The sequence below is a fragment of the Akebia trifoliata genome, chromosome 1, assembly GCF_017979445.1.
Source record: "Akebia trifoliata isolate Shusen 1 chromosome 1, ASM1797944v1, whole genome shotgun sequence".
Taxonomy (NCBI): domain Eukaryota; kingdom Viridiplantae; phylum Streptophyta; class Magnoliopsida; order Ranunculales; family Lardizabalaceae; genus Akebia; species Akebia trifoliata.
The window spans coordinates 12,457,963-12,602,141 of NC_141375.1; the positions used below are offsets into that span (position 1 = coordinate 12,457,963).

The 144,179-nt window shown below is 36.1% G+C and overlaps 7 protein-coding genes and 2 long non-coding RNA genes across 10 annotated transcripts; 1 reads left to right on the forward strand and 8 right to left on the reverse strand.

Moving 5' to 3' along the window:
- Positions 1–20,366: 20,366 nt before the first annotated feature.
- On the reverse strand, positions 20,367–23,818 carry LOC147410728 (replication protein A 70 kDa DNA-binding subunit A-like). 2 transcript variants are annotated; one of them, XR_015179155.1, is made up of 4 exons: positions 23,714–23,818; positions 22,603–22,717; positions 20,936–22,485; positions 20,367–20,752 (listed from the first exon to the last, which is right to left on the reverse strand). XR_015179155.1 is itself a non-coding variant. In XM_086445458.1 (4 exons), the coding sequence occupies exons 1-3, from the start codon at positions 22,850–22,852 to the stop codon at positions 22,339–22,341; spliced, it is 318 nt and encodes a 105-aa protein (XP_086301584.1). In that variant the 5' UTR covers positions 22,853–22,975; the 3' UTR covers positions 20,367–20,752; positions 20,936–22,338. The 2 variants fall into 2 exon arrangements, 1 of the variants encoding a protein (XP_086301584.1); XM_086445458.1 differs by lacking the exon at positions 23,714–23,818 and adding an exon at positions 22,797–22,975.
- A 1,120-nt stretch (positions 23,819–24,938) lies between these two features.
- Positions 24,939–25,586, reverse strand: LOC147410729 (uncharacterized). The gene has a single exon (XM_086421129.1). The coding sequence runs from the start codon at positions 25,584–25,586 to the stop codon at positions 24,939–24,941; it is 648 nt and encodes a 215-aa protein (XP_086277255.1).
- Positions 25,587–26,823: 1,237 nt separating this feature from the next.
- On the reverse strand, positions 26,824–28,878 carry LOC147410730 (uncharacterized). Its single transcript, XM_086421234.1, has 3 exons — positions 28,716–28,878; positions 27,303–28,022; positions 26,824–27,074 (listed from the first exon to the last, which is right to left on the reverse strand). Exons 1-3 carry the CDS (start codon positions 28,876–28,878, stop codon positions 26,824–26,826), a joined length of 1,134 nt encoding a protein of 377 aa, XP_086277360.1.
- A 5,738-nt stretch (positions 28,879–34,616) lies between these two features.
- Positions 34,617–36,620, reverse strand: LOC147410731 (uncharacterized). The gene is made up of 3 exons (XR_015179166.1): positions 36,493–36,620; positions 35,385–35,499; positions 34,617–35,267 (listed from the first exon to the last, which is right to left on the reverse strand). It is a non-coding gene; the product is annotated as an uncharacterized LOC147410731 (long non-coding RNA).
- Positions 36,621–39,527: 2,907 nt separating this feature from the next.
- Positions 39,528–40,118, reverse strand: LOC147410732 (uncharacterized). The gene has a single exon (XM_086421439.1). The coding sequence runs from the start codon at positions 40,116–40,118 to the stop codon at positions 39,528–39,530; it is 591 nt and encodes a 196-aa protein (XP_086277565.1).
- A 91-nt stretch (positions 40,119–40,209) lies between these two features.
- Positions 40,210–41,082, reverse strand: LOC147410733 (uncharacterized). Its single transcript, XM_086421531.1, has 2 exons — positions 40,860–41,082; positions 40,210–40,745 (listed from the first exon to the last, which is right to left on the reverse strand). Exons 1-2 carry the CDS (start codon positions 41,080–41,082, stop codon positions 40,210–40,212), a joined length of 759 nt encoding a protein of 252 aa, XP_086277657.1.
- A 7,481-nt stretch (positions 41,083–48,563) lies between these two features.
- Positions 48,564–52,635, reverse strand: LOC147410734 (uncharacterized). The gene is made up of 4 exons (XR_015179176.1): positions 52,196–52,635; positions 51,850–51,939; positions 49,406–49,465; positions 48,564–48,901 (listed from the first exon to the last, which is right to left on the reverse strand). It is a non-coding gene; the product is annotated as an uncharacterized LOC147410734 (long non-coding RNA).
- Positions 52,636–53,978: 1,343 nt separating this feature from the next.
- Positions 53,979–108,994, forward strand: MAK10 (MAK10 homolog). Its single transcript, XM_086439555.1, is given in 17 exon segments — positions 53,979–54,347; positions 56,888–56,955; positions 64,855–65,013; positions 65,092–65,259; positions 70,205–70,355; positions 79,728–79,807; positions 80,417–80,689; positions 80,907–80,970; positions 80,973–81,049; positions 98,371–98,505; positions 98,799–98,897; positions 100,239–100,295; positions 100,471–100,675; positions 101,426–101,544; positions 108,048–108,116; positions 108,389–108,487; positions 108,581–108,994. Coding segments are annotated over 17 exon segments (2,166 nt in total). The 5' UTR covers positions 53,979–54,244; the 3' UTR covers positions 108,821–108,994.
- Positions 108,995–112,908: 3,914 nt separating this feature from the next.
- On the reverse strand, positions 112,909–114,595 carry LOC147410736 (L10-interacting MYB domain-containing protein-like). The gene is made up of 3 exons (XM_086421603.1): positions 114,542–114,595; positions 113,715–113,954; positions 112,909–113,547 (listed from the first exon to the last, which is right to left on the reverse strand). Exons 1-3 carry the CDS (start codon positions 114,593–114,595, stop codon positions 112,909–112,911), a joined length of 933 nt encoding a protein of 310 aa, XP_086277729.1.
- Positions 114,596–144,179: the final 29,584 nt, after the last annotated feature.

A 144,179-nucleotide genomic window follows, 5' to 3' on the forward strand; every position in this document is an offset into this window, starting at 1 on the left:
GTGCTGATGAAATCATTTTTAAATTTTACCTACTCCGTTGCGATGCCAGTTCCGTGCTGATGAAATCGTTTTTAAATTTTATCGACTCCGTGTCGATGCCAACTCCGTGCTGATGAAATCATTTTTAAATTTTATCGACTCCATGTCGATGCCAGCTCCATGCTGATGAAATCATTTTTAAATTTTACTGACTCTGTGTCGATATCAGCTCCGTGCTGATGTAATCATTTTTAATTTTATCGACTCCGTGTCGATGCCAGCTCCGTGCTGATGAAATCATTTTTAAATTTTACCAACTACGTGTCGATGCCAGCTCCGTACTGATGAAATTCGTCTTTCAAAAGTTTTACCAACTCCGTGTCGATGCCAACTCCGTGCTGATGTAATCATTTTTAAATTTTACCAACTCCGTGTCAATGCCAGCTCCATGCTGATGACATCGTTTTTAAATTTTACCGACTCCGTGTCGATGCCAGCTCCGTGCTGATGAAATCGTTTTTAAATTTTACCGACTCCGTGTCGATGCCAGCCCCGTACGGATGTAATTCGTTTGCCAACTCCGTGTCGATACCAGCTCCGGTTGATGTAATTCTTTTTCAAAATGTTTTGCCAGTCCCGTGCTAATGCTGACTTCGTGTTGATGTCGGCTCCGTGCCAAAGAACTCTTTTCTTTAAAACTTTTTTACTTCAAAATAAATAACTTTACTCAACCTAATAAAACGTCATGCATTTTCCTTTTTGTAAACAAGATAGTAACACTTGGTCCTCTGTACCTAAAGGGGGTCAAACGAAAGAAATATAAGCAGCCAGAGGAACCTCCGTATTTCCTTCAATCTTCAACTGTTACCATGAGTACTTCCGGAGCAGCACAGCCCGCAACAGCCGAAACGTCAGAGGTTGACGCAAGGATAGCAACACTATTGGAAATGACTGAGAGGCAAGAAAATATGATGAGTGTCGTGTTAGCCAATGCCAGTTTTATACAAGTCCAGACAGCGCAGCACCATGCGTCAGGGTCAAATCAAGATCAACCCGAGCAACATCCGTAGGGACCACAGACCACCTTGCCACCCACAATGCCAGAATACCAAGGGCCCCCGCTCTATATTTCATAGAATCAACCCCCCCTGTGATCATTCCTGGTGATGAATGCGAGTACAGGGCCACAGAGGCCAAAAGTGCAACAGATGAAAAATTGGCTCAGTAAATCGAGTCATTACAAGAAGAAATTAGGAGGATGAAAGGCCTCAATACTATGAGTGGAACTCGGTTCAAGGACCTCTGTTTTTACCCTAATGCTCAATTACCGGCCAAATTCAAATGTCCGGAGTTTGAGAAGTACAGTGGGGTAGGGTGTCCTCTGCGGATCTCTGTGCCAATACGGTGAAGATGATAGGTTACTGGTGCAGTTGTTCCAAAGAAGCTTAACGGGGCCAGCCCTCAAATGGTTTTCTGGATTGAACCATACACTCATTAAGAACTGGCAAGACCTAGTTGAAATGTTCTGGCACAATTATAGATTCAATATGGATGTAGGTCTAGACCGAAATGACATGGCCAAAATGACACGAAAGCAAATGGAGAAGGTGAAAGAGTATACCCAGAGGTGGCGGGAATCTGCTTCACAAATGAGGCCCGCAATGACTGAACAAGAGATGAACACCACATTTATCTCGACTCTAGGGCATACCTTTTATACCCATCTGGTGGGGCACACTACGGGCACATTTTCAAATATGGTACAAGTAGCAGATCGGGTCGAGGACGGGATTTGAACCGGTTTGATATTTGATTTTACAAGTTTGGGGACAGCGACAGGGATCCCCTCTCAGAGAAAGCCAGTGCCTGTGGAGAAGAAAAAAGAAGAGACACATGTCAACAATATACAACCCAGCCAACCTCTCTTTATTCAGGCACCAATTCAAAGACCACCGGCGCCACAAGTCCCTTGGACGCCAGTACCTCAAGACGCCGGGGCTCCAGCACCGCAGAACCCTTTTCGCACAGTTCCTTTTCAAGTACAACCAGGACCGCGACAAACTCAACAAGCACGACCCAACAGGGTATTCACCAGATTGCCTATGACCCTGACAGAATTGCTTCCGATCTTACTCAGAGGAAAGTACCTCTCAAAACGACCACCAAATCCAGAGGCTGCGAAAGGACCAGGATATAACCCCAGCTTGTTTTGTGAATTTCATATGGGTGCACCGGGGCACTCTACAGATCAGTGCTGGCAACTCAAGCACCAGGTGCAAAATTTGATAAATAAGGAAGTGCTCATACTGGATGGACTTGCAAACCCCACTCAACAACAAAACATCAATCAAAACCCCCTACCTACCCACAATGGAGAGGGAAGTGGGCATAGGGTAAATGTCATTCATAGGGAATCCAATTTTAACCCATCAACTTTGATAGCTCCCATCGGATTGAAAATCAGGATCCATCTAGCAAAAGAAACAGAAACACCAACAGTTCACACCATCGACCAGTACACAACAAATCCACTTTGAAACTCGCAATTGCCCCTCAGAATGGCTGACCTCACCATCCATCCCACTCATCAAATTTCCAATACTGCTACCCGACCACCTTTCATTATACTATATACATATCCAAATTCTCAATATACGACTCGACCACCCCTTCATATACCTTACACTTTACGACCACCACTAGTCATTCCTTACACTTCACCAGTCCCTCAAGTAGTTCCTCACATCACTACTACAGCCAAAACACAGCCACTACCCCTCATCCTCAATGTAAAACCTGATCCATCCCCAATAACCATACACTCACCAAAACCCTTTCCATGTAACTATAACCAAGCAGTCCCCTGGAGCTACGAGACGACTATCACCATATCAGCAGGGGTCGAGACGATGAAAAAGGCAATGGTAGCTGACATTGGCCACATGAACAAAATAGGAAGGTTCCAAAAAGGGATAAGCATCAGGGAAGGAACGAAAGAAATAGTGGATGAAGAGAAAAGAAAGGAAAAGGGGAAGGGCAAGATAAACAAAGAGAGTAAGGAAGAGAAAATGGGGAAAGTGACAGACAGCGAAGCAGCAGACTTCATTAAGCTCATTCACAAGAGTGAGCACAATATCGTGGATCAGCTAAACAAACAGTCGGCTCAGATCAACATTCTAGGTGTTCTACAAAAGTCAGAAAAACATCAAGAAGCACTATTGAGAATTCTGGAAAAATCACATGTACCTTCGACTACTTCGTCAGCACAGCTAGAACAAATAGTAAGTCAGATCATGGCTCCCAACCCCATCGTTTTCACAGAAAGTGAGTTCGTGCCAGAGGGACGGGGGTGAAAGCGCCATCGATCCGCGGGGTGCGCGGATCCACTTTTGACCCTTGAGGTTTGGGAGTCGCCACCTAGTTATTATGGTCTAGGAACCAAACTGACTCTAAAATGGATAAAAACTAATCTATTACAGAAAATCTGAATCCGGGGATCATGTTACGGGGTTGGAAGGTATTAGGCACCAACCCCGCCCGGTCATTGCCGGTCTCTACTTATCCCAAATAAATCTACATCGCTAATGACAAACCTAGATTAAAAAATAATAATAAAAAAACTTACCTTCGATCTGCAAAAGTGTTATTACCTCAGATCTGGTGAAAACGGCTCCTTGTACCGTATTCCTTACTTCGTTCTATCTCTGGATTTGATTCCTGATCTCCGAGGTAAGGTATCTCCTTCTTGGATCTGGGTGCTTCAAATTTATTGTGGATTTTTGGGATATTTTTGAGAGGTTTTTGGGTGTTTTTTAGGCTAAAATCGGAGTAGGGGTGTTAGGGAAGGAGTTGGGGCTCCAAAATTAGGGTTTTGGGGAGGTTGTGGAGGCTTCTTCACCTACTTTTTCTAGGGTTTTTTCTTTGATACCAAAATAGGGTGTGGAGGCTCCTATTTATAAAGTTTTTAAAAGCATTAGGGTTTGATTAGGGTTTCTTTTAGAGTTTTAATTAGGGTTTAGACTTTGGTCTCATGAGATGGACTTAGTCTTTAGGGTTTTGACTTAGGGTTTTGACTTTAGTCTTATGAGATTGACTTGATTAGTTTAGATTAGGGTTTTGATTTAGGATTTTGACTTTAGTCTTATGAGATTGACTTGATTAGTTTAGATTAGGGTTTTGATTTAGGGTTTTGACCTTAGTCTTATGAGATTGACTTTAATACTTGACTTTAGTCTTACTTAATTGACTTTAATTTTGACTTTAGTCTTATTTGATTGACTTTAATATCTTGACTTTAGTTTTGCTTGATTGACTTTTAATTTTTGGAGAACCCCCCTATATTATATCTTTGATTCTTTGGACCCCCAAATGGAGGGGTCATTAAAGAAATATCTTGCGAACCATCAACAATTTTTCTTAAAACCTCTTTGAAGGTGAAATTAACCAATTTCAGTGTCACCCCCTTGATAACATTTTAAATGAACCCTGAGATTTTATTGAATTTTGTGCACCAATCCATTAAACAATTCATCCATTCAATGATTATTCAGAAGGAAAATAATTTTATTGCACTCTTGAAAATAATGTTTTTATTGAATAACAATTTTCACAATTCTGATTATTTTTTGCAATCATTTTCTTTTTAGAAAAACATATTTCGATAATTTTACAAGGTCCATGCAAAAAATAGATTTTTAGTAAAAAACATATTTCAAAAATTTTCCACACAAACATAGATCTTTTGTAAATCATTTTCTTCTCTTTTGGAAAATATTTTCTTCTGAAAATATTTTTCTCTGAAAAAAAGTTTTTTATTTGGAAATCATTTTCTCTTGGAAAATCTTGTTCTTATGAAAAATATTTTTTGGAAAACGTTTTTTCTTAGAAAATATTTTTTCTAGAGAATAACACTTTTTGTGGAAAACACTTCTTTTGGAAAATATTTTTTTTTCTGGGAAATATTTTACCTTTGTAAACTATTTTTCTTCTTTGAAAATTTGATTTCTATTTCGATTTAAATGGCCCGGTCCATTAGGACTGTTGGATCGGGATGGACTGGGTCATTATTATAAAAGAATGGATTGTTTATTGAGTCGGTGCACCCATTTTGATTTTCAAAAACAATATTTTTGATCTTTGAGGACAATCATACACTCTGATCTCACCATTCACATCACTCACATACATTCATCAATCAACGGACTCCATTCAATAAACAACCCGGGAACACCCACGATAAGTTCGAGTTGTGACCTACTGGGAAGGTTTCTAGACTCTAAGCTTACTACGTGCAATGCATTTTTATCTAGTCACCCTTGCCCAAGCACACCTATATACCTTTCGATACGTGGTGACTTGGTTTGATATACCTTATAGGTGATAATCTAAAACCTCAATTCACTTCTCTAAAGCCAAAAACAGCCAGTTTGATCTCCAGTTGAGAGGTGGTGCACAATGCTGAGCAAGGGCCCACTTAAATACCTCTCGTCTAGAATAGACGTAGTCTATCGCCCTCGTACAGTAGGGTACATCGGGGCAAGATCTGCTTAGACACCGATTTTGACCAAGAAGTGCAATTGATATACTTAGATTATCTTTTATACCTACGGGTACGAGTCAAGGGTTGTAGCTTTCATAAATGGTTTGGCATCTCACGAGGGGACCGACCACGTACTAGTACTACGTTGGCAATCGGGACATGTGATTGTGTGGCTTACAATAGGTCGAAGGCTCAGGTCGTTCCAGCCTGGGTGCATCAATATATCTCTCAGAATCACCTGATCAGACGGTATTGATGCCCCAGTTTGATATACCCTAAGGTACGTGACTGGAGTTGTGGGTTTCATGAATGACGTCGCATCTCCGAAGAGACCGGGCCACGCACTACTGCCACGTTGGCTAAATGGGACGTGTAAGTGCTCAAAACAGTAAACGTGCATGTGGTGTGTGCAAAACAGGGTGGGGTGTGCCCGGGGCCTTTTTCAAACACATGGGCCCATGGGCTATATTATGTCATCACATATGGATATCAAATGAATATTGATCAAGAAAATAATACAAAACCCATCACATCGAAATTAAGATGAAAGCAAACACATCACAAATATATCTGTAGAGATCATGGCACATTATATGGGCATATAACACAAATAATAATTAATCCGATCCAACATTAAAAAAGCCCATAAATTTGTTGTCTATGGTCTAATCAAGGGTTATTTTTGGGTGATCCAAAATAAATCGAGATTCCAATAGATGTTACATTGATGATAGAATGACAATGGTTGAGATGAGCTCACTCTCAGGAACATTAATTGTGCTAACATTAGATAAATTCGAATTTTCTGTGAATTTGGAAAATACAATCCGAACTTACATCGATGATATCTAAGGCTCCCGATAACGAAATCGAGTGAAATCAATTTTTAAATTAATCTACTCGATGAGATCTACATTTTATTAAGAGGTGCCTAGACTTAATTCTCAACAGAATGTTCTGTAAAAACGTTTTAACGTTGCTGTCCCAACCTTCATTCAGAAACAATTCTAGATTTACATATTGAACTTGCATTGATGATATCTAAGGCTTCTGATAATGAAATCGAGTGAACTCAGGTTCTAAATTAATCTACTCGATGAGATCTATGTTTTACTAAGAGGTTCCCAGACTTAATTCTCAATAGAATATTCTGTGAAAACGTTTTAACATTGCTATCCCAACCTTCATTCAACAACAATTCCAGATTTACAGATTGAACTTGCATCGATGATATCTAAGGCTTCCGATAATGAAATTGAGTGAACTCAGATTCTAAATTAATCTACTCGATGAGATCTACGTTTTATTAAAAGGTTTCCAGACTTAATTCTCACTAGAATATTTTGTAAAAAAGTTTTAACATTACTGTCCCAACAACAATTCCAGATTTACAGATTGAACTTGCATCGATGATATCTAAGGCTTCCGATAATGAAATTGAGTGAACTCAGATTCTAAATTAATCTACTCGATGAGATCTACGTTTTATTAAAGGTTCCTAGACTTAATTATCACTAGAATGTTTTGTAAAAAAGTTTTAACATTACTGTCCCAACAACAATTCCAGATTTACAGATTGAACTTGCATCGATGATATCTAAGGCTTCCGATAATGAAATTGAGTGAACTCAGATTCTAAATTAATCTACTCGATGAGATCTACGTTTTATTAAAGATTCCCAGACTTAATTCTCACTAGAATGTTTTGTAAAAAAGTTTTAACATTGCTGTCGCAACTTTCATTCAACAACAATTCCAGATTTATAGATTGAACTTGCATCGATGATATCTAAGGCTTCCGATAATGAAATTGAGTGAATTCAAGTTCTAAATTAATCTACTCGAAATGGAGTCGCCACTGAAACCGCCCTCGATCCGCGGGGTGCGCGGATCCGCTTTTGACCCTTGAGGTTTGGGAGTCGCCACCTAGTTATTATGGTCTAGGAACCAAACTGACTCTAAAATGGATAAAAACTAATCTATTACAGAAAATCTGAATCCGGGTATCATGTTACGGGGTTGGAAGGTGTTAGGCACCAACCTCGCCCGGTCATTGTCGGTCTCTACTTATCCCAAATAAATCTACATCACTAATGACAAACCTAGATTAAAAAATAATAATAAAAAAACTTACCTTCGATCTGCAAAAGTGTTATTCCCTTAGATCTGGTGAAAACGGCTCCTTGTACCGTATTCCTTACTTCGTTCTATCTCCGGATTTGATTCCTGATCTCCGAGGTAAGGTATCTCCTTCTTGGATCTGAGTGCTTCGAATTTATTGTGGATTTTTGGGATGTTTTTGAGAGGTTTTTGGGTATTTTTTAGGCTAAAATCGGAGTAGGGGTGTTAGGGAAGGAGTTGGGGCTCCAAAATTAGGGTTTTGGGGAGGTTGTGGAGGCTTCTTCACCTACTTTTTCTAGGGTTTTTCTTTGATACCAAAATAGGGTGTGGAGGCTCCTATTTATAAAGTTTTTAAAAGCATTAGGATTTGATTAGGGTTTCTTTAGAGTTTTAATTAGGGTTTAGACTTTGGTCTCATGAGATGGACTTAGTCTTTAGGGTTTTGACTTAGGGTTTTGACTTTAGTCTTATGAGATTGACTTGATTAGTTTAGATTAGGGTTTTGATTTAGGATTTTGACTTTAGTCTTATGAGATTGACTTGATTAGTTTAGATTAGGGTTTTGATTTAGGGTTTTGACCTTAGTCTTATGAGATTGACTTTAATACTTGACTTTAGTCTTACTTAATTGACTTTAATTTTGACTTTAGTCTTATTTGATTGACTTTAATATCTTGACTTTAGTTTTGCTTGATTGACTTTTAATTTTTGGAGAACCCCCCTCTATTATATCTTTGATTCTTTGGACCCCCAAATGGAGGGGTCATTAAAGAAATATCTTGCGAACCATCAACAATTTTTCTGGGGTCGTATTTTCCTAGTGTAGCATGATTTCTAAGTTTTGTCTGTTCGAGATACCTCATCCGGATTTCTGAAACATATCTAGTAACAAAATAAAGCATTGGAATAGACATCCATCATTGGGAACCTTTGCGATCGGGTTGACGAGTTGATTAATCAGGCGAGTGCAAAAATGGGATGTCTACAGGGGGCATGTTGAACCATTAAATAGTATGGTCATGTGCAAGGGCATGATGGTTGCAAAGGTGATAATCAATAATGGTTCGGCCCTCAATGTCTGTCCTCTGGAAATCTTTCGAAAACTTAATACGGACTGGTCGCATGTTAAACCCAACAATAAGATTGTTCGAGGTTTCAACAGCTCGAAAAGGGACTCTCTAGGAGAGAGATTTACCAATCACTATAGGACCATGCACCTTGGAGGTAACATTCAAGGTCATGGAGATACCTACAACCTTCAACTTGCTGCTAGGCAGGCCATTGATCCATATTGCTAAGGCTGTACCTTCCTCTTTGCACCAAATAGTTAAATTTATTATGGGGCAGAGGATGATATCAGTACTAGCAGAAAACTTGATTCCAGCTGGGAAAGCTCCAGACTTCCCCTTTATTGACATAGAGATGACGAAAGACAAGGCGTTATATCATTCCTATCAGTTTGCGACTGTTAATCACGTCGATAAAGGATAAGATAAGGTAAAGGCAGAACTAATTTGATGATTGGTCGAGTCTTGAAGAAAGCTGGTTACTGACCCAGGCAAAGGTTAGGACCAAGAAGAAAAGGGATAGCTACGCCCGTTGAAGTAAAGAAGCACACTCTTTATTTCGGTTTGGGGTTCAGACCTACGAAAAATGATATATCAGATATGATCAACATAAAAAAAGAACTTCGACTAGCAAGGAAGAAAAATTGTGAACCAAATGTTTGGAATCTGGGCAAGGTTCCTCACATCAGCATCAGCTTCCCGAAATCACAAGTCAGACCCGATAATTTATCAGAACCACTGCCAACAAAGCCAGCCAGAAAGAAGAAAACAGTAAGTTTCAAACCCCAACGCATTAAAAAAGACTCAATTGTTGAGTCCCAACTATCCCTCGTGGAGGGCATTGATGTCTTATTCAATGGGGATTCCAATGAGAATTTAACAGAAATGACAAGGTAACCTACAAAAGTAGAAATCATCATGAACAAAGAAAAAGATTCACCCATCCCCACTGGCATTGACTGGGCATCAGTCATCATCCCACCAAGCTTGGGAGGAGCTATGCCCAATTCTAACAATAATCCAGCAGAGATCATGGTCATTACCGAACCACCAAACAAACCACCTTATCACCTCATCTACCCCATCAAGGAAAGGGAGATTTTGAACAATTGGGAATAATTCCCTCTAACCCTTGAGGCTGCTGAGGCCTAAAAAAAAAATGCCGTTAGGCAAAATCAATTTGCCCGAGGATCATAACGAGCCCTCGTCTTCTAGTAAAGACTGTTTTGAGGGCTCCTTATCTTTACTAATGCATGACTACTGTTCTTATTTCAGATGTCAGGAAAATAGCACCCAAAAATCAAAAAAATCAAATAGCATTCAAAAATCAAAAAAGTCTTCAAAAAATAAAAAAATCAAAAAACTTTCAAAATCTCAAAAAAATAGATATTTTTCAAAAATCAAAAAAAGAGTTTTCTCATAATTTAAAGGATTTGTCTTACTCGAATGGACCTTTGGACATAACAGAATATGAAAGGGATAAGTATGACTTTGATCTCGAACTCGACTTTGATCTCATGAGAATTGAGGAAGAGTCTGAGGACGAAGTGAAATACCCTCTTAAAGAAATCAAAGATATTCTACAACGACATGAAAAAGGTGTTCAGCCAAACATTGAGGATACAGACTCAATTAATCTCGGTACTGAAGATGACCCACGTATTGTAAAAATTGGAGCCTTATTAACCCCTTAACAGAAAGAAGAAATGATTGAACTACTACGTAACTATCAAGATATCTTCGCCTGGTCCTATAGAGATATGCCGGGCTTAGACACAGATCTCGTTGTTCATAAACTGCCAATCGCTCTTGGGAGCAAGCCGATCAAACAAAAGTTGAGAAAACTCAAGTCAGAATGGACATTCAAAGTCAATGATGAAGTGATGAAACAGTTCCAAGCAGGATTTCTCACAGTCTCCACATACCCCGAATGGCTAGCCAATGTCGTTCCGATACTAAAAAATGATGGGAAAGTACGAATGTGTGTCGATTATCGGGATTTGAACAAAGCCAATCCTAAGGATGATTTTCCACTACCCCACATTGGCACTCTAGTTGATAGCACAGCAGGGCATCATATGTTCTTATTCATGGATTGTTTCTCAGGCTACAATCAGATAAAAATGGCAGAAGAAGACCAGGAGAAGATATCATTCATCACATCCTAGGGTATTTTTCATTACAAAGTCATGTCATTTGGGCTCAAGAACGTCGGGGCAACTTATCAACGCGCAATGACGACCTTATTCCACAATATGATCCACAAGGAAATAGAGGTATATGTGGATGACATGATTGTAAAGTCTAACTTGGAGGAAGATCATTTGATAAACTTGATAAAGTTATTCGATTGGCTAAAGAAGTACAGTCTAAGGCTCAACCTGGAAAAATGCGTTGTCAGGGCAACGTTAGGCAAATTGTTAGGTTTCATCGTCAGTAGAAGAGGCATCGAGATAGATCCAGCAAAGACCAAGTACATTTTTGAAATGAAAGCACCAGTGTCAGAAAGGGACGTCAGAGCATTTTTGGGCAGAATACAATATATTAGCAGATTCATTGCGCAACTCATGCCTATCTGCGAACCAGTTTTCAAACTACTGAGAAAAGATGTACCAAAAGCGTAGAACGAAGACTGTCAAGAAGCCTTCGACAAGATAAAGAAATATCTGTTCAATCCGCCAGTCTTGGTTCCTCCTACTTCAGGACGACCCTTACTAATGTATATCTCAATGCAAGAAACATCTATGGGCTATGTATTGGGGAAACACGATGAGTTAGGTCGAAAAGAGCAAGTCATTTACTATCTCAGCAAGAAGTTCACCGATTATGAGGCAAAGTACTCGGCGCTTGAGAAAACTTGTTATGCACTAGTCTGGGCATCTCAACGATTACGCCATTACCTCTTCAGCTACTCAACTATACTTATTGCTCGAATGGACCCTCTCAAGTATCTCTTCGAGAAGCCAGCGTTGACAGGTCGCACCGCAAAATGGCAATTACTATTATTTGAGTTCGACATCACCTATGTCACTCAAAAAGCCATCAAGGGACAAGCCATTGCCGACCACTTAGCTGAGCATCCCTTACCTGACTATGAGCCATTAAAAACAAATTTCCCAGATGAAGCCATCCTGTTGACAGAAGTTTAAGATAGTAGCGAAAAGCAAGGTTGGAAGATGTATTTCGACGGAGCTGTAAATCAGAAAGGAAATGGAATAGGGGCAGTTTTGATCAAATCAGATGGATCTCCTGTTCCGATCGCCATCTGATTGAAATTCCAATATTCCAATAACGAGGCAGAGTATGAAGCATGTATCGCAGGGTTAAAAACAGCAATCGACTTTGAAGTGGACGAAATAGATGTATTCAGAGATTCAAGTCTAGTGGTCTATCAAACAACTGGAGAATAGAAGAATCGAGAACAAATATTAGTCCCTTACCATGAGTACTTGGAAGAATTGAGCTCAAATTTCACCAGGATCTCATTCACTTATATGCCGCGAGCCAAGAATCAGTTTACAGATGCACTGGCCACGCTTGCTTCCATGATCAGTATTTCAAAGGACCTAGTCATTGATCCTATCAAAATTGGTGTCCAAGACGAACTAGCCTATTGTTTACCAGTGGATATAGCAGAGCCCGAGGAGAAATCTTGGTATTCAGACATCAAGGCATACTTAGAAGATCGAACCATCCCGTCAGATATAACAGTAAATGAACAAAGGACCATCCAGAGATTGGCAGGTCAATTTTTCCTAAGTAACGGGACTATTCAAAAAATCACATCACGAGGTTCTTCTCCGTTGCGTTATAGAAGCAGAGGCTAAACAATTGATCGAGACTGTACATGGTGGAGTTTGCGGACCTGACATGAATAATCACATGATTGCCAAGAAGATCATGAGAATGGGATATTACTGGACTACAATGGAAAGCGATTGCTATCAGCACGTTCGTAAATGTCATCTCTGCCAGATCTATGCCAATAAGATCAATGCTCAACCTTCAAAATTGCACAGCATGACTACTCATTGGCCCTTCTCACTCTGGGGCATTGACGTTATTGGGCAGATTTCTCCAAAAACTTCAAATGGATATCGCTTCATCCTGGTCACTATCGATTATTTCACAAAATGGGTAGAAACTGCATCATATGCCAATGTCACCAAAAGCAATGTATTGAAGTTTGTCAAAAACAACATCATCTATCGATATGGGCTCCCTAGCGGATTAGTAACGAATAATGTTAAGGACTTCAAGAACAAGGATATGATCAAGATGTGCGAAGACTTCAGATCACTCATCACAACTTGGTACCCTATAGACCCAAGATAAATGGAGCCGTCGAGGCAACCAACAAAAACATTAAAAGAATCATCGAGAAAATAGTTGTTATATACAAAGATTGGCACGATATGTTGCCTTTCGCCCTTCACGCCTATTGGACTTCATTTTGAACCTCAACTGGAGCAACTCCGTACTCATTGGTATACAGAATGGAAGCAATCTTACCCGTCGAGGTTGAGATTCCCTCCGTTCGGTCTTAAAAGAAACAGAGTTAGACGAAACAGAATGGGTTCAAGCTCGGTTCGATCAAATGAACTTAATAGAGGAGAAACGGCTTACAGCTATCTGTCATGGGCAAATTTACCAACGGCGAATAGCTCGTGCTTACAACAAAAATGTTAAACCTAGAGATTTCTCGCCAGGAGACCTTGTTTTGAAGAAAATTTTACCAATCCAAGAAGACGCCAGGGGAAAATTTCGATCAAACTACGAGGGACCATTTATCATGAAAAAGGTAATGACAGGAGGAGCTCTGATTCTCATAGAAATTGATGGACAAATCTTCCCGCAACCGATCAATGCTGACATTGTCAAGAAATATTACGCTTAAGATCCGACCCTGAGATGACCAAAGGCCATTTTTGCTATCCTAAAATAACTATCTAACCCTAGTCAACCGTTTTGAGCCATCACGTTCATTTTTTAACCTAAAATTGGGGCAAGTCAATAGTATGAAAAAAATATATATCAAAGTACTCCTGACCCGCATGAGGACAAACTGTGAATAGCTAAAAAAATACAAAAAAAAAATTAAAAAAAATCAAAAAATTCAAAAATCGAACACTTGATCTTTAGCTCAACCCAAATCTCTAGCCTAAACAAGTTCGAGAAACGTTGGGAGGAGACATAGATTACCTTTTCAAAATAAAATAAATAAGCCCCACGTCTAACCCACTCTAGATAGATCCAGATCATAAACTTTTTGTATCTTTTCCACTATCATTAACCTAAGCCAACGTTTTGTCCCACCAAAAGTCCTTTCGGATCAGGAAATGTTCTAAGGCTTTACAATGACAATGATAACACAATGTTCTTGTAACTTGATCCGGATCTTAAGTCTTATTAGTCGTTGAAAGACTCAAAGGGGAGTTCAGATCAGATATTTGAAAAAAAAGAGTACTCGAAGTGTAGAGTAGTCGATCTCGCGGCTCAACTTGAGTTGTCGAACCATGAATAGTCGTCAACAAACTCGAGAGGAGAATTTAGATCGAACACTTGAGAAAGAGTGCCTCTACAAGAGTAGAGTCGCCGATCTCGCAGCTCAACTTGAATCACCTAGCCTTGACACAAAGACTCCAAGTAAGATTTGTAATGTAAAAATCTAAAAAAATACAAACATAGTCTGAAAGGGCATAGTGAAAACTCGAAAGGGCGCTATGAGTAAAAGGATCAGACTATGATAAGATCAAAGCTACCGGCACGATGAAAATCCAAAAGGGCGTCGATGCGCAAAAATGTGGAAATCGGGTCTGGTGAAAATCATAACTAGCACCAGGGGAAACAAAGGAAAAAAAAATAAAATGAAGAACTCCTGGCCCGCATGAGTATAAACTGTGAATGGCAAAAAATTTCTAAAATCCCAAGTCTCATGCTCAATCAATATTCACCCAGTACTGGGACATTGTGGATGACTCTAAAAGGAGCCTAAGAACTACTGACATCTATATTCTCAGTAGTTGGCGAAACACAGATATAATCAAAGTAACAAAGGTTTTTCAAAAGTCTTCATATTCTATATTTACAATATCTATTCGACAAGGACAAATCACAAAAATTCAAACGTTTTCAAAACTAATATTTTGGCCGATGATGAAAAATCTAGGACTTATTCAAACTTCATATTTTCAAAGCAATAGATACACTTGAGGCCAAGTAAGTAAAAAAACCTATTTTCTTTTCATTTAAAAATTTTCATAAAAAATACTCGGTGCCAATCATACGTCTCGACGAGAAATGAAGAAAGAATCAAGTCTCTCTTCCAAGGCACAAATTCAAGTAGTTTACCCCATTACCACTACTTCAGCGTCCGAAGCATCATGACTCACCAGGTAAGACGCGAAGGCATCGAAGCAGGGACCCTAAGCAAGCTTCTCCCGTAGATTACCAATCTTAGCCTTCAAAATGGAAGATTCCTTACCCCTCAAAGACCCAAGCTGATCTCCTTATCTTGGCAACTGTGTATCTTTACTGTGAATAAATACTCCAAATTCCAACTAGAGGAACATGTTGATATTACAAAAGAGTAGTACCGATGCAATAGGCTCGTTCGTAGTGTATGCTCCTGTTGATATTGTTGCAATGAATGTGGTTCTAAAATGTGGGTGACTTAGACTATGTAGCCCTCCTGCCTTCAGATCTTAGTTGATTCAACTCCAACAACAAAACTCTCTCTTGGATCTGTAGCAACTGTTAACAACCTTATTGTTTCCACCGTTGAAAGGATCAAATGCGCTATTACAAGGGACAGGGCGTGAATAAGGAGGATTAACTTGTGGTAAAAATAAAGTAAGACAAAGAAGAGTGGATTTTAGGTTGAAAAAATAAAAAAATAAAAAATAAAAAATAAAAAACAAATCGACAAAATAGCATTTTCGCAAAAATGAAATTCAAATTTGTTCAAGACTCGTTAGAAAACTCTCGTTTCAAAGTTTTTCTCCAAACTATCACAAATCTGAAACCTCAAATGAGCTTCGTGCCACGAGATCGAGGAAATCAAGAGGCTCACCCTGTCAGACCCCGTGCTTGGGCAGCTACTTCTTGTCATCAAATTCATCAAACAAAATCGGTGTTTTCAAACTTGTCCGAGCAAAATCCTCGGGGCCCGCACAAATCAGGGTTTCGTCTATTCTTTGCAATTCTTTGTACGCAACTCCTGCAAAGAGGAGCAGCTGTAAACATCCAAATTTGATCGGGCCCTTGACACAAAATGCCCAAAAAGATAGTAAAAAACGGATTGGGCTCTCAAAGCCCATACCTCCAAAAGCCTTTTATTTCTTTCAATAAATGACCTAAGGCTTCCCACGTGACCCATGGACCCCAATTCCTCACCACTCTTCTACACTCTTCAACTCAATCCAATATAAGTCCAAATCCATTCTTATTATACCCATTACCTAAGCCTATTCAACTCAAATCCATTCATATTTAACCCACAACCTAAGCCCAATCCAACACTATACCTACCCAACACTCTACCCAAGCCCAATTCTCAACCCAACATCACAATCAATCACCTTAATCATCAAGGTGGGATACATGTCACCAACCCAACTCACCTCCCTCATCCCCAATCTATCCCATCACCTTTTCTCTAAACATCATCTACCCACACCCCTAACCTATACCTCCCCTTAATCTACCCACATCAACCCATCACCTTTTCTCTAAAAAAATCTAATCTACCCACACCCCTAACCTATACTTCCCCCTAATATACCCTCATCATTCTCTACAAAACCTGTACCTACAATTTAAACCCACACCCCTCATCTCAAATCAAACACTCATACTTTCCCATCAATTCATCTCAACCCTTCATTTTTACCCATTTTAACACATGGCATCATCTCCTAGACCCTTCCAAAATATCACCAACCACCTTCTTACACAATCCTTTTTTTAATTAAAATCCTATCCCCTCAGCTCACTTCACCAATTACTTACTCTCTTACACAATCCCATCATCTCAACCACTATCATTTATTTTATTCCATCTAATACTCAACCCAAATGGGTTGAAAGATCCAACCCATTTGGGTTGTAAAACAACCCATTTGGGTTGCAAAACAACCCATTTACCCTTTTTACACAAATGCTCTTCAATCATCTCTAATTTATCCCCACCTTTCTCTTAAACCCATACCATTCAACTACTTCTCTTCATTTCACCCCATCTTACCCCTAAAAATAACTCCCAAACTTTATAAAACCCCCCTCATTTTCAACTCTCATGACCTAATGAAAATTTGAGAAAAATACTCTCTAAAAAAAAACTCTCTACTTACCTCACTACTTTCAACTCACCTCAATTACCCTCAACTCTCAACTCTCAACTTTCAACTTCTTCTCAGGCAAATCAAAGAAGGTCAAAGGGATTCATCAAGAAAAGGCAAAGAAAGTCAACAAAGGAGCAAGGTGGGTTTGGACAAAAGAACACCCTTTCTAACTCTCTTCTTCTACTTATCCCTTTCTTCACACCTCACACACACCACCATGGTTTGAACCATCAAAGGGCCCTTTTTTCAATAAGGGTGCCCTCAATGGGTTGAACCAACATTAAAGCCCCTTATACTTGAGGGCACATTTCAGATTTTCCGATTCGTTTTCTTATTTTATTTTAATTTTCAAAATGGACGGAATTCAAGGTTACCACCAATGGTGGATGGAGTAAGGTGCTTAACATCGTCCCTACTCCATAAAATGAACCCCCTTACCTTGAATCAAAAGTTGGATCAAACGAGCCATATCCGTATGAGAGTCATCAAATGTCAAAAAATATTATTTTTCAAAAAAATACAATCCAAGTGACCATTCACACCTATTTCAAATATGAATGGTGGTGACTCCAAAATCCCTCAAAGTGGATGATATATTCAAAATTGAATAAATCACGTGTCCACAGAAAGAAGAGAGGCACTTCCTTCAAAACCTATGCTTCTTGTGATGTTGGAGCTGAGGAGCAGGGCTGACTTCTCTATTGGTGTCAGATCTCTATACCACCTGGGAAGAAGCCCTTTCAGGCAGCTCACCAACAGCCTGATCAATGCGAACCAGTGATAGCTGATCAATTCCGATATTCCGTGCAGTGTCATGAGGAGACATATTTTTTATCTTCTTCTTTTTTCTCTACTTATAGCCCTAGTACGGCGAGAGAGGGAGGGGGAAAGTTCGAGAGGTCAATATTCATGACGTTAGAAGGGGAGATTGGTATAGGGGAAAAGGAAAGGAGAGAAATAGGGAAGTATAATAACAGGGGGTGAAGGCATGTGCTCTGTGATCTACTCGACCTGATCAGTACGAGCATGTCGTGCAAGCGATTGAGGCAAGAGAGAAAGAAGATGATAAAACTAATCTTTTTCGATTATCCCGTCTGTCATTCTCATTTGGACTTCCACTGCCACTTCCTTCCTTTCTTTGGCGATTCTACGTTGCTCTTTCCTAGCCTCTACAACATAAGACCAGAAGAATTTGTAAAAAGAATCAAGATCAAATAAGACTGACTTACATAACCAGCATGTAATAGAAACAAACACTGTGATAAACTAAAGACGTGGCTTACCCTAGAAGGTTTGAGGAATCCTAAATTCCTTGCTAGAGACCCCGAAGCCAAACTCTTAGTCCCTAGAGATGATCAAGGTACCACCATTTGTTAGTACTAGAAAGAGATGGTACCAGCATGACAGCTACACTTTTGGAGGACATGGAGGACATCAAGTAGTACCTAGGGCACTAAGGAATGGCCTTCAAGTTGTACCTAGAGAGGAAGTCATTGGGGGTTATCCCCAATTCCTTCACCCTCTCCACTAGGCGGTAAAAGTTGCCTAACATCTGGCCAGGGGCCCTATTAATCATGCTCAACACCTTCCTGACTAAGGGAAATAAAGGGAAGCTGAAACCAGCCTTAATTTGGTTGGTATAAACCAAAATCTCTCCCTGGTAACACTCATCAGGGTTGTAAACATAACTGAGCAATGTTGATGGCCATTGAAGAAATGAGAATTACAGAGAAGTAAAAGTAAGATGGGGAGAAAATTACCTCAGATTGACAAAGGTAAAAATGACTTGAAATTTGAAAAACTTCGAAGGCATTAAAAGGTGAATGTGCAAAGGAAGAAAAATAGTAGAAATGAAAAGGGAGGGAAGACCTCTTATTTATAGTAGGGCTAGAAGGAGTATATACGCTTGAGGAGGATAACCCCTTCAAGCCTAACCATCGCAGCCTTTTGGGTTTAGTGAAGGTGATAGTGGGGCACGCATATAGTGTAGATGAAAGATGTTTTGTTTCAGCTATTTAAAATGATTCGAGGTGACATTACATTTAATGAGTTGATACGTTAATGACAGAGGTAATGATGTAAGATAATGGTTGCCAATCAGAAGAGAAACACGTGTCTCGAGAAGATAGCTAGACTTTGCGTCTCCTCGAGAAGGGTAAATGTAGAGAATAATAATGGTATGTTATCTAGACCATACACGTGTCCAAGCCGATTAAGTGGTACCTTGAGTGAGTCAGTAAATCCAGTCCTGCCCAGTAACGGGGTAGACCAAGGTAGCATCGTTTAGGCTGGCTGGTAGGACAGGATAGAACAAGGGGAAACCTGGTTTGCTTGGTAGGACAGGCTTGATTTGAAGATCTGCATAATTTTGGAATGCGCTAGATTGAGGACTGAGATTTTGGAAGAGATCTTTCAAAGATCTTTGACTCAATCTTAGAGATTCATATTCTGTTTAAGATCCTTGGAATCAAGGGATTCATCCTAATCAGATTTCGATTAAGGGGGAAACCCTAATTCGAATGAAGGATCTATAAATAGAGGAATTAACGAAGGAAAAAAGGGTTCGAATTTTCTGCTTCTTGACTATTATTTTCTCTGCAACTCTAACTTGAGCGTCGGAAGATTATTGACAGGTACAGGGGAGCTAATTCAGTTTAGTAGAGAAGAATCGATTGAGGTCACCAGATTCCACCTCTACAATTTTCAAAACATGTTTTCCAGTGAATTCGTCACTTTTTATAATTAATGAATTTGCTGATAAATTATCAGCAAGATCACTAGTATGAAAAAAATCATTGGTATTTTATATGCGAATTCCTTGATAATAATATGTGAATTCGTTGATACTAAAAGTGACGAACTCACGAATTAGTAGATCATAAAAAGGGATGCATTCACTTGGAAAAACATGTTTTGAGAATTAAAATGAACAGTGTACAAAACTTGGAATTTTGCATATTTAGCGCATGAAATGGAGATTCAACCTTTTTTGTTTCCGTTATTCTTAGCTTTTAACTTTTTTTGGTTTTCTGTTTTAATTAACTAGTAAAGTGCACGTGCGTTGCACGTGAAATACATGTTTAAATAAAATATGCTTGTCCACACCAAAGATAGAAAACATGGGAATCACAACTTCCAAAGATTGGCATAACATCCCAGCGTTGGGATTAATTATTCCTTAAAAGTCAAACAACAAATAGCGCCGACCCCATATGTAACTCACTAAGAAGAGAAATATGTAAGGATGTTAAAAGAACAGAGACATGATGAGGGATGCTATATTGTATTAACAGTCTATTGTACAGTCCAAAAGGACCATTGATCTTACACCTGAAATCAATAGGAACAGTTTGTTTTTTCATTATATTTACACTAATTTAAATTTCAATCATAAATTAGTTGATCTCTTTTTACCAGAATCCGTCTTCATTTTCTTTACATGCAACACCCAACCCAAAGCACCACCACCACTGTTTGCTTGTTAAGTTGGTTGTTGGGCCCAAACTTGCTGATTGATTACTTGCTGACTTAACTTCACATCCCTCTGGGCCGATGGAGGACCAAGATTCGGACCTTTGACATTGTGACCCACAGTGGGAAGAGACATGGAACCAGTCCTAGGCTTCTCGGAGATATGTGTCTGGATATGCAATCTTGATCATGTCAAATAAGAGATATTGTACTTTCCTCACTTAAGATCTCACCTGTACATCAAAAATAGTTCATTGAGGTTCTGGCTTCAACTTGTCAAAATAAGGAGAATATGAATTGAGAGGTAATATATTTGTGTGCTACTGAGATGACAACAAGGTAAACACACAAGTCCCGAGCCTTTGAAAAACAATGACGATTGACTAAGTAGAATAATTGAGGAAAATATCATATACCTTGATGTATCAATTTTTTGTCTCCGTCCAGAATCTATGCTAGAAAGCACAACAATATGCTTTTTTCCACTGGTAGCTGCAAAATTGGCCAAATTCTTTGCAAATTCAATCATCATTCCCTGTTGGTAATTTTTGTGTCAATCTTTCAAGAACTACAAATATTCAAATGAACATAAAACTCAATAAGTAACAAAATACCTACATTAGGCTGAGGAGGGAGAATCCAATCACCAAGCCTCCGCCATGGATGTGTCTCTATCCCATGTTTTATTTAATTTAAAATTAAAAAAGAAAAAGAAGATAAACTTCTATCTAGTTAATTTATTTTTTCATTTCCATGGAAAGATCAAAAAGGAAAACAAAACAAATCAGAAGAACCCCCAAATAAAATCCATAGAGATCCCAGAATCTGTGATTTTAACTCTCTATGTATCATCAGAAGAAACATAATAAAAAAACCAACATCTCAACATTTTTCTCTACCTAATAGCATAAAAAAAATCCAAAAAAGAAAATTCCTAAAATTTCCAAAGAAGTTTTTACACTTGCAGAGAAATTTTGCAATTTAGGTTCCATTTTAGTGAAATCCAGATTACTATCCAATTAAGAAAAAAAAACTATTTAATTATTACATTAAAAAACATTTTTTTCAAATTTCATATTAAACAATAACAATATAGAGCCGTAAAATAGAGGGATTGAATATGTCTATGAAGAAAATGTGTTTTCTAAGCAAAGCCTACTTATTAGAGGGCATTTACGTTGTTGCTTCAACTTTTCTCAAAAAATATACAATTAAAAACATCAAATATTTCACATCAAAAAGGATACTTCATGATTTCAAATAACAAACATATGTAGATCAGTTTTAGTAATATCACATTAGAGAAAACCCCAACAATCATACTTAAAATGAGAAACCAAAATATTGAGGAACATTTTTCAACAAGATTGCACATCAACCCCAAAATCCATCACCCTATTATACTCCAATCTGTTCACATGCAAGTCAATCCTCCGTAAATCCAAAATATTACTTCCATCCATACCAGACATGTAACTTGAGTTCTCAGTACTCTTCCACAAATCCAGTAACAGAGATACTATTTGATGACCATCTTTATCAATTGATCAAATTGGATCAGTTAGAATATCTATAATACATGGTATGAGTATGAAATTTTGCACCAAAATTTCATTCAGAAACATATATGAATAAATGAATAAAAATCATAAAAGATAATTTATATTACAAGAATGTATTTTGATAATATCCCTAACATTAAATAATCATAATATCCTTAATCCCTATATTTATATAACATACAACAATCCAAAATAAATTTAATCCAAAAAGTATTTAACTGTCTTTTTTTAAATTAGAAATCAGTAATTTATGCATGTTATTCATCAATATTAGCGATCCCCACACATGTGAAACTCAATTTGTTTCGATATCCATTGCTGAATTGTTTTGTTTGAATGTCGAAGATATATGATCTTTCCAAGCAACTTTCCAGAATACTCATATAATTAGGAAAGTCATTCTCCTGTAAATAAAATTAAAATTGAAAAATAAGTACATTGAATTCTTATAAGTTTGTTTTTAAAGAAACTAAAATAATAATTCAAATTATGTATTTTCTAAATTAATATTAATTTTTTACCTTCATCTTCCTGATATCATCGACACTATATTCCAAAATTTTTGCAGCCTCATTGTTGAATAGTGTTACCCACGTCGAAGCAGTCTCATCAGTAATTTTTAGACGCAGCATATATCTGCAAATGTAATTATTGTTAAAAATAGTAAGAAAATAATTATTTGACATAAAATACTTTTAACATTTTTGTAAATTACCTGTAAATGATGTCGATTCTCGTTTTGGTACATTTTGGACATTCAAAAATTTCCATTATTTGTTGTACCTTTTTATTACATATTTTACATGCAATATACCATGGGTCTTGTTCCTTATTTAGCTCCGTTATTTTTATATTAACCTGAAATAAAGGCTGAAACACAACATAAACAATAACATTTATTTTATTAAAATTATTATTATAATTTAGTAAATAGTAATAATTAGAAAATTTTTATTTGTGTAATTTATACATACATGATCAGTATCTTTTGGATTAAGAGTGAGTAGATCTTGTAGAGTTACTTGTTCAAGCTTGATGTTAGATGGACGAATGACGTGCAAATCAGCAGAATACTCTTCTTTTCCAGACAATCTTTTTTTAAACCTATTACATATTATTTTTTTATTTGAATATTAAGATAGTAAAAACTTTATATATTAATTATTAATATGTAATACGTAAATTTAAAAAATTACATACCAGTTCCTCAGTTCAACAATTTCTACTCTTGAAGAATTGATCTCCACAATTGTATTTTTTGTAGATAATAGAGTGATTCCTATATATTTTAAAAGATATCAATAATAATTACATATAATAAATAATAATATTTAGAAATTCAATCATATATTATTACTATTAACAATTTGGTGAAATATAGTAATTTATGACAAACCTCCTTGGAAATTCTGAATTTTCAATGATGTTGCAGCAATTACAGGATTTTTACTGATCATTTCATTAAGTTTTTCACTATAAATCTTTACCAAACTACCCCATAATGTTAAAATTATGGGAGATAGTGAACTTCAAAGAAAAAAAGAAAGAAATATTAGTTTAAGTACTTGTAAAATATGTTCAATGTTAATATAATATAAATCAAAAAAAATTTGATAATTGATAATATCTTACGATGAATCCAATAATGTGATTTCTCGTCGAAGAACTTCTGATCCATCAAGCTTTCTTCTGATACTAATTGATTCACCAAGTCCTGTTACGACTCCTACAACATCTATAATATAAAACATAAATAGAGAAATTTTATTTATAGAAATATGAATTAATATAAAGTAAATTTATATATTAATCAATCAAGATAAGCAAGATAAATGAATAAATATCATATATAATTGATAGTCTGAATTTTGTACCTATCAATTGATCAAATGGCTTATGCTCAGACAGTGAGGAAAGCTTTACAAAGTTGCATTTGATCATATAAATATCTGATGCCACATCATCGATTTTTTCCAATTTACTTTTTCTATCAATAATGAGCTCAAATTTCGTACTCCCAACATTGTATTGTGGGTTTACTACTTTGATAGTTCCATCCGAAATGGAATAAATACTGTCACATTTTAAATATGATTTAAAATGTTCTATTGTATCATTGAACATTGTCGCCTGGATCCTATCACCCTGTAAATTTAGAAATTATACAATTATTATATTATATATATATATATATATATAATATATATATATATATATATAATATAAAAAATTAATACTAACATTTTCATCAATAAAGATAATTGTCAAGATTGATCCAGATCCATTTTTGTTATTATAATGATGTGGATCTCCTACTTGTGCAAGGCAACACTTCAAATTCCAATTTGTAGCATTTTGGCTCAAAGAAGTAATCATTTAATACTTTAACTCTGTTGATGTTGTTATTATTGGACACATCATGACCTGCAAATAACAAATATAATTATATATTAATTAATAAATAATAATCATCATTTCCAAAAATTTAAGATAACATTTAACAAAATAATTCTTGTAATAATAGTTTGTCATGAACATGCTTCTTAACATTCTATATAATATTTTTTTTTCTTATGATGTGATTTATTTTAATAAAATTAATAACGTTAGTTGTAATTAATTAAATAAAATGTTGAACTTACTCATATATCTCAGTATATACAATGTTTTTTGTATATCCCGTTTCATCATCATTTGCAGATAATGACTTTATAAGAAATCTTGTTGTTGATCTGGAGACACCCCTTGACATTGCCACATAGAGTTGTCCATGTGAGAAGACTGGTTCTGGCAAATATATACCAATATGTGGTATAGTTTGCCCTTGTGATTTGTTTACAGTCATAGCAAATGCCAATCAGATTGGAAATTGTTTTCGCTTAAATGTGAAAGGATATTCCTCATTCTCCGCTGGATATAATGGAATTCTAGGTAGAAAGACTTCTCTTCCAATGTACTGTCCAATAGCAATCTCTGCATGTATAACATTTTTCTCAAAACCACGACAAATCAGGCGTGTCCCATTGCAAAGTCCATTTGATGGATCTAAATTTCTCAATAACATAATTGGACAATTGAGTTTCAAGACTAACTTGTGCGGCGGGAGGCCATTAGGTGTCAGCCCATTCAAAATCTCTAACTGATAATTGTTATTAGTCTCATCTACAGCACTATCAAAACTATAGTAAATAACTTCATCGCCGGGAAAACTATTTATAACCAAATTGTTCAGATCATCAACATACTCATTCTTCGTAGCCAACAATGCCCGTTCTGTTATATATTCTGAACAATGACCCTTTTCATGTATGGAAGGAAAAACTATATCAATAAGTCGATGCTTTGATTTCTCTTCATCTTCATATTTAATCAACATGTCATTTGAAATTTTTATAACATCTTGAGAAATCGTTTCCTCGATGCCGTCGCCAATACGTAATAGTAAATTACAAAAATCTACATCACTTTTAGCACGCATATTTGTCTTCAATTGAATTTTTTCCATCTTTGGCCATAAGTATGATTTTACTAAACTGGAATCTATGGCTTGTGTTCTTGTAGCTCGACGTACAATAGGAAGAACTTGTCTGAAATCCCCACAAAAATAAGTATCTTATCTCCAAAAAGTAATTTCGAACCCATAATATCTTGCAAAGTAAGATCAAGAACTTCAATTGTTAGTTTTTTCGACATAAGAGCCCTATCTCAAATAATTAATTGTTTCACTCTTATTAATTCAGTGAGACTACTTTGTTTGGAAATACCACACATGGTCGAATGATTAACAATCAAAGGTATTTTAAATCTTGAATGTGCTGTTCGACCCCCAGGCATAATTCCTGCAGCTATACCGATGTTGCTGTAGCTAGAGCAATGTTATTAGTTGATCTCACATGAGCAAGTAATGAACGATATAAGAAAGTTTTTCCAGTTTCGCCCGGTCCATCAACAAAGAAGACACCATTTTGTTACGATTGATTCTATCAACGATAGTAGTAAAAGCCCCCAATTGGCTGAATTAAGAAGGTCACATGCAAGAAGATCATCTGGTGGTGTGAATACTGCCATTTCATCTTGTATATCTTTCAATCGACTAATTCCATCATTGCTTGGCAAGTTGAGTATTGGCAAATCATAATCTTTAATTTTAACTTTTTTTCCCATACTTTCAAGAAAATTATTTATATCCTTCAATACTTCTCGACTTAGATATTCAGATGGTAGAGCAGCAGACTTACAATAATCTTCAGACATAGATGGAAAAAAGTTTCCCATAACAGCTTGACGTTATTTGGTTCACAATACGCTAATATTGTAGCAAATAGTCTTCGAAGTGCAAATGGCATCTGATATAATACTGCTTCTTCCAAACAACGAAAATGACCATTATCATTCTCCAAAATACCATGTATTTGAGCAGATTCTCGAAAAGTATTATAACGAATTCCATCGACAGTTAACAAATAATCATATGATACCGGACCCCGCACATGGTTTAAAAGCATTCTCAAATAATACCTTTCACCTTCAGAAGGATTTGCTGCACTAACTCGACCAATTGCACATTTCAATTTTCTCCTACTCCAACTTTTTGGTGTTTTATTCTAGACGTAATGTTCAGGGAATTCTCTATAAAGATATTTTCGAGCATCTTGATCACTGACATTCATATTGAAGAATTCTGTTAACATCGTTTGTGCTGGAAGATCTTTGCGAAGTAACTGTGTCAAGTCTTTATTTTTTCAGTATGTGACAAAATTCTGATTTGGTAGGTGTAATTGCAGAACTGTAATGGATGGGTAAACTTCATTTAAATGGAACTCATATATCCTCCACATTGCTTCTGGTGGAGAAACCCACCGAGCATCTTGATAATTTCGAATTTCATCAACCCTTGCTTTAGAACCATCTGAATTTATATGTACGGCTATACGATCATACCCCTTGTAAATGTACTTATATAAGTACTTAACAGCAGATATGCTTGAGCAAACTGCAACGTTTATGTGACAATTGTACATTTTAAGAAGGTATGGATTGTAAAGCACAACCCATCTATTATCGAGATACGTTTTCCGAACTTCTACCTGACGTCAATTATTTCTTCTTCGATAAATAGGATAAGAATCTTTTGCTTCAGTTGTTGTTTCAGAGAATGATCTTGAATAATGAAATTTACATGTTCCTTCTATCATGCAAGGGGAACTCTTCCTCAAATTACCGCATAGACCATGCATCATATGCTTTACGACTCTTGCATAAAGTACGGGATCCATATCTTGATTTGGTATTTCCGTCGTAACAATTTCATCATAATCTGCTGGGGTCAACACCTTAACTGTATTTTCTAAGATAATCAAGAAATGAGCATGTGGTAAGCCTCTTTTTTGAAATTCAATAACATGAACATGAGCAGCAACTTGTCCAAATATCTGATCTTTGAATAATATATTCTTCAAGTCTTCAATCTTTGATCTAAATACACGAGTTGTCAGATCTGGTCTGTTGAAAGCTTTTTCGAAAGGTCTTAATCTTGAAGTTATATCCTCCCATTCTGGATTGCATGTGATTGTGAGAAAAATATCAGGCTTGTCAAAACGATGTACCAAGGCCATTGCATTTAAATATCGCTGACGCATATCACGAGGACCACCAACAAAAGAAGCAGGGAGCACAACTCTTTTTCCCACTTTATCACCCCTAACTTCACCAAGAGTCATACTATCCACTATACCTTGATATAATTCTGAACGAATTTTATCTTGATATTTGTAGTAGAAATCAAGTCTTGTTGTCTCGATCTTGATATACATATCAACCACAAATTGTTGAAATAGACGTCCACTGTGTAATAATACTGTTCTAAGATGATCTCTTATTTGAAATAGGTAGCAATAGTATTCTCTATAAAAGACGCATTTGGCAGCTTCTTTGATGGTATCTATAACAGAGACTTCTATTAATTTATTTAGATACACATAAGTATAATGAATTTTTAAAAAAAAAATAACGATAATTATATTTATGCTATAATTCAAAATTTATAATTGAAATTTTTAAATAGGTACCTTGTTCTTTACGTAAGACTTCGTCAAAATCTTCAGATATTGGTTGTGTAATATGCAATACCGATGACTCAGAACATGCATTGTTCTTATTTCCCTTAGACTTGCTTATTCTTTGATGCCACCCAATTTCTCCAGAGGAAACAATAAAGGATATTGTAATGGGTCGTAACAACCATAATATGGTTGTGCTTTATATGAACTTCCTCCATGACCATGCACCATTATGTCCCTTTCATATCTTCCTTCTAAATTATTTCCCTCAACCCATACCGCAGCAACTTGTGAAACAGATGGAGCATTGTAAACACGTTGATCTAGACCACAATCTCTTTTGATTATGATTTTATGATCTTCTAACAATAATAGACTCCTTAAACTCCTTAAGAACATAGAATACAGATTCATATCAAGGATTGATATTAATTTTTTTATGATTTGAGGTTTTAAAATTGGAAGATGGTGCATTCTATTCATAACCTCATTTTTAGTATCATAGAAATATAATTGAAGAAATTTAGCATGTCCATCAGTTGGTATCAAACTGGGTATATAATGATAGACCTGACCCTGAACTTTGAAAGTATATACACCACCCTTCTTGTTGGCCAGTTCTTTGTCTACCTTAGCACCCATTGATGTGAAAGCGAAAGCACTATTATAAGCACGGACAAATTCTTGAAATTCCTTAGATTCATCTGTTTGAGAAGTAAGCAAGTCGAACAATTCCATAGGTGCGGGATTGATATTTAATACAACTTCACCATTGCAACAACAAAATGATGGAGGTTCAAATTTCAACTTTATAGCACACGACAATATTACAATATCCAACTCTACCAAGCCCAATTCTCAACCCAACATCACAATCAATCACCTTAATCATCAAGGTGGGATACATGTCACCAACCCAACTCACCTCCCTCATCCCCAATCTATCCCATCACCTTTTCTCTAAACATCATCTACCCACACCCCTAACCTATACCTCCCATTAATCTACCCACATCAACCCATCACCTTTTCTCTAAAAAAATATAATCTACCCACACCCTAACCTATACTTCCCCCTAATCTTCCCTCATCATTCTCTACAAAACCCGTACCTATAATTTAAACCCACACCCCTCATCTCAAATCAAACACTCATACTTTCCCATCAATTCATCTCAACCCTTCATTTTCACCCATTTTAACACATGGCATCATCTCCTACACCCTTCCAAAATATCACCAACCACCCTCTTACACAATCCTTTTTTTAATTAAAATCCCATCCCCTCAGCTCACTTCACCAATTACTTACTCTCTTACACAATCCCATCATCTCAACCACTATCATTTATTTTATTCCATCTAATACTCAACCCAAATGGGTTGAAAGATCCAACCCATTTGGGTTGTAAAACAACCCATTTACCCTTTTTCCACAAATGCTCTTCAATCATCTCTAATTTACCCCCCCTTCTCTTAAACCCCATACCATTCTACCACTTCTCTTCATTTCACCCCATCTTACCCCTAAAAATAACTCCCAAACTTTATAAAACCCCCTTCATTCTCAACTCTCATGACCTAATGAAAATTTGAGAAAAATACTCTCTAAAAAAAAAACTCTCTACTTACCTCACTACTTTCAACTCACCTCAATTACCCTCAACTCTCAACTCTCAACTTTCAACTTCTTCTCAAGCAAATCAAAGAAGGTCAAAGGGATTCATCAAGAAAATGCAAAGAAAGTCAACAAAGGAGCAAGGTGGGTTTGGACAAAAGAACACCATTTCCAACTCCCTTCTTCTACATATCCCTTTCTTCACACCTCACACACACCACCATGGTTTGAACCATCAAAGGGCCCCTTTTTCAATAAGGGTGCCCTCAATGGGTTGAACCAACATTAAAGCCCCTCATACTTGAGGGCACATTTCGGATTTTCCGATTCGTTTTCTTATTTTATTTTTATTTTCAAAATGGACGGAATTCGAGGTTACCACCAATGGTGGATGGAGTAGGGTGCTTAACACCTTACCTACTCCATAAAATGAACCCCTTACCTTGAATCAAAAGTTGGATCAAATGAGCCATATCCGTACGAGAGTCATCAAATGTCAAAAAACATGATTTTTCAAAAAAATGCAATCCGAGTGACCATTCTCACCCATTTCAAATATGAATGGTGGTGACTCCAAAATCCCTCAAAGTGGATGATATATTCAAAATTGAATAAATCACATGTCCACAGAAAGAAGAGAGGCACTTCCTTCAAAACCTATGCTTCTTGTGATGTGGAGCTGAGGAGCAGGGCTGACTTCTCTATTGGTGTCAGATCTCTATACCACCTGGGAAGAAGCCCTTTCAGGCAGCTCACCAACAGCCTGATCAATGCGAACCAGTGATAGCTGATCAGTTCCGATATTCCGTGCAGTGTCATGAGGAGACATATATTTATCTTCTTCTTTTTTCTCTACTTAAGCCCTAGTACGACGAGAGAGGGAGGGGGAAAGTTCGAGAGGTCAATATTCATGACGTTAGAAGGGGAGATTGGTGTAGGGGAAAAGGAAAGGAGAGAAATAGGGAAGTATAAGAATAGGGGGTGAAGGCATGTGCTCTGTGATCTACTCGACCTGATCAGTACGAGCATGTCGTGCAAGCGGTTGAGGCAGGAGAGAAAGAAGATGATAAAACTAATCTTTTTCGATTATCCCGTCTGTCATTCTCATTTGGACTTCCACTGCCACTTCCTTCCTTTCTTTGGCGATTCTACGTTGCTCTTTCCTAGCCTCTGCAGCATAAGATCAGAAGAATTTGTAAAAAGAATCAAGATCAGATCAGACTGACTTACATAACTAGCATGTAATAGAATCAAACACTGTGATAAACTAAAGACGTGGCTTACCCTAGAAGGTTTGAGGAATCCTAAATTCCTTGCTAGAGACCCCGAAGCCAAACTCTTAGTCCCTAGAGATGATCAAGGTACCACCATTTGTTAGTACTAGAAAGAGATGGTACCAGCATGACAGCTACACTTTTGGAGGACATGGAGGACATCAAGTAGTACCTTGGGCGCTAAGGAATGGCCTTCAGGTTGTACCTAGAGAGGAAGTCATTGGGGGTTATCCCCAATTCCTTCACCCTCTCCACCAGGAGGTAAAAGTTGCCTAACATCTAGCCAATGGCCCTATTAATCATGCTCAACACCTTCCTGACTAAGGGAAATAAAGGGAAGCTGAAACCAGCCTTAATTTGGTTGGTATAAACCAAAATCTCTCCCTGGTAACACTCATCAGGGTTGTAAACATAACTGAGCAATGTTGATGGCCATTGAAGAAATGAGAATTACAGAGAAGTAAAAGTAAGATGGGGAGAAAATTACCTCAGATTGAGAAAGGTAAAAATGACTTGAAATTTGAAAAACTTCGAAGGCATTAAAAGGTGAATGTGCAAAGGAAGAAAAATAGTAGAAATGAAAAGGGAGGGAAGACCTCCTATTTATAGTAGGGCTAGAAGGAGTATATACGCTTGAGGAGGATAACCCCTTCAAGCCTAACCATCGCAGCCTTTTGGGTTTAGTGAAGGTGATAGTGGGGCACGCATATAGTGTAGATGAAAGATGTTTTGTTTCAGCTATTTAAAATGATTCGAGGCGACATTACATTTAATGAGTTGATACGTTAATGACAGAGGTAATGATCCAAGATAATGGTTGCCAATCAGAAGAGAAACACGTGTCTCGAGAAGATAACTAGACTTTGCGTCTCCTCGAGAAGAGTAAATGTAGAGAATAATAATGGTATGTTATCTAGACCATACACGTGTCCAAGCCGATTAAGTGGTACCTTGAGTGAGTCAGTAAATCCAGTCCTGCCCAGTAACGGGGTAGACCAAGGTAGCATCGTCTAGGCTGGCTGGTAGGACAGGATAGTACAAGGGGAAACCTGGTTTGCTTGGTAGGACAGGCTTGATTCGGAGATCTGCATAATTTTGGAATGCGCTAGATTGAGGACTGAGATTTTGGAAGAGATCTCTCAAAAATCTTTGACTCAATCTTAGAGATTCATATTCTGTTTAAGATCCTTGGAATCAAGGGATTCATCCTAATCAGATTCCGATTAAGGGGGAAACCCTGATTCGAAGGAAGGATCTATAAATAGAGGAATTAACGAAGGAAAAAAGGGTTCGAATTTTCTGCTTCTTGACTATTATTTTCTCTGCAACTCTAACTTGACCGTCGGAAGATTATTGACAGGTACAGGGGAGCTAATTCAGTTTAGTAGAGAAGAATCGATTGAGGTCACCAGATTCCACCTCTACAATTTTCAAAACATGTTTTCCAGTGAATTCGTCACTTTTTATAATTAATGAATTTGCTGATAAATTACCAGCAAGATCACTAGTATGAAAAAAATCATTGGTATTTTATATGCGAATTCCTTGATAATAATATGTGAATTCGTTGATACTAAAAGTGACAAACTCACGAATTAGTAGATCATAAAAAGGGATGAATTCACTTGGAAAAACATGTTTTGAGAATTAAAATGAACAGTGTACAAAACTTGGAATTTTGCATATTTAGCGCATGAAATGGAGATTCAACCTTTTTTGTTTCCGTTATTCTTAGTTTTTAACTTTTTTTGGTTTTCTGTTTTAATTAACTAGTAAAGTGCACGTGCGTTGCACGTGAAATACATGTTTAAATAAAATATGCTTGTCCACACCAAAGATAGAAAACATGGGACACACAACTTCCAAAGATTGGCATAACATCCCAGCGTTGGGATTAATTATTCCTTAAAAAGTCAAACAACAAATAGCGCCGACCCCATATGTAACTCACTAAGAAGAGAAATATGTAAGGATGTTAAAAGAACAGAGACATGATGAGGGATGCTATATTGTATTAACAGTCTATTGTACAGTCCAAAAGGACCATTGATCTTACACCTGAAATCAATAGGAACAGTTTGTTTTTTCATTATATTTACACTAATTTAAATTTCAATCATAAATTAGTTGACCTCCTTTTACCAGAATCCGTCTTCATTCTCTTTACATGCGTCACCCAACCCAAAGCACCACCACCACTGTTTGCTTGTTAAGTTGGTTGTTAGGCCCAAACTTGCTGATTGATTACTTGCTGACTTAACTTCACATCCCTCTGGGCCGATGGAGGACCAAGATTCGGACCTTTGACATTGTGACCCACAGTGGGAAGAGACATGGAACCAGTCCTAGGCTTCTCGGAGATATGTGTCTGGATATGCAATCTTGATCATGTCAAAGAAGAGATCTTGTACTTTCCTCACTTAAGATCTCACCTGTGCATCAAAAATAGTTCATTGAGGTTCTGGCTTCGACTTGTCAAAATAAGGAGAATATGAATTGAGAGGTAATATATTTGTGTACTACTGAGATGACAACAAGGTAAACACACAAGTCCTGAGCCTTTGAACAACAATGACGATTGACTAAGTAGAATAATTGAGGAAAATATCATATACCTTGATGTATCAATTTTTTGTCTCCGTCCAGAATCTATGCTAGAAAGCACAACAATATGCTTTTTTTCCATTGGTAGCTGCAAAATTGGCCAAATTCTTTACAAATTCAATCATCATTCCCTGTTGGTAATTTTTGTGTCAATCTTTCAAGAACTACAAATATTCAAATGAACATAAAACTCAATAAGTAACAAAATACCTACATTAGGCTGAGGAGGGAGAATCTAATCACCAAGCCTCCGCCATGGATGTGTCTCTGTCCCATATTTTATTTAATTTAAAATTAAAAAAGAAAAAGAAGATAAACTTCTATCTAGTTAATTTATTTTTTCATTTCTATGAAAAGATCAAAAAGGAAAACAAAACAAATCAGAAGAACCCCCAAATAAAATCCATAGAGATCCCAGAATCTGTGATTTTAACTCTCTATGTATCATCAAAAGAAACAGAATAACAAAATCAACATCTCAACATTTTTCTACTTCAACTCTCTATGTAACATCAAAAGAAAAAAATCCACAAACCAACATCTCAACATTTTTCTCTACCTAATAGCATCCAAAAAAAAAAATCCAAAAAAGAAAATTCCTAAAATTTCCCAAGAAGTTTTTACACTTGCAGAGAAATTTTGCAATTTAGGTCCCATTTTAGTGAAATCCAGATTACTATCCAATTAAGAAAAAAAAACTATTTAATTATTACATTAAAAAATATTTTTTTCAAATTTCATATTAAACAATAACAATATAGAGCCGTAAAATAGAGGGATTAAATATGTCTATGAAGAAAATGTGTTTTCTAAGCAAAGCCTACTTATTAGAGGGCATTTACGTTGTTGCTTCAACTTTCCTAAAAAAATATACAATTAAAAACATCAAATATTTCACATCAAAAAGGATATTTCATGATTTCAAATAACAAACATATGTAGATAAGTTCTAGTAATATCACATTAGAGAAAATCCCAGCAATCATACTTAAAATGAGAAACCAAAATATTGAGGAACATTTTTCAACAAGATTGCACATCAGTCCCAAAATCCATCACCCCATTATACTCCAATCTGTCCACATGCAAGTCAATCCTCCGTAAATCAAAAATATTACTTCCATCCATACCAGACATGTAACTTGAGTTCTCAGTACTCTTCCACAAATCCATTAATAGAGATACTATTTGATGACCATCTTTATCAATTGATCAAATTGGATCAGTTAGAATATCTATAATACATGGTATGAGTATGAAATTTTGCACCAAAATTTCATTCAGAAACATATATGAATAAATGAATAAAAATCATAAAAGATAATTTATATTACAAGAATGTATTTTGATAATATCCCTAACATTAAATAATCATAATATCCTTAATCCCTAAATTTATATAACATACAACAATCCAAAATAAATTTAATCCAAAAAGTATTTAACTGTCTTTTTTTAAATTAGAAATCAGTAATTTATGCATGTTATTCATCAATATTAGCGATCCCCACACATGTGAAACTCAATTTGTTTCGATATCCATTGCTGAATTGTTTTGTTTGAATGTCGAAGATATATGATCTTTCCAAGCAACTTTCCAGAATACTCATATAATTAGGAAAGTCATTCTCCTGTAAATAAAATCAAAATTGAAAAATAAGTACATTGAATTCTTATAAGTTTGTTTTTAAAGAAACTAAAATAATAATTCAAATTATGTATTTTCTAAATTAATATTTATTTTTTACCTTCATCTTCCTGATATCATCGACACTATATTCCAAAATTTTTGCAGCCTCATTGTTGAATAGTGTTACCCACGTTGAAGCAGTCTCATCAGTAATTTTTAGACGCAGCATATATCTGCAAATGTAATTATTGTTAAGAAATAGTTAGAAAATAATTATTTGACATAAAATACTTTTAACATTCTTGTAAATTACCTGTAAATGATGTCGATTCTTGTTTTGGTACATTTTGGACATTCAAAATTTCCATTATTTGTTGTACCTTTTTATTACATATTTTACATGCAATATACCATGGGTCTTGTTCCTTATTTAACTCCGTTATTTTTATATTAACCTGAAATAAAGGCTGAAATACAACATAAACAATAACATTTATTTTATTAAGATTATTATTATAATTTAGTAAATAGTAACAATTAGAAAAAAATTATTTGTGTAATTTATACATACATGATCAGTATCTTCTGGATTAAGAGTGAGTAGATCTTGTAGAGTTACTTGTTCAAGCTTGATGTTAGATGGACGAATGACGTGCAAATCAGCAGAATACTCTTCTTTTCCAGACAATCTTTTTTTAAACCTATTACATATTATTTTTTTATTTGAATATTAAGATAGTAAAAACTTTATATATTAATTATTAATATGTAATATCTAAATTTAAAAATTACATACCAGTTCCTCAGTTCAACAATTTCTGCTCTTGAAGAATTGATCTCCACAATTGAATTTTTTGTGGATGATAGAGTGATTCCTATATATTTTAAAAGATATCAATAATAATTACGTATAATAAATGATAATATTTAGAAATTCAATCATATATAATTACTATTAACAATTTGGTGAAATATAGTAATTTATGACAAACCTCCTTGGAAATTCTGAATTTTCAACGATGTTGCAGCAATTACAGGATTTTCACTAATCATTTCATTAAGTTTTTCACTATAAATCTTTACCAAACTACCCCATAATGTTAAAATTATGGGAGATAGTGAACTTCAAAGAAAAAAGAAAGAAATATTAGTTTAAGTACTTGTAAAATATGTTCAATGTTATATAATATAAATCAAAAAAAATTTGATAATTGATAATATCTTACGATGAATCCAATAATGTGATTTCTCGTCGAAGAACTTCTGATCCATCAAGCTTTCTTCTGATACTAATTGATTCACCAAGTCCTGTTACGACTCCTACAACATCTATAATATAAAACATAATTAGAGAAATTTTATTTATAGGAATATGAATTAATATAAAGTAAATTTATATATTAATCAATCAAGATAAGCAAGATAAATGAATAAATATCATATATAATTGATAGTATGAATTTTGTACCTATCAATTGATCAAATGTTTATGCTCAGACAGTGAGGAAAGCTTTACAAAGTTGCATTTGATCATATAAATATCTGATGCCACATCATCGATTTCTTCCAATTTACTTTTTCTATCGATAATGAGCTCAAATTTCGTACTCCCAACATTGTATTGTGGGTTTGCTACTTTGATGGTTCCATCCGAAATGGAATAGATACTGTCACATTTTAAATATGATTTAAAATGTTCTATTGTATCATTGAACATTGTCGCCTGGATCCTATCACCCTGTAAATTTAGAAATTATAATTATTATTTTATTTTATATATATATATATATATATATATAAAAAAAAAAATTAATACTAACATTTTCATCAACAAAGATAACTGTCATGACTGATCCAGATCCATTTTTGTTATTATAATGATGTGGATCTCCTACTTGTGCAAGGCAACACTTTAAATTCCAATTTGTTGCATTTTGGCTCAAAGAAGTAATCATTTGATACTTTGACTCTGTTGATTTGTTATTATTGGACACATCATGACCTGCAAATAACGAATATAATTATAATTAATAATTAAATAAAATAATCATCATTTCAAAAAATTTAAGATAACATTTAACAAAATAATTCTTGTAATAATAGTTTGTCATGAGCATGCTTCTTAACATTCTATATAATATTTTTATTCTTATGATGTGATTTATTTTAATAAATTAATAACGTTGGTTGTAATCAATTAAAAAAAATGTTGAACTTACTTATATATCTCAGTATATACAATGTTTTTTGTATATCCCACTTCATCATCATTGGTAGATAATGGCTTTATAAGAAATCTTGTTGTTGATCTGGAGACACCCCTTGACATTGCCACATATAGTTGTCCATGTGAGAAGACTGGTTCTGGCAAATATATACCAATATGTGGTATAGTTTGCCCTTGTGATTTGTTTACAGTCATAGCAAATGCCAATCGGATTGGAAATTGTTTTCGCTTGAATGTGAAAGGATATTCCTCATTCTCCGCTGGATATAATGGAATTCTAGGTAGAAAGACTTCTCTTCCAATGTACTGTCCAATAGCAATCTCTGCATGTATAACATTTTTCTCAAAACCACGACAAATCAGGCGTGTCCCATTGCAAAGTCCGTTTGATGGATCTAAATTTCTCAATAACATAATTGGACAATTGAGTTTCAAGACTAACTTGTGCGGCGGGAGGCCATTAGGTGTCAGCCCATTCAAAATCTCTAACTGATAATTGTTATTAGTCTCATCTACAGCACTATCAAAACTATAGTAAATAACTTCATCGCCGGGAAAACTATTTATAACCAAATTGTTCAGATCATCAACATACTCATTCTTCGTAGCCAACAATGCCCGTTCTGTTATATATTCTGAACAATGACCCTTTTCATGTATGGAAGGAAAACCTGTATCAATAAGTCGATGCTTTGATTTCTCTTCATCTTCATATTTAATCAAAATGTCATTTGGAATTTTTATAACATCTTGAAAAATCGTTTCCTCAATACCGTCGCCAATACGTAATAGTAAATTACAAAAATCTACATCACTTTTAACACGCATATTTGTCTTCAATTGAATTTTTTCCATCTTTGGCCATAAGTATGATTTTACTAAACTGGAATCTATGGCTTGTGTTCTTGTAGCTCGACGTACAATAGGAAGAACTTGCCTGAAATCCCCACCAAAAACAAGTACCTTACCTCCAAAAGGTAATTTTGGATCCATAATATCTTGTAAAGTACGATCGAGAGCTTCAATTGCTAGTTTTTTCGACATAGGAGCCTCATCCCAAATAATTAATTTTGTCACTCTTATTAATTCGGCGAGACTGCTTTGTTTGGGAATGCCACACATGCTCGAATGATTAACAATCAAAGGTATTTTAAATCTTGAATGTGCTGTTCGACCCCCAGGCATAATTCCTGCAGCTATACCTGATGTTGCTGTAGCTAGAGCAATGTTATTAGTTGATCTCACATGAGCAAGTAATGAACGATATAAGAAAGTTTTTCCAGTTCCGCCCGGTCCATCAACAAAGAAGACACCGCTTTTGTTACGATTGATTCTATCAACGATAGTAGTAAAAGCCCCCAATTGGTCTGAATTAAGAAGGTCACATGCAAGAAGATCATCTGGTGGTGTGAATACTGCCATTTCATCTTGTATATCTTTCAATCGACTAATTCCATCATTGCTTGGCAAGTTGAGTATTGGCAAATCATAATCTTTAACTTTTTTTCCCATACTTTCAAGAAAATTATTTATATCCTTCAATACTTCTCGACTTAGATATTCAGATGGTAGAGCAGCAGACTTACAATAATCTTCAGACATAGATTGGAAAAAAGTTTTCCATAACAGCTTGACGTTATTTGGTTCACAATACGCTAATATTGTAGCAAATAGTCTTCGAAGTGCAAATGACATCTGATATAATACTGCTTCTTCCAAACAACGAAAATGACCATTATCATTCTCCAAAATACCATGTATTTGAACAGATTCTCGAAAAGTATTATAACGAATTCCATCGACAGTTAACAAATAATCATATGATATCGGACCCCGCACATGGTTTAAAAGCATTCTCAAATAATACCTTTCACCTTCAGAAGGATTTGTTGCACTAACTCGACCAATCGCACGTTTTGATTTTCTCCTACTCCAACTTTTTGGTGTTTTATTCCTAGACGTAATGTTCAGGGAATTCTCTATAAAGATATTTTCGAGCATCTTGATCACTGACATTCATATTGAAGAATTCTGTTAACATCGTTCGTGCTGGAAGATCTTCGCAAGTAACTGTGTCAAGTCTTTATTTTTCCAGTATGTGACAAAATTCTGATTTGGTAGGTGTAATTGCAGAACTGTAATGGATGGGTAAACTTCATTTAAATGGAACTCGTATATCCTCCACATTGCTTCTGGTGGAGAAACCCACCGAGCATCTTGATAATTTCGAATTTCATCAACCCTTGCTTTAGAACCATCTGAATCTATATGTACGGCTATACCATCATGCCCCTTGTAAATGTACTTATATAAGTACTTAACAGCAGATATGCTTGAGCAAACTGCAACGTTTATATGACAATTGTACCTTTTAAGAAGGTATGGATTGTAAGGCACAACCCATCTATTATCTAGATACGCTTTCCGAACTTTTACCTGACGTCCATTATTTCTTCTTCGATAAATAGGATAAGAATCTTTTGCTTCAGTTGTTGTTTCAGATAATGATCTTGGATAATGAAATTTACATGTTCCTTCTATCATGCAAGGGGAACTCTTCCTCAAATTACCGCATGGACCATGCATCATATGCTTTACGACTCTTGCATAAAGTACGGGATCCATATCTTGATTTGGTATTTTCTAAGATAATCAAGAAATGAGCATGTGGTAAGCCTCTTTTTTGAAATTCAATAACATGAACATGAGCAGCAACTTATCCAAATATCTGATCCTTGAATAATATATTCTTCAAGTCTTCAATCTTTGATCTAAATACACAAGTTGTCAGATCTGGTCTGTTGAAAGTTTTTTCGAAAGGTCTTAATCTTGAAGTTATATCCTTCCATTCTGGATTGCATGTGATTGTGAGAAAAATATCAGGCTTGCCAAAACGATGTACCAAGGCCATTGCATTTAAATATCGCTGACACATATCACGAGGACCACCAACAAAAGAAGTAGGGAGCACAACTCTTTTTCCCACTTTATCACCCCTAACTTCACCAAGAGTCACACTATCCACTATACCTTGATATAATTCTGAACGAATTTTATCTTGATATTTGTAGTAGAAGTCAAGTCTTGTTGTCTCGATCTTGATATACATATCAACCACAAATTGTTGAAATAGACGTCCACTGTGTAATAATACTATTCTAAGATGATCTCTTATTTGAAATAGGTAGCAATAGTATTCTCTACAAGAGACGCATTTGGCAGCTTCTTTGACGGTATCTATAACAGAGACTTCTATTAATTTATTTAGATACACATAAGTATAATGAATTTAAAAAAAATAAAATAACGATAATTATATTTATGCTATAATTCAAAATTTATAATTGAAATTTTTTAAATAGGTACCTTGTTCTTTACGTAAGACTTCGTCAAAATCTTCAGATATTGGTTGTGTAATATGCGATACCGATGACTCAGAACATGCATTGTTCTTATTTCCCTTAGACTTGCTTATTCTTTGATGCCACCCAGTTTCTCCAGAAGGAAACAATAAAGGATATTGTAATGGGTCGTAACAACCATAATATGGTTGTACTTTATATAAACTTCCTCCATGACCATGCACCATTATGTCCCTTTCATATCTTTTTTCTAAATTATTTCCCTCAACCCATACCGCAGCAACTTGTGAAACAGATGGAGCATTGGAAACACGTTGATCTAGACCACAATCTCTTTTGATTATGATTTTATGATCTTCTAACAATAATAGACTCCTTAAACTCCTTAAGAACATAGAATACAGATTCATATCAAGGATTGATATTAATTTTTCTATGATTTGAGGTTTTAAAATTGGAAGATGGTGCATTCTATTCATAACCTCATTTTCAGTATCATAGAAATATAATTGAAGAAACTTAGCATGTCCATCAGTTGGTATCAAACTGGGTATATAATGATAGACCTGACCCTGAACTTTGAAAGTATATACACCACCCTTCTTGTTGGCCAGTTCTTTGTCTACCTTAGCACCCATTGATGTGAAAGCGAAAGCACTATTATAAGCACGGACAAATTCTTGAAATTCCTTAGATTCGTCTGTTTGAGAAGTAAACAAGTCGAACAATTCCATAGGTGCGGGATTGATATTTAATACAACTTCACCATTGCAACAACAAAATGATGGAGGTTCAAATTTCAACTTTATAGCACGACAATATTTACAATATCCACTTGTCTTAACAATATGCACCTCCTTAAATTCCGGTATCATTCTCTTTTTCATGTGTTTGGTACCACCTTCTGAAGAATGTGTAACAATATTTTTATTTTTTGTTGTACCACCTATATACATCAAGAAAAATTGATTAATTTATCTTTTATTTATCATTTGTCAATTTTTAAGATTTAAGATTTATTAGGAACATGTATATTATAATACTTAGAATAGTATGAGAGTACACCTTGGAAGGGTGTCCTTAGAGAAGAGTTGGACAACAAGATGCTTTGTCTATTCATGCTTAATATATCGTCGTTATTGTGATCAATATTCTGAATTCTTTCACTGGTGCTATAATAATTCATCCTCCTTTTCTTCAGTAGTTCAGCTTTGCTATGTTCGTCCAGCCTAGCATTTCGCTGACGAGCTTGAATACGTCGTAACTCTTTTTATATATGCGAGTTAAGAGTATATAGTTTAGAATTAATGTAATTGAAGTATGATTAATAGCAGAAGAATCTAATGAAAATTTATTGCTTATGTTGCTTAGTTGAAATTTTGCAATATTATTTTTTAACAAACGTAAAATCAATGACTAAGAAAATTTTAATATAATTGTATTATAACATATAATAATATATAATATAAATATAAATAATATAATAAATATAATAAATATAAATTAAATAAATGATAAATATTGACATAGACATGCGATATGTATCATGAAGATGATTTCATTATTATCTATATTAATTCTTATTGAATTAATGATTTATAAGTAAGTTTGAACATGCAATTGATTTTTTATATTTATTAAACAGAGTTAATTTCTACTACAATCATATATCATATATCATTTATCATTTATAATTATAATTATAATTTTAAATTAATAAATAACAAAAAAAATTATTAATGCATATGCATATTTACATTAAGGAACATAAATAATAACCTTTTTTTTCATTATTTGTAATATTCCCATAATTCTTCTTGAAATTAAGTATACTTGCATGATAAGAACTTTCAGCCATTATGATCGTATTATAGACGACAAAAATGAAGAGTTCCTGTAAGAAAATGAAATTAATATATTATTAATTTAGAATGAAGAATTGTTCATTTCAAAGAATATTTTTATTGGATTTGATACAACTAATCATTTTAGTATTATTGTCATTATTAGATAACCCAATTACATAAATAAAAAGAACAACTAAAATAGAGAGAATATAGAATTTTTAGAAATAGAAATATAGAGATATATAAATTATTATTATTAGATAAGAATGTGATAAATAAAAAGGGAACATTGAGCAGAACACATACAACCAACACCATATTATGACAGAAAATGATACAATTATACCACAACCAATAGATTTCTAGCATTAACACAAAAATAAAATACGAAGTATAGAGCAAGATTGATGTAGACAATGAACCAAATGAGTAAACAATAGACATCATTTGAGTAGCCTAATAAAATAGATTGTAGATTATCATTAAAAGTATTAAGAATATTTTTGTAAGTACTTATAACAATTTCTTTTTCATCTTTCATACATATACATATTAATCCAATTTTTGTTCTAATACAAATTTATATTCTTTACATGACGCTATGTGACTCTAACAACTTAAAATTGTCTGCAACAACTTCGGATGGTGGACCAACGACAACATCATAGTTAAAGTACTTTTCTTCATCTTTTTCCTTATTTTGACTGGAATGAAGATTTGTGATGCTATATGACTCTAACAACTTAAAGTTGTCTGCAACACGTTCGGGTGGTGGACCAACGACAACATCATAATTAGAATACTTTTCTTCATCTTTTTTCTTGTTCTGACTGGTTTGGAGATTTAAGTTATTGAATTGGACATATTGCTTAAATAATATTTTTTTTATAGAAATATGTTAATTCGTGCTAGATATAGGTTCCAAATATCGATATCGAGAGTGTGCTACTCTTTTACGAGCTGTTGTCTTGAAGATGGCCATGTCCTACATTTGAAAATGAGGTTATGAGATAATAATGACATAATTTGGTAACAATTACATATCACCTAAGATGGATATTAATTTTTATGTCCTACCAACAAATTTTCTTCAAATCTATCAAAAATTTGAGTTAACATACAAAAATTACATTTGAAGAATGTAAAATTTCTGATCATGTATCTCTCCCTTGAGATCATTGTAGCATTACAAGTACAAATGAAAAAATCAGAAACGTCTACAAGAACAACTTAAGGTATTATGCTATTAAAACTTATTAAAATTGTAGTAAAGAAACTGCAACCCATGTGTCCATCTGGCAAACAAATGCCACTTAATAGTGACACTAATACGTAAATGAAACTAATACAAAACTATCCATTATGAGTTTACGAGCCATTATAAACAAGCACTGCCATAAGAACATGAAAACCATATAACATATATTTTCTTTTATTATCCGCAAAATTGACAAAAAAAATAGGGAAACAATATTGAGTTCTCGACAAATGCAAATCAAAATCAGAAATTATAAAGAAAAAAAAATTTAATGGAAAAAACATATCTCAGACATTTTATCAAACGGTTGGCATGTATATACTTAATTTTGAAAGAATTAAATATTCAAATATTTATATATTTAGTTAAACTAAGAAGATGACCGAAAAAAAATAAATTAGGAGACCCAAGAAAAACCTGATCACATATGCTACAAATCATATTTATATCATATAATTCAACAAGAAAAAAAAAATTATTACAAAGAGATCAAGAAAAGTAAAACTAAAAGAAAGGAAAAAAAAAATTATGACCGGAAAAAAATAAATTAGGAGACCTAAGAAAACACATATGCTAAAAATAATATTTATGTCATATAATTCAACAAGAAAAAACATCTTTTATTATAAAGAGATCAAGAAAAGTAAAACTAAAAGAAAGGAAAAACAAAAAATAAAAATATTAGAACTTGTGTTTAAATTTCTTACCGAAAAATTGGAGGGATGGGAGGTCGAAGTTGATTGATGTTAATGAGAAGAATGTTAGAATATTATTGTTTGTAAGCGTAAAAAATATAATCAAAGAATTTTTGGCCTTTCCCCAATTAATAGTTAATCTTAATCGGTGAACTCCAACCGTTAGATTTAAACAATTTTATTGTAATTTTATTGTAGATTTGAAATCTAATGTTTATTACTCATTAGCCTAGCACGAGTGTAGCATTTACGCATCTAATACATAAAAATCTCTCTCAGAAGTAATATAAGCCAAATTTTTAAAGAGGTGGATCTATTTGCATACTTTGGAAATGATGAGGAAATGACTTTTGAAAAACAAGAAAAGCAAGGTTTCACAGCTTCCCAAAAAATAAATTAGCGATATCAAATACATTAATGATTTTGTACTTTTATTGATTCTTAAACGCAACTAATAATTTCTGGACAAATATGTATACCTGATCATGAGATCCAGAAGAATTCATCTCCCTTTGTCTCCATGTGTACATGAAATACCTCTAACAGAAGTGGAATTTACCCTTCCCTATACCTCTAACAGAAGTGGAATTTACCCTTCCCTAAGTTGCACAAAGGAGATATAATTTCACTAATAATTAACCCAAAATTATAAGGGTGTGCTTGATTAATGGGAAATCATTTTCCAGGAAAATTATTTGCCCAGGAAATGATTTCTCAGCATTCATTTGAGTACACATGAAAAACAACTTGGGAAGCATAGTAACAAGCACAAGGTATGAAAGAGAGTAACATAAAATATATCTCTTCAGAACCCCATGATTGAAAGTATACAAATAATCAAGCCGTCACAACAAAATTCAAAAAGTGGGATTCTAAAAATATTTATTCATCCCAAATATCGAAACCAACATTTTCGATCAAAACTTGAATGGTTCTCCAAAATCCAAAAACTATGAGGAATCAAATCAAATTACTATTTGATTCAAAACTTCTACCAAATGAACTGTGATTTCCTAAATCTCCTACATGTATCGTGCTACCCAAATCTTCTCTGCTTTCCATTGAAGTCAAAAAAGAAATACAGTACAAGCATCAATTGTAAAATCAGTGTTGAGAATTAACAAAAAAATAACAAACATCTATAGATTGGATCACTAAATTTCATCCAAAGACAAAAACAAAAGTACATAAATCTAATAATAAAAAAAACAACTCCAAATCTGGAGAACAAAAATATTCACAAACATATATAGATTGGATCACAAAAAATCATGATAAAACATAAATAGCTCTAAATCTGAGGGGGGGAAAAGAAGGTCATCTTCGAAATAAAAAGTTGTCTCTTGACAATCTAAAATGCTTAGATTTTCAAAAAGTACAATCAAAGACACAAACATGAAATAAATTAAATGTAAGTAAAAATCGTTACCAGAGATGAAATTGTTCCTGAAACAAAATGCTATTTTCAATCTTTACGCCCAAATATAATCTGAGAGAGAATAAACCATACAAATTAGAAATTAAACTAAAGAATCAGAAATCAGAAGCACATGAGAGAGAGAGAGAGAAAGAGAGATATGTGGTTGAGATAAAAACTGTAAAGTAGATGAACACAACAGAATTGATGGAATCAATCTCAAACCTCACTCTCCACCAATCCAAACCATAAGTCAACAAAATGATTTTAATTCCCTCAAACAAAACAAAAAAATAAAACAATTTTGGAAATTCTTAAAGTGATGGATTCGTCCATTAATGGTTGGTTGGTTGTAATATATTTAGAATATTTATATTTACATGAAAAGTATGGATATAAAACCATGGAGATGGATCTAGAGAAAAGTTTTAAAAAATCTCAAGACACTAAAAAAATCACTTGCCACACACATAGGGTTCAAACAAGTCATGTGTTTCTTTAGTATCCAATGCGGAAAAAAAATGTTAGCCTCGTCCAAGAAGAATAAGAAGAAGAAAAACAACTTGAAACTGACTTAAACCATTGTTTTGTGTGCTAGGTCAATCAACAGAGAAAATTCAAAGCTGCTTCTGTAAAGGTATGAAATCGCACCAATTATTAGTCATCTTAATTGCTTTGGCTAACCTCTAGATCACATGGGTATGATGCAAAAAGATGCACTGAAATGACTGGAAACAATTGAAAATGGGAAAGATAATAATGAGCATCCTTACACGTTAGAAATTATCTGAGACTGCTCCTATTTAAAGTGGATATTTTAGCATGGATACTATCAGGTTGCAGCTAACTCATAAGATATGTTAAACCACACATTTGATGGCTCAAACCTCAAACCTATATTAGTATTACCCATCTAGAAGAAATAAGTCTAGAAGTTTTTGTTGACATTTCCTCTAAACATGTCTTGCAGGATATGTTTCTGTACGAGGATTCGACCAGAACTACACCCCGTCCACTCAAGGCTAGGTTACACTTTCCAACAAGCAAGTTGGCCAAGACGAAAACAAGACCAGCTGAAGTATAGGCCATGGTGCAGAGAAAACAACTAACACAGTCCTGACTGGGATCTCTGTTTCAAGAACAGATCATTGGTCGACATATTGCTATTCATTTAATGATGCATCCTCTAATGCAAGAGGCATTCACCAGCTGTGACCAACGCGGGCAGCTCGGAAGGCAAAAAGGGAAACGTCAAGTTAAAATGTAAGAACCCAGGAAAAATGGGTTGTAGTCTGTACATAATTAACATTATGATTTATTTCATTTAAAGCTCGAAATTGAGCCATTCTTACAATAACCAAGGTTACATAATGGTCAAAATCAATAAATAAATATACATATATACTGGATGAGCACGAGTAGGAGCTCAAGTAAACCTTATCTGCATGCTAAGCTCCATTTACATTAGTTCTATGACCCAAATATAATTGCATTTGACTAACCCTAATGATTTTGTCTAATGGTATTCCTATCAGCATTATGCTGTATGTATAAGTTGATGAAGGAAGATTCAATTCAGAAATTAGTAGGGCTAATTCTATTTTAAAATAAACTTTAGTGACCATATAACATAATAGTGACTACTACAAATAACTTTATCCACTTAAGCTGCTCCTGGAAGAAAGAATAACAAGACACTGGTAGCAGCCAAAGGGCTTTCTTTCATCAATTTCAAAACTACCCACATGAAGTAATCACAGGATGTGAGATCAACATTTTGTAAGGCAAAAGACTAACATGGTGAGCTGTTTAGCCATTTCAATCCTGACCATATGCAATATTCGCAGGATGTGAGATATACAGCTTATAGGACAAATGGCCAAGTTAAGTGTAGATAAAAATAAAAAATAAAAGGAAACCCGACAAGAATCAAGTTACCCAACTTAGTTTTGACACAGTTGCTTCAAATATTCCCCAACCAATGAATATGTCTTATCTTTTTAATCCAAGGAGAACAACTCATTTCACATTGCAACTGATTGATTTGTTTCTTTACCAGCAAATGTTCAACACAGACCCATTAGTCTTACCAGCGGCCATTGTAATCAAGCATGTCCGGGTTCCCATGCATGGCGTCGCATGATTTTTGATAGGCAACATAACAAAATTAAATGCTCAAGAAACTGCCCCAAGTAAACTGGATTGAAGCATAAATCTTGTGGATGATTTTCATTTTTTTTAAGATTAAGACTTGGTCAATTACACCTAAACTTGGGCTTTATTTAGTTTTATGACTCACCATCATCTATGTCATCAAAGCTTTATCCCAAAATCTGGGGATGGCTGAATAAATCAAGAACTTGCATTCTGTTATATCTGACGTCATGTCAACTGTTATCCATTTTCAAATCTACCTCCACTACATCAACTTGCACATTTCTTGCACATTGCACATGACCAAACCATCTTAATCAACTTTATTTTAGCCTATTAGCACCTATCAAGGCTATTACTACATTTTCATGAAGATGTTCATCTCTAATTTTAATTTCATAGTCTTTTCATTCGTCCGTCTCTTGAATTCTGCCACACTGAATATCTGAACATGTTTCTTGATGGTCCAAAATTCAGCCCCATAAAGCATAACTGGTCTTACTGCCATATTATACTTCTCTCCATTTAGTTTGATTGGGATATGTCAATCGCATAGCCTTTCAAAAGCACACCACCTTAATTATCCAACTACAATTCTATGCACAATAGTCATTTCAAGGTATTCCCTGGCCATAAATTTATTGCTGTTCCTCTCAATATGTATCCTTATTAAAGCTGCACAATATACATCATAAGTTGACACTGGTTAAAATTATTTTGAATTATAAATTATCAATACTCACAATTATTAGTCTAATAACCAATGGGCGTAACTGTTGTATCCTTCAATAACACCTTTTGTGATTTGTGTCTTTTTTTAAAGCACCCCTCCATAAAAAATGGTACCTCTTTGCATTTAGCACCTCTACAAATTCCAATTGATGTGTTTTCCACTTTGCTTTCAAAAATTATGTTTTTCTTATGTTTAAAGGTTGTGTTTCCTTTTTTTTTTTTTTACCTTTTGACTATTGGTGATTGATCGATCTTAAAGGGTGTATTTCCTCATAAAACATAAATATCTCTAAATCTGAGGGGGGGGGGGGGGAAGGTCATCTTCAAATCAAAACAAAAAGTTGTCTCTTGACAATCTAAAATGCTTAAATTTTTAAAAAGTACAATCAAAGACACGAACATGAAATAAATAAATAATAATAATTAAATGCAAATAGAAATCATTACCAGAGATGAAATTATTCGTGAAACAAAATGTTATTTTTGATCTCTACGCCCAAATATAATCTGAGACAAAATAAACCATACAAAATGGAAATTAAACTAAAGAATCAGAAATCAGAACCACGTGAGAGAGAGAGAGAGATAGAGATACATGGTTGATATGAAAACCGTAAAGCAGATGAAGACAAAAGAATTGATGGAATCATTCTCAAACCTCACTATCCACAAATCCAAATCATAATTCAACAAAACGATTTTAATTCCCTCAAACAAAACAAAAAAGTAAAACAATTTTGGAAATTCTTAAACTGATGGATTCATCCATTAATGGTTGGTTGGTTGTAATAGATTTAGAATATTTTCATGAAAAGTATGGAAATAAAACCATGGAGATGGCTCTAGAGAAAAGTTTCAAAAAATCTCAAGACACTAAAAAGATCACTTGCCACACACATAGGGTTCAAACAAGCCATGTGTTTCTTTAGTATCCAATGCGAAAAAAAAATGTTAGCCTCATCCAAGAAGAATAAGAAGAAGAAAAACAACTTGAAACAAAGTTGAAAGCTGTATCCAAACATGGGTACAATGTAAATGATATCAAAGGTGGAGAATTATCATCAATGGCCGTGAAAATGACTCCATAAAAGATCGAGAGTGATCATTTCTTAAGGTTTGAATAGATATGGCAAGCTTGTTTTTACCAGCCCTATAAATATAGATATAATCATATAGGGGAACATCCTAAGGTGTGTTTTGGTTGAAGTTCAATAGAGTTTGTTTATTTGTTTCAAGTTTTTGAGTTTGATATCCAAACGATGAAAAAAAAATTATTTTGAGATGTGTGTTGCTGGCAGCAACATACGTATTAAAAAAAAAAGAATTAGGTGGTGTTGTGTTGGCAACATGTTGTGCGTGGCAGCAACATGACAATATAAAACAGAGTGGAGGTGTAAGGGTGTGTTTGATTAATGGAAAATCATTTTCCAGGAAAATTATTTGCCCAGCAAATGATCTGATATAAAACCAAATGCTATTTTCGATCTCTACGCCCAAATATAATCTGAGAGAAAATAAACCATACAAAATGGAAAGTAAACTATAGAATCGGAAATCGGAACCACGTGAGAGAGAGAGATAGAGATACGTGGTTGAGATTAAAACTGTAAAGCAGATGAAGACAACAGAATTGATGAAATCAGAACCACGTGAGTCTAGCATTTTCCATGAATAGAAAGTTGTATCAGTGAAACTCAAAATTAAGTTTCACATGAACGTAAATGTTTTCACATATATCTATTTTTATAATCATCAATGACACCCTTATTGATCACCACGTAAGAATTCATAGACGATGGGGATGTCGTCACCATTCGCGATCTATTGTACTATTTAATTCCAATAAATAAATGAAATTTTAATTTTTAATTTTTAATATGGAATATGGAAGTATGAGTTGCAATTTTCACAACTCTATTGCTGTAAATTAATTAATCAGGTTCATTTTTTGGGCAGTATCATCACTTTTGTCAGTAGTTGGTAATTGGAATTGAACTATTAATTGGTAATTGGTTCTACTTTTTGTTGTATGCAATCTCTGCAGGTCGAAGAATATATATATATATATATATATATATATATATATATATAATGAGTAAAGAGAAATGAGCAACAGATATATCTATATATATATATATATATATATATATATATATATAGGTAAAAAGTGTTTGATTGAAAGATTGAATAAATTAAGAGAATCAGCAAGGCAGTTTGGTAGAGTCCCATACTTGCAAAAGTTAGTGTGACATCCAAACGATGGAAAAAAAAATGTTAGGGGAACATCCTAAGGCGTGTTTTGGTTCAAGTTCAATAGAATTTGTTTATTTGTTTCAATTTTTTGAGTGTGTATTTATGTTTCTATGTTATTTCTACTTGCAATTTATGGAGTTAGAAGTCTATGGGTGTATAACTTTACAAAAAAACTGATTTAGGAATTAAACTCATTCTCAAGTAATGATGTGGGTCGACATATGCAAATCAAAAATCATAAATTATAAAAAGAAAAAATTATTGAAAAACATATCTCAGACATTTTTCGAATATTTAGTTATTAAACTAAAAAGATGACCGGAAAATAATAAATTAGGATACATAAGAAAAACCTTATCACATATGCTAGAAATCCTATGTAAAAAAAAAAATAGGGAAACAATTTTGAGTTCTCAACATATGCAAATCAGAAAAAAAATTATAAAGGAAAAATATTAATGAAAAGAAACATATGTCTGACATTTTATCAAACGGTTGGCATGTATATACTTAATACTTAAGTATGAAAGAATTAAATATTCAAAATGCATATATTGTAAAGAGATCAATAAAAGAGAAACTAAAAGAAAGGAAAAACAAAAAATAAAAAAATTAGAACTTGTGTTTAAATCTCTTACCAAAAAATTGGTGGGATGGGAGGTCGAAGTTGATTGATGTTGATGAGAATATTGGGTGAGAGAGAAGATGAGAAGATTGGGTGAGGAGATCTGAAAAAAAAAATAGGGAAAGAATTTTGAGTTCTCAACATATGCAAATCAGAAACAAAAATTATAAAGGAAAAATATTAATGAAAAGAAACATATGTCAGACATTTTATCAAACGGTTGGCATACATATTATACTTAAGTATGAAAGAATTAAATATTCAAAATGCATATATTGTAAAGAGATCAATAAAAGAGAAACTAAAAGAAAAGAAAAACAAAAAATAAAAAAATTAGAACTTGTGTTTAAATCTCTTACCAAAAAATTGGTGGGATGGGAGGTCGAAGTTGATGAGAATATTGGGTGAGAGAGAGAAGATGAGTGAAGTAAAAAAATATTCGAAACAACGTGCTCTTCAAACGGTTGCAGTCGAAAAGATGCAAAACGTTTGGAAAAAAAACGGTTGTAATCGAAACCGAAAGTTGTATGGATTGGCGGAAAATGGGACCAATTAGAGTTTCTTCCTGAGAGAGAGGAGAAGGAAAGTGAGAGATCACGAGAAGAGACGAAGCTCCGTACGCGATCCATGAGAAGCTTGCGAAGTCTGGCAACCAATCGATGGTAGATTCAGACCGATTTGGAGATGGAGGGATCGTTTCAGATTTGATGAGTTCGAGAGGTAAGAGATCAGAGATTTCAATGGAGGAGATTGAGCTTTCTTCACTTGGAGTAACAGTTTAAACACCATCGCTACTTCTCCCAGCCATCTTGTTTAATTTTTTTTCTTTTCTTGTTTTGTTTATAAGAAAAGAAGAAGCTGGTTCAGTTGAAATTACGAAAAAGTCCATGTTTTTCATTGGAATCACATTAAGGGATAATGTTTTCATGAAAACCGGAGTTACTGAATAAAGGTAATCCCACTTAGTGAAAATGCCACGTGGAAAATTTATTACGCCATGACCATCCTGTCCGTTAAGTTTGAAATGTATGATTGGTGATCCTTATCATTTAATTGAGAGCTTCTATTAGCGCACTAACTTTTACTTATAACAAACCGTCTATATACCAAAGGGTTTGTGTGTTGAAAGTGAAAGTTGGTGTGATAATAGAATATCTCTTTCATTTGGAAATCTATTGATCAGTGTGCGATTTCCCGGGAAAAAAGAAGTAAGCTCTTACAAGAGGCGCCTTTGAAATCTCTCTTCAACAAGAAATAGAGTAATCGAAACGTTTTGATGAAGAAACAGATGGGAAGGAATTTAAATGAGTAAAGGTTATTAGTGTAGAAGATTATAAAATAAAGGATATTATTGTCATAATAAAATAAAATAAAGGGTATTATGACAATACCTAAGAAATCTGTATTTTTTTCCTTTCACCTTAACTGTATGTTTGTTCTTGTTAGAACAATAATCCCACATCGCCTGTGGGAACTCAATTCGTACGGTTTAAAACGAGAAGGCACTTACCTTATGACATTGATTTATAGGTGAATGTCTGCCTATGGGTCTTGGGCCGTTCGTTGTCTGTTTGGGCTGGTTAAGCCATTTGACTGAGTCTGCTTCGGTTTCCTTTTCTGTTGACCATGGCTTGGAGGATGAGTTAGGCCCATGGACCTAAATAGATAGATATTGATTTACTGCCTATGGGTCTTGGGCCGTTCGTTGTCTGTTTGGGCTGGTTAAGCCATTTGACTAAGTCTGCTTCGGTTTCCTTTTCTGTTGACCATGGCTTGGAGGATGAGTTAGGCCCATGGACCTAAATAGATAGATATTGATTTATAGGTGAATGTCTGCCTATGGGTCTTGGGCCGTTCGTTGTCTGTTTGGGCTGGTTAAGCCATTTGACTCAGTCTGATTCGGTTTCCTTTTCTGTTGACCATGGCTTGGAGGATGAGTTAGGCCCATGGACCTAAATAGTTCCCTCATTCCTCTGGATATTGATGGATTAGACAAATAAAAAATGAAAGGTATTATTGTCACAATTAAAAAGTCGTACCAAAAGCAATCCTCTTTTATAGTAGGTAATAGATTAGGGGTGTAATAAGTAAAAGTTTGGGTCCAATAGCAGCTCTCCATAAACAATGGTCTACACCGGTAAACCCTGACCGGTCTCTCCAAGTCCCACCTGTTTGAAGGGTTTCTTCTTTTCTTTCATACACACTACACAGGGAAAGCAAAGAAGCCGCACAAGAAGCCCCGACCATCACCCAAAACCCTCTTTAGTCTTTCCTTCTTCATATCACAAATATTAATCTCGATAAAACTTTCTTCATTCAAACAGTTCTCTCTCTCTCGATCGCTCTCTGGACTTTACGGATATTTTCCTGAATAATTGAGGGAAGGAGAGCAGAGAATATCAAAATCAATGGAGGAGAGAGGGAGAGACGTTCACTTGCCTTCTTCAATCTCCTCAGGAGAACAGACAGTCTGGGCTGACGTTTCCCCTCTTCTTGAAGCCGCTTGTGAAGGTACGTACAAAAAGTTTCACTTTTGTGTTGATTTGGTGATACTAACCATCTGATTTGTAATTTTTCTTTTAATTTATTATTGATAGTAGATATGAGAGTTTTAGGGCTTGCATCGTCATTTATGGGTGAAAGAATGTGTGTCCTTCATCATTTATACTTGTTAATTATTATGCCTTTTAAATTAATATTTGGAAATGAAGAGATGAAGCAATCTGTAATGGTTCACGACCGGTGTTAATTTAGGAACCGTGGTTATTTTGTAGTCAAGGTGAGCGCCTTAGTTCGCCTCAAGGCAGGGCACACTGAAGGCGCCTTAATACATTTAAGGCGAGGCAGTGTAACTGAGGCGCACCAAGGCACGCGCCTTGACTGCACCTCAGTCAAGGCATAAGGCACACCAGGCGCATGCCTCACTAAAAATTGAAAAAATAAATGCATTTTGTTTAAGTAAGACATCAATCTCAGATTAGACTCACATCTTTACTTATTGGATAAATATTTTATTATTAAAAATGTTTAATTTTATATTGTCATTTTTATTGCCCGAGCTGTTAGGACTGAGTAATGGCTTACTTGACTTGGGCCCAATAGGGGAATAAGGCTGGTCTAATGTAGAGCCTACATTTCTAGGGCAGGTTAGGGTTCAACCAAGCTCCTCGAACCCTCCTATTGATGGCCCTAGTCATGGTTCAAAATATTGAGATGTATCAATTGATATCGTATTAGTATCGGCCTAGATCGATATAAAACATTGACACCCATGCATTGAACGTTTCAAGAATGTATCAACCAATACAATATTGGTTTTTTCCTTGACAGAAACATTCATCCGATAATACTTTTTTTACCTTGACCCTAGTTGTATCATAGCAACAACACATGTTATTGATGGTCAGCTTCTAATTCTTTTTTTCCCCTTATTCTTGTTTTTCTTCCTATCTAATTTTTCTGCTATTGTTGATCGTTTTTCTTCTTTCTGAAGTGTTAAATACTTTAACTTGTTTATTAAATTCATACGTACTCATATTATAATTATAATATATCTAGAACCTGTCTTTCATTATTTAACTTATTAATTTTTATAATTTTATACTTTTATTGTGCTCTATTTCACTCAAGTGTGTGCCTCGCCTTGTGCCTTGCACCTTGCGCCTTAGGCACCAGGAGGCCTTTGTGCATTAGGCACCAGGAGGCCTTTGTGCATTAAGTGTGTCTTTCGCCCCTAACTACGCTGCTTGGTTATTTGTATCAATATACATCCTAGAGATGTTCTCATTATGAATCTTTATTCAATCTAAATATTGATGATGATTGTGGAAGATATGCTAGGGATCTGTATGGTTGCATAGAAATTGTTTTCTTGGGAAAATCAATATTTCTTAAGAAAATGATCGTGGAAAATGGATTTCCTCGTGAAATGTTTTTTGGTGTTTATTGCACAAAATGAGAGTTGGTTTTTACTTTCGGGGGGTTGGGATAATCATGAGAGAGTAACATTAGGATTTTTGTTCCTTGATGGGAAAAATCATTTTCTTGGGGGTCGGGTTAGAGAAAATTTTCCTGCTAAATTGGGAAAGTTTCTTTATTGGGATTCCATTTTGTTTTGGTGGGTCTCTTTGGGGTATGATAGTACTGTCTCACTTTTTTTTTGGGTATGTTTTGCCACTCTAGATAGAATTATAACCACAAATCAATTTGACTAGGAGGGCATTGCCAATGCCAAATTTTTGTCTTCTTTGACGAGCAGATGGTGAATTGGCAAACCATAACTTTGTCAAGGAAATTTGGTCTCACTTTCTTTTGTTATTCCATCCTCGTTGGGGTTTACCTAAATCTCTTCTACTGTTATTTCAAATTTGGCAAATTATGGCCTTTGTGAATAGAAACAGAATTTTGTGGGCATTAACTCTTTTCGCAGTTTTTGGGGGATTTTGAAAGGAATAAAAGAATCTTTGAAGGAAAGGAAAACACTCTTCAAGAAGCGATCATTAGTATCTTTGGCCTTTTGATATTTTGATGTAAGCTCTTTGATGAGTGGAGTGTTGTTTGAGAATTTGCTTGTTTAGATGGGACTACATGTTCCTAACACCAGAGTTGATAGTGACACTGTCCTTGGATTTGCTGGGTCTTCTAAGGATCCTTCTTATCTCAATAAAAGTATACTTTTCAACAAAAATTTCACTTGAAAAGGCAAGACCACACACTTGCATATCACAATTCCCAGTAAGCCATTTTCCCATGTAATTATGTAAACTTTTGGTGTATCAGTGTGTTCACTGTTTTGTTCTGTTTGTAAGGCTTACTGATTTTTTTTTTTTCTGCTTAGCAATATCTGATGTTTCTAGTTTCAGTAAATGATTCTTATGTCAATGTGGGGTACTTAGTACAAGTTAAACTCATCTATGTCATATTAATTTTCCTTATAATGAAGGTTATAATTTTAACGGGATTTATGCAATTTGTATTATGGTCTCTAGAATTTCAGGTTTTTATGGTTCTTTCATTTGATTTCTCCTTCTTTTGATCTCTTTTGCTCAAAGATCTTCGAGATGGTGAGCTCATCCATGGAGAAAATTTCAGTCTCTTTGCTGCTATGTCTGCGTTGGAGGTAAATTTATTGTTTGCTGTTCTATATTCAATTAAGTGGTAGTACGCTTCACTTTATTTATGCATAACTTGACACATATTCAAAGAAAATTTGGTGGTCTGCCATGTTTTTTGTGTGCCTGCCTGTTTTGTACATCTTTTTGTTGAATCCATCTGTGAGATATACATGCTCATGCATGTATACAAGTATATCATCAACTAATCTCTATCTCTGTCTCCTTTAGGACAATATACTCCTGTAAAAAACCACTGAGCATCCCCACCGAGTTTCTGACAAATAGTTGAAATTGAGAAGGCCCCAATAAGCATATCATCAACTAATACTGCTTTCATGTCTTATATGACAATGATTCGACCTGAAACTCCCTAAGAGGGCAGGAGGCGCCAACCTTCTTTCGAATGCCCCCCAAAACATCAATAATTCTTTCCTCCACCAATTGTAACTTCGATTCTTGTAAATCCATTGAATGCGTTTTTCTTTTTTTCTTTTTTGCTGATGAAGCAATGCCTTGATTGAAGCATGTTTCACTCTATCATTAAAACCCTGCACATTCCAGGAAAGGAATTTAACTATCATCAGTAACCACGCCTATATGCCCCAATCTTGATTTTCAAAGGAATTTATTAGACATCGAGTGAACCTTACTTGAGATGCTGCCACATTGCTTATCCACAACACCATCCAACCCTCCATTTGAAATTTGAATCTCCTCCACTGAATCTGATTCCGTCAATCTTTGTGTGCTACAACCAGCATCGTCTTCCTCACCAGGCAAAGAACGAACCGGTTTCTGTGTAGGAATATCACCAAAATTTCTGAACACGATTCCCTTCCCCTCCCTCTTTGTTACCATGCTCCAAAAACTCCTGCCTAGTTCTTGCAGGCTCTGACGCCTGAATCACCCCTTTGTGAGTCATCTCCTCCCTCAAAATTCCCATAAAAAATTGAAATCCTCTGTAGAAAATTCTTAAATCCCTTGGAATACGTGAAGGGTGCCATTTCATCTTTAATCTTGAATTGTTTAGACCCCCAAACCTGTTGTGGCCATATCCACTTCTAAAAGACCTCCCATGTGCTTTGCAATCGATTTGAACACATTCAAAGCCCACGGATGGTACGACAAACTTTCTATTTTAACCCAACAACCTTCTTCCAACCAGTTCTCCTACAGACAATTTACACATGCGAATCATGGAGTTAGCCCAACCAACGTACCATTGACCATTATAGAACCTTGCTCACACAATTTCTTTGACCCAAAAGCATTTTTGACAAGAACACACACCTGTTAGTCTCCCAAGGGATGTATTTTCCTTTTGTAGAAGCTCCCAATACCAAGCTCAAAGCCTCTATTTTCCTAGATCTAGGTTTCTTTCCCACTTTTTTAGAAGCACTCGATTTTTCCCCAACCAGTACTCCACCAGATTTAGGATTTTTCCCCCCTCTTTGGAAGCCCTCTATTTATCTTCAACCAGAACTCCACTCGCCATATCACTTACCTTTTTCGTATCACGAACAAGTTCATTTTCTCCTTTGGCTCCATTGAGCATCTCAACTTCAAGGAGATCTCCAACCAAACATTTCCTCCACCCCCCTCAGGAACAAGAAACGCTATTTTCCCGGAGACAAATTTTGACCAAATTGGTTTCTCCTTGGATGCAACATCATTCAAGGTCTTAGAAACCAAGCAGCCTCTTCCTTTGAAAGCTGCAACTTTGCCTCTCACCCCCTCCCTCTCTCGAACAGCTCAAAAAATCTTCTGGTGTTGACCCATGGAGCTTTAAGTTCAAAAAGATTTCTTTCCACTTGCACTCCCCATCTCTCAGAGCCTCCCAAATTTAAAATCCCAATTCCCAGGAAGTAATCCTTGTAAAAGGCCAAACACCAATTAATTTACACAAAATTCAACCAAAGAGGGAAATAAGAAGAAAATCGGAAATCTATGCTTAGTCACATACTAATTCTAGCTCAAAATTTGAATCCTAGATGTATCTTCCCAAACTAGAAAATAGATTAGTCACACACCAACCCCAATGATCTTAATCAACAAAGTCCAATCCATCTAAATGAAGCTGGTTATATAAATAACCTAAGAATAATACTAATTACTCAGATTATCGGATTAGTTGTTTCAATTACAAGTAATTAACCCAAGTCACCATTCAAAAGCTTCTTATTGAGTAAAGTTACTTATTTTCAATGAAATTCGTTGCCAAACCATAGATCTCGACAAGCATTTTCTCTTCTTGTTCCTCTTCTTCTTGAACTTTTTCTCACTCTTTGCCACGATCTCCCCCTATCTCTATTGGACACTCTTGACCCCGTTACTCTCACTTTCTCCCCTTATTTTGTTCTTTGTTGATAGAATGGCAAACCGTTTTTGTTTACAAAATCGGCGGGGTCCACCATTATACAACCCTCCTTACTCTCTTCAAGCCCCCCTTAAATTTCTTTTCCTTCTAACTTAAAAAAAAAAAAAAATTTCATGTAAGCCCATTTATTTTAAACCACTAGCCGGTGGGCCCCACCTCCCAAATCAGCTTAACATCAACTCTTTCACTTGAGACGCACCCCCAAACTTTCTCATTCACACAAGAATCTTTGCAAATTTTAATCCCATTTATTTATTTTTCTCAATCCTCAATCCATATAAACTCGGCTACCCTTCTAAAATTTATGAAATATTCTCTAAATACTTCAAACTAAAAATTAAAATATTGGAAACTCTAACTTTCAAATTCTAAATTATGTTTTTTCAATAAAATATTGTTAGATATATCGGTATTTTATATATGTGCCATAAGGGCATATGTGTAATTTCATTTGTTTTCTAGTTTTATATATATACCATGGTTCATAATGTAAGAGCCAAGTTCGATTCCTTCACTTTTTCTATTCTTTTGATTACTAAACCTTAATATGATCTTCTACATAGTATCAGGGCTTCTTTAGTGATCAGATTTTAGTTCTCTTTCTTCTGCATTGTTTTTCTTCTTCTTTTCTCTCTTGATATAAATCGATTTTTTTCTGATTTGATTTGTACCTATTATCTTTGTGGTTAGAAAATATCCTTAATGTGATCATAGATCAAGGGATTTCAATAGTTAATAGTGGTTGGTTGTGATGTGGTGTGGTGGTTAGGTATCAAATTGTGTTTCTGGCCTTCAAGGTATCCCGTGACTATCTTGAGTATATCTATTGATTTGGTTGGAACTCAAATGACTTTTATTCCGTTTAATAGAATTAACTACTTATAGTCGTCGAAGGCCGTGGAGATATTTTTGAAGGCCAAGGGTAAGAGATCTCATCTAAGCAAAGAGAATTTCAATTCTCTTGATGAAAAAGCCATTGAGGTATGGGAACAGAAGATGCTCAGATTGTTACTTGGTTGTGGAATAGTATGGAGCCGCAGATCAATGTTAACTTTATGTTTTTAGATACTGCGAAGGAGATTTGGGAATGAGTGAGACACATGTATTTGGGATCCAACAATATAACTCGAATTTATGTAATCTCTTAGCAGTATTTCTCCTTACAGTAGGATGATAAATCTCTGGATCAGATATCCGTTTCATTAATGTGTATACGTGAAGAATTGAATCAATTTCAACCTATTTCCAGTGATATCCTTTAAATCCAGAAGCAAAGAGAGGATATGGACGTTATTCTTCTTTCATCCCTCCGATCAGAGTATGATGCAGCCAAGTCTCCAATTTTAGAATGTTTTAGTCTTCCTTCCTTAATAGATGTTTTCTCCAGGCTAAAGAGAGCCAGTCTATCAGATAGTGGCCAACCTATGAGTGATTGCTCTGTTTTTTTTCATCTTCTTCCTCATGTTTTGGGTGTGTCTGTTTTGTTCATCATTTGGGTCCTGATCATGACAAGTTAGATCTTAAGAGTTTGACATGTGTGTTTCTTGGGAAATATGTTGTTGGTTGTAGGTGGATTTACGTTAAATTTTTTCCTGATGGTACGGTTAATAGATTGAAAGCTCAGTTACTTGCTAAGGGATACATACAGATTTATGGAGTTGACTATGTTGAGATTCTCTCTCCAGTTGCGAAAATTACTTCGGTTCAAGTGTTGATTGCATTAGTTGCTATGTCTGATTGGTCCTTGTATTAGTTAGATGTTAAAAATGCCTTCTTACATGGTGATTTATATGAGGAAGTGTATATGAAGCAACCATCTGGGTTTGTCACTCAGGGGGAGATTAGGAAATTGTGTAAGCTTCAGAAAGCACTCTGTGATTTAAAGCAATATCCACGGGCATGGTTTTGTAAGTTCAGTGATGCAGTTCTTGCATTTGGGATGATGCGATGTCAGACATATCATTTAGTTTTTCATTAGAAAATTGAAAATGGGTATGTGTTGCTAATTGTCTATGTTGATGATATTGTTTTGACTGGTAGTGATGCTGATCTGATACAGAGGTTGAAGTCTTATCTTCAACAACAATTTCATACTAAGGACTTGGAAAAATTGAAGTATTTTTTTGGTATTGAGGTGTTTTGCTCAAGTCGTGGTATTAGTCTTTCTTAGAGGAAGTATGTACTAGATTTTTTAGAAGAGATAAGGTTACTTGGGTCCAAACCAGTGAGTACCCTCATGGACCAGAGTTGAAACTTACAACTGAACAAGGAATTTGTGTTTGATGATCCCAACAGATACACGAGGTTAGTTGGAAATTTGAATTACCTTACCATCACAAGACCAGACATCTCACATGCTGTTAGGATTGTGAGTCAGTTTATAGAAGCACTTAAGATGCCACGTTGCGTAGTGGTTCAGTGTATCATGAGGTACCTAAAGGGATCTCTAGGACGTGGTTTGTTGTACAAGCAAAATGGTCATACTCGGATTGAGGGATATACAGATGCAGAGTGGGCTGGTTCTCCCTCAGATAGGATCTTGGTTTAAAATTTTCTCTCGTTTCGTATGAAACGTTTCAGAATTTCAGCTTTATGAGACGAAACATGCAATAATCTATTGACTCGATTTTGTTTCGTTTGTATCGAAACAAACCTAAAAGACCAAATAAAAAAAGAAAAAAAATTAGAGTGATAGATCTAGACAGAAAGAGAGAAAGAAATAGATAAAGAGACAAACTTAGATCGTCGGAGTTCAGGTAAGCTCTTTCCCACCGTTTTATTTTTTCTGGTTTCTTTTCTCTGGTTTGCTATTTGAGAGGGTGAAACCCGTGTTCTCAATGTGATAACTGCCCTTAACCTCGGTCTTCTCTTGAAGATTGACTCATTTATACAACTCCCCTTCCAATTTTATAAATATTTAAGATACCCATGTGTTTTTTTAAATAAATGGCATGCCCCTTGACTTAGGTATCTTCTGAAAGACCTCTATAAATGCTTAAATTTATGCTCGGAATGTTCCGTATTTTTCAAAATATTTTGGCAATGTTTCGATTTTTAAAAAACCGAAACAACTTAATGAAACAAGATTTTAAACCATGGATGGGAGGTCTACCACATGTTCTTGTACATTCATAGGAGGTAATCTTGTATCTTGAAAAAGCAATAAGCAAACAGTGGTAGTCAGATCAAGTGCAGAAGTTGAATATAGAGCCATGTCTCATATTTCTTGTGAACTTATTTTGGTTAAGATATTTTCTCCAAGAGATTGGTTTTACAGGAGAGACACTTACGAGTCTTTTATGTGATAACCAGACAACCATGCATATAGCTTCCAATCTAGTGTTTCATGAGTGGACAAAGCATATTGAGGTGAACTGTAATTTTGTTCATGAGAAGCTTCTGAGTGGTGAAATTGCCACAACATATGTCAAGTTTGAAAATCAACTTGTTGATCTGTTTACCAAGTCATTGGGTAGTGATAGGGTTACTTTTCTATGTAACAAACTGAGATGATATGATATATATATTCTCTAGCTTGAAGGGGAATGTTAGATATATCAGTATTTTATATATGTGCCATAAGGGCATATGTGTAATATATATATATACACACACACACCACGGTCCATAGTGAGAGTCAAGTTCTACTCCTCCCACTTTCTCCATTCTTTTCTTCTCTAAACCCTAATTTGATCTTCTACAAGTATAATTTTAACCATAACTTTAACCATCAGGTCAATACACCAAGTCTATTTATAGTCATAATGTTAAAATGCTAAAGGTGAATGGCGGTGATAATGCCAAGAAAACAGTGATAAAATCATGACTATGGGTGATGATAACATTTGGAAAAATTGCGATAAAGCCAGATCCGTTGCACAGAGGCGATGCCACCAAATTCATTATTGATAAAACTGGGTAATCCTTCCTTCCCCACGGATGAATTGTGAGCTCAAATAAAATCCAATGCCTCTTTGAGATTGAGGGGACTCAAATTAGCAAAATTATCGTTTGTGGTCCATGAATTGAATAAAAACCTCAGAATTAGTTGAGCTCCCATTACCTATTAGTCAAGATATTTTCTCAAGATTAGTCAAATTCTCATGACTATGTGGGCTAATGGTCAACTTGGATATAAATTTATATGGCATATAGTTATAATACAAGATTTTTGTGGGCTAGTGTCTGGATTGAATGTCTATGGCATATAGTCACGACGAGTCTAGAATTCCTGTGGCAAATGGTCAGGGGTGAACACCCTAAAAGTTAACTGAATTTCCATGGATTTTTAGATAACTTTGAGAATTGACATAAATTTAGTATTTGCAAGATCCCCATGTCAAAGGGCAAGGTAACTTTCAATTGTAATTATTATTGATAAGAGTCCAAGGCAGAGGTCAGGGTGATCACTAGTTCAAAGATTATTGCTTATGGGTTTAGAAATGGAGTATCTTGATGAAAATTCAAAAGATGGTTAAGTCCAAGAAGTCAAGTGTCAAGCATAGCTAATTGAGCGGTCTTCTCAAAGGTGAATCATGATTACACTGTGGTCTTTCACCGAAAGGGGCCTATTGTGGTGTAAATATGGGTTTTATCTCAGCCAGACTTGTGATGCTTCAAGATATGGGCAAAAGGGTCTTAGAACTGCTAATGGACTATGCATTTCCGGAGGGTGTATCCCAAGGACTGTCTAACATGGCGTGGTTCATTGAATATATCAAGATCATCCAACATGTCTCTCGTGGTTATGATATGCACTCATTCGCGTAATATGCCCATGTGGCATGGTTGACTTAGTAATAAATTGAATTAAAACCTCAACTGAATCAGAGGCAATGAACATTCCTAAATTAGAAGGAAAGTTGGATTATGATCCAATTACTTGATTGAAGGAGGATGGGTATTCTATTTAAAATTTTAAATTGCCCCTTTTCCCACTGGAGAAGAGGAGAGACAGTGAGGCCAACAGGGCCAAGCTGGTTCAAAATATGGTAATTGTCTTGAGAATAGTAGATTGACTCTTTTGAGTCTGGGGATGTAGTCTCCAATTTCAACAACGATCTCTTCATCAAACAATGTGTCTCCATTCTTACTCTTTAGTCTTGCCTATATCTGTGTATATGAGTGATGGTGTTTTCACACACTTGATATCAAGTTTTGTTTTTGTTGGGGGGGATCTTGAGAAATTGATGGCATCGCAGAATGCTGTTGTTTTTGGGAAATGGAACAGACTTGGGTCCTTACCATTCTGAATATCTAAAACCATGATCCAAACCACACAATTCAACCCAAAACAAAAGTATTTAAATACTGGAATAATGACTCAATTTATTTGCAAAACATCATTGAAATTAAAAGAAAATAACATCCAGCAATAAGGTCCAGTAGAATGAATTTTATTTATTAATTGTAATTGCATTCACACTCTCTGCAATGATGTAGTTTCACTAACTGTAAAATTTGTTGACAATGTTTTTCGTATCTTTCTTGAGTAATACTTACCTGTTCTACTTGCATTTCATACTAGATAATGGACCCAAAGATGGATTCAGGTGTTGAAAATTGTGGATATAATTCTGTTGAGGAAGCCATTGAGAATGGTGCTGCCCCTGTTCCGCTTAGTTTTGATAAGACTGCTGATGTTCGATGCATTATTGATGTCATGGATCACCTTTTGGCATGTGAGGTACTATCGGTGATATGTTATTGCAGTTGTTCTTGTCAATCTTTCAAGACCTGTCTTAAAATTAATCTTACATGGCAGGCAACATGGCACAAGGGTCACTCACTGGCACAAACTGTCTTTTCTTGCATTTACCTTCTGAGGCTCGAGAGAACGTCATCACATGCCTTATTACATTCTTATTGCAGAATTATTCGTGCAACCTGCAATGCTGTCATTTCTGTTGTGGCTGATTCACGCACTCATGAGGTAAAACTCTATGGAAGTTTTTTTCTGCATTGGAATCCATTCCACCTTGGCATGAGTAGACTAGTGATTTTCTCATCTTTGTTATAATTGTGTAACTTCCATTATGTAACTAGCTAATGTGATGGGAAATTTCTTCGTCAGTTTTATGGTTAAACTCTCTCTCTTCTTTAGTGGAAGAGATTTCTTGGAGGCTGTCACGCCCTGAAATCCCAACACGAATCCCTATGATCCATTAGTCAGAATCTTGAGGTGTGAGGTAACCAATCACACAACTGTTAGAACATTCAAAAGTAATAATATTTATGGAAAAGAAAATATACGCAGCGGAATAAGCATTTGACTAACATCTATACGAGAGTCTAGAGTAAGCGGAAGAAATCGACAAACACTGATATAAGTCAAGATCCTCAATCTCATAATGCATCAGGTTACAAAAATGTCTAAACTAACACATTGCTTATCTACAAGTAAAAACCGCTTGGATCATCTACTAATCCTCAAAGACATGGTGGCGGCAAGACATCAATTTGATCCTCCTCGAGGACCTCCTCACAAGACTCCTCAAAGAACGACTCTTCAATAGCTGAATAATCTGAAAGGGAAGGATAGGGTGAGTAACGGGGGAATGTTACTCAGCAGGATGAGTGCCGTTCTAACAATGAGTCATACATGCACGAGTAATCATTTGAACAATTAAATAATGCAATTTTTTCATAATGTAACATATGATAAATGTCGAAGCATACTCAATAAACAGTTAAATAATTTCAACCTATCATTTATATCATTTAAAGTAACCCATGCATCTTTCAAATAAATACATCTATCAAACATCACAAAATAAGGAAAAGATACATAATAAGAACATGGCGGTGTAGTTGATAAGAGAGCAGAGGAACACGTCGATATAACCGCCTCGGCTATGGCAATTTGTTATTCCAGACTTTTAATTCGACGTGGAATCCCATCGTTATAATTTGATTTTATGGCCAGTTTAGCATACCACAGTTGGATGGCCATTTATTCGGTTCAGACTGGCTGTTGACCAAGAACCCAATACTGAGTTCAACTAACGGTGAGGTCGACCGTTTGACGACTACAGACTAACAGTGATCACTAACTAGCCCAGGAGACCCCTCGCGTCGAAGCCTATCAAGAGGCAATGCATGTGAACCTCGCCTACCTCTACACTATATAGAGACTGCCTTTACATGCAACGTTCCTCAGGAAATAAGTAGGAGAAATTCCTGAATCTCATAAGCTGTAATATGCTCTAAGGTATCCCATACTACAGAAGAGCATATGACATCTAGCGCTATCCTAGATTGACTTGTCGTTTCTGGATACACAGCAACGCGTCACTCTTCATGAGTTTTCTACGAATCTTTTCTGGTAAACAAAATAGTTTATTTTTGTATACCATATACTAATTTCTTTGTATCGAAAATACAAACAAGGTCTGGTAGTGCTCTCCAGTAACAATCATATGTCATTTCCATCTATCAATTATCCCATCAATCTATTTATTTATCACGTTTTACGTAGCATGATCACTACGTAGAACTTGAGACACTGTTCCAACAATCAGTCGAGAACATACGTTCTCTCTATCCATCCATCAATTAATCGTCTAACTTCCTACATATCTATCAAAGTATCTTTACCTTTAAAGTTGTTTGAAATCCATAGAGCATCAACCAATTCCATTCGATGGTTTTTGATGAGTAAAAAGGCTCGGAAAATATATCGAAACCGTAAGACGTAAAAGCTGAAAATCTGTGAAAATTTGGCTAAGTGTTAAAAAAATGACTTTTCAAAGTTGTCGAAATTGAAAAGCCCTCAACAACATGAGAAACACCGTAACATTTTTATTACTTAATTCAAAGGAACGCTTAAGATATTGCGTTTTGAAAATCGGGAGAAAACGTTGAATTTTACGTTTTGTTTTTAAAATCAAAAATCACATTTTGATACGATGAGATTTGGATCTTAAAACCATTCCCAACGTTTTGAAATGGAGGGTAAAACCTTAACTTCATAAAAAAAAACTTAAAGTAATTGGAAATTACTTCAATGTTTTTAAAGAAATAAAAGTAGGAAATGGGTATACATACTATATGAAAGCAACACAAATAAAAATTGGAACTAAACTCAACATTTGGATTTATTTTTTTCCGAATTGCTGATTTTTTTCGTCAAAACTTGACAAAAATCGATACAAACATTATACTACTCATAAAATGCATAAAATACATCAAATAACCAAACAAATCAAATGAACTAAAATAAATAAAAAATAACCATGCAAACATGATCCAATACATTCAAATATGTATAAATGTGATGAAATAATCGATCTATCGAAGATCACATGGATTTTCTATGAAATTATTACATAATTAGAAGGTAGAAGGGAAGGCAACCTACTTTGAGTTATATTCGACGGTTGAACGGAGTTTAAGATCGCCTCCGGCCAATCTCCAAATTTTTCCTCCGGCGAAAATCGAATTTCTTTGCATCCACGCATAGTACTTGACGACATGCACAACTTTCCTTCTTATGGCAAAGGTTGAATCGTTCTAGTTCGGTGTAGATCTGAGTTGCAAATTTTGAGGGAGAAGGAATGAGTTTTGTTTGGAGAGGAGAATAAGAAGAAATCAGATTTTTTAATAGAATTCGGATATTTGTAACTTAAGTGAGACGTAAGCGTCATTTCAGGAGTTGTTTTTCCTGAATGCCGATTTAGATAATCTTATACTCTATTTCGGGTTATTTTTCAATACGAATCTAATGGTATGATTGGATTCCTCAAATTATATCTCTAAAGTGTCGTTTACCTATTTAGTAAATATCGAAAATGAAACTTGAGGATTTTGTAACTTTTCCGTTCGAACTCGAATTTGAGCGTGCTTACAGGGTAAAGTATGTTTTTCGATCATTTTGATTCCAATGGTAAAGTCAAATTTCGTTAAAGATGGACAAAACAAAATCTGAGTATTTTACCTTAAGTCCATCGGTTAGAATTTCTCCAAATTTCACTATTTTATTTTCTTGAGATACTAATTAGAATTCGAGGTATTACAGAGGCACTAAAGATGCATAATATTTTTGATTTATTATTTGGGGTATCACAAATAAGGGCTTCCTATTTATAGTCCAAACATAGCTCTAGAACCACTTGATTGGTATATTACTTTCCTATACTTGATAGGGGGTCGAGTTGTAGACTAATTTCTGCTTTGGGTTTCAAAACGCATTTTGTGGAGTCTTCTTCCTTTTGCTATTTGTTGGGGGTTTATGGAAGGAAAGGAACAGACGGACTTTCAAGGGGAAGGAGTTACCATTACAAGATCTCATCTTGTCTACATTGGGTCGTATGTTTCTCTCTCTTGAATCTATTTCTGAAGTGTTTTAATAGGTTATTAAAGAAGGCACATATTACAAAATACAAAAGAGGCTTACAAGGCAGTCGAGGTGACCAAGCCAAAGGCCTCTCTTGAATTATTTCATTCAACTAAAAACTGACTTACAACTACATTCGATGGCCTATTTATTGGAAAAACAGAAACATAACAATCTAAGTGAAATGACTACACTAACTTTACATGAACATTTAAAGCAACAAAAGAAAACGACAGAGAAACTAACTCCAACAAACTACTAACTAAAACTACTAGCTATTTCAGATTGTTACTAACACAAATAACAAACAACTAACTAACTAATTAATTAACTTGGACTGCATCACATCAAACCATGTTTTTTACAGAGATTAGGATAGGATTATGATCCTTAATATATGGATTGGATTTGTTAGAGATAAAGTTTTTTTCTCTTATTGAGTTCTTGTAATCAATCATTTCTCTTAAGTGGTCTTCAGAAGAAAGAAACATAAGGGTATTTTGATGGCAAAGAGAGGCACAAGTCACTGTCTTGAAGATTAAAGCTGTCATGTATAAATTGTCTTCGGTATCCATTGATGTTAGATGTCTTTTCTTTTAAGATCTTGTTTTTTGATGGATCTTACTCTGAATGGGTTAGGAAAGCATTGAGTTATTTCTCCTTCTCCATTGTACATCTCCTGGCCTAGGAAGTTGTACTTTGTTTTTCTTTCTGTCCATCAATAAAATTCCTTATCCAAAAAAAGAAAAACAGAATCTCAAATTCATTGGATTGATAGATATAAGTGAAACTAGGGGTACCTTACACAAGCTAGGTTGCTGGACATTTCCAGACCTGGAAAAGAAGTAAATCAGAATTCTAAACTGAAGCAAAATAAATAGGAAAGCAATCCACTTACAACAAGAGATACTCCAACAAGAGATAATCTATGCTACAAGGCAGTTTTGTTGGTATTATTCCTATTTGAGAATTTTCCTTGGAATATTCAATTCTCCAACTCTGGAAAGAACCAAATAAACAAGGGAAATAAATCTCAACTAATTCTTTCTGTGTCAACAACTTCTGTTTTTTGGAGAAGTTTCTACGTCAAAAGGATTAGGGATTGCATGATGATATACTTTAACATTGCAGCTCCTGAGTTCATACTCAGAAGCTGCTGCTAATGGGGGGCCTTAACATCGACCATTGTGCAGCTTGTTGATGGACCTTCTTCCTCCAAGGACATCACACCTCAACCTCCTCAAACTCAAGGATTTTTAAAGGTTATGAAGCTGACTTGGTTACTTGAGCGAGAGAGGTCCCAAAAGGAAAAAGTTGACCGATACATTGCTGAAACAATCAATGTTTCGGGGTCAATGTTTTGTATTGATCTTGTCCAATACCGATACGTATCAACTGATTCATTCCGATATTTTAAATCATGTTCCTTTCTAATATTTGAGCCCTTGGGTGTCCCTTAATTTCATTTCTTATTTGTAGGCTGTTGTCAAAGTTGGGGCTGTTTTGTAAATTCTGAATTTGATCTTGTTTGTTTTATTGGTAGGAAGAGGATATTTTTACAATGGCATATGGGCTAACTTTGAAAGGGGAGGGAGATGAAAAATGCTTATCAATGCTAAATGCCGTGGAAGAAACCATATCTCGCCAACTGCGTGCTTGTAAAGCTCCATCATCTAAAAAAAGAGTGTCAGAAGGTAGGTATTTCAAACCATCGTCAAACTTGTAGCCAACCATTGCTTTTGGTTGAGAACTTAAGAGTCTATTAGGCTCTTTCTGATAAAAGAATAATTTTATTTTATTTGTATTTTAAACTCTGCTTGAGTGAGCAGCCTCTATCCTACCACACATTTTTTCTTGGTTCTTATGATTTTAGGTGCCACAGCTTATCATGTTCTAAGTTGTGCGTGCCATCACTTGTTCATCTATCTGGACAGTCATAGCGGTTGAACTGTCTGGATCAGTATTCATGTGGCTGCATGTCCAACCTCTGCTCATATCTATATTCTCTTCTGCTCTGGACGATATAATTGTTATATACAGAATTACTGGGAAGTTGAGCTGTGAAATCAAGACCATTCTCCATTTTTCATGTTCACTTGAAACGACAAAAAAATTAATAAATTACAAAAAATCTCCTTTTATTAGTAATATGTAAGCCCATCTAGTTACCTAAATAGCCATGTTAGACTTTGATGAAAGTTGTTTAGGGAAAGTATCTTGTGAATTAGCGTTCTGACCAAAGGCTGCATGGTGTAATGGACAAGACATGGCACCTTAGGTGGCAATACCACACAAACAGATGGGAGTTCTGATCAAAGTCCATGTGGCACTATGAATAACATGTGGTTCCTTGAGAAACAGTTTCATGCAAACACTCCCTCTTTGGGAGACTGGGACACCCCAGATGCCATGTGCTAATCAGCACTGGTGCCTTAAATCTGCCACATTCATACATGTCACCAATAAATCTAACACATGCATAAGGCCCCACAATGTTTACTTCGATGACACCTAATTTAGTCAAACGTCTCTCAGTCAATAAAAGAGGCTTAGCCTATCTAAGCGTGCTATAGACTTGGAGTGAAAATATTTGTTCCCATTGGGCAAACTAGGTCAACCAGGGTAGAGGATTTGAGGTTAAAGAAAGAGCCGCAACCTAGGTTTGCCAATGTAGCATGGGCCTCATGGCCATCGGACCCTAGGTTCAGAGTAAGAAAAAATAGCTGACAAAGATGGGCTACCGCAAGGACCGAAGCAGAAGTTGACCTCGTTGATTTATGCTTGGGTAGCCATATTAGGATAAGTTGTTGACACATTGCAGGTGAAAAAAGGTTAGGAAATGAAACGTATGGTGAAGTTTAATATAGGGGTAGCAGTTGATACATCGTTGGCTGACACATCTTGGGATGCAGAGGTGTTGTCCAAATTATTCTTGGAAAGGAGATTGGAATGATCTTTGGGAATTCTAATAAAGTCTGGTCCAATAGTTTCTTCGACATTAGGTTGGACAAGAAATCCCTTAGCACTCAACAAAATATGGTAGGATCTAGTTCAGTCTTGTATGCAAGATTTCGAGAGGAGGTGCATAAGGATGTCTCATAGGAAATAGAGGGAGTGGGGTCATCTAGAAAAAGGAGGCCTAGGTGTCACGGTCGTATTCTTTTGAAGCGAGGTCGTGTGGCGCAAAGGGTCAAATCCACTTGCAAGCTTGTAAAATGATCGTACACCACACACACGCAGCTAACAAACAAGTAAATGAGGTAACACGAGGCAAAGTCCGGAGGCAATTTTGTTGATCTAATATTGATTACACGGGGTAACGCGTTACAAAAGCAATAAGGTGCGCTACAAAGCAATAGATGATCCTATGACACGCGAGACTTCCACGGAGCTGGGCTTGAAGCTTCCGTCAACGTGGGTGTAGGCCGGGGATTAGGAAGCACTAGACACCCTTCCTACAACGAGTACGCTAAGTCTTTCCTAGGTTTCCAGAAGGAAACATCAAAAGTGGAGGCTGGTCATACTCTCTTATTACAGAAATGCCACTAAGCTAACAAGTATGCCCTGGCACGGGGCTGACATGTACCTCTAAGCTAACAATATGCCCTGGTATGGGGGCTGACATGGCTTCATAGTGAGCTTTACATAGTATTACATGGGTGCTCCCGGGTGACTCCGGGGCGAGTTACACCTAAACTCTAGGTGTCAGAGTACATGGCTGTTACAGTCTCCCCCACCTATTCTGCAGACGTTTTCGTCGCATTGTCCCTGACAAACTCTTCAATCTTCTGCTTGAATGGTTGTAGGTTCTCTGCTCTTTCCCAGGTGGCTTTACATTCTGACATGTTCTTCCATGTGACGAAGTACTCCGTGTGCTGCTGCTTGCTTGAACTGCTGCTAACTTGACGTTCTGCGAGAACTTTGTCGACAACACGTTCCGACTGGATTGCTGAATGAGAAGGTGAACGTGTTGGAATGCTGCGCGCTGGATCTGCATGGAATGGCTTGAGACAGCTGGCATGGAAGACAAGGTGGATGTTGCGTAACCAGTGTGGTAACTTCAACTTGTAGGAGACCTTGCCGACTTGAGAGAGGATGAGCATTGGATCTTCATAACGCTGTAGTAGTCCCCTGTGTGCTCGCTGTACTCGGTTGAACCTTCTCAACTGATCTGTCTTAAGTAGAACTAAGTCACCAACTTTGAAATGATCTGGTCGATGATGTCCATCAGCCTATTTCTTCATTCGTTTCGACGCTCTTTCAAGGTAAGATCTGGTAACTTCATTGTTGTCTTGCCCAAACTTTGTAAACTTGTACGCCCTAACAATAGTGTGAGGAGTTAAAGGTTGTTGGGTAGTAATAAGTTCAAAAGGACTCTTGTTGGAGGAAGAGTTCTTCTGAAGGTTGAAACAGAATTATGCGACATCGAGAAGATTCGCCCAATCCTTCTGGTTGGCAGTGACAAAATGCCTGAGATACTCCTCCAACATGGCATTAAATCTTTCAGTCTGCCCATCTGTTTGAGGATGTCCGCTGGTCGAAAAGTCAAGCTGAGACCCAAGTAATCTGAACAATTCGGTCCAGAACTTCCCCGTAAATCTTGAATCTCTATCACTGATGATGTTCTTGGCACACCCCAATACTTGATGACATGCTTGAGGAACAAGTGCGCTATTTCTTCTGCTGAGCAATATGTCGAGGTCAGTATAAATGTAGCATATTTGGAGAAACGGTCCACAATCACTAGGATGGACACATACTCTGCAACCTTTGGCAAACTTGTGACAAAGTCCATAGAAATACTTTCCCAAGGCCTTTGGGGGATTGGAAGCGGTTCCAGCAGCCCAATTGGTTTGTCGGCTCAATCTTGTCTTGCTGGCAAATGAGGCAGGTTTTCACATAATCTAACACATCATCTCGAATGTTCGGCTAGTAGTATTCTCGCTCCAAGAGAGCTAATGTACAACGCCATCCCGGATGGCCTGCCCATGAAGTGTCATGACACTCTTTCATTAGTTCTCGTCTTAGCCCGTCCGCACGTGGAACAAACATGCGGCTCTTGGTGGTGTATAACAACCCATCTTGAAGCTAGAAACGGCGTGCTTTCCCCTTCTGTACCATGTCCAATATGGCTTTCGCCTGGGGATCACTGTTCAAACCATCATGAATTCTCTGTTGTAAAATGCTGGTAACTTGAGAAACTTTCACTGAAGTGCTGCTAGCTCTGCTTTGCGACTCAGGGCATTGGCCATGCTATTGTTCTTTCCTGGCTTGTAATCCAAGGCCAAGTCAAACTCTACGAGGAACTCTTGCCAGCGAGCCTGTTTTGGTGTCAACTCCTTCTGAGTCAGGAAATGGCTTACGGCCATATTATCAGTCTTCACTTGAACTTCTGATCCCAACAAATAATGTCTCCAAACTCTTAAACAGAGGATGACAACTAACAACTTTTTCTCTGTGCGGTGTAATGTCTCTCAACATCGTTGAGCTTCCGACTTTCATAAGCAAGCGAATGCCCATCCTGTAACAACACTCCTCCAATAGCAAAGTCAGATGCATCTGTCTGAACTTCAAACGGCTTGGTGATGTCGGGTAGAGCTAAGACAGGGTCTTGCATAACAGCAAGCTTAAGGTCTTCAAACGCCTCATGACACTTGTCCGACCAGGACCAAGTGTGATCTTTCTTCAACAGGTCTGTGAGAGGTGCGGCCCTTTTGGAGTACCCTTGGACGAAACGTTGGTAGTAGTTCACAAGATCAAGGAATGACCTGAGTTTTGTGACGGTAGAGTGGGTTTTCCATTCATCAATAGCTCGCACTTTCTCCATGTCCATCCGAATCTGTCCATTACCCACAACGTGGCCAAGAAACATGATCTGTTCTTGAGCAAATGAACACTTCTCTAGCTTGACATACAACTGATTGTCGCGAAGCACTTGGAATACTTTGTGTAAATATTGAACGTGCTCTTCAAGGGTAGAACTGTATACTACGATATTATCAAGATATACTACAACAAACTTGTCGAGGTATTGTCTGAAGAGGTCGTCATCGAGGTGCAAAATATTGCAGGTGCGTTCGTAAGATCGAAGGGCATGACTAAGTACTCATAAGCACCATACCTGGTAGAACAGGTAGTTTTCGACTCATCTCCATCTGCAACCCGTACTTGATAATAACCTGATCTCAAATCCAACTTGGAAAAATACTTGACTGCCCCAAGTTGATCAAACAAATCGGCAATCAGTGGAATCAGATACTTATTCTTGACGATAACCTTGTTTAGTGCTCGGTAGTCTACACAAAGTCACAATGACCCATCATGCTTCTTCTGGAACAAAACAGGCGCCCGATAAGGTGCCTTCGAAGGTCTGATAAACCCATACTTTAGAAGTCCATCAAGTTGCTTGCGTAGTTCCGCTAGTTCCGGAGGACTCATCCTGTATGGCCCCATTGCAGGAGGCTTGGCACCAGGTACTAGTTCAATCTGATGATCAATTGGCCTACGTGGCGGTAGGGCCTTTGGAAGCTCATTCAACATCACATCATCAAATTCTGTTAAGACCTGCTTTACCAATGGGGGAGTTGAACTATGGTCCTGATCATCAGGTTCAACTCGTAAGGTAGCAAGATACGTTTGCTCACCTTTTTTCAACCCTTTCTTTAACTGCAGAGCTAAAATCATCTTTCCCTCCTCTTTACTTGTAGAGAGGGGAATGAAGCTTGGACATTCACCTAGCATGCCCAAAGTGTTGGAGAACGGCATTGGTACGGCCCTGTTCTGTCGCAAAAAGTCCATCCCAATGATGACTCGGAACTCATCGAGTTGAACTGCGAGAAGATCTAGCTTACCCTTCCATGGACCTATCTTGACGGCCATGGACTTGGCCGACCCTTGTATAGGAGTGGCCTCGGAGTTAACAACTTTTATATGGCTTGAATTATTTTCGAGCCGAATATTGAGGCGCTTCGCCTTTGCAGGGGCAATAAAGCTATGCGTAGCTCCCGTATCAACCATTGCTTGGGTGGTCTTACCACCAATCTCCACATCAGCATACATGAGACCCTTACGCTGACGGATCTTCTGAGTCTCAGAGGTCTGTTTCATTGCATTCAATAGATGCATAGCTCCTATATGAGAAAAATCATCCTCATCTCTCTCACTTGAACTCTCGTGACTAGGGTCACTCTGGGAAGCTAACAGTGCGTTCAACTTGCTTTTCTACGGGCACTTGAACGTCATATGAGGACCACCACACAAGTAACACAGAATCTTGCTGCGGTGATTGTTAGACTGGGTACCTGTGTTCTTCGAAGGAGAAGAATCCCGTTGGGATCTCCTGCTTGGACTGTGTCTAGATTCTCCATTTTTACCTTTGGAAGACCCACTGGTGCGTTCACGCTGCGAAGAGTACTCTTTCGACTGAGTGGGTACCTTCTTTCTACTCCCATCCACAGGAGAATAGTCCGTCAACCGCTCAGCTGCGGCAATAACAGTCGTGAGATCTTGTACACGTTGCCTCTGTAGTTCTGTCTGAACCCAAGGCTTAAGCCCTTCTGTAAACGAGAACAACTTGTCTTTCTTTGACATGTCACAAAAATCAAGCATCAAGGCGAAAAATTGCTTGACATAGTCGTGCACGGTACCTGTTTGTTGGAGTTGCCTCAACTTCCTACGGGCAATGAACTCCACATTCTCGAGTAGGAACTGATTCTTCAGCTCCCTTTTGAGGTCTTCCCATGTATCGATGGAGCATTGGCCACTCTCCATCTCGGTGTATTTCGTTCGCCACCATAGTTTGGCGTCACCTGCAAGATACATAGAAGCAGTTGTTACTTTTACCTTTTTTGAATTCGGTCGAGCTGCATGGAAGTACTGTTCCATATCGAACAGGAAATTCTCGAGCTCTTTCGCATCGCATGCACCACTGAAGGCGCGTGGCTCGCAATCGCGAGGGAGAAGCATCACTACTGGTAGGCCGTTCATTACCGACGGCTCAACTAGGAGATCTACCTTCGTAGTGAGCTCGTAATCTGTTCCTGTAAATTGGCTATGGTTTCTCGGGTATCTTCCTCGAGGTCAGTCATTCTGGCTCTGAATGTCTCGGATCTTTCTTCCAGCGTGTTCTGGCGACCATCTAATTGCGCAATACTATCAACGAGATCGGATAGCATGGCTACCTTTTCTTCTAATACCTCAATGCGTTCCTTGTTTGTACGTGGTGGTGGTGTGTTTGGAGCGGGTTGGTCCGCGGTACTTGCAGCTCCTCGTGTCATTGTTCGCGTGAACTAATGGAAACTGGGGGAAGAGCTTGGGGATAAAATCAACGTGTACCTAAATCAACGTGGTTGAAATTCCAACTGTGCTCAAACAACTGTAGCTCTGATACCAACTGTCACGGCCGTATTCTTTTGAAGCGAGGTTGTGCGGCGCAAGGGGTCAAATCCACACACACACGTAGCTATCAAACAAGTAAATGAGGCAACAAGAGGCAAAGTCTGGAGGCAACTTTGTTGATATAATATTGATTACACGGGATAACACGTTACAAAAGCAATAAGGTGCGTTACAAAGCAATAGATGATCCTATGACACGCGGGACTTCCATGGAGCTGGGCTTGAGGGCTTCAGTCAACGTGGGTGTAGGCTGGGGATTGGAAAGCACTAGACACCCTTCCTACAAAGAGTACGCTAAGTCTTTCCTAGGTTTTCAGAAGGAAACATCAAAAGTGGAGGCCGGTCATACTCCCTTATTACATAAATGCCACTAAGCTAACAAGTATGCCCTGGCACGGGGTTGACATGTACCTCTAAACTAACAGATATGCCCTGGTACGGGGGCTGACATGGCTTCATAGTGAACCTTACATAGTATTACATGGGTGCTTCTGGGTGACTCTGGGGCGAGCTACACCTAAACTCTAGGTGTCAGAGTACATGGCCGTTACACTAGGGCGAGGCTAGCAAAAGAAGTGAAAGATTTTGCAAAATATTTGAATGATTTTCTACTAAATTCTGGAGGTACTAGAAGGAGAGATAGGGGAGCTTTAGTCCTGAATGATTGTTAAGATTCTCTTGGAATGTCAGGGGCTTAGGTGAGTGCACGGAGAGGGTGGCTGTGAAGGAGATGATTTGATATCGCAAACCGCATATGGTTGTTTTCTAGTAAACAAAGATGAGCTTGATGAAGGATATTGAGGTGTTGGAGCTTTGGGGTTTGAGTTCTACAAAGTAGATTGCCTTGCCAGCTATTGGGTCCTTTGGTGGTAAAATTCTTTTGTGGGAGTCAAATTTCGTATATGTTCAAAGACATCATATTGGGCCTTATTTATTTGTCTTATGCAATTGTGTTGGGGATGGTTCTTCTTGGGTATTCGTAGGAGTTTATGGCCTGATGGTGGATAGGAATCGTGAATACAATTTTGGGAGGGACTAGATGATTCGGCTTCCTTTTGGGTAGGTTGTGGTGTGTTGGGGGTGATTTCAACTCCACTAGGTTTTGTTTGGAATAAAAGGAGGTGCCAAATCTTTGAGGGAATAAGTTTATTGATTTTGTGACTAGGAATGAGTTGCTCGATCTTTCCTTGAGCGGCAGATGCTTTACTTGGTCCAATTATCTAGAAATCTTAATTTTTGTCTCTTCGTATGGGTTCCTTATTTCTATTGATTGGGAGGAGCTTTTTTGTTTTGACGATCCAATCTGCTTTTTCAAATCCTGCATCCGACCATTCTCTCATTTTGTTGTAGGCAAGCGTCAATTTAAATTGCCTAACACCTCCCGTTTCTATAGCATGTGGCTCAATTGAGTTATAATAGGATTACAAGTTCTTAGAAGTGTCCAAATTGAGTTATAATAGGATTAGATAATTGCTATAATGTTATAAATAGATAGGAAGTTACTCTTTAGTATTTTAGAAGGTTTCTAAGTTGTTATGATGAAGTTATTTATATAAGGAGTTTCAAATATGAATTTTTGAGCTAACAATTCATTCAATGAAATTCGAATTTAGCTATTTCTCTTATTTCAATTTATCTTTATAGTATTTCCTTCTTTTTCAAGCTTGAATCTATTGATTCAAACTGGTTTTATGTGTTCCATTGAACAATTTCTTTTGAATCTATTGATTCACACGCGACTGCTACGTCAAGTGGTATTATAGAGCTCTTGCTAAGATCCACAACAAAAGATGGCTGGTGAAGGTGATTTTGTCATAAAATCTTATCTAGAAGCTCAATTTGAGAGGTTTGGGGCCAGAATTATGGCTAAGTTGGAGTACCTTGTTCTAGGCATGGTTCTCAAAACCATTGAGAAGGAGAGAGGTAAGAAAACCCTTGGAGATGAAGACCCAAGGATTCCCTCCATCTCTCCCTCAAAGTTCAGTTTCTAGGGTACTAATTAGTGAGACCCAACCAACCAATTTTCAAAACCCTGCCGAGAATTTCAATCTTACCCATTTTTTTATTGGGAAAATTTCATTAAAGAGAAAAGGAGAGCATGTAAGAAAAAGGTCGAGGCGACAAGCACAGAAAAGACAACCATCAATATCCCAACAGCTAAGGAAAAGGATATATGATCATTACACTGTTCCTGTTAAATCGAAATGAAAACCAATACTCATCCTGAGATAAGCTTAAACCTTGTTCACTACTCACACATATTGATGAATGTGACCTAGTGCTCTTTATAGGATCCATGTGAAGCAGCAAACATGCCATGCTGACGAGTTCTGAAATTCGAGGTGAGGGGTATGAGGGAATTCTTTCACTCAAATAGTTAGCATTTTTTTAAAATTTAAAGCTCAAATAATTTTCTACTGGAAGTTATCACCTTGTATGTATTTTCTTATCTTTCTTCATTTGCTATTGGTAATGTCAGTTAGTCGTATCTGTTAATTCTACCTTATTATAGTTGGTAGTTACTGACTGCTGATAGCTGATGCTGTTTACCGAAGAAATAATCTGCACATGTGATGAACTCTTGCGCATCGTTCAGAACTTTCATTGAATAATTACTAGCTGAGCTTCCGACCATGCTCGTGATGAAGTGGCTGCTTGTTCTGATGCAGATATAGAGCCATTACAAATGAACCCCGACTTGGAAGAAGGATATTGCAAAGCTTTGCTATGCCGAATACGCTTTCGTAAGGTCTTACCCTGTGGGTACTCTTTCCATTCCTTAGCTCACACCATGCACTATCCTATTTGTCCAACTGTAAAGATTTATGTTCTTCATCCACAATTCTCTGGCAATTCATCACTATGGTTGTCATGCATATTTAGTAATTTTTTTCCTATTGATTGCCATAATTTAAAAACAACCAACACACAATATATTGATATGGCCTTTAAATGAGTTCAAATATTCAAAAAAATAAAAAATAAAAAAATATGCCTATAATTTTATGCTAGCTTATCATAAAAGTAGAAAGAATTGATGCTTATAGTCTCTCTCTCTCTCTCTAGAAGCTGAAATTTTATTAAGCTGAGACTACACGATCGTAAAAATAGTCGAGCCATGAGGAAGCACATAATGAATTGATAGCTAAATGAACATATCTTTCCCAAACTTCTTCATAGGTCAGCTTTATTTGGAATCCTCCTCTGATTTGTATAACCGTTTATAATTTGGCATTTTGAATGTAATGTATGACTGTTCTTCCATACAATCATCCACTACCATGCTATTTGTTAACTATTTGACATTTATTGTTTGTTTTAATCCTTATATTTTGACTATTGTCACCATTGTGTTCAGCACTTTTACCATGTTCTCGTGTGTATGAGGAAATCTCATGGACGAGGTTTGGAGTTGGCAAGGAAACATATAGCCTCGTGCTTGTCAGAACTAGCATGCATTCACAAGTCATTGGAATTCCTTAGGTCTGATGTGTATGGATCTTGTGAAAATGATATTGAAGATCAAACAACGGCTTCTGGTTGTCAACCCATTGGGTTTGATGCTAGTTTAAATAGTAGACTATCAGCCCCTACTCCTCCACGTGCAATTAGAATTCTGAGCTGGGAAAAGGTAAGGTTTTCTAGAAATATAACTAATTTATTACTTAGAATTTACGGTCAGTTATTTTATTTTGTTTTTTTAATTTTCAATTTTTTAATTGGTAAGCTGGACTTGAATCCAATACCTCAAAGTTGTTTTGCAATTTGTCAAACCAACCGAGCTATGGGTCTAAGCCCATTTACGGTTAGTTATATTTTTTTAAATATTTTTGTTCCTATTCTTCCAGGCTATTGAGTATTTCGAAAAGCTGCTTCATGATTTGGAAATCATCTGTACCTTCTCCTTGGATCCAGTTTAGAAGGGATTTTGCGCTTTGTAGTTCAATTCCAAAAGCTGCAACCTGATTTGGTTGCTAGAGCTCATTTGCAGGTCAGCTCACTCGTCTCCCTTGTGTTCCCTATCTTTTACTCTTTGTATTATAACTACTGTAACATTTTCTTTCATCACTGTCACTACTATTTGTCAAAACAATGCCATCTTGTGTTTCTAGACTACTACTATTGCTTCTATTACAATTATCCTAAAGAGTGTGCATGATGCAATATTGTCCTCATTAAATCTTCTCTATATGTCTAATGTTGTATCTAGTTTGCTTTTAAAAGCTTGTGATGAACTGCAAAATCTCCACTTGCATGGCTGCATAGCGTGGAATTTCATCATATTTCCATGAAATATACCGAAATACTTCCATTTCCATGAAGCACGAAACGAAAATTAATTGTCTTTTTCTTTTTATTTATTTATGTATTTCAGTAGAAATCTCTGTTTATTTCGCAAAGTACTTTGGTGAACAATAAATTTCAACCAAAATATTCTTTTCTGAAAATATGGATAAAATCTATGAAGTTGATAAAAATGGTTGAAAAATATTTAAAATAAGCAATGGAATCTCTGCATCAATAGAATTTCTGCTAAACAATAGAGATTCAAATGATATCAATAATCTTTGCAAAATAGCAACGCAATAAATGCTAAAAATGTTTGGGTCCTTTCAATTCTTTGTTCTTTTGGGCAGAGAGGGTTATATTTTAAGGGCATGTTCTCAAATGAAATCCAAAAGGAAAGAACCCATAATCTTCTAATAGAAATCAGGCATCCTATCCATTAGGCCACTGGTATTTGATAGCTCATTGAAAGTAATACAATCTAATTTAATGTTTCATCAATATATTGGTAATGCATATCAACGTGAAAAAATGTCACACTTAAATTAAGTAGTTGTAAGAGTCATTTAATAACTTAAAACATATTCGTGTTACATTGTTTATCATTAGAATGTTTGGTTTTTTATGAAAGCTTCGAGAATATACCAGAGTGTTGGGCTTAGACCCGGAGCTCAGTTGGTTTGACACATTGCAAAACAAATTTGAGGTCATGGGTTCTAGTCCAACTTACTCATCAAAATATGTTTATATATATAGGGGAGCGTTCGGAGTCCCTAAAGAGAGCCAGACATTTTTTCCAAATATGGGTTAGAAGTTTCGGAATGGGCTGATTTTTTTTAGGATTATCTCTTCGGTGAAGAGATCATCCTAAAAAAAATCAGCCCATTCCGAAACTTCTAACCCATATTTTGAAAAATGTTTGGCACAATGTTTGACTCTCTCTTTGGGGCCTCCAAACGCTTCCCATATATATATATATATCACAGTGTTTCAGTTCATGTCAGTTTTTTCCTGACCGAAACGTTTTGAAATCATCAGATGGTATCAAATTTGAATATATTGCAACGATGTTTATTGGAATATTTTCATTTCCACAAGGTTTGGCACAATTAATTGACAATTTCTTTTTGTACATATTTAGGTTGGAATCAATATTCATTTTGCAAAACACTTCCTTCAACGCTGAATATGATTTAATTCCTTGAACGTTGAATTGTGATTGAAATAATCAAATTTAGGTATAAAAGTGTAAATTGGTGGAAATATATCGGTGGAACTCTACTATTTCACTGAAATATTCTTTGTTGAAAGAATTATTCTAAAAGTATTGATAAAATTTACAAAAATAGCAATTTTAATTTCTTGCCACCGCCTAGGAAATGTTTGGGGAAACGCCTTTGAGTTTGCCAAGCTGTTTCCTTTTTTTTTTCCTAGAAAAATATAGGAATTTATATTTTATTAAAAATTATATATAATTGCAGTGAAAAAGTGATCTGGTTTCCCTTCCCCTCCAAAATAGCTCTAAATCATCTTTAAAAAAAACTCAGTGTTTATTACAGAGAAAGAAACAAAGAAAATGAGGTTTGGAATGATTTAGATGGAATCTCAAATGCGTTTTAATGTATAAACTGATCTTGATTTCCACACTCCATATGGGTGACTCGTACATCCAATAAAAATTCTTTAATATTGTCATCATTTCGAGATGACATTCATTCCGTGGAGGTCTTTTAGGCTAGACATTGGTCTAATAATTTAGGGTGGAAAAGTGAGCTTGTGAGAGGCCCTTATGGGTGTGGGGTTTGAAAGGGATTGTGAAGGTGCTCTCATAGTTTTTATTAGGAGGTTATTGTTCAAAGTGGGCAACAAGGGTGATAATATCCAGTTTTGACCGGATTGGTGGTGTGGGTCATCTCCTATAAAAGATTAATTTCTAAATCTATTGCCATATTAACTGAATTTTTTTTATCCATCCAAACCTTCACCTTTTGGACTGGGGATGACAACAAATATTGGGATCTTTGATTCAGTACAAATTTTATTGATTGGGAAATCATGATTATTGCCGACCTAATTTGTCGGATTTCTACAGTTTCCATTTCTCAGTTGATCAAAGATCGAAGAGTCTGGATGAGGAATCAGGACGGGTGTTTTCCATCAAATCCTTCTTTGGTTCGTTAAATTGCTCATCTCTATTTCAAATTTCTTGGTCTCTCTCGAGTTCAATTTCTTCCGTCTTCCAAAGTTTGCAATCCTAGTTTTTTTGTTGGCATGAAGAGAATTCTTTGGATCTTGCCATTTGTTAATGTTTATGGATTGAAAATTTTGTTCCTGATATTACTACTTTCATCATTGTCTTATTTTCTTTTGGTGCAAGCTATTCCTAGATTTTAAAAGGTATCATTTTGAGGATTTTTTGTTCCGATGGGCCCATATTTGTAGATATAGCCCTATTGTGCGTTGGTAATGTCTTGTTGCTTTCCATTTTTTAGATAGTTCTTTCCAATCTCCTTTTCTGTGGTTCCTTGATCTTACTTTTGATAGATTTTTCTTATAAAAAGTTATCCATATGATCAAAATATTTATTCGATATATTTCCATTTCCAGGCTGACTGAAATGAACACCGAAACTGAAATTTATTACCTTGCTTATGAGTGTGTTTTATAATTTTCTATAGGTTCAATGAAAATAGCCTCAAGATTTATGTCATTTTTGTTATTGCTTGGAAGAGAAAGAGAGATTTAGAGGAGAAGCGTTGAGATAGACTTAATAGAAAAATTCATATTCTATAAGCCTCTCTTATATTTATATAAGAGAATTAGGGCTTATACTAAATGGGACGTGTGGAACTTGAAAATACCAGTTTGCCCCCACATGTCCTATATATATCAATAACACTCCCCTTCAAGTTGGAAAGTCCAACTTGGAACAAAAAACTAAAGGAAATAAACTAAAGAAACTACAGAAAATAAACTACTAAAGAAAAGAAATAAAAGAAACTAAAGAAAAAATAATACTCCCCCTCAAGCTAGAGCATAAATATCAAGTAAATCTAGCTTGGAGCAAATAAGATTGAGGCGACTACAGTTAAATGCCTTAGTGAACATATCTGCCAACTGATCTTTAGACTTCATTAATGGTGTACTAATTTTCCCACATAAAACCTTGTCTCTGATAAAGTGACAATCTGTTTCAATGTGCTTTGTTTGCTTATGAAATATTGGATTGGAAGCAATATGAATTGCAGCTTGATTATCACTATATAATCGCATAGGAGTAGCTATCTTAACACCCAATTCTCCGTGAAAATTCTTAACCCATGTCAGTTCACATGTCATAAGAGCCATTGCTCTATATTTTGTCTCTGCACTAGACCTTGCAACCACATTTTGCTTCTTACTTATCTAGGAAACCAAGTTTCCTCCCAAGAAAGTGTAATACTGATGTAGGACATCTACAATCTAGTTAGAGTTTTATTAGGATTTTTATTTCTCTTTCTACTTCTATTAGGATTTTTGTTTCATAGTTATGTTAGGAGTATAATTCCTTGTTAGTTTCGAATTTGTTTTAAATTCGTTTTTATAATTTAGACTATAATTAGAAGTGTTTAGTAGTGCCTAATTTGAGTTCTAATAGGATTAGAAAGTTGGTATTATGTTATAGAGAGGTTAGGAATGTTAATTTTTAATATTTTAGTAAGATTACAAGTTGTTATGATGGAGTTATTTATATAAGGAGCTCCAAATCCGAAAATCAATCAATGAATTCAATTTTCTTTTCTCTTTTAATTACTTTTTAACTTTATGCTATATTTTCTTTTAAGCTATTGCTTGTTTATCAATTGAATCTATTGATTCAAATTGATTTAAAGTGTTCCATTGAACACAATCTATCGAATCTATTGATTCACACGCTTCCGTTACGTCAAGTGGTATCAGAACTTTTCCTACGATCCACAAAATATGGTTGGTGAAGGTGACTTTATCACAAAATCTTATCTAGAAGCTCAATTGGAAGCTAAATTGGAGAAGTTTAAAGAAAGAATCACCAACAAAATTATGGCTATGTTGGAGTTCCGTGTTAAAGGCATAGTTCTCAACACCATTGAGAAGGAGAAAGGTAAGAAAACTTTTGGAGATAAAGACCCAAATGATTCCCACCATCCCTCCCACGATTCCCTTCATAATTCAGCCCCTAGAAATTTTTATAGCGAGGCTGAATTCCCTCAAAACCAAAACCTTACCCAAATTTTGGTTTTGCCCAAACCGCACCACTCCCCATATCTTATACCACTCTCCTTCAACTTTCTAACCTTACCGCATCACTTCTATACCCTCAAAATAAAATCTCTCACCCTCCAATAGCCACATATCCACTCCCACAAAACGTTTCTCCTAACCCTTATCCTCCAAATATTCCTTCAAAACCCTACAAATAACTTCAATGACCCTTCAACAACCATAACGGCCTCATATATGGATTACATAGATGAATTAGATCCTTATACTACCCCTCTCCTAATTAAACATCCCTATTTTGATCATGATAGACTTCTCCTTGACCCTCCCCATACTCACCTACCTCCATATTGCCAAGCCAATGCAAGACGGGACCATTATCCCCCACCCACAAATCATCCCTTACATGATTTTGAATAGGTTGAATGCGTGTTCATGCATAACACACCCCCACATCTTCGCAACAATGGGCAACAAGAGTGGTCTTTTGACTATAGGCTTAAGGTAGATATTCCTACCTTCAATGAGCTCTTGCACATTGAGGACTTTCTTGATTGGATTTCCAATGTTGAACGATTCTTCGAGTACATGAAAATTTCGGAGGATAAGAAGGTCAAACTTGTGGTTTTTAAGCTAACTGGGACAGCCTTCTCTTGGTGGGACTATCTCCAACGAGATCGACTACATCAAGGCTTTTGACAAGTGCAAACATGACTGGCCATGAAACAATTGCTTAAGCAACGATATTTACCACCGGATTACATCCAAATCTTGTTCATCAACCTACAAATTGTAGGCTAGGGTTTTAAAGTGTACAAGAATATGTTGATGCCTTATCTTGCCTTCTCTCAAGGAATGAACTTCAATCTAACTATCCACAATCTACCCCCCATCTCATCCATCTTATCCATCCCACAATCAGCCCCCTTACGACAACAACCACCATGCTTCCACCTCTCAAGCTCCATCTTCACATCCTAAACCCCACCAACTTAATCCCTATGCACATCCAAAGCAAAATAAGTGTTTTAAGTGTGGAAAAATGGGCCATACCTCTGAAGTGTGACGGAGGACGCACACATTAGTAGTCGAGACTGATTATGAGAATGACAAAGATGACCCCTATGTTGATAATGATGCGGCTATCATCTTTGAGGCTTATGAGGAGGACGAAGGTGAACATTTAAGTTGTATTATTCACAACTTATTGTCAGTACAACATGTTGCTCCTTTAACTCGACAGTCTTTTCCGAACTACTTGCAAGGTGCAAGACAAGTTGCGCCAATTAATTATAGATAGTGGAATCTCGAAAAGTATAATTTCAAGCCACATGATCGATGCACTCAAGCTACCCACTACGCAACACCCTACACCTTATTCTATAGGTTGGGTGGACGATAAAAACAAGAAGAATGTGACAAGACAATGTTCCCTTTCTTTTGACATTGGATAATATAAAGATGAGATAATTTATGACATTGTCCCAATGTGAGTATGCCACATCCTCTTTGGAAGGCCTTGGTTTCATGATAATGATGTCACCTACCGGGGAAAAGCCAACACCAATTCTTTCATGTATAATGGTGTCAAAGTGATCTTACATCCTTCCTATGTCAAGCCCAAGGCTTCCCACCTAGTCAAGGAGAAGATAACATGTTTTCTTTCTATCAACATCAATGAGGACTTAAGCCAAGTGTTTGCGGTGGACCCTTCTATTCAAGTTCCTCCTCAAGTGCAACCCCTCCTTGAAGAGTTTTCTTGTGTTCTTCCTTTGGACTTGCCAGATTCATTGCTCCCATGAGAAATATTCAACACCACATCGATTTGGTGCCCGGTGTAAGCCTCCCAAATCTGCCCCATTATAGGATGAGTCCAAAAGAGCATGACATATTGAAGGAACAAGTGGAAGACTTACTTTCCAAGGGTCTCATTCAACCAAGTTTTAGTCCATGCGCGGTTCCGACTTATTGATACTTAAAAAGGATGGTACATGGAGAATGTGTATAGATAGTCGTGCGGTGAACAAAATTATTATAAGGTATTGCTTTTCGATTCCAAGGCTTGATGAGATGTTCGACATGCTAACAGGTTCAACTATTTTCTCCAAATTCAACTTGAAGAGTGACTATCATCAAATACAGATCTGACCAGGAGATGAATGAAAAACGACCTTCAAGACCAAGGATGGCATGTATGAATGGTTAGTTATGGCGTTTGGTTTATCAAATGCGCCGAGTACTTTTATGCGCCTCATGAACCAAGTACTACATCCTTTCATTGGTAAGTTTGTTGTGGTCTATTTTGATATCTTAATGTACTCCAAATCTGATTCGGATCACTTTCTGCATCTACAGACTGTTTTTGAGGCTCTCCAAGCCAACTATCTTTACATCAATTTGAAGAAATGCCATTTTTTCACGTCGTCGGTACTTTTCTTGGGTTACATAGTCTCCAAAGAGGGCATACACGTGGATGAAACTAAAATTGCAGCCATAAGGGATTGGCCTTCTCCAAAATCAGCCTCGGAAGCTCGAAGTTTTCATGGGTTAACATCATTTTATCGATGTTTCATCAAGGATTTTAGCTCCATCGCAGCACCTTTAATCGACACATGGAAGAACAAAAAATTTACTTGGGCCGATGATGCCGAAGCTAGCTTTCATCTCTTAAAGGCTAAATTTACTTCCGCCCTTATTTTGGCATTTCCTTGCTATGACAAACTATTTGAAGTCCATTGTAATGCTTTCATACATGGAGTAGGAGCTATTTTATCTCGAGAAGGAAAGCCTAGTGAATTCCTTAGTGAGAAGCTAATGGAGGCAAGACAAAAGTGTAGTCGAATTCTATGCCATTGTTCGTGCTCTTAGAAAGTGGAGGCATTGCTTGATCTAAAATGAATTCGTGCTCTATTCGGACCACCAGGCCTTAAAATTCATCCAAAATCAAAGTTCGACCAGCAGCATGCATTCTTCATGGATCACCTTTCTTCAGAAGTTCAACTTCATTATTCAACACAAATCTAGCCTCAACAATAAAGTTGCCGACGCACTAAGTCGTAGTCCTTCTTATGCCTCGCAAAATAGAGATTCTTTGCTCATTACTATAAGGAGTTGTGATAGGTTTCAACTTCCTCAAAGAACTCTACATTGACAACCAAAAATTCCAAGTTATGTGGGAAAAGTGCAATTCGGGACAGCAAGGTACTTCAGACTTTGTGGTTCAAGATGGGTTCCTCTTCAGATGAACAAGTTTATGCATTCCCAACGGTTCCATTCGTGAGCATCTTATCACAAAGTTACATGGTGGTGGACTCTCGGGACACTTTAGACGGGGCAAAACCATTGCACTTGTGGAAGAACGGTACTTTTGGAAGTCCCTCAAGAAAGATGTTGAAGATTTTGTTTGTCGATGCCTCATATGCCAAAAAGGGAAAGGACAAGCACAAAACACTGGTTTGTACACACCTTTACCAGTCCCTAATGGTCCTTGGGAAGATCTTTCAATGGATTTTTTGCTTGGATTACCTTGAACACAACGAGGCAACGATTTTTCCTTCGTTGTTGTTATCGTTTTTCTAAGATGGCACACTTTATCCCTTGCCACAAGACTCACGATATAGCAAATATAGCCAATCTCTTCTTTCATGAAGTCGTACGTCTACATGGCATCCCCAAGACCATGACTTCGGATTGTGACTTTAACTTTTTGAGTTGGTTTTGAAAGACTTTATGGGCAAGATTGAAAACTGAACTTACGTTTTCAAGCACCGCTCATCCTCAAACGAACAGACAAACAAAAGTGGTGAACCGTACTCTTGGCAACTTGATTTGGTGTCTTTCTAGTGACAAATCGAGACAGTGGGACTTGGCACTTGCACAAGCTGGATTCACTTATAATTTAGTCCCAAATTGCTCTACGAGCTACGCACCATTCCACATAGTCTATTCCAAAGCGCCTAATCATACTTTGGACTTGTTACAACTTCTTTCTCGCCTCAACTCCAATGTGGTAGTCAATGATATGATTGAGAACCTTCATAAGCTCCACGGACAAGTGAAGAAGAACCTTAAAGCTTCTAATGAAAAATACAAAGCAAATGCTGATAAGCATAGACGATTCAAGAGCTATGAAGAAGGAGACTTGGTCATGGCTTATCTTAGTAAAGATCGCTTCCCTGCTGGAACTTATAGTAAGACCATGCTAAAGAAAATTGGACCCCTTCGTATCTTGAGGAAAGTAAACGATAACGCTTATGTGGTGGACATGCCTGATGATATGCACATATCCCCGACATTCAACATAAAAGACATCTATCCTTATTTTTCGGAAATGGTTTTTTTAGTCCTACACTAAACTCGGGGATGAGTTTTTTAAAGAAAGGAGGCCTGATATAGGCCATCTACAATCCTAATTAGAGTTTTATTAGGATTTCTATTTCTATTTCTACTAGGATTTCTATTTCATAGTTATGCTAGGAGTACAATTCCTTGATAGTTTATAATTAGTTTTAAATTCATTTTTATTATTTAGACTATAATTAGAAGTACTTAAAAGTGTCCAATTTGAGTTCTAATAGGATTAGAAAGTTAGTATTATATTATAAATATGTTAGGAATATTAATTTTTAGTATTTTAGTAGGATTACAAGTTGTTATGATGGAGTTATCTATATAAGGAGTTCAAAATCTAAAAATCAATCAATCAATTCAATTATCTTTTCTCTTTTAATTACTTTTTAACTTTGTTAAATAAGTCTGTAGAGTCTGTAGGGTTGTTTTAGTCTTTTCCCTTCTTTGTTTATCTAATGTAATTCTTATATAGCCTAATTAGGTCTAATTAATTAACAACTAAATCTTCTACCTCTGTTTTGAACTTGGTATCAGAGCCTGCAATCTAAATTGAACTTGAACTCCTTCTTCTTCCTCTACAAACTCAATCGACTCATTCTTCCTTGGAAACAAAGCCCCTACATCACTCGTCTTCAACTTAAATCACCCCTACAGGGGTTATTTGTTGCTGAAAACCCCATGCGATAGGGAGTCAACTTGATTCAAAGCTTGCGATCAGGCTATACTCACAGCAACGATGCTGTTTAAGTCGTGTGACACCTCTAATGGCTGTAGTGAAGTCGTGCGACGCCTCTAGTGGCTGTATTGAAGTCATACGTCTCTGGTGGCTGTAGTGAGGTCGTGCGACGCCGTTGGTGGCTGTAGTGAAGTCGTGCGACGCCTCTGGTGGCTGTAGTGGAGTCGTACGACGCCTCTGGTGGCTATATTGAGGTCGTGCGACGCTTTTGGTGGCTGTATTGAGGTCGTGCGACACCTATCGGAGCAGCCTGGACATCTGCGATCACAGAAAGTGGTTTGTTTAAGTTTTTTCAACATAGCAAGTTGCTGTTTTGACCTGTACGACTCATCAGGTGGCTGTGTTTTTAATTGTTTAACTCACGTAGTGGTTATAAGAAGGTGCCGGCAGTGTTTTGAACACCTACGAAGTTTTTCGATCACATTAGAGTGTTGTTTGAGGTTGTTCTCCCACTTATCTTACTCATTGATTACCTATACTTGCGGTAATGATTAATTGGATCACCCACAACAGTATTTAATCAGCCCTTATAGCTCTTTTGATCGTGCATTGTCACCTTTAGGGTGCTGCGATCACTTTATCCTAGGGAGTTGCGCTCTCATCTTCTTGAACTCTCTTCAAACCAAAGTACTCGGATTATTTGATGGCCTCTGAGTCATCCTCTTCCTCGATCATTGGTACTAGTAATGGGTCGAGTGGTTTTCCGTCTCATTCAACCGACTTTCCCGGTATTCAAATCACTACCGTGAAATTAGATGGTCCTAACTATCTTCTGTGGGCACGATCGGTTGAAATGTTCATTGGTGGAAAAGGGAAGATCGGTTATCTCACAGGGGCGGATAAACAACCTACATAGACCGACAGTTCTTACTCCCAGTGGTTTGCTAACGATTCTATGGTCCGTTCTTGGTTGGTTTCATCGATGCAACCACACATTGCAGCCGGTTTTATGTTCTCCTCGACAACAAAGCAGATATGGGATTCCGCAAAGAGTATTTACTCACAACGTCAAAATAATGTCCAAATTTTTAACCTAGAGCGTGAGATTTCTTGACTCTCACAGGGTGACTCTTCTGTTACTACCTATATATCACAACTACGTTCTCGGTGGGAAGAGTTGACGTTTTATTCTTCGTATTACTCCTGGAAGGATCCTCTTGATGAGATATTGTATGCGTCAATTCTGGACAAGAATCGGGTTTTTCAGTTTCTGGCTGGTCTCCGAGATGAGTTTGAGTATGCGAGAGTTCATTTATTGGGAATGGATCCTTTTCCTTCCCTACAGACTGCGTAAGAGTCGTCGCGTAGCTGTCATACCCCTTTCTTCGGGAGATCACTCCGCTATGCTTGCTCGTCTACCTTCTTCATAGTCCCCCAGTGGGTCTCTGCCTACCCGTCAGCTACATAAGTGTGATCATTGTGGAAAGTTGGATCATGTGAAGGCTTGTTGTTATGCACTTCATGGTCGTCCTAACCAGCATCGTCAACAGTCTCACCGGTCTTCAGCTCATGTAGTTTCTCAGCAAACAAATGATTTAGCACCTCCTTCAGCTCCTACCTCCTCGTCGGATTCGGTATCTTTGTCCCAAGCCGAGCTTGACAAGTTCAGAAAATTCTTCAATCAGATAGAGACCTCATCTCAGCCAGTTTCTACCTTCGCTCACTCAGGTACCTTTGCATCTGCACACAGTGTTTCTACCACTTCCTTGCCATGGATCATTGATTCTGGTGCCTCAGATAACATGACCGGTACGTCCTCCCTATTTAAAACCTATAGTGTTTGTTCTGGTCATCGCAAGGTCCGACTGGCTAATGGTTCTTTGTCTTCCATAGCTGGTTAAGGTCATTTACCCGTTACATCTTCTTTATCCTTAACTAACACACTTTATGTTCCTCAACTTACTACTAACCTTGTATCTGTTAGTAGTCTTACAAAAAATTTGAACTGCAGTGTAACCTTTTATCCCTCTTATTGTGTCTTTCAGGATCTGGAGTCGAAGAGGACGATTGGCACTGGACATAAAGTAAATGGATTGTATCTCTTGGACGTTCTTGGTTCCCTTAGCACTCATTCTGTTCTTCAGTTTAGTAGTAGTCGTAGTCAGTCTAATAAGGCTCTTGTAATGCGTTGGCATTTACGTTTAGGCCATATTTCTTTTAGATATTTGAAACACATGTTCCCTACTTTATTTCATAATACCAATTTGTTTGATTTGTCTTGTGAAACTTGTCAATTAGTTAAACATGTGCGTTCTTCTTATCCTGTTAGTATGAATACTACTACAACTGCTATGTTTGACTTAATTCATTCTGATGTGTGGGGTCTTTCCCCTGTCACATCCACTCTTGGTTTTCGCTATTTTGTTTTGTTCATCGATGACCACAGTCGTACCACTTGGGTTTATCTTATGAAACACAAGAGTGAGGTTTATGGGATCTTCAAGCAATTTCTTGTTATGGTTCATACCCAATTTGATTGTACCATCAAGACCTTCCGTTCTGATCATGATACTGAGTACACCTATAGTGAGGTCTTGAAACTTTGTTCAGAGTCTGGCATTGAGCATCAAATGTCCAATGTTAAGACCCCTCAGCAGAATGGTCGCTCAGAACGCAAAAATCGCCATATTATAGAGTTAGCTCGTGCCATTTCTATTGGCATGAATGTGCCCCAATCCTATTGGGCCGATGCAGTTCTTACTGCTGTTTACCTTATTAATCGGACCCCCTCTAGTGTTCTTCAGTTTGCCACACCCCTCTTTAAGTTCTCTCCCGATCGTTCTGTGTTTCCACTTCCTCCACGCGTGTTTGGGTTTGTCTGCTTTGTTCAAATTCTTGTCCAAACTCGTACTAAACTTAACCCTAAGGCCGTAAAATGTATCTTTCTGGGCTATTCCTCTACCCAGAAAGGGTACCGTTGTTACCACCCTCATTCTCGACGACTCATTTCTCGAGATGTTTCTTTTTTTGAGCATACTCCTTACTATTGTGGGTCCGTTGGTATTCAATCTGAATGGTTTCCTCTAGATTCACCTGATGATTCTTTTCCTTCTTTATTTCCCCTTCCCATGCCTGTTCCTCCCTCTCCACCCCCCGTCAGTTCGTCCTCTCCTCCATTGCAGGTTTACTCTCGACGTCCCCGTGATACTACCACCACTTCTATGTCCAACCAGCTCGCCTCCTCGCCTCCAGTTCCGCCTCCGTCTGTTCCCTGTGATGATCGTCCTAGTGGCACTCGTAAGGGTAAGCGCACTTGTACTTATCCCATTTCAAATTATATATCTGATTCTCCACTATCACCCTCCTATCGAAGTTTTCTTGCTTCTGTTTCCGCTGTTTCTCTTCCTACTACTGTTGCAGATGCTATTGCTCATCCTGAGTGGCGCGCAGCTATGATTGATGAGTTGACTGCTCTTGACAAGACTCAAACTCAAACTTGGGAAATTGTTCCTCTTCCGCCTGGACGGAAAGCTGTGGGTTGTCGCTGGGTCTTCACGCTTAAGCATAATCCGGACGGTTCCATTGCTCGTTATAAGGCCCGTCTGGTGGCCAAAGGTTATGCTCAGACTTATGGGATTGATTATCAAGAAACTTTTGCTCCGGTTGCCAAGATGACCACCATTCGTGTTCTCTTTTCTGTTGCTGCTATCCGAGGATGGCCTCTCTTTCAGTTAGATGTCAAGAATGCTTTTCTCAATGGTGATCTTCAGGAAGAAGTCTATATGGTCCAACCTCCAGGGTTTCTTCCTTTTGCTTCTCCTGCACATGTTTGTCGTCTTCGCCGGTCCCTTTATGGTCTGAAACAGTCTCCTCGTGCTTGGTCTGAGCGCTTCACTAAGGTCATGCATCAGTTTAGTTTCCATCAGAGTTCTGCTGATCACACCTTGTTCTTGCGTCACTCCCAAGGCAAAACTGTTGCTCTGATTGTGTATGTGGATGATATTGTTCTTATTGGAGATGATGCCGATGGCCTTACTGAGGTCAAAACCTACTTAGGATGTCAATTTGAGATTGAAGGACCTTGGCCATCTTCGCTATTTTCTGGGTATTGAGGTTGTCCGGTCCCCGTCTGATATATTTATTTCTCAGCGTAAGTATGTTCTTGATTTACTCAGTGCCTCTGGTCAGCTTGGATCTCGTCCAGCTGATACTCCTATTGAGCAGAATCACAGGTTGACTGATTCTGAGGGGGAGAGTGTGTCAGATATTGGCCAATATCAGCGTCTTGTGGGAAAGTTGATCTACTTGTCTATGACTCGCCCTAACATTGCCTATGCTGTTAGTGTTGTAAGTCAGTTTATGCACTCGCCTCGAACATCTCATCTTGCTGCTGTTTATCGTATTCTTAGATACCTTAAGGGATGTCCTGGTCGAGGTATTTTATTCAACAATCATGGTCATCTTCGCATTGAGGCATGGACAGATGCAGATTATGTTGGTTCAGTGACTGATAGAAGGTCTACTTCTGGGTATTGTAATAAAGTTGGTGGTAACTTGGTAACTTGGCATAGTAAGAAGCAGGATGTGGTTTCTCGGTCGAGTGCTGAGTCAGAATACAGAGCTATGGCACTTGGAGCATGCGAGTTGTTGTGGCTCAAAATCTTACTAGCTGATTTATGTCTTCCTGTGCCGGTCCCCTTCTTACTATATTGCGATAATAAATCAGCTATTAACATAGCTGCAAATCCGGTTCAGCATGACAGAACGAAGCACATAGAAGTTGATCGTCATTTCATTAGAGAAAAGATAGTTTCTGGACAGATTTGTACTCCCTTTGTTCCTACCTCTCAACAACTTGCTGATGTTCTTACTAAAGGTGTTAGTAAAACTTCCTTTGAAGATGTCTTGTCCAAGTTGGGCATTGTTGATATCCACGCACCAACTTGAGGGGGAGTGTTAAATAAGTCTGTAGAGTCTGTAGGCTTATTTTAGTTTTTTCCTTTCTTTGTTTATCTAATGTAATTCTTATATAGCCTAATTAGGGCTAATTAATTAGCAACTAAATCTTCTACCTCTGTTTTGAACTAGCTTTATGTTATATTTTCTTTCAAGCTATTGCTTGTTTATCAATTGAATCTATTGGTTCAAATTGATTTAGAGTGTTTCATTGAACACAACCTATCGAATCTATTAATTCACATGCTTCCGCTACGTCAAATACTCATATGTAGACCTCCTATCAAATAGAGAACCTACCCAGTTAGTATCACAATACCCTTCTAAGTCCAATGATCTTTGGACTTATACTACAAACCACATCTTGGAGATCGTTTAAGAAATCAAAGGATCCAAACAACAACTTCCTAATGTGGAACCCTTGGTGTTTCCATAAACTGACTCACTACACTTACTACAAAAAAAAATGTTTGGATGAGTGATAGCCAAATAATTGACTATACCAACTAGTCTTTTGTATTTTTCTGGATCATCAAACAAACTCTCCACTGTTTACTATTAACTTTGAATTAGGGTCCATTGGAGTGTCTTGTCTCATCAAGCAAATCAAGAACATACTTTCTTTGAGATAGGTTAATACCTTTCTTGGATCTTGCAACTTCTATCCCTAAGAAATAATGCAACGTGCCAAGATCTTTTGTCTGAAAGAAGGCTTTCAGCTCCTCTATTCCATAAGTGTCATCATTTGTGATGACTATACATCAACGTAAACTACCAGAATGATAGTCCCTGAAGAACTGAAGCAAACAAACATAGAATGATTTGACACTGTTCCAACCCAAATTGAACTATTACCTCACTGAATCTCCCAAACCAAGCTCGTGGAGACTGTCTTAGGCCAGAAATGGTCTTTTTCAACTTACACACCATGCCAGACTCTCCCTAAGCAATAAAATCAGGAGGTTGCTCCATGTACACATCCTCCAAATCACGATTCAAATATGCATTCTTAACATCTAGCTGACATAAGGGCCATTGAAAGTGGGTAGCAAGGGTGATGACAATACAAACAAAAGTCATTTTTGCCATAGGAGAGTTTCTAAGTAGTCCACACCATAAGTCTGAGCATAGCCTCTGATCACGAGGTAGGCCTTCAACTGCTCAACAGACCCATCAGGCAAATATTTCACCACATACACCCAACGACAATCAACAATGCGCTTACTAGCAGGTACGGTTACCATGATGCCCATGATCACCACCACGGCTAATACTATGGCCACGATCTATACTTCCAGAAACAGTCAATGCTGATCGGTTAGGTTCAAACACCAATGATGTAGCACCAGAACCACCAACAAAAGCTCTCTGAAGGCGAGAAAAAACTTCAATAAGTGAAGACAACTATTTATTGGTAAAAATATAAGATTTAACAGAATTATACTTAGATTTTAAGCCAGAAAGAAAACGAACATCCATTTTTTCCCGCTGTCGAAGTAGTACGGCCAAATCAGTAGTAAGGGGTTGATATACACTGAGCTTGTTCCATATATTTTGAAAGCAAGAGTAATATGTTGGTAAACTTTGGTCACCTTGCTGAATGGAAAAGAATTCTTCAGCCAACTGATAAAGTCGAGAAATATTATTCATTCCAGAATACATCTTACCAACCTAAATCCAAATTTCCTTGGTAGAAGATAGGAACATCAAGTTGACATCAATGGTGGTATCCATACAATTCCACAACCACGTCATAATCTGAGCATTATCCTGAACCCACTCAGAATAGTGAGGATCGTTAGTCTTAGGAGGATCATTTTTTAGATGCTTCAACTTTCCCTTGGCAGGAAGGAACACCTCAATAGATTTCGACCAAGGGATAAAATTATCTCCATTTAATTTGATCGAGGTCATCTGAAGATTAAAGAACTCAGGAGGAGATGGAACATTGGACTTTATCTCCATTAGAAATCACTCCACAGTAAATAAATCGCACAAAATAAACCAGATCTAAAATACCAAAAAGATTTATTATATATATAGCAGATCTGATTCACAAACCAGATCTGATTGAATATGATTTATGTATTTATAGATCAAATCACAGATGACTAAAGTCCATTTTTTTGATGAATTGCGGATATTTGGAAAGTAGATCTGAACGTCCTAGGGAAAAACACATCACCAAACCACAACTTGCACTACCAAACTACAAAACACTAACTTCAAACATACTCACATACTGTGAATATTTACCAACTAGAATATTAAAACCCTAGGTTGTAATCAGAAGCCTAAGATTTTAATACCAAGTTGATCGAAGAAGAAGAAGAAGAAGAAGAAAGAGAAATAGGAAGAGAAGACTAGGCTCTCAAACTTCAAGATCTATACCTTGCTATGATACCATGTTATTGTTTAGAAAAGAGAGAGATTTAGAGAAGAAGCATTGAGAGAGACTTAATAGAAAAATCATATTCTATGAGCCTCTTCTCTTATATTTATATAAGAGAATTAGGGGTACACTAAGTGGGACGTGTGGAACTGGAAAAGACCAGTTTGGCCCCACACGTCTTATATATACCAATAGCAACTTTCAAAACATTTCCATTTCCATGAAAATTGTTATAATTTCCACCCTAATTGAAATATGACATAGTTTCATTTCCAAGCTGATTGAAATATAACCTATTAATTGAATTTTTATGCCTTGTGTATCTTTCAGAGGTCAGTGTTGGTTTTATCTTTTACTATTTCACTTTTATTATTCTCATACTTTGTATTGGCATCCTGAAACTCATGAACAGCTTCTACTTATTCAAGATGGGAAGCTTTATGGACGGGATCTTATTTTTGATGTGATCTCTAGAGCTGCAGCGTTACCGGAAGTCTCAAAGAACCATGAAATTCAGAAGAATGAATTCGTTGTACAGCTTGGGCAGGTGAATAACAGTATTCTCTCTTGGATATTTATTCTATTTATTTTATCAATAGCTCTGGTTGATCCTATCCTTTTAATCTATTATGTACTTTGGACCATTGTAAAATATGGGGGGTCCTAAAAAATCTTATCAGATTGTTATGTTCATCAAGTTTGGTCATTTTTAGCGCAATCAAGTCTCCTTGATGGGAAAAATTCAATGTTGGATCCTAAATCCTACGAGTGTGTTGCATGTGTACTCTTTTTTCATTTAGTTAATTCATTAAAATTTTTGTTATATTATGTTATGTGCAGCTGGTGATCAACTTGCTTAGAATTCTTTGTACCAATGCTGCGTGGCAAAGGCGTAAGCTTGGAAAAATTTTACAAGATTGGAGTGTTACTTCTGTCCAGGTTTGTGTTTCAAGCTGAATTCTAAAACCATAGCCTTTAAATAATAAATTTCATCTCAACCCCTCTCCGTGCGTAGATCTGAAAAACCCTTGCCTATATTTTCTTTATTTTTTCCTAAAAAATTAAGATTTTGAGTTGGAAATATGTTAAATAACTCATCGAGAGCTTTCACTTCCACCCATGGCACAATATGTTAACCTTGATTTTACAATGATTAGGCGAAAAGCAAGATGGAAGTTGTTAATAGTGGAAATATGGAGAATAAGAGCAAGAATGAAAGATGGGAGGAAGAAATGAGGTGATTCCTAACAAAAATAAGGACAAAGAATCAACTCGCGTCGATGCAATCTGATTAAATTAAAAAACCTAAATGCTGAACTTTCAGTGAAGAAGATGGACTCCACAACATGATCTAATTGGATGGTGTAAATTCTCCTTATTTTTTTTTTCCATTTTAAAAAAGGGAGGGTATTTTGAATAAAATCACAAATTCACAATTATCTCTTCGTCAGTCAGTTATGGTGACTTTATGTCAAGGGTAAGCCTCATCTTGCATTTTGCACGGTATGGTATCCCTAATATTGACCCTCTTCTTCTTCTTCTAAGCTTCATTTTGAACATTTCAATCCATGCTTCATTTCACTCAAGACATGTCCTACATCGTTTGTTTGGCACGTATTATTTAGTCGACATTAGTAGGAATATAAAATTGTCACTACCAAAGGAAGCCAAATGCTCTCAACGTTTTATTAATTGTCTATTTCCTTTGTATGTTATGTATAATTAGCTGAATATTGCGGTGATAGTCATCATCTTCTATAAGTGGACGTTACATTTGATTTTGGTCTTAACTTGTGAGATCCTTGAGGGAATGGTATCAAAAGGTTGATTTTTGGCCTCAGATATAACCATAGATTGGATTTTTTTTTATGCGACAAGGTGTTCCCAACCCCTTTGGAAGTTGGACTTATCCCTGCAGATATGCCATATCCTTAGATGGGATATCCTAAATGGTTGGCTCTGGAGACCCCTTGCACTATGTCATGTTTCATAGTGTCCAGGGTGATGACTTTCTGATGTGCAGACTATGCATGATTGTTTGTATTTTTTTTTTTAATCTGGAGATTAGTAATATCTGAGTAAATGTAATGCATAAATGAAATATAGAGATTCTATTGCCACACCAACTTTTGCTAATGCCATCCAATTCATATGTAAATCACCAAAGAATTGCACACATCTTGGGGTTGCATTAACAAAAATTGGTGTGGTAATAGAAGCTCTCATGAAATATCATGAACTGTTGGCTCATTATTGGTTTTCATTACTGGTGTCTCTCAGCTGGAGCTGGCTTTCAAGAGAGAATTTGGAGAAACATCAGATATTTCAGTTGACGAGGTATATTGCTCTAAGATATATATTTCATAATTAAGAGATTTCAGCATACAATGTCCATATGGTGTACCAAACAGGCTGGCTTTCTTTCATGTTGTCCACCTTATTTTTGCTGTCTAGTACAGTCTATCTTGGTTTCTTATCTGCATTGTTTTACTACAATTAACTGGTTTTGCAGAACATATGCATGAAACTGTCCAAAAGTCTCCTTATTTGGGCGGAGGAACAAACTTACTGGATTGCTTCACGTTTTCTCATGATGGGATTCGAGCTAGAGCTCTACTCTCCCAGTGAATACTGCATGGTATACTGGTTTATATATGTCGTCTTGATCAAGCTCTCAGAAAAAACACAACTTAAGATGGTGGCAAGTAGTGATGTTGGTGAGTATGCTTCTCCTTTTGTTGTTACATGACTGTTTTTTTCTACTTGTACATGAAGGTCATATGCTGTCTACCAGTCATGTCGGACACATAAGCAACCGAGTTGATCACCTATACCAAAATGGAGAACGAATGATCAGATCAGATGAATGTGACTACCAGATCCACACTTTTGGGTGTTCTGGAATAAAATTAGAGAGCTGCTATTGGCACCCCAACTTTTACCTATTACACTCCAATTTCTTAAATTATTTATCACCCCCCAATTAAAGATTAAAACACTCTTCAAAAATTACAAAGGTTTGGCTCAAAATATTATCTCAACATTATAGTACTTGTTCAAACAATTTCAGTAGTTGTTTACAATTATGATTTGGCTCATATAAAATCCTAAACCCAAAAAATAAAATCTTGTAAAAAAAATGAGAGAACTTCTATTGGCACTCCACTTTTACTTATTCTCAACTATTCTCTTATTTTCTTTATTTTTAATTGGGGTGTAACAAGTAAAAGTTGGGGGGTGCCAATAGCACCTCTCTAGAATTAGTAATGCAAAACCAATCAAATGATAGTCTGGTTCTCATTAGTAGGCCATGGTTTCCGCTCTCGGCGACAGCGACATCGGATTGCCCTTGTCTTTTTTCCTGTTTTTAGTTCTCTCATAATCTGCATGAAATAACTTCTCCATAGGAAAAATTCACATGTAAAACATCAGTATTTTAAATGTCATTGACCTTTGTTGTTGATCAGTGAAACGAAAGGGGAAGAAGAAAAGGGATCTTCCAAACGACATTGCCAGGGATCCTCAGGTTTCATCCTCAATCCTCTTGCTTCAGTGCTATACATATCTCTCTGAAGGACTCACAATGGTATGTGTACTTATTCTACGTAAAGTTTATTCTAACTCTAGCTCATCCATAATCATACAATAATACTTAAAATGGTTGTGATCCATTGACACATGAAGAATGACTGATGCATTCAGATCTGGAAATTGAGACTAATTTGTGTGAAAACTTCAAGAGAAGTTGAGAAGTTAAGTTGGAAGAGAAAAATCTCTCTCGAATCTATTTTATTCAACTACAACTTCTTTACAACTACATTTCATGGCGTATTTATAGGCAAAAGGGAAACATAATAGTCCAAGTGAAATGACAACATTACCCTTACATGACCACTTAAAAGTAACAAAATAAAACTACAAAGAAACTTCCAACTAACTCACTCACTCCAACAACTAACTATTTCAGGTTGTTACAAATAATTAATTAATTAACTAACAAACAAACTCCAACCAACCAACCAACCAACTAACTAACAAACTTCAACCACTGACTAACTTGGACTGCATCATTCTCCCATCCTTAAAAGAACTCGACCACGAGTTAGGAGACATAATAGGGCAGCAAATGTTGTACAATTAACACATCTAATGTGTTTAAATGTGGAGGAAGCTCCACCCTGTAAGCATTATCATTGATGCATTCCAATATCTTACAAGGTCCCACTTTGCAAGCTTTGAGTTTGGTGTATAAGCCACCCGACTGCTTATCTTTGTTTAAAACCACCCAAATCAAGTCGCCTACATTGTACACAACTCTCCTCTTATGAGGATCAGTAACTTCCTTATATTTGTTGTTCGAACTCTCAAGTTGGAATTTGATTTGTGCATGAAGATCCTTCATAAATGCTGCCATATCTTTAGTTCTAGCATTTGTTCTCTTGGTAAAGGAACAAAATCAACAACACTAGAGGGCTTTGAACCATACATCACTTCAAAAAGAGAAGTATTAGTAGTTTTGATCCTTGAAGAGTTGTAAGCAAATTCAGCCAAATTAATAACATTATCCCAACACTTGATACTCCTCAACTAGACAGCGTAGCCAATTCCCAAGGCTTCAATTGATAACTTATGTTTGCCCATCAGTTTGAAGGTGAAAGGAAGTGTTGGAATTCAATTCAGTTCACATGAACTTCCATAAAGTATGCCAAACATGTCTAAGGAACTTGGCATCTCTATCGGAGGCAATAGAAGGAGGCACAATATGCAATTTGTAAACCTCTTTGAAAAAGAGTTTAGCAATATGTGAAGCATCCATAATTTTCCGGCATGGAACAAAGTGTGCCATTTTAGAGAACTGATCCACAATCATCATGATAGTCATTCTTTCTTTAAGTGGGTGAGAGACCCAACACAAAGTCCATACTAAAGCACAACCAAGGTTTAGTAGGTACCGGAAGTGGTAAGTATAGCCCCACATTAGTAGCCACACCCTTGCTCTTTTGGCACACATGGCACCTTTGAACATACCTTGTGATTCCTGGTAAACAGTAATCCTTTTGAAGCAATGCAAGAGTCTTATCTCGACTAAAATGACCCAAATTGTGTAACTCAACAAGAATCTTCTCTCGTAAGGAACAATTTGGTACATACTATCTCATGACCTTGAAAAGAAAGCCATCTTTGACTAGAAAATCAACATGCTTACCTTGTTGAATTGTATGTAGAATAGGAGGTAAATAAGGATCCTTGAAACTATCAAACCAGCCACTACATTCCTCATCTCAATCAATAAAGTAGCTCTTCGACCCAACCCATCAGCTACCTTATTAAGAATATTGACTTGTGCTTCAAAGAGAAAGTGAATTGTTGTAAGAAATTCACCCACCGGGCATGTTGTTTGTTTAGATGATATTAGCTATTGGTGTACTTAAGAGCTTCATGGTCGGTACAAAGAATGAACTCCTTGTAAGCCAAATAGTACCCCCAATGGTTGATAGCTTGTACTATAGGATAGAACTCCAAATCATAAGTTAAATACTTGAGCTTAACACCATTCACTTTTCACTATACTAGGCAATGGGCTGTCCTTCTTGACTAAGAACAGCTCTAATTCCAACTCCCGATGCATCACCATCTAGTTCAAAAGTCTTATCAAAGTCGGGTAAAGTTAGAACGGAAGCCTCGGTAAGTACCCACAAAACTATCTTGGGCTTCTTGTTTCCACTCAAATACATTCTTCTTAAGGCAATTCGTGAGAGGGGCTGGTAAGGTACTGAAATTTCTAATAAATCTTCTATAAAAAATGGTAAGACCATGAAAGCTTCTCACTTCTTGAATGCTAGAAGGTGTAGGCCAACCCACAATGGCTTTGACCTTGTCTTCATCTGTGAATACTCCATAGGACACCACATACCCCAATAAAACCACTCAATCAACAACAAAGCTACATTTCTTCAAATTGTCATAAAACTTTTCTTTCCTCAACAAATCAAACACTTGTTGAAGATGGAATAGATGCTCCCTCAATCCGCGGTTATAAATCAATATATCATCAAATTAGACCACTACACGCACTCCCAAAAGAGGTTGCAACATTTGAATCATCACTCTCGTGAAATTGCTAGGAGCATTGGTGAGTCCAAATGGCATGACAAGCCATTCAAAGAGCCCATTGTGCGTCTTGAACATGGTTTTCCATTCATCCCATGGTCGGATTCTAATTTGATGATAACCTTTTCGGAGATCAATCCTGGAAAGCATTCTTGCACCCGTTAAGCAATCCAACATGTCATCCAACCTAAGAATCAGAAAACGATATTTTATAGTTATCTTGTTTATAACTTGACTATCCACATATTCTCCAAGAACGATCTTTTTTGGGTGTTAATATTGTTGGGACTGCACATGGGCTAAGACTAGGTCGTATGTACCCTCGCTCAAAGAGCTCTTCCACTTGCTTTTGAAGCTCTTCCTTCTCTTTAGTGTCATTCTATAGGCTGCCTTGTTTGGAAGGGTTGAATTGGGTACTAGATCAATGCAATGTTGGACACCTCACATAGGAGGCAACTCGGGAGGCAATTCAAGAGGAAAAACATCAGCATAGTGTTTTAGAAGTTCTTCCACAATTATTGGCTTATGAAAATCAATAACTTTTTCTTTTGGAATTAAAGCAACAATGTAACCAGAAGTAATCAAGTACCTCTTGGTAACTTTAACTTCACCCTCTTCTTAAACCATGATAGTTTGTAAGTATAATGTTCTTTGGTCTTGAGGTTCAATTTATCAATCACCCCTTGTACCTCTTGGTAACTTTAACTTCACCCACTTCTTAAACCATAATAGTTTGTAAGTATGACAATGTTCTTTGGTCTTGAGGTTCAATTTATCAATCACCACTTGTGACATCACATTCTCACAACTCCCTCCATCGATGATTAAGTTACACATTCTTCCACCAATATTACCAGTGGTAGAAAAGATATTGGTTCTCACCAATCTTCTTCATTTTCATGCTTGGGAGTAAGAAGAGTCTTCTTCATCATAGTTGCTAGTCCCTCTTCTTCATCAAGATCTCCACCAATGTTCGCATTGAGAGGTTGATAATAGATGGATAGTTCTTCATTTAGTTCCGATTCCACCATTTCCTCCAATAAAAATGCCTTATTGTGAGGATCATTTACCTTCCTACAGTCCAAAGACTTGTTTAAGGGCTCACCACATTTGTAGCACTTGAAGTTGTCACCTTGGAATTGATTTCCAGACCCAAATTGATTTGTATGGGACTGATCAGATGCATTAGGAATAGACTTTGCTTGCTGTCTAACCCCGGCAGCATCACTCTTACTCATATTTCATGAGTTGTCAAACTTGGTTTCAATTCAAAATGGTTGTCCAACCCTAGAGCTACCTTAGGACTTCTGTCTATACCTTGGTATACTCCTATTTTGTTGTTTTTCCACCAACGAAGCTCGATTATTAGCCTTCAAAACAATCCACAAATTTGGTAAACTAAGGATATCTTGAATAGAAGGTTTCAAGCCACTAAGATACCTTGCAACCATTTGTTCTTCTTTGGTTTCATTCAAATCAGCTCTTGCTACGAATTGATAGAACTCCTCGGTGTATTCATCCACACACCCATGTTGTTGATGATTCTACAAGGTTTTATACATGTTTGGATGTAATTGAAAGGAAGAAATTGCTCCTTGAGCTTCTTTTTCATCTTGTACAAATTCTTGATCTTCCCTTTATCTCTTTGAACTCGATTCACTTGCAATTATTCCCACCATGTGGAGGTCCTTCCCTTGAGTTTTATGGCAAGTAATTTCACCTTCCACTCCTCAGAAACCTCATAATACTCAAAAACTCATTCAAGAGCATTAAACCAATCAATAAATTCTTATGGATCGAGTTTACCTTGAAATTCCGGTAGATCTACATTGATATTATTCTCCAGTCAAAAATTACTATTCTGATTCATCCCAAAAGGATTTTTAAAATCGGAGGTGCTTGAGTTAGAAGTATCATCGTCTCCGGACATAGAATGAGGAGTTTGAAGCCTTCGAAGATGCTCCATTGGAGATTGAAGGTGTTCAACTTTTTCAGTTAAAGCCTCAACTTGTCTTCGAGGGTGTTCCATCTCATCTTGTGGATTAGGATGTTGTGCTGCCCCGTCCTTCCAGATTAATAGCAGCATTGGCGTCTCCCTGACCACATTGATTTCGTCGTCGTAGTTGTCGATTCATTTCGAATACCCGATGACACAACTTCAATAGTCAAAAACCAAAATTTTCAGGTCTGAAATTAAAAAACCAAATATGAAAATCCGCAATTTCAATATATCTGAAATTGAATACATATATGAAAATCTGCAACTTCAACAGATCTGAAATTGAAAATAGATCTGAAAAAAAATCTGTAATTTATTTTTTCACAGATCTAAAATCAGATTAACTTCTCTCCAAATTATATCGCATTCCCTTGTCTTTGATACCAAATGATGCAATCAAATCTAGAAATTGAGACTAATTTGTGTGAAAACTTCAAGAGAAGTTGAGAAGTTAAGTTGGAAGAGAAAAATCTCTCTTGAATCTATTTTATTCAACTAAACTTCTTAACGACACATTTGTTGGCCTATTTAAAGGCAAAATAGAAACATACCCGCCCAAGTGAAATGACAACATCACCTATACATGAAGACTTAAAAAGTGAAAATAAAACTAAAGATAAACTAATGACTAACTAACTAACTGACTCAAACAACTAACTATTTCAGGTTGTTACAAACTGAAATAACAAACAATTAACTAACTAACTAACAAACTCCAACCACTAACTAACTTGGACTGCATCAGACTCATGAGAAAACACATGATCCCAACCATTTAGATACAAAATCCAACAACTGAGATTTATGTGTATTTTGATAGCACAAATTAAGAAAAATATGTAAACATAGTATCTTTAATTTAGTTTTCATAGATATCAACTAAATTAACAAAAATCCTCTAATCTAAAGTCAATATTGACCTCATCCCTCCAGTGGACCGAGGGGGGGCATTGTCACCATCACCATCATCGTCACCGTCATCTCCCTCCTCCACTTAAAAGTGAGCCCTAGCTTTCAACTTTGAGAAGTCTTAGAATAATAAATACTGAAAAGATTTTTTTTTATAAAGCCCTCAAAGTTTTGGTGAATATTTTAGACATCCCTATGTTTTAAAAAATCTAATAAGACATCCTAGACCATGGTTTTTTTGAAAAGACTAAAGAAAAAAGATTTTTTTTTTTTTTTTTTTAAATTTAAATAAAAATCCCGCTTGAAGCACTGGGTGCCTGAGTAGGCTAGACACCCGCTTTCGACAACCGTGCCAAGGATAAATCTCAACATTGGATTCTATGATTTTTTAATGAGTCATTCTTCATGAGTCAAGGGATCCTGGCCCATACTTAAATTAGGTTGTGAATAATGTGTGCTCCCCGCTCTGGTGACACTTAAATCGTTGTTGGTTTGGACCCATCATTTAATGGCTCCCACAGAGGGTGATCATTGTTTTAAAATTCTAAGGTGTGAAGCGAGGCATTTCAGTAGTCAGAACCTTGAGGCATAACACTGGTGACCATGCATTTTTGTAGAAGGTAAGTTATTAAACATAAAAATAAAAAATAGAAGAGGAAATTTTTTTATGAGTATTCATAATTCCACATTTCAAAGTTAAGTATCCAGACCCAATTCCAAAGTCATCAAAATCCAATTGAAATGTACAACATTTGGAGGTTCATATTTCCCAAATTTCTAAATTTAAACCCCTTTAACAAAAACCAATACTTTCAGTTTAACAACCATTACTAAAAAGGAAAAAAAGAAGCAACACCACTCTAATACTTGTGCAACAACAGTGGAATAGACTCAGCATAGAGATAAAAGTAGAAATACTGAAGAAACAAAAACTAGTGGAAGAATAGCCAGAGTTTGATATCTAAATTGAAGTTTATATCGTGAACAACTTTATAATTATAATGACTATTGTGTATTGATATTTGTATTTTGCTTCACCATACCAACTCAATTGATTTGAACTCCTTCAGATGCTTGCTGCTTTGAGGAACGAACACAATGCCTTCCAAAGACTGAACCCTTTTAATACTGAGGAAGAGGTATATATGCTATTCTGCTAAACGCCTCTTCTCCATATATTTATTTGCCTTTCAATATTCAAGTTTGTGTTTATAGTTGGAGAACTGTTTCATGATTTGTGACTTAGCTAAGTGAAGCCAAATTTTAATGTGTTCTTAATGTAATAAACATTTACATAATGTTCAGGATTAAGCAAAGCCATTGTTGCATAGTTGTGTGCTAGTTTCTTTGTGGGGGAGTTTTACAACATTGGCATTATTCTCACCAATTTTATATTTTATTGTCTTCTTAGAGATTCATTCAGCACTTTGAGCTTCTACAGAGAGCTCATGTTCCTGATCAAATCTCATACTTGTTGTTCAAGGAATCTACAATCCATGTGCGCTTCTCTGTGAGTATTCATGACATCTAATGCATTTTTTCTTCTTTCCTTAGTTCGTGTCATGTAAACATGTGGCATTTTTCCTCTTTTTTGTGTCCCCAGACCCTTGTTAAGTACAATTACTTCAGAGATGCTCAAAGAATTGCAAAAGAGCTCAGGAGTAGTTTTTCCAATGATCCGGATAGACTGGCCGAGCTACGACAGATAGAGCAGATCGCTGAGCATAACCGGGTTGCCCTCAATGTCATTTCCCAAGCAGGGGCCAATGACCCATCCCTTAAGGTTTCATTCGAGTTCAGCCACCATCCTTGCTTTGCCATTGCTGTTGTGAAGAGATCTTAAAATATTGTTCCTTTATTCCCTCCAATTTTGAAAATCTAAGTAGGCCTTTTTATACATTTTTAAGTCACACCACTTGGTGCTTTTGTAACATTAGAAGGAAAAAAAATGATTAAATTATTTTCTGTTTGGCTCAATTGAAAATGCAGCTTTAAAGAAGATAAGTTATTGATATAATCTGGAAGCATTATTAATAAATAGTAATTTTCTCACCAAAATAATGAAATAATAATCTTAGAATTACTCATTATAACTGAATTTAAAATTATTGTTTGTATCACATATAAAGTATTAGCATCTTGAGGAGTATCTGAACCGTGGGGGTGTTGATACAGTTCTACCAAGGGAGGATATAATTGTTGGTAGTAGTGAAATGTTGGATGTTTGCATCCTCTACAATACTATTTCTTCCATGAATGCCACTCCAAAAGTAGTGTTATTTTGTATTTAAGTCCAAAAATTAGGGATTTAATTGTCATTGTTCAATGGAGATTCTGTAACTATCACAGTGAAGAGTTAAATACAAAATTTTCATTGTGTAATTTCTCCTTCCTCCCTCTTCATTTGCAAAGGAAAATTAAAACTGCTTTTTGTTCCCTTACTATCTTCTCTGCTACCTACCTACTCCAAACTTTTTATGCAAAAGTTGAAGCAAACTGAATATTGAAGAATAAATTGTTGAAGATAGATTTTTCTGCAAAATCAATTAAAGTTCAATCAGTTTCTTCTCTTATTTCCCAATGATTTTTCCATAGTTTCCAGTTGACTGCACATCTTACTATGATTTAGACATTTATTTTACAGACTTTCACAGCTCATTTAACAGTATGTGTGCTTGCTGGATGTGGTGATTGGTGAGTCAAGTGCATTGATGGAGATTTCTTGTAGGTAAGAAGGGGGGCTTTACATGATTTTATATAGAAATAGTGGGTCTGATCATCTCTGTGTCTATCTATTTATAATGGTCATGTGAAGATCATTAGAGAAGTTTTTAATAAGAGACGTATTTTTAAAACATTTTAATTCAGTAACAGTTCTGGGGTTTCATGCAAAACCTGATAACAGGGACCTTTCTGACATTGAAAAATCAGATTTTAGGTTTCCCCATCTTCCAGAAAATGTTTCGTGGGTGTAGTGTTGTTGAGATTTGGGCATATATGTATATTATATTGGTTCTTCAAATTTCAAAGTACATGGAATGGGTTGTTAAGACAGAAACTTCCCGTGGAATGGATACAATTGAAGGAGCAATGACGATTTCTGATCCAAAGACGAGAATGGTGAGGATGACCTATGGCCGCGGTAATGCTAACTTGGTGTTTATTTAGGAGCTGATTGATTCAGCTGCTAGAATTTGCTGTCAGCTTCTGCTGTCAGAATCTATTGTTAGAATCTGTTGTCAGAATCTGTTGTCAGAATCTGAAACACTGAAAAGCTTGCTTGATAGAGGTTTCTAAAAGTGCTATGCTGTCAGAATCTGGTAATTACTGCTTGATACAACTTCAAGAATTTGCTATATTAGGGTAAAATGACCAAAAAACCCTTAAGGTTGATAATGCACCCAGAATACATTAAAAATTACCAGAATACTCCTATAATTATATAATTACACTAAATATATATAAATATAATAAAATTATATAAAAATTAAAATAATTATTATTTTAATTTTAAAATGTCTATAAAAATTATAGAAAAATTTATAATTCTATAGAAATTTCGGCAGCATCTCCTCTTAAAAATGGACATATTAAATTTTCCTGATAAACAAAATACTTGCATAATACGCAATCCAAAATTCACATTGTACATAACACATCCACATTACATCGTATATACATAACACATCCACATTACATCTAATATACATTTTGACATCATTTAAACATAATAATCATAGTTAATATAATAAGTAAAATTGAAATAATAAAAAAAAAACATGAAAAATATACATTCAACAAATGCATACAAAAGATATTTTTCATTCTTCTTATTTGACTCCATTACTTTATCTTAAGGAACATTATCATTGATAATGTCAATTTCATCTACCCACAGAAAAGACCATGCATGTCTCTATAAAGTAAAATAACACATGAATTAATATCAATATCATCAAATATAAATGCGCACCCAACATTAATATCAATACCATATTACCTGTCAAGATGGAAACCTATAAAACATTCTCCAATAATTTTCTTTTGTTTTAGCTGTAACTAATGTCATCACTCGACCACATGAACAACATGGTGGATACGTATAGTTTGCCATCAATGTTATTTATCATATACAAAGACAATAAATAAATAATCATAGAATCTTCGAAATATACTTAAAAATAATATAATTTTTATTCCAACATCGTTTAATAGTATTTACAATTACAATACAAAATGAAAAAACAGAATATGAAAATGTATCAATGATTGCCAGTAAAAATGACATCAGCTATTAAATCCCTATGTATTTTCATTATTTGTTGACTTTGACGACCTACTAATGGGGGAATTGGATACTCTTGATTAGTGATACCTTCTTCTTCCACTCCCGTAGATCTTTCTTCCACTCCCATAGATCCTTCTTCCTCGAATAGAGCAAATTCTTCATCGACAATCGCTTGTTTTCTGATAAAATTATGCAATGCCATACAAGCAACAATAATGTTTCGTTGTTTGTCTAAATTATATGAACGCATCAACTTCAAGATTGACCATTTTACTTTCAAAACCTCAAAGGTTCGTTCGATCACGTTCCGAAGTGATGAATGTAAATGATTGAATAGCTCATTTTGACCATTTGCCCGTGATCTTCTATAGTCTTGTAGATGGTATCGAACACCTCGATAAGGTGCGAGATAATCATCCATGAGTGGGTACCCAGCGTCTACCAAATAGTATTTACCTATTATCCAAAAAAAAATATTAATAATTTCTAGGATTGAATATAAACAGATATAATTGACAAACTTTTAAATATATACCTGGTGGAGGATATGGAAAATTTAAACTGGGAGTATTCACTGTCTCAAGGAAGACACGTGAATCATTAACCGACCCTTCCCAACCAACCACCACATGAGTGAACAACATGTCAAACGAACATGTTGCCATTACATTTTGTGTGAGTCCCTTATGTCCTCGATATCGTATTTGTTTTGCAATTGGTACAAATGCACTAACATGCGTTCCGTCTATCGCTCCAATACAATCCTACATATTTTTAAGGTATATTAATATATAAACATTAATAAAACAAATATTTTTCAAATATATATATATATATATATAATTACATTAAAATATGGCAAAAAATGAGGATTGTTACGGATGTGCGAAGAGACTTCATTGAGGTCGGGAGGTACAATTAAGGACATTGACAAGTTCACAATAATTAAAAGAACTTTGTTGAAATACTTGCTAACCGTTTGAGGTGAGTGATCGAAATGATTTGCAATTAATCTTTGACCTTGATTATGTCCTATTACCAATAAGAACATCGCTAGTTGTTCTTGAATAGTAACGTAGCGTCCCATCTTCAATAGACCTTGATCTTCCAAAATACTACACAGATTTAGAAATACGTGTCGTTCCATTCTAAATAGTGCATGACACGTCGCACGATTATCATCTAGTGTTTCCCGACAAAGTCAATCCCCTTTAACTGACTATTACTATGTGGCTCCCTATATAAGAAATTATCGCAATAAAATAATGAACCTAAGACGCCTCCTGTAGTGGCCATACGTAAACCACTTGACTCGACAGTATTGGTGGTATCACCATTTGAACTGATGGTATCAGTCGTATCATCTGAATTGATAGTAATCGTGGTATCAATTGTATCATCTGAATCCATATGACCTGCTTATAAATCCATATTAGTCCTATATATCCATCTAACAAAAAATATTAATCACAATATTCATCCAACAACAAATAAAATATCAGATATCCATCAATAAAAAATATATGATCCAAACTTCATAGTATATTACACCATAACACATCCAAAAAGTAACCAATTTATACTACACCTTATAAGTGCATCATAAAACCCACATAAAATATTAAAGTAATATATAAACATGTCTAAACATCTTTCTCAGTCATAAAATCAGACATCTCGTCCTCCAGCCACCCAAGACGAACCTCTGCTGATCGTAACGGACAAAATATTTCTCTGAATTGTTTGTTCTTACTAAACATCTTCAACGCAAAACGATAAAGATCACTCTTGGGGGTTAAATCTGGTAGTTCATCTGAGAGAGACACCAACTCTTGAATACTACATTTCTTAATATTAATGGGATTGGTAGCAGCATATGTTTGAACATGAACTGCATCTGCGAGCTTCTCCAATGACTGGCTAATTTGCACTGTAGTAGTCATCTTCTGCCTACGACCATGAGGTGGTAGATGATCACCACTTCTATGTCGAAAAGGGTATGTGGGTAGGGGTACAGTATGGTTAGCATCATCTTCAAACTCATTATCAGCATCAGGAGTAAAGTCTAAAGGTGTATCAGACTCTGGAGGTTGGGTCGCCATAACATCATCTAGCTCATCCGCATCAAGATTCTCATTCGGAGGTGTTGATGCAGATGGCATTGTACCAGATGCAGGCGACCACATGCGGCTACCAATGGCATATGTGCCTCCAAAAATGAAATCTAATTGTTGTGCAAACTTCAGAGGTTCCTTTCGAAATATTGCATCTTTTGGATGATGCTATAAAAAATATAAACCCTAAGTTACATAAAGAAACAAAAATTTTAAAATAAATAAAATGTCAAATTAACAAAAAAATGTACCTCCAACCACCCATCCCACCACTCATCACTTGCATCTAATATGTCAGTCTCAATATCATAAGAGACGCCAGTATTCGTGCAAACCTTATTCCAACGTCCCCAAATGCCTTTTTGTCTATCCCATTTGTTTTTCATTTGCCCTCTATCGTAATAAACGTTTGTTCTTTTATTAAACTCCTTGACCAAGAAATCATAACCGGTCTTGTCAAGTACTTTATGCGGTCTCCTCCCCTTCTTAACTAAGTCATAACAGATCTCGACCCAAACTTCATGTTGTTTGGGTGTCCAATTTGCTTTCGCATTCTTTGAATTGTTATCTTCCATCTGCCATTGGTAATAACAAGAGTAGCGCATAGAATAGAACATGTCATATTCTATTTCAATAATATAACATGATTCATTGGTTGAATAATAATTGTTATGTGTGTGTACGCGTGTAAGTTAAAGAAAAAAAAATATATATTTTAACTTTTGCATAGTGTATAATCAAAGAGAGAAACCAGGAGGCAATGTCAGGTTACCATATAGATAGCCGGCAGAACGCACAGTTCTCAGTCCCACGGTGAGGGAGCCCTGTGTTCTCAATATTTGACTGTATAACGTACAGTAATTGTTGTGTGCGTGTGTAAGTTAAAGAAAAACATATATAAATTTTTGAACTAACAATCAATAGATGAGACTGAACAATCACAAGTTATTTGCACGTAACTAAATTTTAACATTCCTCCCTACATGTAAAAAACAATTAGATTGCCTCCTTGAATATTTGACCTTGAACCAATCAAGAATTGTATACTATTTGGGTAGGTAGTGTGTTGGAGACTCACATTTTGGGATATGGGAATAATGAGATTCAACCTGTGAGACCAAAGAAGATGCAATGGAATTATAACATTCATCATTCACTATACCATCAACAGGGCATTTCTAGGCTGCGCAATATGCGAAGAATTTGGTAACCCCATAGATTACGTTGCAAATCCAATGTTTTCTTGTATTTGGATTGTACAATAGTCCAAATTCCAGTTAAACTTTCGACAAGTTGTAGAAGAATTATTGAGAATTATGCTTATTCAAATCTATAAAAAAAATGGCATCTTATGTTTGTTAATCTATTCATCATGGAATAATTTTGTGATGGTAGTTGGAGTTGGCAGCTCTCCTAGGGTTTTCTCATCTAGGATCCCTAGAGAAGGGATCAAATTAATAAGCCCATACGAACAGCTTGATGACTGCCTTCTTTCAATACTATGATTCATTTATATATTCAATATGGAACAATTTTGCTATTAAGTTTATTGGCAAACTTTGAGCCTTGATTCCTTTGTCCAGCCTTTCCAGAGTCTATCCCATTCATTTACAAAAAATAAATAAATAAATAAATAACCGCATAAAAATATGCTAGACCTCTAGACTCTAGAGCAGAAACTCACATGGAAAAGTGTAACGCTCATATAGAGAAGCCTATTGTTTGTTGCAAATGATCCTAATTCATATTGAAATGGTAGATGGTGCACCTTAAAATTTTCAATGGGTTTATAAAAAAAATGGATATCACTGTGAACCCCACTATTACATGTATTTTCTCGAGAGGCATTTATGATTCTGTCCGGAAGTCCTTGAGAAGAGCACCCATACAGCCAACAAACAACAGAGGGCGAAGGAGAATTCAGACAACATATGCAACCGAAGGGCAATGTCAACTCAATTGTTTTCAATCCTAAAAGTACGAATTCTATTCCCTCTTCTCATATTCTAATCAAAGAGTCATAATAGAGTTCCGACTCAACATCCATCACCAATGAGACTGTAAAAGATTTTTTTTCTTTAGCAGATCAGAAATGTTCGCTCTTATATCCCATACCACCCCCACCACAAGTTGTGCATAACCTTCAATTTAACAAGGGTTACCTTCTACAGTACTACACATCTCCAATAGTACAATCTAAGATAAATGTCCATTTAACTTTTCCTTTGACATCCTTAACAGTAAGTCTAATTTGATAAAATATATAATCAACCATCACAATGCCACACTAATCAGGGAAATCATGATCATGCAAGTGAGAAAAAATGAGAGAGATTAAAGTCAAGATTTACATCTTGAACATTTTAATCGCTCATAAATAGCCCTAAAAATGAACACAAAAACATCCACAATTTGGAATGGAAGAATATTTGGGTACACCCGATCAATTGGAATGGTGAATAAAAATAAACAACAAAAATAAGCAAAAATTTCTGTTAATCGAACAATAAATTGGTGAATATTATTTTTTTCTATTATAATTTTTTAATAAAAATCTAACAAGAAATTGAAAATTACAAAAATCCTAACAGAAAGTTTTCTGTTAATCGAACATTCAAGTTGGAATTTCGTAAAAAATCGAAATCCATGACAGAGAGAGAGAGAGAGAGAGCTCACAGGTCTTCTTAGAAGCTGCTGTGCGAATGAATCGAAAGCCGTCGATCGGAAAAGGGGCAAAGGAGAGATTGAGTTCACGTTCGGAAAACTGATCGGCGTCGTTGTCAGTTTAACCAAGACAACGTCTTCGTCGTTGTCGATGGTAAACGGTCGGAAAACTGATCGGCATCGTAGAGTTGGGTCGCCATTAGCTGTCGAAATCGATGAGAGAGAGAGAGTGTGTGATATGGATCGAAAACAGTCGAAGTTATAATCGCGGACTGAGCATGTAAATTTGATAAATGATGAAGGGCAAATTTGTCATTTCACTACGACGCGTTAAAACGCAAATGCGCGAAGCGGCTCACATGCGCTTTTCAAAACACCGTTTTTTTTTTCATATTTGCGTTTACAACTTCAAAACGCCGCGTTTAGAAGCGATATCAAGCACGCGAAATTTCGTAAAATCTAGCTTTTTGACGCAAACGCCGGTAAAGCCGCATTTCGAAGCGCAATCAATCGGCCCCTTCCTAATCATCCTGACATTGGGATACAGGTTTTTGAGTTGCAAACATAGGAGAGTAGTGGAGGAAGAGAGAGAGAGAGAGAGCTTTATAGGATGTAAAATTAAGTGAAAAAGCTGGTCCTTTTGGATTGGTCGTTAAGTATTTTCTAGTAAGTGTTAGATGCTGGGCCCAAAACATGCATGCTGATGTACCAGACATGCAGCCTTTGCATGTCTTTTATGTGGTCACAAGGTTCCTAGTTGTAGTGTCGTTTTGGCATTCGAGCTAATCCCTTGATTTAACTTCTCAAATGAATCTCGTTATTTCTACTGCTCTTTAAAACAATAACCCACACAAATGACAATTGAGGATGAGAGGAGTGATAACTTGTTTAAGCCTAGCTGAGTAGTTTGGGTGAACCTAGAGGGTTGCCTCTTCCAAACTTGGGTAGGGCATTATTGAGATATGTATAAACCCCAACAATTGGATTTTGTGTTTTAAAGCTTAGGATCATGTGTATTTTCGAGATTATTAGTTCCTAAGTCATCCATATCTATGGGCTATGGCAGACCCAAATGAGGACCTTGGTTGGACCTATATATATATAGGGTAGCGTTCAATGGCAAACTTTTTGGCAAAACATTTTTCAAAACATGAGTTAGAGATTTTGTAATGGGCTGATTTTTGGTGATGATGATCTCCTCACCGAGGAGATCATCATCACTAAAAATCAGCCCATTCGAAAACCTCTAACTCATGTTTTGAAAAATGTTTTGCCAAAAAGTTTGCTAAAAAGTTGGCCATTGAACGCCCCCCATATATATATATATATATATATATATATATATATATATATATATATAGGGAGCAGTTCAACAGTCCTAAGTTTGCCAAACATTTTTCAAAACATGGCTTAGAAACTTTGGAATGAGCTGATTTTTTGTGAGAATGATCTCTACGGTGAAGAGATCATCCTCTCCAAAAATCAGCTCATTTTGAAATTTCTAACCCATGTTTTGAAAAATGTTCAGCACCAAACATTTTGGCAAAACATGGGTTAGAAGTTTTTGAATGGGCTGATTTTTGGTGACGATGATCTCTACGGTGAGGAGATCATCATCACCAAAAATCAGCCCATTCCAAAACTTATAATCCCATAAAAATGGTTTACAAAAAATGGACGGTCCACAATTTTTCAACTTGTAAACATGGGGCTAGAAGTTTTGGAATGGGCTGATTTTTGGTGATGATGATCTCCTCGATCATCCTCACCAAAAATCAGCCCATTCCAAAACTTCTAACCCATGTAGGACAAAAATGGTTGGCTAAAATGTTTGGTGCTGAACGGGACCCATATATATATATGGGAGTGGTTCGATAGCCCTAAAGTTTGCCAAACATTGTGCCAAACATTTTTTGTAAAGCACTTTTGATGGGGTTAAAAGTTTTGGAATAGGCTGATTTTTTGTGAGGATGATCTCTACGGTGAAGAGATTATCCTCACCAAAAATCAGCTCATTTTGAAACTTCTAACCCTACTTTACAAGTTGAAGAATCGTGAACCGTCTAATTTTTGAAAATCACTTTTGACGAGGTTAGAAGTTTTGGAATAAGCTGAGTTTTGGTGAGGATGATCTCCTCATCATAGAGATCATCCTCACAAAAAATCAGCTCATTCCAAAGTTTCTAACCCATGTTTTGAAAAATGTTTGGTAAACTGTAGGGCTGCTGAACCGGCCCCTATATATATAGGGAAATGTTCAACACCCTACACTTTACCCTACGCTTTACCAAACGTGTTTTGTCCTACATGGGTTAGAAGTTTTGGAATGGGCTGATTTTTGGTGAGGATGATCTCTACATAAAAAATGATTTACAAAAAATGGAGGGTCCACAATTCTTCAACTTGTAAACATGAGTCTAGAAGTTTTGGAATGGGCTGATTTTTGATGAAGATGAGCTTCTCACCATAGATATCACTCTGACGAAAAATCAGTCAATTCCAAAACTTCTAACCCATGTGGGAAAAACTTCTAACCCATGTAGGACAAAACACGTAGGGCATACCAAACATTTTCCATATACATATGGGGGTGGATTATGAGACATGTAAAGACAATGGTTTTTCAAAATATGAGTTAGAAGTTTCGGATTGAGCTGATTTTTTGTGAGGATGGTCTCTATGATGAGAAGATCATCCTTACAAAAAATCAGCTCAACCTGAAACTTAAAGTCCATCAAAAGTGATTTACAAATTATTGGTAAAAAATCGAAGGTCCACATTGTAAATAATTTTTGATGGCGTTAAAAGTTTTAGATTGGACTCATTTTTATTTTACGATGATCTTCTCATCATAGAGATCATCCTCACAAAAAATCATCTCAATTTGAAACTTCTAACTCATATTTTACAAAATTATTATTATTACATTATTTTTACATATGTTTTTCCATACGTCCCATGATATATATATATGGGAGAGCGTTCGGAGGCCCTAAAGAGAGTTAAACATTTTTCAAACAAGGGTTAGAAGTTTTGGAATGGGTTGATTTTTTGTGAGGGTGATCTCTATGATGAAGAGATCATCCTCACCAAAAATCAGCTCATTCCGAAATTTCTAACCCTAGTTTACAAGTTGAAGAATCGTGGACCGTCCGATTTTTGTAAACCACTTTTGATGGGGTTAAAAGTTTCAGTATGAGCTGATTTTTTGTGAGAATGATCGCCACATTATAGAGATCATCCTCAGAAAAAATCAGCCCATTATGAAACTTCTGACCCATACATTAAAAAATGTTTGGCTCACTTTAAGGCCTCTAAACGCCTCCAATATATATGGGAGGCGTTTAGAGGCTTTAAAGTGAGCCAAACATTTTTTAATGTCTGGGTTAGAAGTTTCAGAATGGGCTGATTTTTTTTTAGGAAGGGAGATCATCCTCAGAAAAAATTAGCCCATTCTGAAACTTCTAACCCCATTAAAAGTGGTTTACAAAAATTGGACGGTCCACGATTCTTCAACTTGTAAACTAGGGTTAGAAGTTTCAGAATGGGCTGATTTTTTCTGAGGATGGGAGATCATCATCAGAAAAAATCAACCCATTTCGAAACTTCTAACCCCATCAAAAGTGGTTTACAAAAATCAGACGATCCACGATTCTTCAACTTGTAAACTAGGGTTAGAAGTTTCAGAATGGGCTGATTTTTTCTGAGGATGGGAGATCATCATCAGAAAAAATCAACCCATTCTGAAACTTCTAACCCCATCAAAAGTGGTTTACAAAAATCAGACGATCCACGATTCTTCAACTTGTAAACTAGGGTTAGAAGTTTCAGAATGAGCTGATTTTTTATGAGGATGATCTCTTCATCATAGAGATCACCCTCACAAAAAATCAGCCCATTCCGAAACTTCTAATCCGTGTTTTGAAAAATGTTTGGCACAATGTTTAGCTTTCTTTAAGGCTTCCAAACGCTCCCCTATATATATATATATATATATATATTGAGAGAGAGAGAGAGAGAGAGAGAGAGTGTGTCGTGCTGAGAATAACATTGGGGGGGGGGACATCAGCTGACGTGGATGCACGCTAGAACCATAGATGCTTTTTATCGAGATATGAGTGAAATCTCAATGAAAGCATCTATGGTTCTGTACACACCAATGTCCCCCACGATGTCCCTCACAATGAAAGCATATATATATATATATAGATAGGAGGGTGTTGAAGAGACATAAGTAAAATACATATGTAAAAAAAATCATTTTTCAAAATATTGGTTAGAAGTTTCGGATTGAGCTGATTTTTTGTGAGGATGATCTTTCTCATCATGAAGATCATCCTCACAAAAAATCAGTCCAATATGAAACTTCTAAATCCATCAAATGTGATTTACAAATTATTGGTAAATATCGACGGTCCACATTCTAAATCAGTTTTGATAGGGTTAGAAGGTTCAGAATGGGCTGATTTTTTGTGAGGATGACTTTCTCATCATAGAGATCGTTCTTACAAAAATCAGCTTAATATGAACCTTTTAACCTATATTTTGAACAATGATTATTTTTATGCATGTCACTTCAATGCTCCCCATTATAACCTTATCAAAATAGATTGCGAGCCTCACCAAAAATCAAACCATTCTGAAACTTCTAACCCCATCAAAAGTGGTATACAAAAAATGGATTGTCCGTGATTCTTCAACTTGTAAACATTGGGTTAGAAGTTTTGAAATGAGTTGATTTGTGAGGAGAACATCCTCACCAAAAATCTGCCCATTTCAAAACTTCTAACCCATACAGACAGAACACGATTGCTGTGGAATATATATATATATATATATATATATATGGGTGCTATTCAGAGGCCTTAAAGAGAGCCAAACATTGTGCCAAACATTTTTTCAATGTATGGGTTAGAAGTTTCGGAATGTGCTGATTTTTTGTGAGGATGATTTCTATGATAATGGGATCATCCTCACAAAATATCAGCTCATTCTGAAATTTCTAACCCCATCAACAGTGATTTACAAAATTTAGATAGTCCACGATTCTTCAACTTATAATTTAGGGTTAGAAGTTTCGAAATGGGCTGCTTTTTTGTGAGGATGATCTCTATAGCCCATTCCGAAACTTCTAACCTATGTTTTGAAAAATGTTTAGCACAATGATTGGCTCTTTTTAAGGCTTCCGAACCCATTTTTCAAAACATGGGTTAGAAGTTTTGGAATGGGCTGATATTTTGTAAGGATGATCTCTATTTTGAAGAGATCATCCTTACCAAAAATCAGCTCCTTCTGAAACTTTTAACTATAGTTTAAAAGTTGAAGAATTGAGGACCATCTTATTTTTGTAAACCTGTTTTCATGGGGTTAGAAGTTTCAGAATTGGCTGATTTTTCACGAAGATGATCTCCTCATCATAGAGATCATCCTCACAAAAAATCAGCCCATTCCAAAATTTCTAACCCATACATTGAAAAAATGTTTGGCTCTCTTTAGGGCCTTCGAACGCCACCCTATATATATATATACAAAACATTGGGGAGCCAATGCTTTGTCTTATACGGGGTTAGAAGTTTCGGAATGGGTTGATGTTTTGTGAGGATGATCTTTATGGTTATGAGACCATCCTCACAAAAATTCAGCCCAATCTGAAATTTCTAACTCCATCAAAAGTGGTTTACAAATTAACCGTAAAAATTGATGGTACTCAATGAACTGAATTTTTTGTGGGGATATAGAGATCATCCTCACAAAAAAACAGCCAAATCCAAAACTTGTAACCCAAATAGGACAAAATATTGGCTGTCAAACGCCACCCTATACATATACATTGAATAAACATGAGTTCTCAATAGCATGTTTTAAAAATACTCAGCATTTTTTGCACAAGTATTTTAGCAAAAGCATTTAATTTAATTTCCAAAAAGCAAAATTTTGAATTAAGTGCAATTCATAGGTATTTTTGAAAAATGAAAATTGTGGGGGAAGTTAACATCCTGATATTGAACATGCATTTTTACCTAAGGTATTCGATTTGTTGGTTTCCTTCCCACGAGACATGGATTTACCACCTCCCACATAAAAGAAGTCAATATGATTTTAATACTTCTTACCCTATGATCCACCTTCCTAGGCCAACCATCTTCCCCCGAAGCATGCACAAGGAGAAAGGGATCTTCACTCAAGTGTGATAGATTTACAATAGTTTCGGATTATTTTGATCCGTCATACATTGCTCAAATTTAAAATTTGTATTGATTGAATTCTCTTATGATAAGAGTGTAAAAGCTTACAAACTTTCCTATAGAGCATCACATATGATACCTGAAATCGTCTCGACCCCTGCGGCTGTCCACTGAATAGCGGATACAGGGGTCCGATCTATATATCTCGAGGATTTTTAAAAGAAAAGGGAGTCGCCACCTAGTTTAGGTCTAGGAACCAAAATTAACTCCAAATGGATATGGGTCAGTCCGCGGATCAAAGAGATGGGTAAGGGGTCAGGTTACGGGTTTCAGAAGGTATTACGCACCGAACCCGCCTGATCAAGATGATCAGTCTCTACTACGATCTAAAAATATCCTACGGTCAACATTCAAAGACTAAAAATCAAACTATGGTCCAATCATCATCAAATTGCATCGGATTTACTAAACAAATCCTACGGTTAAAATAATTACATGGATTCTCGAATTTCGCATAATAGAATCCCACGATTGATGAGGTTTATGTGGCACCAAAATTTAGTAAATCGATTTGGTCATATTTGGAGAAAAGTGAAATCAATTAATACCTTGTACACAAAATTAATGAATTGGCTCATTGATGATATTTATTAAAGAAATTTGATTTCTGAATTATCATGTACACTAAATTAGTGAGTCAATTTATACATTATTAATCAAAGAAATCTGATTTTTTGAATGGCCACGTGTATTAAAATCAGTGAGTCAACCCACACATTTTCAACCAAAGAAATTCGATTTTTGGATTACCACGTACATCCTAAAATTAGCAACTTAACTCACAAATTATTAATCAAAGAAATACTATTTTTGGGTATATTAACATTAGTGAGTCAACTCACATGCCCAATTTCATAGAAAATCGAATCAAATTTCCAATGTCCCCAAAATTAGTGAGTCGACTCACAATTTGTTAATCAAAATAATCTTTGATTATTTTCAAAATTGCCACATGTATTAAATCGGTGAATTAACCCGCATGCACAATTTCTAAAAAAAATCGAACAAAATTTCCAATGTACTAAAAATCAGCGAGTCGACTCGCAATTTGTTAATCAAAATAATCTTTGATTATTTTTTAAAATCGCCACATGTATTAAATCGGTGATTTAACCCACGTGCCTAATTTAAAAATAAAATCGAGTCAAATTTTCAATATCCCTAAAATCAGTGAGTCGACTCGCAATTTTTATTATGAAAATCTATTTTTTTTTATTTTTATCTTTCGGGTACACCATTAATTTTTATTGAATAAATCATCATTAATGAGTTAACCCAATAACGTAATAAATTGACCCGATAAATATCAACACCCAATGAGCCGATCCACCAACTTAATATTAGCGAATTAATCAATCAATTTATCGACGAAAATGAGCGAATCAATCCACCAATATTTTGAAATTGTAAAGATTGCCATGGCGCGACATATACCCCAAAAATCGGTGTATCTATTCGGATGCATTAAAAATGCGATCGAGAGTGAAATAAATAAATAAAAATAAAAATAAAAATAAACAAACAAAGGCAAAAATAATTCTCCTAATCTATCAACATACATATTCTCCTATCCTATTGATATGTGAAAATAAACAAAAAAATAAAATAAAATAAAATAAAAATTTTGAAAGAAAAAAATATATAGAAACACATCTAATATATATATATATATTTTAACCCGATGAATATGCGAAGATAAATAAGAAAAACATAGAAACATTATACAAAAAAAGAAAAATATAAGACTTAAAAAAAAAAAAAACTTACTTATAGCATGAAGCAATATCGAATGGATTCCTTCAGGTCCAATTCAGAGACTCGCGGGTACTTGCTGTTGCGGGTACACACATAGAGAGAGAGAGAGAGAGAGAGAGAGAGAGAGAGAGGTGGGCTGGTGTGGCTGTTATGGATGGAGCATTGCTGCTTTTTTTTTTTTTTTTTTGATTCAAAAGCTTCTTAATCAACACGTACTTCTCTTCAAGTAATTGCTGTTTTTGTAGGGAAGATGATGGTTGCAAGCCCCTTTATTTTTTTTTTTACGGAAAAGAGGAAGTGGAGAGACTGATAGAGAGGTTGGGAGGGCTGTTGTAGCAAATGGGGAATGCAGCAGAGAGTGAGAAAGGGCTGGGATGTTGATGAGGATGGCTGTGTTGCCGATTTGATGCAAGAATAAAGGAGATAATGGGAGGTTAATGAAGGGCTAAAATGGTGAGTCTATGTGCTGGATTAAATGGCATAAAAAAAACAGCATTTGGTTTGTTTTAATGGCAGAAAACTAATGAGGAGAGGGTGGCTGAATTGTTGTGTCTGGGGCGTTCAAGAGGAGAGGGAGTGCGGCCAAGGCAGCAATGTAGTGAAGGATATGAAGTGGGAGAGATCAAAGGTATGAGGGAGGTGATTGGGGCTGTTAATGACGGTGGTTTGGACTGTTGAAGATGGTGATAACGGTGCTGAAATTGAAGGTAATCGGGGCTGCTAATGGAGGCGATAATGATGTTGAAACTTCAAGGTAAGTGAGGGCTGCTAATGGAGATGATAAGGTGGACTTTTGGGGCTGTTGTAGGGGCTGCTAAACGAAGGTTGGAATGGCTGTGGGTTGAAGAACAAAGAAGAGGGACCTTTGATGCTGCTTTTTTTTTTCTTTTAATCTCTTGCTAAAAACGTTTTCTTCTCCTCCACTAACAGTGTCTTTTGTTGCTTATTTATAGTGGTTCACTCATCAGCCATGGGAGAGGGAGAGTGGGAGAGATCATGGGTGGTTATCAAGGAGATGGGACGGTTGGAGAAGAAGTGTTAGAGAAGAAGAAGAAGAGGACGTGCGTTGGAGAAGAAGAAGAGAAAAAAACGTGGGTTTTTTTTTTTATTTTTGAATTTTCTTTTATTTAAAAGAATGAGAGAGGGGAATCCTACGCTACTCGTACCATGGTAATTCTCCGCCAATGAGTCGTGATTGGTTAATGAATTGATTTTGTTTCCAATTAGTTGATTTCGAATTTTTTTTATATTTTAGTTGATGTTTTGATTTGAAATTTAATTTGATGTTTTAAATTACATTTGAATTTGTATTTGATTTTAAATTTTGAATTTCGATTAGAATTTAATTTGAATTTTGATATTAAATTTGGTTGTTGGTTGATTTGATTTTGATTTTTTATTGATCGTTCGATTTTATTTTTACATTTTAATTGGTTGGGTGATTCGATTTTAATTTGAGTTTTAATTGTTTAATTTTAATTTAATTTTTAATTTAAATTTTGAACGGGTTGATTAATTTGCGTTTTAATTTGAAATTGATTTCCATTTTTAATTAGTCGGTTGATTGGATTTCAATTTAAATGTGATCGAATGGATTTTAATTTGTTAATTACATTTTTGGTTGGTCGATTTGGTTGATTGATTTAAAATTTTAATTCAATTTTGCATTTTAATTGGTTGAGTGATTTTTAACTTGATTTTCAATTTGATTTTGATTTTGATTTTGTATTTTAATCGATTTCTTGAAAATGTAATTTTTCTTTTGTATTGAAATTTAATTTGATTTTACGATTTTAAATTAATTTTAAATTTTGGATTTTATTTTAATTTTTAATATGAATTTTATTTTGATTAATTTTTTTATTTGAATTTTATTTTCCTAGGGATCAAGGTCTCTATGTTAGAGTTAGATGTTAAGGGGCGTTTTGGTCATTTTTACGATTTTTGACGATTTTTCTTGAATTTCTCTGTTTTCATCGATTTGGGTCCCGTTAGACTTGAAATCATGTTCTGAGTGCAATGGAGGTACTTTCGAGACTTTTCGGACATTCGAAATTTATGAGGGGTATTTTCGTCATTTTGATGATTTTTTACAAATTTTTACAAATTTCTCTGTTTTCATCGATTTGAGTCCCGTTAGACTCGAAATCACGTTCTAAGTGCAATGGGGGTACTTTTGAGACTTTTCAGACATCAGAAATTTATGAAGGTATTTTCGTCATTTTTGTGATTTTTACAGATTTTTAAGAATTTCAGCGTGAGATTTCTTTCAGTCCCTCTGTGTTTATTTCTAAATCTCAAATCCATATTTTCTTAGCGTAGCAATGTCTCTAAGTTATTGAACTGTGTAGTGAACCTATGTGTACGTGTTTGCTAGGTCGGGTGTAAGATGTAGCGATCCTAAGCGTGCGTAAATTTCTAGGTCAAGTCGTGACGAGTAGGGGGGATGAAAAGAAACTAGAAACAGAAGGAATCAAACAGTACTCACAAGCCTTCGAGTTCTTTTATATTCATCATTAGGAATCCACCAAAATCGGGTGACGAATTGTCGAATTAGGCAGATGTAATAATGGGGTGTCTACAATACCTAAAAACTTATAACCATTTTTCTAGGATGTTTCTATTCAATGTTAATTATCAGAGAAAACGTTTTAGTCCTAGAGATCTCTAGTAATTAGAGCAAGAGAAAGTGTGCCTCCATTTTCCTGAACAAGAAACCTTAGAAGATTTTCCTCGAAAGAATATATATATATAGGGTTTGGGATCCATTGACTCCTAAGAATGACTCATGAAAAAAACACACGATCCCAACCCTTCAAACACAAAATCAAATGGTTGAGATTTATGAGTATCTTTTTTTATATTATTTATGGGTATGTTGGACTTGAACCCGTGGCCTCAAAGTTGTTTTGCAATGTGTCAAACAAACTGAGCTATAGGTCTACCTCTTTACGAGTATCTTGATAACACAAATCTCAGAAATACTTATCACAAGACCTACTCTATTTAAATTTTTGTTCTTGACTGGTTTACTTTCTATGTTGAACTAATTATGTGCTTTTGTTGTTTGATATAAAGAAAAGCCATCCCTAATTATCTTACATGTATTTAGAATGTGGGTCTCCTTTATCTCCTTCTTTAAAAGTGTAAAGTGGAAATCCTCTCTTTCACATAAGAGGTCTATGTGAGAAAAAGTGCAAAGTTTCCTTAAACCCAAAGCCTCATTTTCTTATGGTGCAATTTCTTTTAACGACTTTAAGGACCTCTTTTTTAGGGTGTTATCTTCGGGTGGGAGGTTGCAAGTAAAGATCTTTGGCATTTAAGGTATCCTTGACCTCAGTTTCTTATCTTCACGCATTTCTCTTTTCAGAAATTAAGTTAAGAGAATGACTAATAAAGCATTAAAAGTAACACATAAAACCAGGAGATTTCATGGTTTATATATGTTACGATACCAAGAGCTTTTTAGGGCAATCCAACTCAACCCTGGTTGCATCCCTAGTGCTTTTGATGAATTAGTTAAGTCCACATGGTATAAGTGTCATCACCATGTCTCAGTTTGAGTCTTGGAAAGGGCAACCTAGGGAAAGGGTTACACTGGGGGAGAGGGGTTCCATATCTGAGTGAAAGCCCCCACATAGTGGGCACCATGGATGTCAGCCCTTCGGCAGAAGGGGTACCTGGGAAATGGCAACCAAGTGTGTCCAAAAAGAAGGGTACCAAACTGTGCCACCATGAATGTTGGCAATAGAACGATATGGTATGTTATGACCCTTACAGATAAGGGCTTTAACTTTCCACACCAATATCACCCTGATGTAATTCTCAAATACATCAGTAATCCAATTATTATTGTGGAAAGTTGCCACAGAGTGAGACACCATGGACGTTAGTCACATAGATATCAAGTTCATGTTAAATTTTGACTTACAAGTTTATGTCTAAAGCATCAAGAAAATAATATAATAAAAATAACAAAAAACAGTTTCATATAGGGGAATAATCCCCACAAATCTTCCACCTTGCCAATTCAAGATATGGTACCCAAAATTCAGTAGCTATTCAAATAACAATTGGATCGATTTCTAGAATCTGTAAGGATAATACAATCAACATGTGGCGCCCTGCCAAACGCTAACACAAATCCCCATGTTAGATCTCGAAGTATTAGGTGGCACCTCTAACATGAACGAATAAATATACTGAATCATTTTAAAATATGCAAAGTTTTACATAAGAAACTACGATTAACTGGTACATATAGTTAGGAATGAGCAACTAAACATTTTAAAACTCACATTACATTGATCAGCAGTACTCACTATAATACATTCTCTTTTTATACAAATCTAATTGATCAAATGGAAATATTAAATGTGCATTTCATTTTATATATCAAAATAAGGCAATAGATACATAATACTCGAAGGTGGAGTAGTGGAATTAGAGAGTTGAGATTCACGATTCGATCGCTCCCAGTCAGGACATGATATTTCATAATAAAGTAGTAGTTCCTGATTTATGGCTGGTCGCTGCTTACCATACTTGTGGGACCATTTATCCGGTTCAAGCTGGTCGTTTGACGTGACCGTATGCAATGGGTCTCTTTTCGATGTGTCAGAACGTTCGACTACTATAGATTGTTAGTGATCACTGACTCATCTTCGTCTATGCCTATCAGGCGTGCATGTGATTTCCAAATATACAAACCATTCATATACGACCACCTTTACATTACAAGTTCACTGATTAAGATAAAAGGGAATAAACCCGGATTCCAGTTGTGACTCCACTCTCATGCGCGTCCCATACCATGTATGAGCTTGGTGGTCCCTACCGTACATTCTAGGATAGTACATCATTCCAGATGATATGACGCACTATCCCTTCAGGCATTCACAGACTCTTTAACAGCTCACAAAATAGTTACACACATATATATAGGGTCAGGATCAAGGGCCATATGAAAAAACATATGTAAAAACAATGTAACATTAATAAAATTTCAAAATATAGGTTAGAAGTTTTGGATTGAGCTGATTTTTTTGTGAGGATGATCTCTATGATGGGAAGATCATCTGAAAAAAAATCAGTCCAATCTGAAACTTCTAACCCCATTAAAAATGATTTAGAATGTGGATCGTCGATTTTTTTTTTCAATTTTTATCAAAATTTGAAAATCACTTTTGATGGATTTAGAAGTTTCAGATTAAGCTGATTTTTTGTGAGAATGATCTTCTCGTCATAGTGACCATCCTCGCAAAAAATCAACTCAATCCAAAACTTCTAACCCATATTTTGAAAAACCATTGTTTTTACATATGTTTTTCTATATGTCCCTTGAACCGCCCCCATATATATATATATATATATATATATTATTTTCATTTGAAAACAAAAGAGAAATTAACAATACAAGATTGAGAATGGATATCCAATTTCCTACAATGCAAGTATGGCCAGTTGACCTAAAATAAATAACGGAACGGAAACGTAAACAGCGCCTCGCGCTAACAGAAAGTAAATAAACATGTAACCAGTAACATTATCCTTGGATATCCGTTCAGCAACCTACACACAACAATGTAAAATGCAGACATCACCCCTCGGATGTAACTCTGACATTTTACCGTTTCATACTCTTTTTCCCTTTTTTTTATTTTTACCGTTTTCAATCTTTTAAACAAAATATCCACTTTTCATCAACTCAATTTAAGTTCATTGAATATTAAATCATTTTTTTCAATTATAAAATTCATTTTCATCAATAATATTGAAAAGCAAAACACTTAGATCAAAACAAAGTCCGAACGGTGCACAGGACCCAACTGTTAGAAATAGCCGTTGAAATATCCTACCCACGTATAATTTGTAAAAAAATACAATTAAACATATCAAATATGCAAGTTCTGGCGTAAATTTGAAATAACCGATTGAATTTTATATTTTTGGAAACTCACCACAAATTTTTAATAAAATTCTAAATGCCATTTTCACAATCTACTATTACTATTGAAATTGAGAATTTCTTACCATCTCTGTGTGAAAGGATTGAAGCGTGTGCACAGAAATCGAAGCAAACAACATAAAAATCGAGATGGTTGATTTTCAAATCTAACCCGGTGGTTACGAAGATCTCGACGCCGTCGTCTTTTCTCTTTTCTGCGACGAAAGACGGTTTGATCCCGAAACGGATGAAATCCGAGGTCGAAGTTTCGAAACCCCCGTATATAAATACGATTGATTTTTGACGATACGGGGTGAAAAATAAAGTGAAATGGAAAGAGGTTGAGTGGGTTTTGTGGATATTGAGGCTACGGACCTTTCTCCCTTCTGTGTCGGAAGTCAACGGCAAGCGGTTTGCGATGAATCCGAGGTTGAAATCGAAGAAAAAATGAATTTTTTTTTTATAAAATGGGTTGGTTGGTTTTGGGTCGTTTAAAACGAAGGTAAATAGTGAAAAAGATTAAAAAATTTATTTATATATATCTTGGGACGAAATCGGTATTTTGCCTATTGTTTCGATTGACGATAACTTGACCGTCCGGACTCTCAAAATGACGAATGAATACTCTATTTCATCTAATTTTTCATTCTGGATCTAATAGTGTGGTCAATTTCTATAAATTCTATCTCTAACAAAAATTTACATTTCTGGCCCGATGTGATCCTAAAATTGACGTCATTTTCGTTTTTGATAATAATTCGACTTTCTAGTCTCCAAAAATGACAAATAAATAGTTCATTTTCTATAATTTCTCATTATGAATCCAATGGTATGATCTAATTTTAAAAATTCTTGCTCTAACAAAAAGTTATTATTTTAGACTGATCCGACTCGGTAATCGAGGATTTTACGACTTCTTTGTTTGGATTTGTATTTGAGGATGCTTGTAGGCTAAAGTTGTTTTTCGATCATTTTGAATCAAATGGTCATATTCCATTAAAAATGATAAAAAACATCTAAAATTTTATCCTAAGTCCCACTTCCAAGATTTTATCAAATTTTCACTATTTATTTTTTCCTCGAGATACGAATCGAAAATTTGGGATTTTACACAACAAATGCAGCAAATTGTAACAATACGTAACATTGTACCTGAAGTTTGCGATCACATCCAAGCTTGTGAAGGGCTTTGTTAGAAACCATTTTTTCTATCTTAGCACTAAGAAGATCCTCGTGATGTTTCTTGTTAGTTCTAAATAGTTGTTGACCAGCTGTGTACTTGAGGAAAGAATCTCCAAGTGTCTCTAGTGATTCGAAACAAAATTCCTCTTGGCATTTCTTTGTTGTAATTACTTCCAAAATCTGTCATGCACATGGCAAAAGAAATAAAGCCATTACACGGTTCTAAATGGATTCGAGGTTTAAAACAACAGCAATAATATAAAGAGTCGTGATGAATGCATGTGATTTTAGTACGTGGTTGGGTACGAAGCTGATGTGGCAAGGGCACAGAAAAATAGATCTTTTTCATCAGCATACTCAGGAAAAAGATGTATGGTTTTGTGCCCTTGCCACATCAGCTGCATACCAATCACGTACCAAAATCCCATGCATTCATCATTATTCTAACATAAAATAGCAATTTCAATGGAACCTCAGACTAGTTCATTCTAATTCTAAGACAGCCCAAAGATGTTTGTATGAATTAGTCACTGGACCTGCCATAGTGCCACTACCTGGAATTAAGAATCATAACTGTGGTATACAAAGTCTGAAACTAGAAACTATTTGGTATTTCAAAGGTCATTTCATGCCTCATATTAATGACACAACACACGAGGACTAAAGAAAATAAACAAAACTGCGGATGAAGATTTTAACATATCATATATATTGCCTGATAAGTACCACAAAAACAAGTTATCCTCTATCATCATCAAAGCCTGATCCAAATATCTGGGGTCGGATGAATGAATATATATTCCATGTTTCAAGACTACTTAATTATTATTACAAAAACAAATTGTATAATACTTGTGTTTAGCTCGAAGGGCAGCATACAATCAAACCCCATCAGTCTGATTTACTGTCATTTCAGTCTATCCAAATGGGTGTCCTCAATCAAATACTAAAAAAAATTTAAAGACAAGGTTTATAGTGCACTAGAATTGCAATGACAGCATTGAGACATGGGAAAATCCCAAACAGCAATAAGCAAGGTGTTTACAATGGAAATGCATGTAGAATGAAATCTTCCTTTGACATAAGAAAAACATCCACGTACGGGTTTGAATATGTTGGTTCACCAATAGTACCATTGGTATAGATTCAAATGCCTAATGCCTCAATAAATGGCATAGATTATATGTCCCCTGAATCGAGAAATTCTCTTATTAATAAATACACAAAACTATTTCATGCACCCACTATTTCAAGAGTGACGCTCTTAATATAACAACAGTTCCCCCCAATTCTATAATGTAACACATATAATTGCTCGATTAACAATCATTCTCAAATCCAACATCTCTTTGGATTGCTCAATTTAATGGGTAAGTTCAAATTAACTTGAAAAAGGATGGCAGCACTGATGGATATTAAGCAATATTTATACATCTCTATAAATTCCGACCAATATGTATAGAATGAATTTTTTTTAATTAAATTAGAATAATCATGCATCTTTATAAAATAAAAAAGGAATAGAAGGAGGTCACTGATGTTAGATAACTACATCATTAGCTACTTTGCCAAATTGACCATTTACTATTCTATATTTCTCTTTCCAACTCTGTAAATTTTTATAAACTAAAAGACTCACACAATATTGTAACAAATTTAGATAATAAACTAACCATAGATGTCATTGGTGGAATCTTAGCTTGAAGGCCATTCATACCAAGATGGTCTTCTTTTCCTAGAAGGAAACAGAGAAAGAGAACCCTTGTTCTAAGATTTTAAGCCTTACTAAGGGTCGCCTATTAGCCATCCAACACTACACCCTTCCTTTCACTGAAAAACTCAGATCCAAAAAAAATAAAAAAAAACAATTTCTTTTGGGCTTAATGCAAGGTTTTGAAAATGGATGGCTACCGAACTTCCACCTAACTCCCAAAATTTAAAATTCAAATTTAACAGTGAAAACGGAAATTTTTTTTTCAAAGTTCTTATAATTTTGTCCTCGACAACCCTAAAGCATCAGATTATGTTTTTGGATGCCACAAGGACCCTTAGTAAGGGTGGAATTACTTAGTAAGGCTAGGACTCAGTCCCAAAAAGCTCTAATCTCATATTTCAGTATTTTAGAGGAGGCCCATTGTCATAGGTTCCTGAAAAATCACTTCAAATTTAATTTAATTAAAAAATAAATAAATAAATAACTGATAAGCAAATATTGTATCATGCTCAGTTTGACCACAAGCCATATCCAAGAAGCAGAAAAGATCTAAACTTCTAAAGTAGCCATTAATGTACATTCATTTCTAAAACTAACACTTCTGTGCATGTAAATTAACATACTTCAATTTATGGTTTGGTACCTCTTTTTTCTTCAAATATGCTAAGGATGACTCTAGTAATCTATGGTAGTTTGTATATCTACAAATCAAAGCATAACCTCTTGGGCCCATTCCAGGTTCTTGGGCTACCTAAATTGGAAGAATACTAGCTCAAAATATATAAGATAAGGAATTGAAATTTTTTTTGGATATATGTTACGAAAACAAACAAAAATAGGGCCGTTCTATTTGAATTTACCTATATGCTCACTGCATGCATGCCCCCACTTTCTTCTATGCATTCCGCCCTAAACTGTGCTTGAAGTGGATGCAGTGAGCACAAATTGTGGGCGCAAATAGCCTGGCCCATAAAAATAGGACTGACTATATCCATGCACACCTTTGCAACAGCCTTACGAACTGCTGGATAAGAACTCAAGCCCAAATAATCATTCCCTGAAAAGAGAAGAAACTTCCTAAACGGCTGAGAGAAATCCCTTAGTTTTGTGTATGAGTCTCCATCTCTCCGCATGACCCCATCTACTATAAAATCAAAACCAAAAGCATCACAAATTACTATGAACGGTCAATTTATTCATCCAAATTTCTATTATTGCATTCATCGCAAATTGATGAGAAGAATAGAAACATTTGTGCGCTTATCAACAATTAATAAAATTAAACCCCTAGAGGTTGGCTCAGTGCCAATTTCGAATCCAATAAGCGGTGAGAGTCCATAAGTTGTGTGTTCAATACCCATTATGAGCAGTGGCTCCTCGAGCCTACCGACAAGGGCGTACCCCCACTTACTGGTGCGTGTGATGTTCGGACATTGCACATGCCCCGGAAGAGGGACGTCCCTCTTCTTTGAAGAATAAATGGGTGAAAGGTCCATTGTAACATAACATAAACCATATTAGAATAAGTACATATTCTAAAGAAGATGTGCATTTTTTATTTTACTTTTTTGGATAGGTAAAGGTGAAGTTGGTTCAAGGGGGCAAGGGGGGATTTGAACCTAGTATGTGGGAACATCATTCTACATGTGACTATAGGGCAAACTTAAAATATACTTCTGTTATTCTCAGCTTAAATAAATGAATCATGTAGACACATTGCCTTAGCTTAACATAACAACCTCCTAGTCTTTCAAACAAGAATACCACTTACATTAAGTGGCTACACATAACAACCTCATAGAGTTAAAAAGAAAAAAAAAATTCAACACCACTTGGCTCAAGCACAGTTTCTAGATAATAAAATAATGGTGTTCCAATCCATGTTATGATATTGATATGCATAGCAAATCATTGGACTGAGTAGAGTGGATCATACTTATGGGAAATGACACAAGTTATTTTCACTCCAAGGAAAATTAGGGGAGTGTGGTAATTGATTAAAAAACTTCCAAAAACAAGTCATTAAAAAAATTAAATAAATAAGACTTCCAAGTCAGGTGACTTCAAAATGAGTTCATGACTTAAATCCAACAACTCTTGTTTGCTTTCCATAACCACCACGATGAAAGTACTAAGATGACATAATAATGGAAAAAAATTGTATTTAGTCCAAACTTGCTATCTGCTCATTCGGTCAGAATAAAATAGTTATTTAATCCCTTGTTTTTATGTTGTTTTACATTTTCTTTCCCTTTCCTCATTACATATTATTGTCTTTCTCTGAAAAAAATTTATTAAGCAGAAGGATTGGGAAGGAATATACTTGTTAAATAAGTTTGTTTTGAGGCTATGTCCTTTTTTGGTCTTTTCACTTTACTTTTATTATGTAATCATTATATAGTCTAATTAGGGGTAATCAATAGATTAAATTTTTTCCCTTAATCTTCTTTTCTCTAAACACGAACTTGGTATTAGAGCCTCCCTCTACCTCCATCGACCTTCCACTCCTTCTACGATCAACTTCGTCGAACTATTCTCTCTTAAACAACACTCTACACTTTTAGTTTTTCAATTCTTATCACCCCTGTGGGGGTTATCTGTCGAAAAACACCCTAATCGCGTCATGCGATAGAGAGTTAAGACCTGTTAGGAGCTTGCGATCAGACTGTATTCATAGCAGTGATGCTGTATTCACAACAGTGATGCTGGTTAGGACCTACGACACCCACGATGGCCTTGTTCAAGTCTTACGACACCCAAAATAGTAGTTTCAAGGTTTTCAACAACAAATGTTATACTCCTTAGAAACCATGAAAATATGAGAAAGGTTGACTTGAGAAATGGCGAGGCTATAAGTTGGTATATTCATAATTGATGAGTGTCTCCAAACACTCAATTATACACACATTTTTCGGATATTTATCTTGATTTTTGTACCTATTTTTCCATATTAAGGTAATAATCATGATAAGTCTCAAAACACCATGTTGCATGTTAATTAGGCTTAAATATATATAAATAAATTTATTTACTAGATAAATCTAATTACGTGTGTTTCTTGTGCAGAAAATCAACAATTTAGAATCAAAATCTCAAGACAAAAGCATTTGGGCCCACTTTGGAATGCCCTAATCCTTTGGAATGTCATAATCCTTAACTCATTCTCCTCTTTTGTCTTTTTGTGCAAATAAAAGTAAAGGCTACTTTTAGACTCTTCTACACACATTTTTCTCTATAAATAGAGTCTCAAACTCTAGAGAAAGGGTCCCATCTTGGTTCTCTTATCCAAGACTACTTTAATCTAAGGCTCTTAGCCTATTATTTTATTTTTTGTATTTTCATTTTCTAGTTATTTTCTTTTGGCTAAATAGTCTTGTAAGAAGTAGAAGAAGAAGAAGAAGAAGTTGTAAGTTTCTCCATGAAATGAAGAAAAGTTATTTCATCTCTTATCTTCCCTCTCTTGCAATGACATTAAGGTAAGTTCCCCTCCATTGGAGAGTGAAAAGCCTAGAGCAAGTTCTTGTGTTATTTCTAATTTCATGCCTTTCTTTTATTTAAAATGCTTATGAGTTCTCTTTAAGTTTCTTGCACTTTTTATTCTTAATATAGATACTTTATGCTTAGATTAGATCAAGATAAAGTATACTTAAACTAGATAATTGGTAGTAGGAAGTTTTCAAAGAATTCTATTTTGGTTATGTTCCCTTATTTCATTTCATTTGCAAAACTTTCCGATCTAAGAAGCTAATACCAAGCCCTTACGATTGTTTTATAAAAATGCTAGAAACTAAGAATTGCTCATCAATATGTTCTAGGTAGATCCACCTCCAATGGTGTTTTAATTTCATAAGTTTACTTGCTTTTAATTTCATTTACTTTAGTTTATTTTCTAGCAATTTTACATCTTCTTATAAGTTCAAAAATACAAAAAAAAATAAAAAATTGTTTTAATTCCTTTTAGTTAATTTGAATTTTATCTTCTTAGCTTAACTTTATTCCTCCTTTCTCTTGGGTTCGATCCCCTACTTGCCCCACAAGTAAGGTAAAAATAAGATTATTATTAACTCCGGTGATAAGAACAACGATAATCTCATCAATAATCGCCCCTATCGAGTCATCATTCAGAGAACCTACCCCATTCAAGTTCATAAATGTGGTGGTTGACAATCAACCAACAAAGGACACAGGTTCAATTGATAATTAAGGATCATTCCCCCAGTCAAATCTTTGGAGATCCTCACATAGGTGTGTAAAATTCACAGCAACTAGATGCGTTCTCTCATGAGTCCAAAAACTCTCAAATTGGTCATTATTGGTAAAATCAAGTTTTTATAACTCTTTAACCCTGTGTTTTTTAGTCATATATGAGGTTTAGACCTCATTTTTGTGAATTTTTTTAGAAATTTTCACGTTGTTGGAGTCAATGTAGCCACATTATCCAAAAATTTTGTCTTATTTCAAGAATATGTTATTTATTGGTAAATTTGTGTACTTGTATCCTCACACTATTTTTAAAATGAGTCTACTTATGGATGATGGAGTAGCCTTCCATCAACAATTGCCCCTGTAAACGTACACACGTTGGAAAATTTTTGACTTTCGATTTTTACACCGAATTTAAACATCTAGTGTAAAAACCTTTGTTATTGCTTCTTTAATATATTTGAAGAACTTAAAGCCTCTTTACTCCCATTCACAAATTGACAAGATGCTCGTGTGCACCATAAAACTCCGTTGGTCCACCAAAATTGTGACACTATCAACAAATAGTTGAGTTCTTAGACTCATTCATTGATTTTATAGTCAAACTTGAGGTTATGATCTCTTTTGATGAAAAATTTCCTATAAGAAAATTTTTCATGTCATTTTTGGCAATTTTGAAAATTTTGCTGAAACTTGAGCAATCATGGAACTTGTGGCTATTGGTAGATTTGGGTTCTTAGACCCTTCCTAAGTTCATTCTCGAGCTTACATCGCTTTCATTGCTCAATTTTAGCGTATTTCCTCTCATTTCAATTTTTGAAAATCTCACAAATTGGCACAATTTTATTTAATTTTTCGAGATTTATTGAAAGTGAGTTGATGCAAGTCCATAGCATTTTATGTATGTTGACATCATGGAAAAAAAAATTGTAAAATTTTTTTCCAACATTTTCCAAAAATCGGTGGCACCCATGGGAACATGACCCAAAACTGTTGGGACCGGTAGAGACATTAAAAAAAATTAAAAAACTAAATTTTTTTCTTTTGTTTCTTCACGTGCTTTGTTCGCCTTTTGAGCTCCCAATCTTAATTTTTCTTCATTTATTTCTCATATTTAAATTAATTGGTGAGCATAATGGCCAATTGTGGTCCCATGGTACAATCCATGTGATATTAAGCTACCTCGTGTGAATGATCTTTATTTTTCAAACTTAATTCCTCACACGATTATCATGCTAACTATTATGATAATTATTTGTATATCATTATTATCATAGTAGCATATCATGCCAATGCTTTCATTAGTAAAATCATTTTGGCATTTATTTTGTTTCATACAATTGTTCTTAATAGTAAAATATTTTGTCTATGTTGCGTGTGCACTTGATTAATTATTTGCATATCATTTATTTTATGCACATACATATGCATGTTCTAACACTGTTCTACTTAGTTATATATATATTTTTTTCTGTGTTATTTAACATGTCATGCCTATGCTTAATAGTTATATTATATTTGGCATGTCCATGTCTTGCTTTCGCTATGCATATTACTCTAATAGTTAAATATATTGTTTGCATGTCTATTATTTTTCTCCTATGGTTATGGGTAAATATCTTGTATCAACATTGAGTTGATTACACCTTTTATCAAATATTAACAAAAATGGGGAGAATGTAGTTTTCAACTGTGTATATTGTCCCAATTGCATCCTATAAGTAAGTAATTCAGGGGGAGCAATACTTAAGGGGAAGCAAAGCAGTTAGAATCTTAGGTTTTTATATTTAAACACTCTTGTAAAATTCTAATCGGGTGTAAGTTGTGTTGGTCATTCTGGGATGTTTCCCAATCTATTTGGTCTAGATTCTAATCGGATGTAAGGTCTGTTGGTCATTGTGTTGGTCATTTTGGGAGATTGTTAGTTCCATATTTTGTCAATCTTGAGACATATGTTGAGTGCCAGATCAATTTTTCATTAAAGACATGTAAAGGTTCCGATAAATCTACTCAACCACATGTACCTCGACAAAAAGCTCTAATGTGTGTGCAGAAAGTATAAAAGGTAATGAGACCACCTAAGACTATTCCCCAACACTTGGAAGATTGATAAGTCGACTCGAAGTGATTACGAAAACACTTTTCTCAACCTGTTCACTCATCGGACTTTTCGGGAATTGAAAATGATCACATAGGGGACATTAGAAATTTGACCACCCTAAGACCATCCTCTATCCATGGTAATTTTTTAAAGATATTATATAGGTAAAAGCTACCATACCTCCAAACTGTTCCATCGTTGGACTTCCTAAAAGCTCATTTTGACCTAAAATGTCAAAAGGGTATTTTGGTCATTTCACCTACTTGTGCCATTGTCTACCCCTTGGTGGCAGTTTGGTGATGTTCTGCATAATAAGATCTATTAAATCATTGAACGGTATGGCAATTGGAGTTACCATTTGAAAGTTTTGGCCGAGATACTCCTCAATGGCATTTTTCATACTTTTCCAAGTAGCATTGTTCACAAATTAGGTGCCATCGATAGTAACTGGCTTATGGAAACCGGTGGCAACATTTTTTACCACCAGTAGAGCCGTTGGTTGCTTGGAAATTACTTATAAATAAGTATTTTTGCTCATTTTGAAAATGGTTCCAAATCTAGAGAAAACCCACATTGATTTCTCATCCTCTCCAAGTTTTCTCAAGCCAAGGGAGGCTCCATAGTTAGTTTAAAACACATTCAACCCAAGCCTCTCCCATTGTTGAATCCCTTCATCCATCTACCCTTACTTGCACACATATTGGTAAATCTCAAGGAGTTTGGAGCATCCACTTGAAGCAATGAGCACATTTAGACAAAGATGACACTCTCAAGGACGTGAAGAACTCAAAGTACCATATTAGTAAATTGATCCATTGAGTCTAGTCCTTGTGATTATTTTTGTTATTTTCTTTTATTAACAAAAAGGGTTAGTGGTTCCTCATCAAAATCAAACTCTTGAGAAGAGTTGAGTAACATAGAGTTTCAGTGAGGTGCTACCTCTCTCTTGAACAAGAAGGTTAAGGGATTCAACAGACGGAAAAATTCCATTTCGGGAGCATGCAGTTATCTTGATCTTAAGGTTTTTATAATTTGTCCTATGTATAAAAATTTTGTGTAAGGTTTTGTGAACCATAAACTTCTATTGATAGTGGAACCCAAGGCCTTAGTAAAAAACGGGATGAACTGAAGAACCGGAGCAAGCTCACAAGGGAACCTAATGGTTTAGAATCAATTTTCGATACGAATTAATGGATAAATAGCAAGCTCTCAAGGGTAACAAGAAACCGAAGACATCCTAGGTGGATGAAGTCGAAGATGTGGAGTTGATTGGAGGAGAAACATCCACTGTAAGCAGCGATGGAGTTCGTTGGTCTAGCTTTGATGGAATCAAGGTAACCTCAAAGTCTAAAGAGGGTAAACTAACAGGAAAAGTAGGAGGGAGTAAACATGGTGGTCCCACAAAGGTAAACCTTAGTCAGAGAATTACCAAGGGCGTTGGCAAGGTAGATGTCGACAAAGTGTTTAACAAAAAACCCCTTAATGCCAACTTTAAAAGCAAACATGGAAATCAGTCCATAGATGGTACAACTGGGGTGGGGACTACCAAAGGAGCTGGAGCTAAGACTTGGGCCAAGTTGTTCAACTCGAATGCTTCGGCTAAGAGCCTGAAGGGGATCCCCTATTTCAAACCTTCAAGGAAAGGGAATAACCTTCTCATTAACTGGCCTGAGGATGTTCTGGAGGAAGGAATATCAAAATGGGACAAATGTATGTTAGGGTACTTCTTTAATGCCAAGATTCCCTTCTTGTTAGTCAAGAATACTATTAGTTCATTATGGAAAGTTAATGGGGCTTTGGAAGTGTTGTTTGATGACAATAGGCTTTTCTTTTTTAAGTTTGGAGAGGAAGATGAGCTCATGGAGATTTTGGAGAAAAGGTCATGGTTTGTGGGAGGGAAACTTATGGTAGTCAAGAGGTGGGGTCCTATAGTGGAGTTGGAAAAAAGAGAAGAATCCTCTATTCCATTGTGGATTAAGCTGTACAACTTACCAAAACAATTCTGGACTCTAAGAGGATTGGGAGATGTTGCTAGTGGAGTAGGGAAGCCGTTATATATGGACAATGCCACTGATGAGGGTAGCAGGCTATCCTTTGCCAGGGTATGTGTCGAGGTTAAAGCTGACTCGGAACTACCAAGAGCTCTCAAGGTTAAAATCCAAGATGAAGTCAAAGCTGAAGTCAAAGTAGAATATGACTGGTATTCTCCAAGGTATAGTACTTACATAACCTTTGGGCACTCTGATGCGAGATGCACTAGGAAAACTGCACAAGTAGATACGAACAAGGCCTCTCCAAGAAGCAATTCAGCTGAAGATGACCATTTGGACAAAAAAGTTGAAGGCCAAGTAGACAAAGAGAGGTGGACTGATGTTCAAAACTGTAAGATAAACCCAACCAAAGCTCCTAGCATTAACATTGAAGGTGGAATTCATAAAGAAGCTTCCACTACCCTTGCTGCTAGCTTAGAGGAAAATGTGGAGGACTTAGAAGATGACACTATGGAATGGAACAAGGGAGGAGAAGAGGAGGGGGGTGCTCCAACAATATTGATCCAAAACTCTTAGAGTTGTTGAATAAAGGAGCCCTCCGTTCTAACCTCAAGACTCCAGTAGGGTAAAACACTGGTAGAGCTGGAAGTTCAGGATCTCTCAGGAAGAGAAACAAGAAGAACAAGCCAAGCCGCAATGCTAATAGATTCCAAGCCCTATCAGGTACCTTACCTGAACAAGGAGAAGGGAATGAGGTTACTACAATAACTTCTGCTGTGGTTATAGCAATTAGCCCAACCAAGTCAGGAGTAAACTTTCAAAACTCGAAGAAAGAGATGTTTCAACCATAGACAGTTGTAAGTGGGGAAGGAACTAAGTCTAGTTCCTAATGATCATAGCCATTTAGAATTTAAGGGGGTTAAATAACCCTAACAAACACAAAGAGGTAAGAGACCTCATCAAGGTGAATAAGTTAGTAATTGTTGGATTAATTGAAACTAGAGTCTGTAGTCAAAATGCTGATAGTATCATAAAGAGGGTGTGCCCTTCTTGGAGGAGGTTAGATAACTATGATAGAGTTGTGAATGGTAGGATATGGATTTGCTGGGATCTTATGGTAGTGAATGTGATATTGGTGAGCAAAACAGATCAGAGAATTCATGTGCTGGTGAACTCTAAATAGAGCAATGACTATGGGAATCTATGGGAGGATTTAGTTGAGACAACTCAAGTGATGAAGATGTCGTGGGTTCTAGCAGGAGATGTAAAAAATCAATCGAAAAAAATAGGAGGAAAGAAAGTTAATCTAGCTGCCACGAAAGAATTCTCGAATTACTTGGATAACAACTGTCTTATGGATATCAAATCCTTCGAAGCCAAGTACACATGGAACAATAAGCAAAATTCGGGGATAATTTGGTACAAGCTTGATAAGATTCTAGCCAACTCAAAATGGGTGGACATCTTTAATGAATCTTAGGGGCTGATTCTTCCTAGTGGGCTGCCGGACCATAGTCCATGCATTGTGAAGACTAACACCCATTCCTATGGGGGCAAAAAACCTTTCAAATTTTTTAATCATTGGGCTGAAGAAAAAGATTTCTTTGAAGTAGTTAGGGAAGGCCACCCATTGTATAGGCTCATGATGAAGCTAAAGGTTATCAAGAATATGTTACAGGCTTGGAACAGGAAAAAGATGGAAACTAGTAACACTATTCTCAATGAAGCAAAAAAAGCAAACTCGTTTTGGTCCAGCGCACAACACAAGCTAACCTGAGAGTTAATGGCCGTGCTCCTGAGGAGAGAAGATTGACTAAGGTTTATGCTCAAGTCTTACAAATCCAAGAGGCTGAACTACAACAGAAATCCAAAATTAATTGGTTGAAGCTAGGAGACAGAAACAATGCCTTTTTCCATCACTCGGTCAAAGCTCGTAGATCAAGGAACATGATTTCTAGCTTCTTAGACAATGATGGATATTTGCTCTTTATAGGAGAAGAAGTGGAATTAGAGGTGGTCAATCATTTCAAGAACTCAATGGGCACTTCCAAGCAGTCCAAGATGATAGGGATTTACTAAGGTTAGCCATGTCATCCAGCTCAATAGTGAAGATCAAAACTTCCTTGTAGATGAAATCTGAAATGAGGAAATTCATCAGGCTCTCTTCAACATGGATCCTACCAAGGCCCCTGGCCTAGATGGGGCCTTTAGCAAAAGTCTTGGGAGATCATCAAGCATGATTTACTTAAGGCAATCAAGTATTTCTTTTGAAGTAGCAACCTTCTCAAGGAGACAAATACTACAACCATTTCTCTAGTCGCTAAGATGGACAAGCCTTTGATTATTTTAGATTATAGACCTATTTCCTATTGTAACATAATTTACAAATAATTGTTAAAGTTATTACTAACAGAATTAGACAAGTCACTCATAAGCTCATAAGATTGAACCAATCTGCCTTCATCAAAGGGCGTAGCATAGCAAACAACATCTTACTTGCTCATAAACTTATCAAGAATTACCTCAGAAAGAACACCAGCCCAAGAGGGATAGTTAAAATGGACCTAAGGAAAGCATTTGACACTGTGGAGGAAGCTAGTATCATTGCCTTCAAGTTTCCCCAGAAGATCATCGAATGAATTCTTAAATACTTTTCGAGTGTCTCCTACGGCATCTCTCTCAATGGCTCCTATGTTGGTTGATTTGATGGTAAGAGAGGGTTGAGACAAGGGGACCCACTGTCACCTTACCTTCTTGTGTTGGTCATGAAGGTTTTGAATCCGTTATTCCTAAAGCAAATTAAGCTTGGTCAGTTTAATTTCCACTCCAGGTATAAGAAGCATATCATTTCCCATCTTTGTTTTGCTAATGACCTTCTAATCTTCTCCAAAGGGAACCGCAAAAGTGTATTAGCTATTCAAAATGTCTTTGAGGGCTTTAGAGAACTCATTGGATTAGAAGTCAACCTTGATAAAAGTACAATTTTCATGGCAGGTAA

What these genes read in the sequence shown, in the direction of transcription:
- LOC147410732 (XM_086421439.1), bottom strand. Translation starts at nt 40,118, where the DNA reads ATGGATCCCGTACTTTATGCAAGAGTCGTAAAGCATATGATGCATGGT.
- LOC147410733 (XM_086421531.1), bottom strand. Translation starts at nt 41,082, where the DNA reads ATGGTGCATGGTCATGGAGGAAGTTTATATAAAGTACAACCATATTAT. An exon ending in AGTCTTACGTAAAGAACAAG is followed by an intron (nt 40,746 to 40,859) that starts GTACCTATTTAA and finishes ATAAATTAATAG; the next exon opens with AAGTCTCTGTTATAGATACC.
- LOC147410728 (XM_086445458.1), bottom strand. Translation starts at nt 22,852, where the DNA reads ATGGAAATTTTTGAATGTCCAAAATGTACCAAAACGAGAATCGACATC. An exon ending in AGAATCGACATCATTTACAG is followed by an intron (nt 22,718 to 22,796) that starts GTAATTTACAAA and finishes TTACATTTGCAG; the next exon opens with ATATATGCTGCGTCTAAAAA. An exon ending in ATGATATCAGGAAGATGAAG is followed by an intron (nt 22,486 to 22,602) that starts GTAAAAAATTAA and finishes TTTTATTTACAG; the next exon opens with GAGAATGACTTTCCTAATTA.
- LOC147410736 (XM_086421603.1), bottom strand. Translation starts at nt 114,595, where the DNA reads ATGGGGTTACCAAATTCTTCGCATATTGCGCAGCCTAGAAATGCCCTG. An exon ending in CTAGAAATGCCCTGTTGATG is followed by an intron (nt 113,955 to 114,541) that starts GTATAGTGAATG and finishes TACCAATGGCAG; the next exon opens with ATGGAAGATAACAATTCAAA. An exon ending in TTTGGGGACGTTGGAATAAG is followed by an intron (nt 113,548 to 113,714) that starts GTTTGCACGAAT and finishes TATTTTTTATAG; the next exon opens with CATCATCCAAAAGATGCAAT.
- LOC147410729 (XM_086421129.1), bottom strand. Translation starts at nt 25,586, where the DNA reads ATGGAAAAAATTCAATTGAAGACAAATATGCGTGCTAAAAGTGATGTA.
- LOC147410730 (XM_086421234.1), bottom strand. Translation starts at nt 28,878, where the DNA reads ATGGAATTGTTCGACTTGCTTACTTCTCAAACAGATGAATCTAAGGAA. An exon ending in ATATACTTTCAAAGTTCAGG is followed by an intron (nt 28,023 to 28,715) that starts GTCAGGTCTATC and finishes TCTCTGTTATAG; the next exon opens with ATACCATCAAAGAAGCTGCC. An exon ending in TATGATGCATGGTCTATGCG is followed by an intron (nt 27,075 to 27,302) that starts GTAATTTGAGGA and finishes TAAACGTTGCAG; the next exon opens with TTTGCTCAAGCATATCTGCT.